The sequence below is a fragment of the Microchirus variegatus genome (genome assembly GCF_963457635.1).
Source record: "Microchirus variegatus genome assembly, chromosome: 2".
NCBI classification, from domain to species: Eukaryota; Metazoa; Chordata; class Actinopteri; order Pleuronectiformes; family Soleidae; genus Microchirus; species Microchirus variegatus.
In genome coordinates this window covers 11,856,958-12,001,136 of record NC_139803.1, presented here as the reverse complement: position 1 = coordinate 12,001,136, position 144,179 = coordinate 11,856,958, and the positions used below count along the sequence as shown (strand labels likewise).

The window sequence follows — 144,179 nt, the reverse complement described above, 5'->3', positions numbered from 1 at the left end:
TTTTGCCCGAAGTTTATTCAGCATGGTCTTTTTCTGAGTTTATGGTGGAAGAGAAAATGACAATATGACCCTAAAAAGGCATTCATCTAAACTGTGAACTTGTGGAAACACACTGTGAATGTTTGCAGCAAACACTAACAATGCTGGTAAATGTTGACTCACGACCATCTGCTTATTTTTTCCGAAAATCCGCCGCAGCACAAAGTGCGCGGTCCACGCTCGCGTTACTGTGGAGCTTTCTCGAGTGGAGAATGGCGATATATGTAGGCTAGTGTGTGTGAGGGAGAAAAAAACAAATGGTTTGCCCCGAGGTGAGAGAAGCAGCAGAAGGCTGTGCTTGTGAGCAGTCTGCTGGTACATGTGTCTGTGTTTGGCTGTAATGAGGACACACAGCCACAAGGTCGCTCGCCCGCTATAACAGAAAGTGTTAGTGGAGTGGAAGTTCCCGCCGATCTAAATATTAGTCCATTTCACTCGAGTGACGTTTGCGTTTCCCTCATACCTTCATATTCTCCCTCTCTCGCTCATCAATTATAAAAGTGGCCTGTGCTGCATAATTAATTCTCCTGATGCCAGTTCATTTGGCTTCCTGATGTATGCAACTAATCAAGGTCCCTGTACTTTGGGTATCGTCATTTGTTGCTTTCAATTACAAGGGGGAGGGGAAACGAATGGGCTAGTAATTATAGATGACAAGGCAAACACTCAGCAGAGTTTGTTGTTGACATGACTTTGGACTTTTGGAGAAATGAAACGCTGAGATTGGCAAATATTATATATATATATATACATAGGTGAAAATAGTACTGAAATATTCCACTCAACTAAAAGTACCTTTAAATTAAAGGCAAACCTGAAAAGTAAATTAAAAAGTGTATCAGTCAAAATGGGTCGAAGGTCACACGTGCTTTAACTTTCATATATGCAGACAGTATTGTAACAAAAATAGTTACAGAATAGATTATATTCTTCTCAGAATATTTACCTTATCCCGCAGACCCCTATACTCCCGAGATTCCTCCTGAGCCCAGGGCTGCATGGGAGAGAAGACCTTACTACTCTTTAATCTCTGGATTAAAAACATGATAAACATATACAAAAGCCACAAAAGAAACACTACAGGAAGTGCGTGAAGAGCATCCACCGCAGTCTGGACGATTGTACTTTGGTGCCTTTGCGTCTAAAGCTTTTATTTCTCTTCTTAATCCCACAGTTTTTTTAATCATTGTCCTTTCTGTAATCTGCGTGAGACTATTTTCCAATGTTTTTTATTGCGTGCAAGCGACTAACAAGTTTCTTCTCTCTTTTTAGAAAAAAAAAGGGTTTTAGTCACTGGTTTTTCATGAGAAGGTTTTTTATAATCACCAACTTCTACTTTACCTTTCAGGTGAATGTTTTTAGTGCATCATTCAGGGGCGGGGCTTGACTGCGCGATGGACTGTTCTAATGTCCTCTTTTGTCAGCGCGTTTCCTCTTTTCAGGCACATTATAACGATAACATGAGGCTTTGGCCACGTCTCATCCCCCCCCCCTCACATGCAAGGATGTGCTCCGCTCCACCTGTCAAGACTGACCGAATGTCTCCACTTTCTGCCCCACACAGCTGTCACAAATCTCAGCATGCCTGGCGTTCATGCCACATGGCCAAAAAAGAAATTGGTTGGTTGGGTCGGTGGGAGCGCGTATCAGCGACTGAGTGCTCCCTTGGCACCGCTGAATGCAGCAGGAGTTAGGACTGATTCGGTCGCGTCGCTTTCTGCCACTTGACCTCGCTCTCTGCATCCGTAATGTGCCAACATCTGTGCAGAAACGAAAGCGAGTCAGCTTCAAACAAAAAAAAAGAAAAGAAAGAAGGTTCTGGCTTTGTGCCATCCTTCCAGATGCTCTGCCCGAGCATGTGAGGTTCAGATTCACCTCACTGTGCCTCACTGCGTCGTCTCCACGCTCCTCTGTTTAACTCGCGATGAGGCAAGATGCTCACTGAGCTCAGGCTAATTATCATGCATTTGACTCACTTATGGCTTGTGCCGCACTTCTTGATTTCAGAGATAAGGTTTTTGAGGAGCTCTTGTATTTTTTCCCGGCAATTTCATCATGCTAAATCAGATACAATCAGAGATAATGTGATGAAGTGACTTGTATCCAAGTATTCAAGGCTGTACGGACACAGAAAGCTGATTCTCATTTCCAGTTGCCTTCCATTGCATCAAATGGCTGCATTTTTCCAATGCCATTCACTGGCCTTGATACTGCGGCTACTTTAGCTTAAAAAGATATCAAGAAGTCCTTCTTCTCACACAGAGACACACAGAAGATGTGGACTGCTATATTTTGTGCAACTTGTTTCATCAGTGTCACGTCATGTGCCTCCTCAAGTCTAAAACTGTTCAGATACAGCAAAACCCCAACCAAGGCCACTCAGTTTCCCACAGCATCACGACACTCCCTTATCCTGCAATCCGGATCTATATCACCACCAAAATCTAAATATAATGTCTTACTTTAGTCTTATTCTACAGCAAAAACAGACATTTTCTGCAGCCAGTAAGCAGCAGGTGAGGGCAAATTTAAGATGTGCATTAAAAAGTTCTTTTAAAAAAACTACAAAATAACTATTTTTTGTCATATCTGTCCTTCGTACACCTCAAAAAATGTCTAATTTTTGACTCAGGCGCAACTTTAAAGTGCATAAAATAATATTAGCAAAAAAAGTTATCATCATCTCAAATGTGAGCCACAAACATCTCAAAGTGCATTTGACAGCATACAAAAGAGGATCTTTACTACTATAGGAATTGATGTGAGGGACAGTTTTTTCAGGCTGGACCCCTAAGAAGTTGGTTATGGGCCGCATGTGGTCCACGATCCACCATTTGATTAGACCATAACCTACAGTAACTTCATCCAAATTCTGGGTTTTTACTACTAACAGTCAATGACACAAAGATTTACTGTTTATGTAACACTACCTATACTCCAAGTTACAAGCTTACTAAAAATATCATATGTATTATAGGCCACGTGTGTAAAAATAAGCAGCCAGAGAAATAAACCACGGCGCAGCCTAATTAGAAAAAGCCACAGACACATTTAAAATGCTGCGAGTCAGATTCCTCCTCGCTCTCCGTCTCTCTGTCCGAGTGCATGCTCAGATTTCATTAATTCTTCAGCGCTGAAACACTGAGAGCTGAGCAGCATCACCACCAAGTGCATTTTTAATGGCGTTACTTAGGCTCACAAGACCGATGCCGTTTCAAGGGAGCACGTATAGCTGTGAAAACAAAAATTTAATATAGGAAAAAGCCACTTCTCACTCGCTTTAAAGCCAATGAAAAGCAAATCTTGTGTTACACAGAGGCTTCTACACACAGAGAGAAAAAAAACTGACTAATACTCCATCTGGACCATTATATATATATATATATTTATCCTGTTGAATATTCAACTCCTCTTATGACCTTTACACGAGTGTGAAATGACATTTGGAGTATGCCGACCTCTTAATTAATATGGAAAATGGACTTAAAGGTAAAAGTTTCTCCTTCATAAAACTGTAAAATAGTATTAAAAGGTCAACTAAACTGAAATTCTAAAAATACTCCAAAGACAAAGACAAAAGAGGACATACAGTATATTAAACTGATCTAACACAACCAGACAAGAGGGAGACACACACACACATATAAATGCTCCCACGTCACTGTGCTACATATAATCCATGGAGATTGAGCAGTATATCACCTAAATATGTCCCCGTGGGGCTTTTCACCAGACAGTTCTCCATCTACCTGCAGTTATTCTGACGTCATCAACATCGTTGAAGAACATGCTTGTCCCTGTGGCACAACAGCGATTTCACCATCTTCACTTCTCATGAATAAAGCTGGTGAGGAGACAAGTACTGTGACATATTGCCTGGTATATACAGAAAGTTGTTTTTTTATTTAAAAAAAGCATGTATCCAGGGGTCTGCAACCTGTGGCTCGAGACCCTCATGTGGCACTTCAGCCTCTCTGCAGTGGCTCCTTGTCAACAACATGTTTATCTCCATGTTTTTCACCCTTTTTGTAGAGATGAAGGAGTAAATCCACGTCTACGTGGAATGGGACATTAAAAAACCTCCCTGAAAGCCATTCCCGACACTTACATCTGAATGAATAAAATACATGTATATATATATACATATATATATATAAAAAAAAAACTTTATACATGATATGATCTTAAAGGTGCATCATGTAATAAATCTAAAGCAACTGGCCATAAAATCCTCCTAATATGTCACAGAGACTCAGGAATAATGTTCATATAACAAACTGACCTCACCAACAACAACAGTTCAGTCAAAATATTTGCATTAAAAAATATTTTGCAGACTGCAAATCATGTTTATGTTTTGAAATCAAGTTTTTGGCATGTGGCGCCACCTACCGCCGTCTACCAATCATTGCAGTCAGTAGAGTCTCAGCTGCAGAGCAACCACGGGTTGCCAGTTACGTCAGAAAACGAAACCTAAAAGACCTTGGTATTTTGAATTTGAATGTAATAACCGTTTTTGGCCACATTCTTTCATATGGCACCTTTAATTCTAAGGGTCAAATGGGTTTTTTTTGTGGTGGAAAAGGGACTAAAATGGCTCTTTTCATTATAAAGGTTGCAGAGGATAAGGATCTGTGCACCATTTGGGTCGTTTAAAACCTAAATAACTACTCCAGTTTTCCTTGGAGTGTTTTCCTGAAGAACCCGTGTATGCAGTATTGTATTTTATAGTGACTCATTTGATAAAAGTGCAGTGGCAACACAGTGTTTGGTAACACAGTGGTTGGTGACACTGTTCCAGTCACATACTGACTGCTTTGCTCATGAATCCAGAGGTGAAGGACAGTTCCTGGCCTCACTATGGAAACAGGAAAACCCGGACGCCAGTCGTTAAGTTATTGTTGCTGTAACATGAGGTCATTCTTTATTTTTGTCCACATTTTACTGTAACCACGGTTTCTCTTTCCCGGCAGTGCTGACTTCTGTTTTTATCAGGATGTGATTTTGTGATCTGCTCCTGAAAGGTAAATCTCTAATCTGCCAAAACTAACACGTGTCTTTGTTTTTTCGTTCTGAGACGGCGGAGAGAGGTTGTGTGTTTTTGGGCCTGGTCTGAGAACGGTTAACACTGGGCTTTCACAGTGTTTGCGTGATACACCCTTTATTGGCATTTTATTCCCTCAGTGGGTTGGCTCTCCAGCTGCTGTGAAAATGGCACAGTTCCTGCACACTTCAGATACCAGTATGATGATAACAAGGGATTATAATTCACTTAAACTGATTTATAAGACTATATTAGAACGTTGACAGCAGTGTAACACTGATTTGGAAGCAGAATATCCCATGATTCTTCCTTGCACTAAATGAAAACAACAAAGAGTCTGTCTTAAACTCGACTCTGACACTTTCTTTCATTGATATCATCTTTCTCAAAGTTTACAAATCCCCAAAGGCTTTTTTCTCATTTCAAACACCAGCCTCCCCTCATTCCTTTCTATTTCTGTCCACTCGCATCTGCCCTTTCTTTGATGAAAGTGCTCTTGCTTATATCTGTTCCAACACATAACGTCTTTTGAAAGTGACCTAAAGCAGCAGAGACACATACACACAGAGATCGAGAGAGAGGGAAAACAATCACACTTGACCGGTTTATGTCGACTCTGCATCATCAGAGGATGCTGAGGTTTGACATAATACGGTGAGTTCAGAAAAGGGAAGAGCGAACGTGAACAAATGTGGAGGGGTGTGTGCTGCGCTGAGATTACACAGGAATGCTGGTGGTCCGAGCCAGACTCCATTGTGGATTTTGAGAGGATTTTCGGCACAGTTTTTAGCCGCAGACACTTTGAACGAAGGCTCCACGTCAGAAACAGCGTCCATCAGGTAGCACAAGCAACATAGCAAGGAAGAGAGCCTGTATATTTTAATATTTATTTCAGCATTTTAACCTATCAAACCTTCCATAATGTATATAAAAAGTGGACATAACCTTCCGGTTTGGCAAGTGAGGCCCAGGCTGAAGGACTTAAGTAGCAAGAACTGTAAGTTTGGCCAATTTTAGCCTATATTTAACTTTGATAACAGGGTGTGAAACTCAAATGACCGGTCAGCCAATGAGTGTCTTTTCTGGTCAAGAGGAGGCCGCTGTAGAGTAAAAATATGAGTTCAAAATTATAACACAATATTCCATCTTGATATCACAATATACATATTCATGGTGATATTTCACAGAATTTCAGAGTAAAAAGAAAAAGGCTTGTTTTTGACATGGAATGATGTATAAGTCACAATAAGAACATGTTTATGATGCAAAATGAATATTTCAACATCATAAACAGAATTATTGGCTTGGTTCCGTCGCGCGTACGCTCTTTTGTGCGATATTTGTCTTGTGGCATTCCAAAAATATCCGAACATCATCAAATTCTAAGCTTTTCGTTCCATCTTAAATGTTAGAGAATTCATTGCCGATTGCCGAAATCCATCCAATCGTCTTTTTTTTTTTATTTATGGTGCGTAATCTGTCTTTTTGAACTTGCATTTATTATGATGTGTTTTGCTGACCTCTCGTAAAAGAGATCTTAATCTCAATGGGAATTTATCTTGTTAAATAAATCTAAAAGTAAGTGAAAAATAACACGGACAACTGTAATTAAATCACTAAATTATATACATCATTTATCTTAAGATGCTTAATCTCACATTTTAAGCACATTCAGTCCTTGAATTTGAGTCACTTGGTCCTGGAAAGTCCTTGAAACAAGAGTCTGGTTGGGCCACACGGTCTCAAACACTAGTTTTAGGGTTTTCTTTAATAGCACATTGACATAAAGTGAATTTTACACGTACATTTCCTTTCAATATAGAGAGAAGTAGACAATAAAGTATAAGCGATAAAAAACTGACATCACAAACGTCAAGAATTCAAAACAGAAGTTTGTTCTGGAACTGGTAGAAAAGTGCCTTTTTATGAAGTCTATGTTCTCTTCATGTGTCAACACCACCATCAAGAAATAATTGTCATGTTTTTTTAACATTTAAGTGGACACATCCAAATTGGACGTTCTATTTCACTGCACAGTGCAAGTCATCTGCTTGAATCGGCCGTCAACATACACAATGACATATAGGAAATTCAGACACACACAGAAGACATCCATATATATAGGATCCGTGGATTATCTGCCGTCACATGGTACAATGGTCAGGCTTTACATCAACAGTATTAAATATAGACTATAGCTGAAGAGGTGCAGTGAGGGTAAAGCTCCATTAGACCCGGGCAGACTGACTGAAGCCCTTGATTTTTATTCTCCTTTTTTTTTACATCTTTCATGATGCTGTCTCTTTCTTAAATCTGGATTATACAATCTAATAAACACGTAGTTTATGATAGTGTCTATTTTTCTTGTTGACGTCTAGATTGCATGATAGTGTGAATACTGTGCCCGTGATCCCTACACATTATTATTATTTGAAAGAGAGAGAAACACTGTGAGACGCGGCTATTTTTCCTTGCAAAATCCTGTCAGCAAGGCCGTGACCCCTTCCCTTAATCCACTGTTTTCAGCCACTCGCAGCCTCAGTGCCAGACAGCAAACTGTGCCGCTATGCCACCCTCTCACCCTCCCTTTCTCCCTTTCTCCCTCTCCAACCCCTCTGAGCCTGATACACGCTCTCCCTTTGCTAAATGCTCAGATGACAGTCTCGGCACACAGCTGCACACGGCAAAACCCAGGGAAAGAAAGTGATTTAATTGCTCTGTCAGGTCAGTGGAAGCTCATACATATATATTTATATATACGCTACCTGTTAGTGTTAAAGGAAAAACTCTGCCCACAGCCATATCACTGGCACTGTGTCCGTTTGTGTGTAAATTGGCCCTGACAGCAGCAAGAACCATTGAAGAAAAGAATCATTGGCAGCCAGCATTTGACACCATGTGCTGTACAATACCCTCTGGGTTTTTTATTTTTATTTTTTGATTCTTCTTTATTTCTCTTGGCCCTATAAAGCCACGTCTAAATGAACCATAGGTTTGCTTGTGTCGCACGTCGAAGGCACAGCAGTGCAGTCATTCCTGTTTACTTTTGGACGCATGAGCGCGCGGCGGGTTGTATTTCAGCAGCCTGTCAATATTATACACATTATAACCCCACACACACACACACAGTAAAAACATTATGTTTCTGTGACTAATCTTTCAGATTTGTTGTGTTTTTTTGCAGCACTGACAACACACGTGTTGCGTTTGTGGTGACATGCTGCTCTCTGGTGGCAGATCAGTATATAATACAACAATACTGAAAAGGTATATAGTAAAATGATGAGTCAAATTTATACTTCTGTATTTAGTCCATAGAGACTACCAATTAAAAGGTGCATTATGTAATAAATCTAAATCAACTGCCCATAAAATCCTCCTAATATGTCACAGAGACTCAGGAATAATGTTCATATAAGAAACTGAACTCACCAACAACAACAGTACAGCCAAAAATATTTGCATCAAAAAAAATCTTTTGCAAACTGCAAATCATGTTTTGGCATGTGGCGCCACCTACCGCAGTCTACCAATCATTGCAGTCAGTAGAGTCTCAGCTGCCGAGCAACCACGGGTTGCCAGTTACGTCAGAAAACGAAACCGAAAAGACCTCGGTATTTTGAATTTGAGTGTAGTAACCGTTTTTGGCCACATTCTTACATATGGCGCCTAAGTTAAGTCTAAATAGGAATTAAAGGGCCACTTCACCCTGAAAAAAAAAATCTAGTTTTATAACTAATTCCCAGGCATGAATGTGTTCCATCATCAGACAGTGGATCTGAGGAACAGAGGAAGTTGGGATTGACAAAAAAATCGACATCAAAGTCACTTCCTGAAAAGAAAAGTCAAGTTTTATGAGTAAAATATGTGAAAGAAAATCAACTAAATAAGTAAAACTGGTCAAATTTAATCCAACTCTGGAATATAATGTGAATTAAACAAACACACAGTGGAAAAATAAACTTTAAGTCCCACACACTCTAGGTTTTTCCTCCACTTCTATAGAAAATTTTCTATCATAACGCTCTGTCCACATCTCGCCTGCCAGCGTTAAAAGACACAGTCGGTCGTTTCTGAACCCGACACCTGTTGCTGCACCATTTGCTGTTTGTGTGTCACTTATAAACATGATCGTCATCATCTGTGATTTGCTCGTTGTGTTTATTTATTCAGCTCGAGCTTTCGCACGCCTGCACTTGTCACATTATTCACACTTACAAATATAGTGAGGTTAATGATGATGAAAAGTGACATTGTCGTGACTCCTCCTCCTTCTTGTTTGTGCATTTTTGTGGATTAATTTGCTTTACACGTCAAGTTTATATTCTTTTATTATTTTTATTCTTTATTTCTTTATCATCTTATCTACTTCAAATTATTTACCTTCATTTAAATCTTTATTTAAATTTAGAATATTCTTTTTTCTATCCTAGGGGTGTGTCACAAGTTAAACTAAAAACTTAAAAATAAATAAATTTGTGACTATATAACTTTGATATTTTATATTATTATATATTATATTATATCTGAATAGCATCTAAACTTTTATTCATAAAAAAACTCTCACATCCTGTCATTGGTTCAGTTTCAAATGTGGCTTAAATGAACAAAACAACAAAACAATGAGCAACAGCACCCACCAGTGGTGGCAAACATGAATGACAGCAGATATTTGAAAACTGCTTGAATTGTTTGAATGACCTTTTCTCTCTATTTTCTTCTTCTTTTGTATTTTTACATGCTGCCTCCTGCCCTTATTGTGTGTTCTTTATTGCTATTATAAATATTATTACTATCTTTGAATCTTGAATCCCAGAGTTCGAGTCATAATAGAATCAGAAATTTGAGTTAGTTTTATAAATACATAATTCAGTTTCAGTTAATAATCATTTTTATTTTAAAACGTTTTTTTTTTATTATTATTTTAGTTTCCGTTATTCAACTTCACACACGCGCACACACACAGGAAACCTCTTTGACTCACTTCCCGCCTAATATGGATTGTTTAAATAAATCATCCACAGCACTGTGTTAATCATGAGACTGTCGATATGGAAACTAATGAAAAAGAAATCACTTCCCGAGCTGACTGTTTGAAATATTAATCAAAATGAAGCAGAAAGTTTATTCATGTTGTAGGTCACACACACACACACACACACACACACACACACACACACACACACACACACACAAAAAACCCTCCCCGTCAGTGACGAGCAGACATGTTAAATCCCCCCCCAAAAAGCAGTGGATTCACCTGCTTGTCTCACCATTAATTGAACAACTCCAGCAGCGTTAATTACACGCTCACCTCTGCTCCTCTGCAAACCACGTGAGACAGACTTTAATGGACTCACTGCGAGGATTGGTGTTTAACATGTGAAACCCTGAGGCAACCACATGATAGAAAACTGCAGCTCTGTCATTGGTCTCAGTGTAAAGTAATTATCACTGTACATGTCCTTCAAATATACAGCTTAAAAAAACCTTTACCCATAATACAGTATATCGTAAAATTTCGAAAAAAAAGTGGGAAAAAACAACAACATAATATATCTCAATAATGATATTTGTGAGGATATTTCTCGGAATTTCAAAATAAAAGTGTTTGTGAACAGACAAACCGGCAGAGACTAAATAAGGAGGGGAGGCTACAAACTGCAGGTGTGGCTAATTGGACACAGGTGAAAGTAATGAGGGCGGGGCACGTAATCAAGCTAGTGGGAGTGGAAACGTGACAGGAAGTAAATCGATCTGTAATGAGAGAATATTGTTAGAATTCAAAATAAAATAGGAAGTAGCGAAAACATGGGTGTGGAAACGTGATAGGAAGCAAATCGACCTGTAATGAGAGAAGATTGTTAGATTTCAAAATAAAATAGGAAGTAGCAAAAACAGGTATTTGAGTTCAATTTCAGTTCATTGTCTTGGTTTTACATTAAAAAATGAAAATTATTTGTTGACTGTTGACATTTCTGGACAAGACTAACTAGGTCGTATTCTACTAGCATACTGGAAATCAGACAGAATTACTGTACACATTTAGCGAAATTTCAAGTTAAAAGTCCCACAGTTGCACTTTTTAATTGAATCAATGCTCAAATTTGAGTAATAAAAACTATTATTTTCCTGAATTTCTGGAAAACACCGATACACTTGTGCTCAGGGAATCTATGACTACTATCAAACTGCAAATTAGACATTTTTACGTCACAGTTTTACATAAATGTCATGTTAAATGTCCAACATTGGCACCTTGAGATAATAGAGCAATAAATAACATTTTTATTTAAATTTTATATTCCAGGAGGTCTGGACAAGTCTGCCTAGGTTGTGTTCTTTGACATCTATGACTACTAGCATACTGTAAATCATAGTTGTTTACGTTACTTTAACAGAAATTTCAAGTTAAAAGTCCCACATTTGCGCCGAAAAAAACCAACCTAAAAATGATGTAAAGTAGTCTCACACCGGTAGGATCATCAGCCCAGTTCACACTGAGAACTGTGAATGTGCCCTGCATCATTCGTCACCTTCACACCATCCAAGTGTGCGTAGGTCGTGACGCTGAGAACTCTCACTGGTCCACAACCTTTACCTCGGTGTCATCACGCTGACCGGCGCCACCTGGCATCTGTCCTCACAGATCCTGAGCGTGTGCCGGAGCCCGGAGCACTGTTTGCAGGCAGCGCCGCCAAAAAACACTTAATGAATTAATATGAGGGTCAGTCCATGCTCAGCTGGCCTGGTTATAAACAGCAAGATGCCACTAAATTATACTCCCATACGCCCAATTATGCAGCAGTAAATTGCGCGGGAATGAATTGTAAATTTATTCATGTAGAATAGAGTTTGTGATTCACTCGCTGTGTGCTGTGTCCTCATCTGAGCCGACACTTGGCAAACACGCCTCCACTTCATTTTTAGGAATTCTATAGCTTCTTAAATCACATGGAATAACATGACTACATTACATCCTACAAAGTCGCCTGGTAGAGTGTTCTTACACAAGTCCATCCGTCCATCTTCTACCTCTTCATCCTCCACATGAGGGTCTCAGAGGGTGCTGTGCCAATCCCAGCTGACATAGGCTCACACATATAGGGACAAACAACCATTCACTCTCACACCTACAGTCAATTTAGAGAGTCCAATTTGCCTAATCCCCAAATCTGCATGTTTTTGGACTATGGGGAGAACACGCAAACTCAGGTCGCGAGGGTGCTCTAGAATCAAAACAGCCATTTTTGATCACTTTCCACCCAAATGTGATTAATCTGGAGTAACAAAACAAACAATTTGACCCATAAAAAGAAGATGACATTATGTAATAAGTTTTATATATAGTGAGATATTGATATATAAGATGTGTAGTTTGTTGCATTTGTGACTACAAAAGGAAAAATAAACCACAGAACTTTGTACATCTATTTAAATCCTTCCGTTATTTGTGGAAAAGCTGTACACTCTTGGCAATAAAAGTGCTAAGTCGAACCATATACGGTTCTTCGCCTTGTACTCATAGGAGAACCCTTTTTGGCTCCAGGTAGAACCCCTTTTTAAAGGTTCCACCTGGCACCCTTTTGGAGGGTTCCACCAAGAACCCTTTTAAAACCCTTTACTCAGAAAAGGGCTTTTAAAGGGTTCTCTGGATCAAAATGGTTCTTACTGGAACCATTAGTGTTACCAAAAACCCTTGAAAAACCCTTTCTTTTGGGAAAGGGCTTTATTCAGAAGCAAATGGTTCCAGGTAGAACCTCAGCCCTTGTAGAAGGACCCATTTGGAACCCTTATTTCTAAGAGTGTATGTGTGTAGTATGTGGATGCAAAGATGGACAGGAAAGGACAAATATGCACTTCCTGTGTTGGGAAAGGTTATCAATATCGCATTTGACGTAGACACAGGATGTGAAATAGCATTTTCAAAGCTACAGGGAGCCACTGCAGAGGGTCTGAAGAGCCACAGGTTGCAGACCCCTGCACTACACCAACCCACGTGTGGCCCACTCCAAATGAAACTTGTGCAAAGTGCTTACAAGATTACAAAGAAAAGTCAATGCTCCAACACACATGATTCAAATGAATGGGTCATTACCAGGCTTCTGCAGAGCTCCATGATGACGAACTGACTATTTGAATCAGGTGTGCTGGAGCTGGGGGAAACATCTAAAACAAGGCATGGCAGTCGGTCTCCAAGGACCAGGACTGGGGAAACGCTGACCTAAAGCAACATTTATCATCTTCCTGGGATTCACAAACACAACATTTGCATCTCCTTCCTTAAATTCTATTAGTTATGCTTGGATTTAAATGATTATAATATGATAATTATACATATTTTTCAAGTTGAAAACATCTGAGGCAGTTATTAACTCATCACCCTCTCCAGTGATTTTAATATTTCATGAATCAGCCATCAATCAAAGCCTTCACCCGGGCAAGCAAACAAAATCTGTTTTATAGTCCAGTTTTTCAATGGTTATTGATATTTATGTTCACACTTTAATAAAACACAGCATAAATGATTGCGTTTTAAAAAGGTTTTTCTCCAGTGAACTTGAATAACTGAGTGTGTTCGTGCTCACTCAGAGACACAGTGAGACTCTGAACTCTTGCAGTATCAGGTCAGTGACTCACTCCTGTTGTTTGAATGGGAAAGAGCAGACGAGGGACACAACAGCAAGGTGGCTGAGTCATCCGTGTGTCCCCCATCCCACACACACACACACACGTGCGAGTCACCGTGTGTGAGGCAGTATCTTGATGATGATGTTTGAAGGACAACAGTGATGGGTCATTCGCATGCATCAGGTGTCGGTGGGAGGCCCGAGGAACAGACGACGCGAGAGGGAGTGATGCCGTGAGGTGCACGGTGCCGGCCGGACAAGAGAAGGTCACTGACGTTAGTCATAATTATTCACAGTAGGAGCCCACACATGGAAATATCAACTGAGTCATGTTTAAGTTTCACAGTGGCTAAAAGTGAGAGCGGAGCCTGGGAGTGTGTCTGTGCTACTGGAGGGTTTGTAAAGTCACTGTATACGTTAAATCCAAGGTTTTACTGTGTATGTGCGGTGGTGGTTGGGAGTTTGACATCGGACAGATCCTCTTGAAATCTTTAACTTTGAGCCAATATGTTGCATTATAGCACATTTGTTGAAACAGAGCACCATTTTTGTCTTCCAGAACCTTTCGGGTTCTGGTAAACTGGTAAAATAATAAAAGTGTTCTGGGAATATTACAGTACATTTGTCATGAGAGAATAGCTCTGCACCTACAAGGGAACTCCTTATTCGTGGTATATTCCATTCTGTTGAGATGTCACATTTTCTAACTTAAATTTGACTCATGTCAGACAATTAAAGGTGCATTATGTAATAAATCTAAATCAATTGGCCATAAAATCCTCCTAATATGTCACAGAGACTCAGGAATAATGTTCATATAACAAACTGAACTCATCAACAACAACAGTTCAGCCAAAATATTTACATTAAAAAAATATTTTGCAGACTGCAAATCATGTTTATATTTTGAAATCATGTTTTGGCATGTGGCGCCACCTACCGCCGTCTACCAGTCATTGCAGTCAGAAGAGTCTCAGCTGCCAAGCAACCACGGGTTGCCAGTTACGCCAGAAAACCAAACCTTAAAGACCTCGGTATTTTGAATTTGAATGTAGTAACTGTTTTTGGCCACATTCTTACATATGGCACCTTTAAGTTTGTGTGATCGGGAAAAATTCCAACGGGTTCTGAAAGCTAAAAGTTGGAAAAACGCCTGTACATAGTTTTCACTATTTGGGCTGTTTTTGGACATTTAAACTGAAAATCTGGTACTGATCTACAACTCCAGTGTTTTTTTAATTTTAAATTGTTAATACACTATTTTAACATGCAGTAAGTAGTAAATAACTGCCAGATATTGACTGATTCTGATACTCACAGGACCTTTTATGGTTAAAATAAGCAAAAACAAAGTCCAGACAGTCATTTTGAGGCCTACTTGTTAAAGGGTTTCTCCAGTTTATAGAAATTCTTCTGTCTTTAGTCTGTGTGTGCATGTGTACACCCTTGTGTGTTTGTGTGTTAACAACCCTGCATGTGTGTATTACATGTGTGTACCCAATATTCCTGCAGAACACGACCACAAGAGTTGGAAGATTTGGGGTCTTCAAGAAGATTCTCGTCTTCTTGAAGATCCAACTCTTCCAAGAGCATCTTCTTGGATCCACTTATTGCACTGTTATTGCTAGTAGATTTCTTTCCAAGACTTTCTTCTATGTCGCTTATTCCTCTTCTTTAAGTCGCTTTGGATAAACGCATGCTTAAATGTAAATGTAGATATAATCACAGTATCTGTGATTTCAGTTCTGACAGAACTAGAAACAAGCTGAAAAAGAAAACTCCTCAAAAAAACCTTGATCATGAATAAACCACTCATTCATTCATCAGCAAAGGAGCAGGATGACAATGAATGAGCAGTTACTTCACCGAGTAGGTGATATAAGAACAGGCCTGAATGAAAGGCAGCACAGTCAAAGTCATGACTCACAGTGAGCTGGACGATAATGGGTCAAGGTGACGTATTTCAGCTCACAGGGACTCATTAACATCCACTTCAGTGCGCGGTGATTTGTATGCAGGGGGACGTCGAGGTGTTCAATAAATCAATGTTACGTACCTGAGATGGTTCTGCTGCCTGTGCCGAGTCCAGGTGTCGCGTGGAAGGCTGCTCTTATCTCTGAAGGGAATGTCAAATACTTGTCCTTGGGACGTGACGTGACCTTCATCAGGCTTATAAACAAAGTTAAAGGATGAGATGTTAAGCTGATACACACATTAATTTGACCCATTATAGTAAAGAGAGAGAATGTCAAAGTTTGGTAGTTTTTATAACTGATTGCTGGATTTGAGCTACATATACATTTACATCACAGTGTTCCTGTGAATTTAAAGGTGCCATATGTAAGAATGTGGCCAAAAACGGTTACTACATTCAAATTTAAAATACCGAGGTCTTTTAGGTTTCGTTTTCTGACGTAACTTGCAACCCGTGGGTTGCTCGGCAGCTGAGACGTTGGAGAAGTTGGATTAAATTTGACCAGTTTTATTTACTTATTTGATTTTTTTTTTTTCACATATTTTACTCATAAAACTTGACTTTTCTTTTCAGGAAGTGACTTTGATGTCGATTTTTTTGTCAATCCCAACTCCCTCTGTTACTCTGATCCACTGTCTGATGATCGAACACATTCATGCCTGGAAATTAGTTATAAAACTAGATATTTTTTTGGGGGGGGGGGGGAGTGGCCCTTTAATACCAATTTAGACTTAAAGGTGCCATATGTAAGAATATGGCCAAAAACAGTTACTACTAGGGATGGGACTTTTTTGTCAACAAATCGATCGACAATCGACACGAGCGCACTTCGACAAAAAAGTTTATAGTAAAAAAAGTCGAAGTGTCACAAACACGTAAAGTTCACGATCATGGAGGTTAAAGAAACTGTGCACGAAAAGGTGATCCTGCTGTCCAGGCTCCCTGCGCTCTCAGATGATGGTGCGCGCGTCACCGGCTCGTTCTCTCGAGTGGCTGTGCGCGTCCGAACGTGTGTGTGTGCGTGCAGTGCGAACAAGGTTGCGCTTAAGTTTAGGACGGGGGTGGGGGACATGACACAAGCGCTACACAAATGAAGACGGCATCTCACCCAGTCAGGATCACTGTACTTCACTCTGGTGGACACTTAACGAGCGCAGGTTCAAAAACCTTTTTTTGCCCCTCATTTTTATTATCGCTGTTCTGATGGTCAATAATGGACATTACAGCCATGTTTTTGAGCCTAAAATGAAGTAGTACAGTGTAGAATAGTTTATACCCCCGCATGGCTGCTGTTGCTGCTGCTGTAAAAAAAAAAAAAAAAAAAAAATCGACAAAGAATTCGACACGTGGACCTCGACAATCGACTCTAAAAATGTGTGAAATTCCTATCCCTAGTTACTACATTCAAATCCAAAATACCGAGGTCTTTTAGGTTTCGTTTTCTGACGTAACTGGCAACCCGTGGTTGCCCTGCAGCTGAGACTCTACCGACTGCAATGACTGGTAGACGGCGGTAGGTGGCGCCAGATGCCGAAACATGATTTGTCTGCAAAATTATTTTTTTAATGCATATATTTTGGGCTTTACTGTTGGTGTTGGTGAGTTCAGTTTGTTTTATGAACATTATTCCTGAGTCTCTGTGACATATTAGGAGGATTTTGTGGCCAGTTGCTTTAGATTTATTACATAATGCATCTTTAAGCAGCAATAATTATGTAATCTGTCAGGCACAAGTGGATTTAATTTGAACTATTTCTGAGGCTGTTGTTCATCGCGAGCTGCTGCTCAGCCGCGGTCCACCCCCACAGGTATTTTTTACCATATACTGCATATAATGATTACAACTTTTTCTGTGTGGGAGTGCACAGACTGGGCTTTATTCAACTCTTTCTTATACACACATCATTTTTTCACTGCAGGTATATGTGTATATACTGCATTAACCCATCAATAGAACAGGTTTATGGCCTGATAATAAATGTTAAAAAACAGAATCACACTGTCAAGAGCCTCACTGTCACAATCTCCGTTCCCCCTGCAGCTGAAACTTAAAGTCTGATCTCCGTGCGTGCAGTCTGGAAATGTTGGCTTACACCTAAAACAAACACAATTCAGTGTGGAAGATTATTTAGCCATTATTAACCAGCGGTTGTCAACCGGCTTCACTTTTCCACCGCAGCCCCCCTGTATTCCGAGAGCACATTAAATCCGATGAGTCAGGTTTTTGTGTAATACATCTATGAGCAAATAGGTTTTATTGTAAAAGGAGTCATTATGCTCATTAGTGCATTACAGAGGCAGCGGCCCGAGACGATTATTCCAGTAATTTTCCTGTAATTACAGAGCCCATAAAAAGTGATTGGAAGTGAGGATTATTTGTCACTTTCACAACACAGTCTGCAGAGGATGCATTTCCTGAAAGCTGAGAGTTTACATTATTCTTTAATTGGACATATTATTGTTTTATTGGGTAACACATTTACTAACATATATAAGTCACATACTAGCCCTTATTATTAAGGGTATTAACACCTTATTCTACCTCTATTACGACATGAAATAAGATTTTTCCTACATAATGGTTAACCTATGGTGAACATGTGTTCCCATTGCAGTCTACATGAAACAAATACAACTTTTGGTCCACATATGACCCTAGAAATTGGGTTCAACTGTTAAGTGCAGGCATTTGGGAACATAATTTGGAATGGAGTCCACTACTTTACACTAATGTTTTGCCACTCAGCACAGTTATGTGTTTTGCCCAAGGACACAAGGACACATCGTCATATAGACTAGCAGTAATATAACTTTGGTCCATTATGGATTATGCAATATGTTAAAGCGGACCTAGACCGGAAGTTCCAATTAACGCTGTGTTTTAGTGTGTTCTGGGTGAGAGACGTGAGTCTCAAATCTCGCAGCTGGGAAACACCGTCAGAAAAGAGGATTTCTATCGGCTCGTTTACAGCAACTAGGAGGTTTTTGACCATAAAAACAAGTTAATGTATGTAAGTAAACCTCCATAACTATAGGACCACTCTATGTGAGCTTTAAGGGCTCTGGTTCCTACCATGCCTTTAGGTTTTGTGTGTGGGGGGGGAAACAGTCCCTCTGCCCCATCTGCTGCTGCTTCTGTGAGAGGGGGGAAAAGGGACAACAAACTGTAAATGACAGTAACGTAACGTTGCATGCTGGGATGAGAAAAACATGCAACATCCATGCGGGAGCTTCTTAATTCTCCTGACAGGATGTATGTAGAAGCAGCATCTATAGGAGCGTCATCGTGGCAGATGGGAACAAGCACTTACCTGTCACGCCACGACCATCGAGCAGTCACGCGTCTGAGAAACCACAAGAGTCTGTGTACTACGTAAAGGCTGCTGCACTTGTAGCACAGCTGTTGTTCCTATTGCAACTTTACCTTCATTCGTTTTCCACACTGAAAAAAAAAAATTGTTGACCACCTACACAGGAGGAACTGTGAGAACAAAACATTTGGCAAAACAAGCAAAAGGTAACCCGACTGACTCCATTCTAAGAGTGGAGGAGCTGTAGCTCAGCCGGGAGATTGTCCCTAAGGCTGTGGCCTTCTGCAGCTTCAACCAGTGACCTTTATGAAGCTCATGCTGCTAATTCTGTCCTTCTGTCATTCAAATAAAGGCAGAAAGTCAGAAAAATATATTTAAATAAAGAGTGAAGGAACAACGCATTTCTGCTTCTTCTTCTTGGAGCCTAGAATAGTTCATGTTTTTTTTCAGAATAAAAGCTCTGAACTCGTATGTACATATATGTATGTGTATATAATACAGAATATATAGCATTTTTGAAATAGAGATTATGTGTGTTCTGTGTTAAACATAATTTTATGTCTTCTGTCAAACTGCTCTCTTCGTCATCTATAAATCTATTTGCGATTCCGTCTCATTTATTCATCTGTTTCCTGTGCGTCCAGCTCCCGCTTTTTTCTTCCAATTAATACGTTTTCTCGTTTCTGGTTCCTTGAACGTGTCCATGTGCGTTAGCTGCCTGAGAGGAAATCAATAAACAATTGCTCACAGAAAACGTGATGAAGACTTTATATAAGATTTGTCGCAGGCGATTAGAAACATGCTTTTTTTAGAGTCAGGACGTGTCCGTTTTTGCTCCATTGTTCGCGATTACTAAACGTCAGAATGCTGCAGGACAGTTTGAAAATACGGAAACTCTTCTGCAGGCTGTGGCCGACCAAAACCTTTAATCACAACTCTGATGTTCTTTTCTTTTTTTCAGACAAAAAGCCACTGCTACTTCACGCCCGACCCAGCACGTAATGAAGCGTCAATCCGCCCATTTACCACCGATGTGCCAGAGGGAACGTGAGTGGGTCAACAAATCCGGTGACACTCAGAAGTTCACCTTTCCTTACTCGACTATTTGAAGCCTAATTACAAAACAGAATATTAACATTATGTCTTTTAAACATCCACTGGCAGCCTCTTCTTGGCCATGTGACACTTTTGGTAATTGCTGGTTCAAGAGGAAAAGTGTGAACCCAAGCAAGAGCCACATCAGTGTATAATTACATCTGAGTGAAGAAAGAAAGATGGACGCTCAGAAATGACATTTGATCAAAGCTCATTAGAGGAGAAGGAACTGCTCTAAAATGTGATGTTAACCCTCAAAATGTCAGTCTAGACCTTTTTGTTTATTTTAACCATAAAGGACCAGAAAAATGTCAACTTCCAATATGTCGCAGTTATTGACATTTTACTGCATGTTAAGATAGCGTATTAACAATTTAAACTACTGTAAATCAAAGTGTGCCTGCACCAACAATGAAAGCCTCTATATCATTGGTTCTCAAAGTGCGGCCCGGGGGCCAATGGCGGCCCGCAGAAACATTTCTGGCGGCCCGCAATGAATTGCAGTTGATAGTTTTGATCCAGGTACTAAGCTTGTTAAATGTTTATTGGACATTACTGGATACAGACCAATAAGTGTAAACAAAAATACTGGGTATTTATCTGGTTTCTATATGGTGAATTTTAGTGTATTATTGGGTTATAAGCTGGCAATAAGCAGGTAGCTACAGCCCCCAATTACTAGCTATTTACCCAGTAAATATATGGTAACAGAAATGTGTTACTTGGTATTAACCTGTAATTAGAAGGTAAGAACAATGGCCAAAATCATGGGTAATTACCCAGTAAATTATAAAGCGTTATTATATTAATGCTTAAATGACATTATATTAACACTTATATTATTTAAAGCTAAACTGTAGAACTGCAATCTGGTCATTAAAATGAGTACAAATGGGATTTCTTTCTGGTTTTTTTTCCGATTTTTTTCCTTTTCCTCAGTCCAATGTTGGGTTCCTAAATTGGCCCTCAGGTATCAAAACTTTGAGAACCCCTGCTCTATATAATCAGATGTCAGACTTTAGTGATGTCTTTCCTCCTGAGTATTTAATATTGACAGTGCTAACATAACTTCATCTCCATGGGCGTAAAAGTCGTTCACTGCCCCTTGTTTGATTTTTACGGTGTTATTATACAGCACAGGGTTATTAGTGTGTCACTCTGAGCTGCTCCTGGCTATTGTTCTGCCGTATTTAATCATCGATCATTCCCAGGTTACTGAGAAACCTGATGTGGCTTAAACTCGGGCGCTTTTCTTTACATCTCATTTATCTGCAAAACAAATCTTAATCAGAAGCCGATTTTTTTAAACGTCCATCTCGGGGCATCATTTTTGGTTACGTGTTTTCGCCGACTCAAGGGACAAGCTGCAGTGGAGTCCTTGTGGATTAGAAAGGCTCATTGTGCAAGGATGGATGATGATGATGATTAATCCGACGACTAATCATCTCATTCCACAAGGAAAAACACTCACCCTGTTCTTGCACTGTCTCATAACATGCATCATCTCACTGAGAGGCCCACGTTGGCTCTGATATGGTTGATATTTCAATGCTGTTTGTAGCCATCTGTGGAGAAAAACTACTTAAAACACAGCATTTAAAACACACCGAGTACTTCGATTGTTTTTGAAGAAGTCATCCAAGAGCTATTTTTTTGCATATAATGTGGGTTTTGATGGTAGAATTGCACACTAGGCACCATATTTGACCTTTGTGCAGCCACCTGTACTGGAAACCATTGGCCACAGCTGCAAAGATGCAAAAAAATGCAAAAAGATGCCATGAAAAATAAGTACAGAAATGTATTTTTCATGGTCAAAGACGAAAAAAAAAAAAAAACGGTTACAACATTCAAATTAAAAATATCGAGGTCTTTAAGGTTTCGTTTTCCTGACGTAACTGGCAACCCGTGGTTGCTCGGCAGCTGAGACTCTACTGACTGCAATGATAGGTAGACGGCGGTAGGTGGCGCCACATGCCAAAACATGGTTTTCAAAACATAAATATGATTTGCAGTCTGCAAAATATTTGTTTTAATGCAAATATTTTGGCTGTACTGTTGCTGTTGGTGAGTTCAGTTTGTTATATGAACATTATTCCTGAGTCTCTGTGACATATTAGGAGGATTTTATGGCCAGTTGCTTTAGATTTATTACATAATGCACCTTTAAGTGTGGAAATATAATAGAAGATCTTTATATGTAACACTGCCTGTATGATTTTGAAATAGAAATTCCCGATAGCAAAGTGTAGTAAAGGGTTTGTTTTTTTGAGTTGGGGAGTATAAAGTACTTCTTTGTCCTTTACAGACTCCCTGTGTTGAGAAGCAGCCACGGACAAATGGCTACAAGCTCAGTGAAACATGTTTTTCAGGCACGATACAGGGTCCGTTGACTCGATTCTGACAAAATGCGGAGACGGCACGAGATTTTGCCCAATCATTTTGTGCTGCAATCGTTTTTAATCATTGTTTTCACTGCACACATCTATCAAATTGCCTCACATTACAACAACAAATGTGAGGCCCTTATGACTGCGCCATAGCAGGAGATGAGGTGACGTTTACCTGGTTAAACATTCACTTAAAAACATTGTTTCGCTCCTTGACCGAGAGAGAAAATCATCCCGGCGTTGATATACAGGACAATTTACTCGTTAGAGTACAATTGATTATTTCCACATGCAGCACTCACAGGGAGAAAACATTATCATTTATTTGTAGCTGTGTTTGTGTCCACCTGATGAATGAAAGTCCATTAGTCTCTCTCTCTCTCTCTCTTCTTTTTGCTCAGCGTTTGGTCTCTACAAACTCCTGAGGGAAATAACAGGCCTCTTTCGGCAGCTAAATGCTCGGCTATATTCACCAGCTGCTCTCTAACTGTGTCTGTCTGCTGTGGTGTTTGTGTTTTTTTTACAGCCTTTCCATTAAAACAGCTGCACAGTGATACTTGACATCTGCAGATTCTGCTGATACGTCTTTGTATTTTCACCACTAACACATCATTTATTATGTTGTATTCTTATTATTTACGTATTATTATTTAAAAACTCGTAAAAAATGGAACTTGGTTAGGTTTAGCTCCGGCTTGATCAAAAAACCTGTAGAACCAGTGTTAAATCTCAGGTTGTGAAGACCTCTTCAGCCCTCATGGTGATCCCAGCGTTTATACTGTATAAAATCAGGTGTGCACGATAATACATGTTGCTCTATATGTTTATTTTGCTCATCTGTAAGTGCAAAGACAGATAAGGCTCAGTGTGGGCAGCCCTGTCGTCCCGCTTCCATCGAGATAACACCTCACACCTTGATTGCGCTGCTCTCTCCGGTGTCAGTCCATTAATTTCTGATGAGAATCAATCGCCTATCGCTGTAAAAACAACACTGAACAAGCATAGTGTTGTAATGAAAGTGTTAACATGCACCGAGTCATCATTAATTACTAACTTTTAGTTGTTGTAGTTGTTCCAAAAGGGGGATTTTATTTAAGTTTATATGGACGTGATGTTTTCTTGCGGATAAACTGCTTCTTCCAACCCATTTTAGAGACTTTATTTATATGATGCCACCCATTCCATCGTTTCATCTTGTGTTTTATTCTTTCATTTTCTACATTTCCAAGAAAAGAAAGAAAGAGAGACAAGGTAAAATGAAAGTAACTATAGTTCCCCCCCCCTCCACCAGGATTGATATGAACTGTGGCAGTCGATAAATAATACACACGTTAAATACAACTCTCACAATGCGCACGCAGGGTAGTTTGAAAGATATGAAAGACGGTTGTGCTCCTGCACACGAGCTATAGTACAGTAGTACGAGTGTATAACTCCGTCCTCCTAATAAATTAATGAGATTTATGAAAAATAAAGTGGCTTTGGTAAAAGGCACGAAACTGGAAAAGCTGTATATATGAAGACGTGCAGATGGAAATCCGCAAGTGTGACTGGGATCTTCAGCTTTAGCTGAACTGGACAAGATCTTCTCTCTCTCTTCCTGTACTGAAATTTTACATTTTGTGAAATACATCAACAGCACATAGATGAGGTGCCAGGTGAGTCACGCAGATCCAGTCAAGGCTCGGGTCAAAATAGATTTGTACAGTTGCAACATGACGGAATGAGGTTTCAGCCTTTTTTTTTTTACCAGCTCCCTCAACAAAACTGGACTGAGTAAGATTTTCTCCATCAGAAAAGATGGGATTTACCCTTTTCTTCTTGACACTGCATCCTTGTGATCGATAAATGACGCAATCAAGCTTTATTGGCATGACTATATGTCAAACCCTAACCCTTAAAAGCCATTTTAAGGGGTGACAGAAGGTAAGGACCAGCCTAAATGTCTTCACTTTTGAGTTTTCTGGTCCTCACAAGATACTCAAACTGCAACACACACACACACACACGTTTGCGTAGCAACCATCATAACTAAATGCCTAACCCTAACCCTTAACCTAAACCAGCACCTTTACTACAATAAAAGGAGCCATTTATGTCTCCTGTCCACCCAAATAAGCTGCAAAAACCCATAAAATTAAGATAATATTGATGTACTATTATACAAAATAATGACAGTTTGTTGCATAAATAAAACAGTTGACAACTCCCAACTCTGAAAAAGACCTTGAGAACCAGTCATAATGTTCTCACTTTCCCAAAATGAAGAATTCCATCCATCAATAATGAGAAGTATGATGAGAATGAGTGATTAGTCCAAGTAATTCTCACAATCATGTACCTTGTATTCTGTCAAACCAAAGTCTGGCTGCTGGCCCAACAAGTTATAAACTAGGTCAGCGAATAGTTGCCGTGACCACTGTGTTGTTTTGTGACTGCAGATATTAATTAGGCCCGAAAAGACGCCTCAGCTCATCGATTCAGTTTGTGCATGTTAGAAAAGGAACAGTATGAACACAATTAGGACTCGGAGCACAGTTACTATCTCTGCAGCAAAAGCACATGTTTTTATTGCTGTATTCAGGTTTATTCATAAATCACTGTCTTTGTATTTCAATATAGAAATTTGAAATTGTAAATCCACAATGCACACTCAAACAAAAAGACATAGTCTGTCTCTCCCATATTTTAAATCATCCTTCCAAAGTCAGGGACCAGCCTTAAATTAACTAGATTTTCTTTAATTCCAAACAGGGATATGGGACATTATTATCACAAGAATTATTTATACTTTTTTTTTTTTTTTTTTACCAGAGTTTGTTTTTTATTCATGGACTGTCTCACAGTCCACATTAATTGGGTCTCGCCGAGTTGCCGTTGTTCAGTTCCTCACAGGAGATGTCATTCAGAGCGACTCGATTCACGAGAGTGTGAAGGAAAATCTTCTTTACTTTTTAAAAGTACGGAGCTGTGTGCACATTTTTCCCTCTCCCACGGTCCTCTCATTAACGGGAAGAACAGTCACCTCGGCCCATTTCATTTTTCGGGAAACAAAAAAAGATGAACAAAAAATAAGGATAATGGCTGCACATGACACGACTTAAACTGAAAATGTCACTTTTTTACATTCAAACCATTGTGAAGGGACTTCACACACTGCTAAGTAGTGCGGTGCACAAAGAGAGAGGCTGATCAAAACAGATTCATACGGCAGAACTATGGCTGAAAACACTTAGAAGCACCCATGAAACATTGAAGAAGTGGATTATACTAAAAATTAAACCTGCACATCAGCTTATACATTATAGGTTTTATGCTATACTATACAGGCGCTTTAAGATGTTAAGTATAGACAGCTCAAAATGCAATCAGAATACTGTGGGCACGTACCTTCACATGTTTTGGGATGAACCCCAGTCCCAGATCTTTGGAGCAAGGTGGCAAAATGTCTACAGAAAATCCTGCAATCTCCTATCTCCCAACACGATCTGTGCTATTTTTCTTTAATGATGATTCTACATGTATATTTTGGGAAAATAGTCATTATACAAACTTAGAAAGTGCTAAGTAGAACCATATAAGGTTCTTCGGCTTGTCCTCATAGGAGAACCCTTTTTGGCTCCAGGTCGAACGTTTTTTTATAAAGGTTCCACCTGGAACCCTTTTGGAGGGTTCCACCAAGAACCCTTTTAAAATCCTTTATTCAGGAAAAGGGATTTAAAGAGTTCTCTAGATCAAAATGGTTCTTACTGGAACCATGAGTGTTACCAAGAACTCTTGAAAAACACTTTCTTCGGGAAAAAGTTTTTTTTTTCAGAAGCAAATGGTTCCAGGTAGAACCTCAGCCCTTGTAGAAGAACCCTTTTGGAACCCTTATTTCTAAGAGTGTAGGAAGATCATATTCGCAGGTTTAACATCTGCCAAAAAGACTTTATTTGTGTCATGGCTGAACCATTTCCGGGATATTGCTCTAAATCTATAACTGTAATTAATCAGCTATTATAGCATCCCTCATTTTAAAGAGTAGAAATAATCCATGAACATGGACCATAAGGAGCATATTGGTTTATTTGAATCAAAGGACAATATAGTTAAGTGTCTTTGGACACTGTTTTTCCATATCAGACAGAAGCATGTGTTCCTTAACTGCATGTGTCGGGTTACTTTACAATCTGAAATCTCAGTATCTTCAATAATTCTAATGACCTAGATTCAGTTTTTGGTTCACTCCACATAAAAGTGGTCTGAGAGGGGGCTGCATGCCAGCAGCTGGACCCTCGGCTCTCCTGGGTTCCTGGGAAAGGTTCTGCTTTGGTGAGGAGGCAAAAAATATGTATGGGCAGTAGACAGCCCTAATTGATCCCCTACAACCCAGTTCTGTGCACCCAGAGGACACTGGGACAATGTGGCGTCCGATTAATTAACAGCGACCAAATGGAGCCATGACTGGAATCTCATGAATCCACAGCGCTGTAGTGGAGCTCTGTTCGTCAGCGCCTTACTTTACTTTACTTTACCGCAATAAAACGAGACATTATTTTGTACATTAAAGCCTTGGTGGATAAATTCTGATGCCTGCATGTTTGCTCACGCTCAGTGAGGAGTGACCCAGAATGAGCAGAGCAACAAATCAAAGACCTTTTATGATGAGTTTATGATGTAAAAGTTACAGCTGCTGGATCTAAAAAAATCTGAGCTTCTGACACTGAGAGGCTGCTGAATGGAAGACGTCTTCTCCTACTGCAGCTTTGTCTCACACACACAGGAGCTGTCTGCATGAGTCAGGACTACCAGGATTAGGAGGAAACTTCGTGGGTGCTTCTTTGCGGCTCAGGCTGACAGTGACGTCACATTTTTGTCCCCACTCCTCAGGTGAAACACAGACAGAACACTGCTATTCTGAGAGACACAGAAAGAGTCGTGTGGAACCGATTACGTCTATGTCTATATCTATCTGGTGACATCAGTCCCTTTGCAAAAAGGCCTGGATCAAACTGAGGCTCCATAGAGACGTTCAGCCGTGTTCGGAGGTTTCCGACTATGTCACTACAACGGTTCTCAGTGGCTCCCTCTCAGCTTGAGGCCTCAGGACACTGCTGACTTCAATATCCCTCCTGCAAAAATGTTCTCCTCTCATCTCACCATAAAGGTTTTTTATGAAGCGTCTGGACGACTGTCAGAGGGAGAAATTTGATACGGACGTTTTTTACGCTTGCCTCGGGATGAAGTATAATAACACGGGTCCTCTTCCTTTTTCATCTAGTGTCATATTAGAATTCAAATTGTCCATAATCACACAGCAGCAAAGGCTAATGGCATTTCATTTCAGTCCACATTGTGTTTAAACCACAATGTGGTGGCTGGCATTGTCCATGACTCATCAGCTTGTGACACTAGCAATCAGCCCAATTGCAGTGTTGGCTGTAACCTATAGTAACTGCTGATAATATCAATGTTTACTCTTGTTTGTTCAAATGTGTTCTCGATAGATGACTAAACTGGTTTTGTCAAACAGTTATAGACTGTAATAAAGATATTCAGTTCCTCCCTTCATTCATACATAAGCCCAAATATTACATGAACATGTAATGAACATTGCCATCTTACAGTGGGAATGTGTTTAATCTGTTGCCAGCGTTTCCAGTGCAAGGCTATGAAGTGCATTCATTTCCCATCTTTAAGCAAAGTTGTTAACATTAGTATGAATGGTTGTTGCAATACTGACTTTTTATAACTTTATAACAAAGTTAGCTACATTTCAACAAAATTTACCACTCAGGCAATAGTCTGTGAACGTCTGATTTAGCCTCTCGAGGTAGCACTTTATTGCTCCATAACAGGGGTTCTCAAAGGTTTGATACCTGAGGGCCAATTTAGGAACCCAACGTTGGACTGAGGGCCGCAAAAGGAAAAAAAACGGTAAGAAATCCCATTTGTAATAATTTTAATGACCAGATTGCAGTTCTACATTTTACACTTATTGGTCTATATCCAGTAATGTCCAATAAACCTTTAACAAGCTTAGTAGCTCCTGGATTAAAACTATCAACTGTAATTCATTGCGGGCCGCCAGAAATGTTTCTGCGGGCCGCCATTGGCCCCCGGGTCGCACTTTGAGAACCAATGCTCTATGAGCTAGTGTGAATTGAATCCGTTTCCTGTTGATCTTTACGACGGTGAGATGGATCGTGCTGCAGTTCTGTATGTCTCGTACCTGCTGTACACGTTAATCGTGACGCAAATTAGTTGCGGTTGCTGTGTTGTTCAAAGAAAGACGTATGGTGCTGTATGATTTACGGCAACAGTACTGCAGTGGTCTCCTTCTACTTCTGTGTCAAAGACAGGGAAGGAAATGTTGTCCGACTCCTGTCCAACTAAGCGTATACATGCAGGAGTAATCGGACTATGAATCGCATTGTCCAGGTACGTTAGTCCGACTAAGACTACCTCGTTTTTAGTCAGACTAACGTGTTCGCATGACATTAACCCTTTAAGGTAGTACTCATCCATTTGGTCGACCACACTTTAAGTCACTACATTATGTCATTGAAAAATGCATCAAGCTGAACTCACTAACACTTAAGGAATTATGCAAACCAGATTTATTATGAACAGACGTCTCAACCGTTTGGTAGAGGCCTGTATCTGAAATACTGTAGGGTCTAATTAAAAAAAAATATATATATATTGATTGTTGTTGTTGTTATCATAAGTAAATAAAATAAAATAATAAAATAAAATATTTTTTTCTTGGTGCGTACCTTAAAGGGTTAAGAAAACCAGTGTCTTACTTGGACTAAAATCAGACTTTTAACATGCATGTACTAAACACACTGACTGAGAGCTCTGCAGCTGTTGTTTTTCCCTTCCTCTGGCTCATTTGGTTTATGAGGCATCCATGACAAAAATCACACATGGGTGACGCAGGGGTGAAGAATAAAAACTCCACAGGGAAGAACAACTACACTGGCAATGGGAATGATGTTAGAAAATACTGAAAATTCACATAATACACTGCAAAATTCAAGTCAAAATATTCATTATGCAACTCTGTCATTTAAAGTTTATCAAATGAACCTTTTACACCACAGGGAGGAACAACAGCCTGATTGAAGTGTGCGATGGTGTAGATCACAGATCACTGATGAAGCTGAATTTGAATGTCTATTTGCACTTCACACAGCGCTCCATGTGTTCGGCTCCCATCAGTGCCGCGGCTGCAGTGGCTGAGCATCAGGGTAAAAAGAAAGGGGCCTTCAGCAGCATCTGGAGCCGCTGACATGTCTGTCAGAGGCTGTTGAGGGGGAAACGTTGAGGATCCACATGTCACACTAACTCCTGGCTGACGAGTGGAAGCAACCTCGACCTCGCAGGCGTAGTGAGTGAGAGAGACGGAGGAGACAGAGAGACAGAGTTAGATCCAGGAAAGACAGCAGACATTCTGTTCCCTGTGGATTCATGTGTGTCTGAAAGGATTGAAGTTATTGCAGAAACGCTCACAAGCTTCTTTCCTGCCCAGTTGTTATCTGATCACTTTGATGTGGTTTTATGTTCTCAGGTTGTTCATCTATCCGGTACGAACATACATCCCATTGTCGTGAACACAATATTTAAAGGGCTGTTTCACTCTTTTTTTTTACACTTAACATAATCATATTACAGAGTTGGATTTAATTTGATCTGTTTTGTTGTTGTTTTTTTGTTAACATTGACAGAAACAGTGAATAGAAGTGGAGGGCTTTTATTTTCTTTAAAGGAAGTGACTGCAGCTGTCATTTATCTCTGTTAATCAGTAAAAAAAATCAGTATTATTTAGGGAAGTAGGTAAGTGGCCCTTTAAGGCTGTCGGAGGGAATCGTTTTTTCAGATTTGCTGAAATCGAGATCATTTGAGATCACTTGAAATCATAGATTAGGTCAAGGTCACCACATTTTGTGTAATTCTTTTTTCGTCTTTCACTCATTTTTTTGTTTAAGTTAAGGACTTTTGACTTTTAAGGAAGTTTGAACGTGTAATTTTCAGTTTGTTTTACTTCAAATAATAATAAATAGGACTTCAAATATATATTTTTTTCTTTCATATATCAGATTCATACATGAGTAGTTTTACTTTTTACTCTTACTTCCTGCTTTACTTTGTAGTTTCCCCATCCCTGTGTGTTTGCTCACTTCTACTTCCTGCCCCCCTCCTGATTACCTGCACCTGCCCTTAATTGGTTCCACCTGTGCCTCGTTATCAACACTCTTCATTCATTAAAAACTGTTCTCCTAAGTTCTCTGTCAGTTTCTCACGATTATCTTGTCGTATCCATGCATCTCTGTGTTCTACCTCTCTTATCATTGGAATTTATTTAATATTTTGCCTTCAAGATTCAAGATATTGACGATTCAGATGCCTCGTTCGTCTGCTAGCATGTAAGTGCTTTAGCATTTTGACTTTGCCCTTTCTGTTTGACCCAAACATGCTCAGCTTCTTGATTAGTTCTTCGTATTTGTATTGAAATGGAGTTCATTTAGTGCCACAAATAATGTTTTCTGCTGTTTTTTAAAAAGAAAATGTTAGCTACTAACTGAGAAGATTAACATAAAAGGCCACAAATATGAATTGACAGACCGTAAAAAAGGATGTGCTTTGAAAAACTAACATGAAGTCGTTGTAATTGCTTTGTTGTAAACCTCTGATAATTTGCATTCAGAGAGCAAAAGACGAAACGAGACACTTTATTTACTTGAGTCAGTGTTTAGTTCATCAATCAGACACTAAAGCTAATCAAGAAAGTGTCAAAACCTTTCATACCCTTCATGTTTAATAGAATAAAAACAGATTAGATTGCCTTAATTTCCATTGATAAGCTGTTCAATGAGATTTATTGTTTATTTATGGTGAAAACTAATAGAAAGTGCATGTAAACATTTCATAAAAGGCTCACCAAATAGAGTCCACACCAGTTTAAGACTACCCTTAACATGTTTACTGCTTAACTTCACCTTTATTCAGCTGTTTCTGACTGGAAACTTATGTTTCTGTTAGTCTGCATGTTATCCACTCCCCTGTACCACAGTCCAAAGACAAAACCAGCACTTTAACCTCAAAGTTGCCACTTTTTGGTAGGTTTGCATGAATTTGGCAACTGCAAATTAAAGATTTCAAACACCAAAGTCACACAATAACACATTTGAAGTGACTGACGTGTGCAACAGTGGCTCAACAACAACAACAACAACCCCTGTGTGTGTTGTGTGATGCTTGTGTGTTCGCTTTGTAAACCCCCTCCCTCACCAATGTCCAGAGAGAAAATAAGTGATTTTACACTTCAGTGGTTTTTCAGCGGATGTTAAACAAGCCTTTTGTGGCAAAAATTCAAGTGACACAAACGTTTTTTGACAGCCATGTTTTCACTTGACGGGATGCCTGTTAGCACAATGTGTAAGGGCCGTGTAAGAGCAGTTAATCATAGATGTATATAGTTTAAAGAGCAAGTCAATGATTCATTATGAGGAAATTTGTTGAAAAAAAAGTATCTTTGTATGGCATACTCACACCTAATGGTGTCTGTAGCAGATGTACGTAGGACAGTGGCATTAGAAATGTGTGATATAAGGTAAATTTAGATTTGTGAGTGTATAAAATGGCAATAATTATAATACAAGTTAAAAACACTATAGATTTGAGCGACAAATGAGGACACAAGCATGTCTGAGCGAGAATGACCAGACTTAAGTTGTAAAGTGAATTTGTGGGTCATCCTGTGTGAGGCTGTGGGTGGAGCCATATACAGTCTATGAGCTCCACCACACACATGGAGGTGGAGGATATTTACATTTCTGTTATTGTGAGTCAGTTAGATTTGAGCATCTCTCAATATAGTTGAATCACTGCATCATCAGTGAAGATGAATCATGTTGAATTTTAAAGCATGTTCAAGGATTAGTCAAGTGTCCTTCTAATAATGACAGTGATTCTTGTTTTTTGAATCTAACCTGGCCCACCATCACTTTATCTAGTCATAGTGAGTGTCCCCCACACACAGTCCCACGCATTCCCCCTCCACACACGACTCCAGCGTGGATGACGGTGACACGGTGATGCTGGAGGATCCCTCTCTCTCTGTCTTATTGCGCAGGATGATACTGCAGCTCCACTACATGGGCTCACACTCCAACCCACCTTGAAACGGGCCCCCCCAGTGCTGCGTTCAAGTACCCCCGAGAGAAAAATGTAAAAAAAATAATCAAGGGAATTTTAGTCTTGTGGACAAACTCTGATTCTTACAGGACTCCTTTAACATTGTGCAACCTTTTAAAACCATATTTTCTTTATACAGGTCCAAACACCTGTTGGATTGAATTTTGACCAAAATGACAAATTAGTAACAATTTTAAAATGGTAAAAACAAAATAACTCAGAGATACATTTTCGTTTTAGAATGGCATAGTATAACAACTTGATTTAATTTAAAATGAAACATATGTTGTCGAATTTTCGTGGATTGTTGGAGACTTACATACTGTACATAGAATTCTCACCCTTTAAACGCCATGATTAATACAGAGGTTATGTCTTTTAAAATGGTTGATAACTTTTAAAAGTTAGCGTCACCACTTCAGGTTTTGTGTAACCTGTAAATTCATATAATGATCTCACCTTTGTCTTCATCTTTATCCTACTTTGTGTAGTTTGCTATAAATAACATTGTATTATTTAACCCATTACCGCCATTTCCCCTGTTTGTGACCTGAATTGTGTTATAGTTGAACAAACTAGTAATAGCTCAGCACAACACCAGTCTACACAATCATAAACAATGATGAATTGTGAATTATAAACACTAAAGTATTGAGGCCACTGTTGAGGGTCTTTTCCACTTGCACTATACTTAGTTATGTTTAATTGTATTTATATTCTATATATGTGGCCACTTCTCAATTATCTTTATATTTTATTTTATTTTATTTTATTTAGCTGGCTCAATCCATGTAATAATATCAGTCAGGATGAAGTTCTGATTCTCAAAACGTCACCATATTTTTAATAAATTGTCCATTTAATGAAAAACTATTGAAATATTGTTAATTCTTTGTGTGTCAAGATGTAAACGTTCTTAATAATGACCACAGGACACTTGTCTTTCTGTGCGCAGTGAGTGACAACACTGAAATCCTGTCATTTGAAGATGAACTAAAAGTCCGATTCTCCCTGTAGGTCTTGAACGCACCACCACCGCCGGTTATAAGTGACGGCTCAGCGAACCAATCAGCGCCAGCGACTCTTCCTCGTCCGCCACTGAGCCGCTCGCAGGGGCGGGACCCTCGCCGGTCTAAAGGCTCCGGCTTGGTTTCACGGCGTCGTCGTCTACTCTCGTCCCATTGGCGCAGGTGATCCGTCTCAGGATGCGAGAGGAGAGCGGAGGAGAGGGGAAGAGAGAGGGGAAAGCGCCGATGGAAAAGTGTCCAGGGCTCGGCTAACGAGAGAACAGGAGACCGGGCCGCCTTCAGCTTGTCCTCCGGCCACTTCGGCGATGAGAGCTTCGCAGAAAGGGGCACTTTGAGATATGATGAGGTTTATTTCTGGCCGGCGATAGTACTATGATTTGGTATGTGGCCACTTTGATAGCAAGTGTATTCAGCACCCGAGGAACGGCCGCTCAAGGTGAGTCGAAGTGCAGTATCTCTGTCCTCCTCCATCAACTTTCACCTCCTTTTTCTTCTTACTTTATTCTTGTTTTTTTATCTCTTTTTTTTCTTTATTCACTTGTATGTGTTTTTGGAAAAAAAAATGTCTCACTCTTTGCGTCGTGAAGTTCATCTGTGTGTTCAATCATCACCACACCTGAGTGGAGCCGGGTCGGCTGATGGTGATGATGACATCAACGCACCCTTTCCCCCCCTCCTCCCTCCCTCAATGAGCTTTAAACGCGGTGGAAATGAATAACTCAGTATATTAAACTTGGTTTTTACTATAAACAGAAGAAGAGGAGGTGTTTTCCTCACTGTGTGCTGCATGATGGAGATGCAGGGCGGTTGTCTCGGGCTGTCTCGGGCTGTCTCAGGTTCACATATGGCTGGCAGGATGTGTGTGTGTGTGTGTGTGTGTGTGTGTGTGTGTGTGTGTGTGTGTGTGTGTGTGGAAGCTGCAGGACATCTTGCAGTGATGGTGGAGGAGGAAGTGTGCAGGAGATGGTGGTGCAGCTGTGATGAGTGTGTGTGGTGCGTTGGTGTGGATGTCATTAAAAAAAAAAAGAAAAGGAAAGAAAAACGAGCCTCTTCCTGGGGGAGCTGTCCGTGCTGAAGTGCTGACACGAGCAGCTCCGGCCGCTAGAGGGAGCACTTCCCCGAGCCGGTGCTGCATCAAAGTGCATTATGTGTGTACTGTGTTTTGTGATCATGTAACTTTGCTCGGGTGAGCAATTTCAGACAAGGCATGGTCGTGACGTGATGACGTCAGAGAGTGGGGGGCGTTATCAGTGAGGTCATCCGTTGAGGAATTAAGGAGAGAGACTGGTTTAAAGGTTAAAACATTACAGGACTGAGCAAAAGCCATCATTTCCCATAATATTTTCTTAATTTTGTCACCAATTAAAAAAAAAAAAAAAAAAAGAAGCAAAATTCATCGATGAATCGAACTCTCAATACGATCAAGTGAGATATAATGAAAGTTTGCAGTGCTGCAGGAGTTCCCCTGTCCAAAAATTGAAAGTTGAGAACCAAATAAGTATTAGTTGCACCAATTATGAATAGTATCGCAATTGCAACATCTGTCAAAATCACTTTTCTTTTTAAAAGAAGCTGCAACTATTGATCAGCCCCAGTATCTGTATTTTTCCAATACTTTTAAAAATCGCTGTATCATATATTGGAAAATGATTTTCCATGCTGCATTTTAATGGAGATATGTTGTCGGATTTCTGTTATTTGTTTCCTGTTTTGGAGCAGAATATGTTAATACTGTTGTAGCTCTGATGTTGAATTGGCTGGTCATGGCTTCAATGTGTCAGCACAAATGTAAAGCAGCTTAGTTTTTGGTTAAAGGGATTAAAAAAGAGAGACTGTATTGTATATGATTATGGTTATGTGACAGTGCAGTGGTTTAAAGTCTGAAGGTTTGAAATACAAGACATTTCATTGATAACACAATAACTTTCTGATCTAAATTCTCAACTTGTGCTTGGGCAACGTTGGAGGTAAGAATTGTATTGATAATGCAGTTTGTCTGACACACAGTAAATGGTCATACAGAGACATGGTGAGCAAATAAAGCTGTGAACTGAATCCCTCTGCTGCCTCAGCCTCAGCTTCATTTTCACCACTCATGTTGAAGAGAGAGGTGAGGTGGAGGAAACGGGGACAGTGTTGACTTTGGGCCTCAGCTCCACTGATTAGATGGTGAAGAAATGATCTGTTGGAGGAATAAAACAGCGCAGCAGGTTTTTTGTGAATGAACTTTGGTGACGTCGCGCTGATATGTGACAGTTAGTTCCACAATATCTTGCCTTAAAAGTTGTGGATGTTTAAGGTGGAGCAACTGCGGCGGTGCTTATTTGAGCTCAGTTCAGCCTGTCCCTTCAAACAGGTTATGCACATGATCCTCTTCTTCCTGGGCTTCTTGATGGCCCCCCTCAGCACTCATGTGTGCACACAAACACAGACGAGCACATCAGCCAACAGCAAGGCATCCTTCTGGCTGAGTGCTGCCGTCTCAAACTGGCAGCTGGCAAACGGCTCGACTTTTTACCAGCGAGAAGTCTGGACCAAAACCAGACTGTCTCTCTTCCTGTCTGTGCTCCTCTCCTCTCTGGTTTCCTCTCCTTCCTTACCTTCCCACATCATCATCATCATCCCTCCCTCCTCCTCTCTTTTCCCATCTGACTCGGGTTCCTCTCACAACCCCTCCTCCCCTCCTCTCCTCTCTCCCGCTCTATCATGTCATCCTCCTCTCCTGCACACACAGATGAACTTGGTTCCCTCCAGGTTTCAAGTAGCCGCTCTCGGAATGGTAGCTGAGGGAAAGGGAGCACAGTGGGCCGTGCTAATGGAAGCTCAGGACGCGCTCCACAGCAACCGTCTGTTGCCATACGCCGACACACTTGTTTCCCATTCACATGCTCTCGCACACACGTACAAACACAAAACATTCATACACACACACACACACATGTCAGCGCGTAGCCAGCCCCTCAGGGAGCAGCGTGCCTTTAACCAGGATGTGAACATATGCCCGCTAACAGGCCGTCTGCCCCAGACTTAGTTGGACTAATTTCGACTAAGCTGTGAGATAAATGCCACTTGGTTGCTTTATAAATATGTCATGTCACATAATATTATGCCAAAAGGGCAGGATAGTGGAAATGTTGGAAACAAGCATATATACTTGCTATACTTGATGATTCACTTGGACTCCCTCAAACCACATTTGGTTGCATGGGTAAAACCAGGTCTCATATCTTGGTCATGTCAGGTCAGATGTTGTATTTGCAGCAGTGTTGTCTGTGATGTTTTTTTCTCCACTTCCTGTTCTTCTCTCTGCTGGACTGTGGTTGAAATCTTGTTTGTGTTTTCTGCCAGCTTCACATTTCCAGCAGGCTGGAAATATGATCAAGTCAGTCAGTGGGTTTCCATCAACCAGTTTTCTTGTGTGTGAGTGTGTATCTCACAACCCTCCCAGAATTGATATCCTGAAATATGGCATGAAAAAGCAGTGAACATGGCAGGTACAGCAGGGGAGGAGTGCCCACTGACCGCACTATTCAGCAAATGAAACTTCAATCATAGATGGACACAGCAATGAAATGCCACAATATATCAACATCTCTGGTGGTTTTTTCATCATGTAGGTGCACCCTCTTAACCTTCTGTATTCAGAGTTTTGTGCCACCTACTGCTTTTATCCTGGTGAACTAACTTCCAGTATTCGCTTTACAGAAATTGATGCAAACACTTACAGCAGCGTTATTACTTCATGCATACAAGAGTTCTCACACGGCAAGTGGAGCCTTGCTGAGAAAGTGCCATTTGATTGATCCATCAACTCAAGTAATGGACTGACAAATCACATGGTGTGAACTCAGTTTAAGAATGCTGTGATCTGGTTGAGTTGAATTCTGACGTGTTTTCGTTGCGGCTTGTTATGTTTCATGATGGCTGGTGGGAATGCGGCGACCTCCGGCCTGCGATGTATGCTCTACTTATGCACTTAATTAGCTCCTTCAGCTGCGTTAGTGTATTTATAACCGCTCGGTACCAAGTGAAGCCAAACAAACAAACAAACAGTGTATACCTAGTGAAATGGCATTGGCTGTATTAGTATTATGCAAATTCACAGAGATGCAATCACGGCCATTCCTACCTGCAGTTTGCTGACAGATCTTGGATCTTGGCACTCATTTTATCAGTTGAAGGCTGATGTAAACGCTCCGTGCACCCAACTGCTGGTGATTAGAGTTTGTGGTGCGGGAGAAAAGCGAGTGAGTGTCAATTTCATAGCATTAAGTCATATCAATCTGTCAAGTGTCACTTTTTAAGGGATTTGCTGGGGGATCATTAAACTGAGGAATGTGTAACCTTTATCGACGCAAGGTTATTTTGTACATTTGTGTGTGTGGAATGTCCTTAAAGTGTTTAGTTGTTCCCTAACTGAGTTCTGAGTCAGACTGCCCTCATGTTTCTTCCATTGCAAACTATAACAATTACCATTTTTATCAGCCCCGGCCCCGGCCCTGCTCATACACTGTATGACTGTAAATGGAGATACATAGGTGGTGAAAGTGCAAACGGCAGACAGCACGAGACAGAGCAGCATGACTGTTATCTGTTGGCAGCTGCAGACGCTCTCAGCTCTGGTGTCCGGTGCTGACAGCGCTGTCAGCATCCCGGCAGCAGAGACGCTTCACTTGTGTATGCTAGGATTTGAGCAACATGTCAATTTTTTTTTTACTTTGAGCGACACATGACATTGTAGATGACACAAATGTGCTGGTTTGATCTCATCAGTGTATACAATATTGCGTATACTTGCAGAGAGGAACATCTCTGGATCACGTGACCAGGAAGTAAACTGGCTCAAATAACTGGAAGCGGTGTGAATGCCTGGCTTTGTCATTAGTGTATGAACGTAACCTGAAAGCACCATAATATCCACTGTATTATTGTTTTTTTAAAGTGGTTACATGCAGCAGGGAAACACTTATTGTTGTTTCTGGTCATTGAGAATCTATTACGAAGGAAAATTTAGTTTTATTCATGAGTTGTGAGATGAGATCCTCTGATACGAAGTGTACTGTGTTTGCTCTCGTGCAGGTGAATGGTTGGATGCTGAACGCTTCTGGGCTATGTTTACATTTGGATGCATTTCTGACTACAGTTTGATCCCTCAGTGTAAATATCACCAAGCTTCTTTTGTGTATCTGGCTGGAAAATAAGAATTCATCTGGAGCTCTGGGAAAACCTTTAGATTTGTGATTTAGTGTTGACTTCTACCAAGTCAGAATGTGTATTTCTGGGTAAACTGTGTGTAAATGGAGCTGCCAAGGAGCACTGGAGCCTAATTAATTTTATTCCCAGAAACTTTCCTCATGTCTGTGTTTTTTGATGATCCCTACAGTATGATCACTTAATGAGTGCTCTCCCTGTAAGTGGGTGGCTGCCTGGCAAAAACAAAGCTGCTGACCAAGAAAAGGGAGACTCGTGTCTCATTAACAGCATGGATTTAAATCGCGTGGGTGTTCAGCATTTTCTCACAGTGGGTTGCCTGTTCTCCTGGACCTCACTTCAGAATTCTGGAGTTCTATTGATCTGCTGCTGATTTAAGTTGTAGTACTGCACATAAATATACTGCATTAGATTGAAAACCAGCGTTGTCATACAGAATTGGAATGCTGCCAGGCCGCCCAAAAAGTTTTCATGCCATGCATCAAAGCCTCTGTGAATTTTTGATGTGATGTTTGGTGTCGTTGGAATTAGGTCTCTCACATAGAGCAAGGGCAACCTATAAAGTCAACCATTAAAAGGCTTTCTGTCTTCGTTTGTTGTTGTACAGTAATACCAATAGGGTACATGATCAGATTTGTATGCTGTAGTTCTGGGATTTAAGAACTTTGGGCATGGCATAGATTGCATATGAAGAAAAATCCTAGAAGAAGAGTCAGTGACAATGGCACGAATCTCTCAGTCCATCAATCAAAAGTTTCTATAAAGTAGTAACGAGCCATACCACCCCAGATTTTAACACTCTTCTGTTGGGTAACAAACACATTGATATGGCTTCTACAGCTGTATTCAATAAATACCTATGTAATTTTCGTATCTACAGACCCTACGGTGGCAACGCAAGTCAGATTAGGGTGTACCGTGGTAAAAACCGCGTGGTAGCAAAGTGAAGTACGAGGTGCACGACTTCTAGAGCAGAAATATAGAGGTCCTAGTTCAAATCAGCAAGAAGACATAGATGTCCAGGTTGTAACTTAGGAAAAAAAGTACATAAATGAGCTGTAAAAGTTCATCAAGGGCCCAGTGTGCAGAAAGAAAGGATCTGCATATGATCCAAAACATACAAGCTCATCTGTGCAGCAGCTGTGTCGGCTGCAGCAGAACAAATTCAGAAAGTGACAAAACAATTTTGCCTGCCAGTTTACAGAGAAAATGCCTCCAAAATAATCATGCGGCAAGACGACGAACCAAAGCACGCTCGTGCCAACACAACAAAAGGACATGATCAGGGGGGAAAAGTTGAAGGTTTAGACCAAGTCGTTCAATGGAACCCGAACAACACAAACACAGATCATTTAGCTTTGGAGAAGGTGAGCAGAGGAATCTTCCATTTGTTCAAATCTGCAGTCTGATTTCAAACAGTAAAGCAGAAGGAAAACATAAGTGGAACCACCTGAAATGATCAGTAAAAGATTTGAAGCCTTTTTGAGTATGGATAGTCCATGGCAAAATTTAAAAACTATGTACCGTGTTGCTCAAACCCTCAGGGTAACAAACTGAAAGTGAGATGCAAGGATATATATATATATATGTAGACAATGGAAATTATATCATACTCTTAACTTAACTTGATGATACAACATGTTTTCACTGTTGGCTCATGGACAGTTACTGCTTCACCTTCAGGGGAATCCGTCTCTTCCACTGAGGGTGACAAAAAGTAGCACCAGTGTTGCTTCGGGGGCTAATGGCCCAATTCATTAAAGTCTCTGAGCTTGAGATGTCAATCAACCTGGTATTTGGGCCATGTAACAATGACTGGCAGATGTAATCAGACCCCTGAGCTTGTCAGCGGCCTCCATTTTGGTTCAGCGCGGTGGCCTGTTGGAGTCGCTCGGCTGGATGAGCAGATGGGGAAAAAAAAGACTGAGGCGAAGGAGAAGCCGCTTCATGTGGAGAATTTGATTGTTGTAGATCACTGTCAGTTACGCTGTACATCCAATCTCTCTCAATTTAATTATGAAGCACATTTAAAACAACACAGTCGACCAAAGTGCTGCACTGTAATAATGCAAAGCATTTGAGATAAAACGCAAACGGAGCACATCTCGCATTCAGACAAAACATAAGACGCACTCAGCAATAACTTGCACCGGAGAAGGCCAACAAATCTAAAAACAGGAAGTGAGGAAGCCTAATGTGCAGCAGCGACTCGTTCCACAAAGTTCTTTCACCAGCTTACCAGAGTACACAGTCTGTAGCACTAACATACTTTCCTCATTATCCTTTTTTTTCTTCACTATTCACAACTACTTTACATGAACAAGGAATATATAGAAGAATATACATGCACAACATGATTATTAATGCTTTTATGTCTGAGTCAGACAGACTGATGACCTGTCAATGGCCTCTTTCACTTTCTTCCCACTCTCCGCTTGTTTGCCTTTGAGGAATGTTTCTACTTTATATTCCTTTCTGAAGTATTTTGATCATCAATAAGGTTGGATAAGAATACCAGGCTGTCGTCGCTCACGTATATCTGACACAGTATGTGTCCATGTGACGTGAATGAGAACAGACGAATCAGAATCCATGTAGCATCACACCTATGTTGAGTGTTTTCTCCCTGCAATAGCAAAATTAAATAACTGTGGAAGAGAGTGTCGTCCTCTCGGGCTAAATGTCACCCTCTCATTTACTGCAATAGCTTCCGTTTCTGTATTTCTACCCTGTAGGCGACAAATAATGTTACATCTTATCTCTCCATGATCCATTTCATTAAAGTGGTCTCATAAATGGGATGTTTTCTTTCGTTGTTGCTGATGGAAAAGATATTTGTGTGCATGCATTATGGGCCTCTGTGAGAGGACAGTCTGTAATAATTGGGATTTGAATCAGATTTGAACAATGTGGCATCGCTTATGACTCAATTATTGTATTTACTGCTGTTGGCATCTTAAAGGTATAGGGTTGGAGATCCGGGAAAAACTGTTGGAGCAGGCTACATTTGGTATTCAAAAGTGAGGAAGGTCCCATGTGTTTAACAGTAACCTGCTGAGAGCACTTGATCATTTTAATAATACAACACACATGGTTTGTTAGATGTGTACTCGTCAGAAGTGAAACTATGGGAAAAAAAATACCTTATTTGGGAAAAAAAATAGGGTGCAGCAAACTACACTGGATACAAAACATAACCCAATTAATAACATCTCATGTTTAAAGGTCTATGTGTGCGTTTGGATTTGTCTTCGCCCTCAGAGGTTTGTCTTAGTGAGGGAGGATGTTTGCTGATGATTTAGTGTTGCCTCTCCGTGTCTCTTCAGTTCCATATAAAACCAAAGAGCGTTAGCGTGGAGAAAAGTGTATGGGTCCACTGGTGTATTTCAGCATAAAGACATTATCTCTTGAGTTGTCTCTCGACTCACATGAAGATAAATGCTGTGTTTTACTAACCACTCTTTTTACACATGACCTTTTTATGCTGCAGGCGTCGCGGGTTACACCACTTAAAAAAAAAGAAAAATCACATTATCCATTTAACTTTTATCGTCGCAATCAAGCTCATGAGAAATTAGGTTTTCCCCTAATTAATATCATCAGACTTCAAATCACTAGACATAAATTTAAAGGATTGGGGCTAAAAAGGAACTTGGGAGGAGACTGGGACATCGCTGCTGTTTCTACTGAGTTCCATAAAAGATGACGTTAATGAGATTCTAGATTGAATAAATTTCCATTCCTCAGTTTGCCCTTGCTCTGATACTGTACAGTATGTATGCCTGGCATCTAAGCCAGCGTGCATTTGTGCGCCATGTTATGGACAGGCTGAAACTTTTTTAATTAGAGTTGCGTTGTTGAGTTTTATTGCTGAACACAGTGATAATGTCATGCAGTGCAGGTGACTAGTCTTATTAGCCTCATAGTTCAAACATTACTTTGTAATCAAAATATCAAAGCGTGTAATAGAAGCTTGTGTGTGTTGAGCTACTAAATAATGAAAGGCACAATATGACTGTGTGAGGTTTTTTCGCAGCTCCCAAATGTAGCCTCACCATAAATACAGGTGACGGGTGGCTCATGTTTGACTACTGGGAATTTTCACAGACGAAAGCAGCCCCTAAACAAGGGGAGGGTGACATAACTATAATCTTTACCATTGTTTATGCAGTGAACTTGAAATTATCTTCTGGATACCACTCCTTTTTTGAAGAACAGTGACATTGCTCATGTCTCTTTGCCACTCTGTCACTCAGTGGTCGGCCAGTACCAAAAAATGACTATAGTACCAGGTACCAGGTCTTATCCCTCATAGAAAACCAAACAAAAATACCAAAAAATGAGTAGAATCGAGTATTTCTGAAGTACCACCAGAGGAAGCTTGCGCACCAATGGCGAGACACGTACTGCAGTTTACAAACCATAGATTTAGAGTAATTAAAAGTCATTTTTTTATGATTTTCAAAGGGCAAACTCTGTCAAAGTTAGCACAGATGGTCAACTCTCATGTTTCTCCCACTTTCAGTCTACGCCCATTCTTCTGCCATCACATGTCAGGTCTGGATTCTCTCACGAGGCTGAAGCTATTTAATCCTTCTGCCTTCTGCTGTTATGACACTGCGATAAACTTTCTGAAGCACTTTTGACATTGTTTGGACAGCGGGAAATGCACTCTGCGTCGAGTTTGGGTCTGCAGGCAGTCACATTAATCCAAAGTGCTCAAAGGAAAAGCCTTCTCTCCTCATAGTTGAGAGCGTATTTCCGATCTCCTCTTCTTCTTCGAGAGCCCAGATTCTAGTGCTTCTTTATTTCTGTGCTTCTCACAGTCAGTGTTACTGAAATGGACACACGTTCACTGGCACTGTCGGGCAGCGAGTCACTGTGATGGATGAGTCAACAAAGTGTTTTGACTTCACCAATGGGAGCGGTCTGCCTCACTTGCAGTTAGCAGTGTCAAGTTGAAATTGGAATTGTGTGTGGCCCAATTTGACCAAATCATCGCCCTGATTACAGTACAGGTTTTTTTTTTTTTTTAGTGACACTCCCTGCTCACGTACACCTTGCATTTTACTCGCCTCTGAATATTGTACTCCATTACACTCCCTCCATCCTGTCCAGCCTTCCTGAGCTGGCTGGCTTCCTGCCCTGTCTCATTTTACAGCCCGGCCTTCTGATGCAGCACAGTCAGCTTCCTCCACACCAACTTCTCCAGACCCATTAAACATTCATTGGATAAAGACATATGATTCCCTCAGCCGTGTTAGTTTAAATTCATCTCAAGATCTTAAGCTTTTTTACCCTGACGCTGCAAAACCGGAGGAAAAAAAAGCTATGGTTACAAACATAAATGCAGCAGACAGACTGATTACACTGGTGTTCAGGGCTTAGTCGGTGAATGCTACATGGTTCACTACTGAGCGTATAGCAGCAGTGTTTAAGTTCAAGGATTTATACGAGCTGCAGTGGATGCCACAGGTCTGCTGGCCTGCTGTTTTCCACGTCTGCAGAAGTCCAGGCAGAATTAAAGTAAAAAGTAAAAATATATAATCTTAGATAGATTAGATTATGATTGTAACGTTACGAGAATAAAGTCATATCATTAGAATAAAGTCGTAACATTAGAATAAAGTTTTAACATTAGAAGAATAAAGTCATAACATTATGACAATAAAGTCGTAACATTGTGAGAATAAAGTCGTAACTTTACAAGAATAAAGTTGTAACATTGCAAGAATAAAGTTGTAATTTTACAAGAATAAAGTTGTAACATTGCAAGAATAAAGTCGTAACTTTACAAGAATAAAGTTGTAATTTTACAAGAATACAGTTGTAACATTACGAGATTAAAGTTGTAACTTTACAAGAATAAAGTCGTAACATTGCGAGAATAAGTTGTAACATTGCGAGAATAAAGTTGTAATATTACGAGAATAATGTCTTAATATTACGAGAATAATGTCTTAATATTACAAGAATAATGTCTTAATATTACAAGAATACAGTTGTAACATTACGAGAATAAAGTCGTAACATTACAAGAATAAATTTGTAACATTACGAAAATAAAGTTGTAACATTTCGCCCTAATACTCTGTCATAGTATTGAATTATTGCTCATTTGTAAGTAAAATATAAATGTATTTGCGATGATAGCAGAGACAATTGATTAACTTTGGGTGTGTGGCATCGGCATCGCGATGGTGACTTGGTATCATGACTCTACATTGTTCACTTGTAACTGTATTCCAACACCAAGAAATCCACTTCTATTGGAGAGGGTGCCACACACAGTGCGCATTGCAAAATTAATGACGAAGAACAATGATGACACACAATCTCAGATGTGTCTTCAAAACTAGTTTCCTTGAGGATTGTGATCAAAGGACAACAGCCCAAATTAAACTCCATGATAGCCTAGTTAGCAGTTATGTAATTGCAAAGATAAAAAAAAAAATGCACTCAACAGCTCCCACTGTCATTATTCTAATTCTACCACTGTAGTGTTTTCTGTTGTGCTAATTACCCGACTTCCAATCCCGCTATCCATTCTGTTTAAATTAACTTCATCAGTTAAAGTAAATTTTGGTTTTGTTTAATGACGAAGCCTCAAATTAGACTGAGATTTAATCTTTGCTCACATGAATTGTTACAGGAGAATACAGAGTGCTATTTCAGTTTACTTATTTTCACATTAAATATATAGCTGTTACTGTTTGGTCTATCAGAGAACAGTGTGTAGGGTTGAACAATTTATCATTTCCAAATCAAAACTTGAAACAATGCGATTACAAAATCACAAAGGCTGCATTTTTTTATTGTTTAATGCCTGATTAGTACCCTCTTGGTAGGGTTTGGATAATAAAAGTGCTGCCAGTGCTTCTCTCCAGTGTCTGCTATTAGACTCTGCTGCATGAAGGCTACTAAATAAATGCTCATCACAAACAAGTCATTATAAACCCACGGTGAGATTCAACTGCATTGTCAAAAAAATTAAGAAGCTCAGCGTTTGACTGATTTTCAGTGTGCTGTCAAAGAAGAGGAATACGGTGTATTTATATGAATTCAACTGCTCTTGTTGAGGGGTGTGATGTGACCACTTAAACCGATCCGTGTTGCCTTAATCATAACTACTATAAATACCGGGCTGCAGTGTTTTTTCTCTGACTAACAGCGTCTCGATGCTGCCAGAGTGAGAGTGTCTATTTCTATCGTTTAACACAAAAACCCCCCCCAAAAACGACTACTATTTCACACCCGAATGCAAAATTGATACTGGAAGCGGTGGTATGTTATCATGACCTGCTCTCATTTTCTTTAGAGGGAAAAGACGCCGAGGCTTGTATTGCATGCTGCCTGCTGAACAGATGCAGAATGTGCGTGTGTGCATCATCCTTGACAAGAATACAGTGGCACATAGTCGGCCTGTAATGATTGATTTACAAAGAAACCGTTTCTTGTAGCTGCAAAGGAGGACGTATTATGCTTTTTGCTCTATTTTCTTTGTATGTATGTAAAAGGTCAGCCATGTTAAAAAAAATCTTTTCAGAGTGGAATCTTCTGTAACTTTGAGACAACACAAGGGTCTGAGCAGGTGTTTTTTGAACATGCCAAGACAAAAACATGAATATGAATATGAGTATGTGTGTATAGATCCAAATATTGCTTCAGTTTCTTCTTGCTCATTTGTGAGCACTCACAAACTCTCGTGTGCCGATTCCACCCCCCCCCCAGTCATCTGACCTTAATTCCAGCCAGTCAACAAGAGATAAGAAGCTCTGAACACTTCCTCGTCCTCAGACATGACAGAATCAGAGACGAGCCGCCGGAAACAAGTTCAAAAATTGGAGCACCACTTTACTAAACATCTTAAAATGCACTCTGAGTAGCAGTTTCTTTAGAAATGTTTAATTATTGTTGCTAACTAATGTAAGAATAGCTCAATAATAATTGTCACAGTGACAGTTTATTTTAAGGTAATGTTCAACAAAAGCCTTTCTGTGGGGTTTCCTCCCACAGAATTAGGCAAATTGAACAACTCTAAATTGACTGTATGTGTGAGAGTGGGATGGTTGTTTGTCTCCATGTGGCCTTGTGATGGACTGGTGACCTGTCCAGGGTCACCCTATGTCAGCTGAGATTGGCACCAGGATTAGTGAACGGCGTATTTGACACAAGATGGAGTCACCTTGACCTGTGGCTGTTTGCATTGGCTTATACATGGAAATTACACCCAGTGTTAAACACATTTGAAAATCAACTTTGTATAAAGTACCTAAAAGGAATACTTGAGTGAACTTACCAGAATATGACTTTGTTAGCAGTTGAAGTCACTTTTTATAATATTACTTAAGGAAAAGTCTTAACGTATATGACATTTACTGTGGTAGCTCAATGGTAGAGCGAGTTGGAAGGTTGTGGGTTCAGTTCCTGGCTCTGCTAGTCTATCTGTGTCCTTGAGCAAGACACTTAACCCCATGTTGAAGCATGTGATTGGGTATGAAAGGTGTGAGTGACTGATTTTATGTAGTAGTAGTAACAAGGAACAAAGATAGCTGGAGGAAATTTAGTGGAATAAAAGTAAAAGTTGCTAGAAATACAAATAAAAAAGTTTGCAGAGACATGAATTTTGCACTTTTGATGTATTTGTACTGAGTTACATTCCTGCACTGATAACACAGTGTTTTCCAGCCTCTCTTTTCCTCTGTCCACATGCTGCAGGGGGGCGCGACGGCGTCATGTTGGGAAAGATCTCTTTTGAATTACAAATGATAAGCAACGTTCGCTTGCGAGAAGGAGCCAGAATTAGGTCAAGTCTCCCACCCTTTGGTGAAGTATTAGTGTTTTAAGCCGCCCTGGTGGGGTTTGGTTACAATGAGGATTGGAGCACGAGCGCTAAAACACAAACGAGCAATTCAATTTCCCTGAGCATGCCATCCAAGCAAAATCTCTCGACTTTGTGGTTGTTGTTTTTTTGAGTTCTTCCTCCTAATTTAAACACACCGCTGTTCAGTGTTTTCTCACTCTGCGCGGGTGAATACGAGGTAGATTGAACGCGTTTGCACATTGTGCTTTATTGATCTAAAAGTGTAGTGTAGTTGTTTTTTCACACTGGAAAAGAAGAGGCCAATTCTGATGCCTTTTGGTTAGAAAACTATTGATGATGATGTGATTTTATTCCCTCTTTGGATGTAAGAATACAGAATACTTTGTTTTAGGATCTTTGTTTCTCTTTTATTTGCTCTGTGAACAGTTTTCTTCTGTAGCTTCTGCTTCACTTTGAGCCTGAAGATTTAAATCTGGAGATTTTGGTGGCAGATGGTGGAGTTAAGAAGCAGTGATGGAAAGAAAGAGGACGTTATTCATTCCCTGACTTCTTCTCCTCATGCTCCACTGTGACGCTGCAGCACCAGGAGGTTGACATTTGTGGGGTGAAATAAAATGTCACAACAAGGCACAACAACAACAAAAATGCCCCTATTCATAATGTTTTATTACCACCTTAACTTGAGTTGAACTTTTAGAATAAGACACAGGAAGAGTAAGTGCAGGTGCCGGCAGCCTCGGCTGGTATGATAATGCTCGGCCCTTGCTATTGTCGTCAATAATTGATGCATTGTGTAAAAAAAAATCTCATTTATTTTTCATTTTTTTGGTTGGCACTTAGCAGAACAGGTCAGTTGTGGCTGCGAGACGGTGCCAGGAACGACGACGGGGACACCGACGTTCGAGTGTGCTCTTGGCTTTAAGTGCCAACACATAGTGTCAGATTAAATGCTATGCTGTGAGTGCGTTGTGCTAGAGTCATATTGTTTATTTATTGCATCTCAATGAATCTAAATGCGCGGTTTCATTTGTCACCTCATATAAATATGGTGAAGCATTCGTCTGTAAGGCTGTAAATTTGACGGCGAGTCCGTCTGTACTGGAATCGCTTCTGCTGCTTTTTTTTTGTTCGAGGAACAGTTTGATTCTTTCATTCCGCTTTTACCTGGAAGCAAATATCACTTGGAAAATCACACTGGATTTTTTAATTGCATTGTACAAGAACACCGTGAAACAAAACAAAGAACATCCTAATCTCGCAAAGATAACACTATGTTCTTTTGAAAAAAAACGAGAGAAGCAAATCACTCATTTAACGCGTTTCCATTTTAGAATTTGAATTCTGAAGTTTGAAAATGAAGCTCTCAGTGTCAGTTCAAAAAGAAAGATTGGTTATTATTGTGCTACTTTCGGGTGCCGTCTGTGATCAACTTGTACAAACCGAAGCTCTTTTGTCAAACAGAGAACTTTTCAAACCACTTTATCTTTTTATCTCTTTGCTGTCACGGTGTACGTCTTTCTGCTCCACCACTGTTCCATGGCTAACACGATCAAGGTCTCTTCACTTCAGTTCACTCTGCAGTTTGCCGATAACACAAAACACTAAAGATCTTTTGAGATCATTGTTTTCCCCAACCTTTCATATATTTTATTTATTTATTTATCCTTTATTTAGCCAGGAAGTTTCCCATTGTGATACAAGATCTCTTCTTCCAGAGAGTCCTGGTCAAGGCAGCAGCATAGATGGTACAAATAGTTACAGAGACGAGACAATGTCGGATATAAAACTCACAGAATATAAAAGTTAAAACGAGGTAATTAAAAGAGAGTAAAAAAGAGAGATATAGTACAGTACAAAGGCGAGAAATATACATAGGAAATGGACCTAACAAGGCCTTCGAGACACACTTTTTATGAATATAATGGTAATAAAGGTAAAAAAACAACAACATCATGTTCATCATGGATGTCTGAAGGAGTGGATGATTGAGGAAAAAAGTGAATATGAATAAAACATACTTACACACACGCATATATATATATATATAATAATAAGGAGAAAAATATGAAGTAAGTAAATGAATAAAGCAGGAGAAACAAAGGATCTGCCCGCACCTGCCGTTTTACACACAAACAGCAAATGTGTGCATAATATTCCATTTCTTACAATTGTATCTGCCAACGACACATGCATTATTTTAACCAGGTCGACCTTTCCAAGAGATTTTCAGAGATAACATTTAAATATTCACTCTTATGTGTTTAATAATTCACTATTTCAAGGATTCAACTTTGGAGAACCAAAATTCAGCAGGGGAAAAAATAAACCCAACCACCAACCCACCCAGTCTCTACGACTAGGATTATTGAGATAAATTAAACCTAATCTTGCTATTACAAATTTAAAATCCGTCATGGATATTTGATACCCCCCCCCCTACACCCGCTACCCCACCCCCCATGAATATCATTAATTCAAATAACGCCTACATTTTCATGTTCCATTTAACTGTTATTACCGCACTATCTACTGATTCTGATAGTGAGCTCAATGTAGCGTGATTACACAACGCCCGGCCGAGTCTCCTCCCATCTTTTCTGTGTGTGTGTGATAGAGTGTGTGTATGTGTGTGTATATACACCTCAATGATTTTGCCTTGCAATCGTGCCGTCCCCTGGGTCTTTGATTGTCAATGAGCTTAAACCCCTACGGAGGGGAGGCGTAGGTGCTGCTGTGTGTATGTGTGTGTGCATGTGTGTGTGTACATGTGTGTGTCTCTCTTCTCCTTCTCCTGCTCCATTTCATCAGTATAAACAGTGAAGTCATACCTTCCAAGGGGCTTGTGTGCTTTTTTTTTTCTTTTTTTATCTGCAATGATGTCACCAGCAGCCAATCAACACGTAGCGTGCTGCTTGAGGTAGTGTGTGTGTGTGTGTGTGTGTGTGTGTGGGTGGGGGGGGGCACCTCTGGGAAAAGCACCCTTGCTCTGTTATTATCTGGTTCTGTCGGCAGCATGAGAGCACACATCAAATGACATCTCCACATGCTGCCTCTGATTCACATCACTGATGTTTATATATATATATATATATATATATACACTCGGTACATGATGTGAGACGCATGCCGTGTGTAAGTTAGATGCATGTATTAATCATGTGCCCACAGATAGTCCATTAGTGTGCGTGATATTTCACTGCAGTGTTCTGCTGGGTTTGTGTTTGTCTAATCCCAAGATAAACATCTTCTATTTACCACAGAACCTTCAAAAGTTGTTGTTTTTTGTAATAGTGACCTCAATCCAAGGTTGACCAGAACCTTTCTCCCCCGTCTTTTGCTTCAGCCCTAAAATGCAGTAGTCAAAAAGCTCAGGCTGTTCAGTCAGCTCACACTGGCGAGAATTTACGCGTGGCCTCGGAACAGATTTTCAGTTATTACAGCGATTGTAATTTGTTTGGTCTGCTCTACAGAGAGCACATTCTGGTAATTGCAAAAAATGGAGAAACATCAATTGTCGGGGACTGAGTCTTTCACCGAGTCAGTTTGTCATCTACAACCCTTTTGTTGTTGCACATTCTGTTTATCTGCTCTTGTTTTGGCCGACTGAATTGAAACATTACAGACGAGTCAATAACGGAAGCATTTCCCTCCATATAATATTCATGAATTACAACAATCATAGTTACTTTATCCATCTTAAAGTTTGATCAGTCTGCTTTCATGCCTTTAAGTTTGTACATTTCATTTGAAATGATGACTCAATGATGCACCACTCAAATTAATCAGGCTTTTTGGGACCAACAGTGAGAGGAAATCTCCACTTGTTTTGGCCCGGCTTGAACCATCCCATTTGCACAATCTCCATGTAATTTTTCTGGACGTTGCCATAGGGATAATATGCACTACACTCTTAGAAATAAGGGTTCCAAAACTGTCCTTCTACAAGGGCTGAGGTTCTACCTGGAACCATTTGCTTTGGGAAAACCCTTTCCCGAATAAAGGGTTTTTCAAGGGTTCTTGGTAACACTAATGGTTCCAGTAAGAACAATTTTGATCAAGAGAACCCTTTAAAACCCCTTTCCTGAATAAAGGGTTTTAAAAGGGTTCTTGGTGGAACCCTCCAAAAGGGATCCAAAAAGGGTTCTCCTATGAGGACAAGCCGAAGAACCTGATATGGTTCTACTTAGCACTTTTATTTCTAAGAATGTATAATTGCTCTGTTGTTTATGCTAAACTCGCCATCATGGAGAGAGTCATTACGCTGAGACTAATTGCGTAGGTCAGCTGAGGAGAACTCGTACTCACTGCTGATGATCGTTTTACACAGCATGGGTCTCTACATAATTCCTTCTGTCAAAGCTGAGTGGATTAAAAACATTATTCACTTAGGTGAGATGAATTTAACCAATCGTTGGGAAAACAGGGTTTTTCAGACCTGCTGGTTCCTGGTGCACACAACTTGCACCGTTGTTTCCGTCACTAATGAGGAAGGCCGGCTGGCAGTAGTCTGTCATCCGCGTTCCTGCCTGGCTTTCTTACAGGCCACAGAGGGACGAGCAGTGAGTACATCTGATTAGCCGCATCGACTGGTAAAATGCTACTACAGCAGGTTTCCGCTCATAAAGCCCAGCTACATAGTAATTAGCCTGGGATCGATGTGGCTGTCCGGCAGCTCGCCCACATATGCAAAGTTTCACGAACGCTGAACGAGTGGATTCTTTCAGGGAGAGGTTAAAGGGGCCCGATGCTTTTTAACATTACTGTCATTCACGGTGCATTTTTATTGGTTTTGCCTTCCCTCACTCTGTCTCATGAACGAGACAAATAGCTTCTACTGAGATCCATCACATTAATAAGTCTGCATGCGTTCACGATGCTGTTTTCAACCCATGGGCCGAGGTGCTTTATTGGATTTGTCACGCGCCGTCTTTGCCGTCCTGATCAATGGAAACCTGTGGCTTAAGATTGTGAGATTGCTTTCTAATCACAGCGATCTCTAATGTGCACACTGGTGTTTCTGTTTAACAAACACCGAAGCTATTTACATCAAACTGACTGATGTCACTAAAGTGTAAAGATTAGAGAAGCAGGTTTGTTGATGAGAGGTGAGGGACTGAGATCACTGGGGAGGAGGTGAACAGGTGGTTTTTCTCCACTTACCTTAAATACTACAATACTGTTAAGTTAATGAAGAGTTAAGCTGATAGTGTAGATTGTGGATACCACTCTCACCATCTGTCTGTATATGCACGACTGCGTCCAGCTGCATATACTGTGTGAGTAAAAGGAAACGGCTAACCTGTCAAAATTCACCTGCACATGATAGATTCTGTAATTTACAGTCTTAACGACTTGGATGAAATAACTAAAAGATTTTCCTTTGCGATATATTTTATTTGTATTCATTGTGTAGAAAATGACACACTACTTTTATGCCATGGTTCTCAAACTAAGGTACGTGTAATAGTAATTAAAGTCCCCTTATCTCTTGCTCTATCTTAATCTAATCTCACTATACGTGTGTGAAGTATATGTGAGGAAGAGGAAATTATCTTATTGGGAATAAATCTGCCTACTCTGAGAAGTCTATAGGCTGACCCGTGCATACTTTTCCCCCCAGGTGCCCACGGAGTGCGAGAGGAGCCCCAGTTTGTGACAGCACGTGCAGGAGAGAACGTCATCCTGGGATGCGACGTGACCTTCCCCCTAAATGGCCAGCCCTACGTGGTGGAGTGGTTCAAGTATGGAATGCCCATCCCGTTCTTCATCAACTTTCGTTTCTACCCTCCTCACGTGGACCCAGAGTATGCTGGTAAGAATAGTGACCTCTTTTCACAGTCGGTTGTATGAACATCTCTGCTGCCTCTCAACTGAGGATTTGGGTAAATCTTGGGTGAAAACGCCAAGAAGCACACACCGACAGTTCATCATCACAGTCCTAATTTGTGCAGACAGCTTCTATGTGTGTCACAGAGTTGCAGTAGGGTTAGAAGGTCTTTTTCATAGAAGTGTCTCTGTCACTCACTGCAGCAGTTCACTTCCTGCAGCTTGTTGTTGAGCTTTAGATCTGAAATGCTGAGAAATATCAGAAAAATACCTTTAGTGTCTTTGATTTGCACTCAGTGTGCTTCTCTCTTGGTGACATCATTAAAAAAGAATTGTATCATAATATCAGCATTAAAAAAGGTTTGGAGCAGGAAAATAATGATTCTAAAAACTATTGCCCTTCCCCCGAGAGATAAATTCAGCTCAAGCTTCAAGTTTACTGACAGCTGACTCATCATCTTCTCAGAGGCTTCACACAGATCAGTATCACAAGCCGCCTTCAGTGCTTCTTAAGGGCTTTTATTTATGTATTCATTTTTTGGTATTTTATTAATCCCTGTAGGGAATTACCACTTTGCGTTTAACCCGTCCTTTAATAGGAACCTTCCTTAAATAAGGAGCAGTGGGCAACTAGTGACGCTATGCTGACGAGCAAATTAAACCAACTTGTTCTTCACATAATCACATTAAAACCACCCTTCATTTGATAAAAGAATATAAACCAAGTCATTACACCCTCGCCATCAACACCTTTTCCACCTTTTTTTTCTCCAGTGTGTGCTTACCAGGGTAGACTGTAATAAATTTGTTGACTAATGAATTTCAACAGCTTTAATGAGATGGCATTTGGTTGCAGCAGCTCCCTCCTCCTTCCCCACCCGCGATTATTTGTATGCACAATGTGACGATTTAGCTTGGAGGTGAGAGAGATTTTCCTGTTGCCTGCTTTTGATTTCTTTTCCTCAGATCACTGAACTTGGCGGTTAACCCTGCCTTCTGGAATTGACAGCGTGAATGTGGTTCCTTTGTCTGTGGAGGAGTCAGTGCAACATATTTTGGATAATTTAAAGAGGGAAACTGCATTATCCCTCTGACAGTTACATGATAAACAAATTAACCCAAACTAGAAGTTCCATAGTGTCAATGCAGGTGTTGCAGACCTAGAAGCTATAAGAATGTGCATGAAAGAATGTCTTTCAGCACAATCTATAGGCAATCCATTTTTTTCTATTTTGACCAACTATATAAACACACCTGAGCAAGAAGTACTCAAATCTTTTGAAATATGTCACATTTCAAAGTTCGCTCGGCTCGTTTGAATGAAGCACAACAAAAAACGGTCCATTTTGTGACTTCTGCACAAGTGATACTTGTGTATAAATAAACATGCAAAATAAAACGACTCGTAACTTTGACTCAACAACCCATAAGAATGCATTTTGTAAAGCCTGCAGATGGGACCTATAAACACACACCACCCAGGATGTCCATATAAGGAGTTATGATATAAAGAGTTATGTATTACTCCCAGTGCAGTTTACCAATGGTGCACCTGTGGCACAGATCCATGCCACGTGAAAAACACTCAGGATTAATCCTGTTGTAAATTGATGTCCCATCAAAATAATCTTGAAATCCTACGTCCTAAATCCGGAGACTCAAAATGTAAGCACAGCAGGAACAGGAGAGAGCGAGAGATGTTGTAGCAATTTGGAACGGGTACCAAAAACCCGTTATTAAAATGGCCCGGGAGCTGAATCTTGAAAAAGTGTAGCATCACTAAGCGCTGACATTAACGACGCTGGTAATGGTATTGGACAAATGAAATTTTCTGTTTGTTTATGATTGATTTTTGCTGTTTCCAGTCCTGAGGATAGATCTGTGTGCTCTGACCAAGTCACAATGGAGAAATGTCACCATATTTGACACTGATAATAAAATACTTTTGCATATATAGAACAATTGTAGCAAAGATTTGGCTAAAGTATATCAGCACGGTGTTGCTGGATGATACTAAAGATCTTAAAGTATAATATAGCCGACAATGCAGACTCCTACAAGCAGTTACTGTAATTTTTGATGTCAGTTCCTGGTCAGAGCTGCTGAAATACACAAAGACGTACTGTATATTGCGACCGCTTTTAGATGTCAAGGGTTAATGAGTCAAGCCAACCACAGTGACACAGTCTCCTAGATTCCGCCTTGGTCTCAAACAACAAGCTGTTGTTTTATGAATCATAGAAGCAGACCAATTATATCACAGTTCCCTGAGAAAATGTTAAGAGGAAGTGGTTAGACACACACACTGATAGACGTGCATAAGGGACGTCATAGAAATTTCAAATGAAACGTGGAAATGGAAGAACGACTTCTTTTGTTGAATGTCCCCGAGCATCACTGAGGATCTCTTTGCTGGTCCAGAACAATGGTGACATTTGAAAATGACTCGACCCAATGATATTTTCTCAGGGGGTTAAAAATCTGCTTTTTCCCTTCGGGGCACAGTGACACAGAATAAGTTGGACTCACATTTAGAACGCTCGCCTCATGAAGCAAGTAGAGCCATTTCAAAGGATAAATGTATTTTAAATTAGTAAGTGATCAGAGAGCACATTCTGTAACTCCATTAACAACTAACAGGAACTATGCTGCAAAGTTGATGGTGATGATTTTATTTTATTTTAAACATGAAACATGTAATAAAAAGGGATTTGATTCATCATTAATCTAAAACTTATCAGATCCCACCCCTTCTCCCTGCATTTATATGGATATTTAATTTTATATTTATATACATATACATAAAATCCAGATTATCATTCATAGCTATAGTAATATTTATATCATCATATACACAATAATCCTGATAATCATTAGTAACATTAATAATACTCATAGTACCTATTATATTGGTAATATGATCATTATCACTATATTATCATTATTGGTAAAAAATAATCATTATCATAATATAACACTTATAATATGAGCAATATAATGATTTTCCCGGTATTATCATTATTATAATTATCACTGGTGAAAATACTATTACTATCCCTACTACCACCAACAGAAACAACTATAACAAAATAATAGCAACAACAACAATAATATAATCTGAGCAATTTCAATAGGGTCCTCGCACCCTTGTGCGCAAGGTCCCTAATAAATTACATAATACCCTCAAAAAACTATAATCCCTGAAAACACCTTGTGAATATTATTGCTCCGCCTTGTCCTTATCCTACAAAAAGACATGAAAACCATGTCTATACATTGATTTAAATCTGTCAATATTTGGACATTACTTGTGTTTTATCCCTCAACCCATTCCACAGAATTCCTCTTTTCCAATCCCTCAAATGGATCTTCTCCAAAGTCTGATCCTGCCCCACCAGCCCCAGCAGAATTTCATAAAAATAAGCAGCGGGCAACAACACACAGTCCTTAAAACAACCTTCCTGGCAGAGTCAACAACAAAATCGGAGCAAGAACTGCCTCCACCACATGAGTCGCATAGCTTTAGACGTGCGCTATCACAGCCGTGGCGTCACACAGTTGACCCCGCAGCAGAAGCAACGTCCTCTCATGATATCACAGCAAATGCCAGTCATGAGAACCGGAGCTGTGTGACAGTCTGCCATGTGTCGACTGCAGGAACCCGATAGCCGAGAGAAGACGTGGGGTTACACTGACTGAACAAAAACAAGGGCAAAGGAACAGCTGGACTTGTGTTGTAATTACTATAATGAGCAAAAGTCCATGCCAAAGTGTTGCCAAGTTTGCTGCCTTATGGTCATTTGACTGGTTTTAGTATCACTGTGTGGACACACTTCTGTCCTGGACAGTTGTGTGGTGTTATAATCCAGCTGTGTGCAAGAAGCACTGATGTGGAATAGATTCCTCACGCTCTAGGTTTCCAAGTCCTTGCAGCAGTTTTAAAACATAATCTGCAAGGCCTGGGTTACACACTCATGGCATCATCTCTGCTTGTGTGTTTTAAAAGGCTGACACACAAGATACATTTTTACAGCCACACAGTAAAACTATCTGTATCACGAGTTAATTATTTGTCATGTAACATTAATTCTCTCGAGTGTTCATATCTTTACTGCTTTGTCAGGGCGTCTTGGTAAATTTGAGGAGTCATTAAACAGCAAATCAAATTAATATTAGGGCATGGACGGTGATACGGATGGAATGGGAGGGGGTAAATTTGTACCTTTGCCACAGAGGTTGTATTTCTGGCTTCTTGAAACTTGGTGGGAGGGTCAGATTGGTGATCCTGAGTAAATGTTGAAGAAATGGATGCAGCAGCTTTGATATCTTGAAGGTCCAGGGGTCCAGGTAACTTTTTAGGATGGTTTATTGGCAGAAGACCCAGGTTCGATTTTCTCCAGGTTCTCCAGTTTCCTCCCACAATGTGGAGGATAAGGGAGTAGAAGTTGGATCGATGATTGAATTGAATGTGTGTTTTAAATAAGTGTATATTCACTATATAGGTGTCTAATCATAATGAAAATTAAAATAGAAAATAGAAAAAAAATAGAAATAGACAATCAATAAGATAAAAAAAAAACTTGGAAATCAAAGCAAAAGAAAAAGCTTTTTATATTTACTTAACCAAAGTAGCTAAGATTGTAAATAAAGAAATATGCCATCCTTTCTGGCAAGTGAAGGCCACCGTAGTTACCTTAGGTGCAAGAGAAAGAACTAGTACTAGTGGAAGAGTCTTCCGTTTGTTGCAATCTGCAATCTGACCATTAGATGTCACTAATTCCAACACAGCAGACCTTTAAACTTCTTTATGTAAAGTTAACAGCAAACATTTGTCAAACAGAGAAACATTCAACAAAGTGTTGCATCTCAAAGTGTTTATGCAATGCAGATACATGGTGATATATGGTATATTAAACTTCTGTTGCATTCCTGTTGAAGAAAATTATATTGTAGTACTTATTGTCATTGCATCATCACACAGCTGTGTGTATTTAGCATTTACACTGCATTAAGAGCACAGCACTGGTGTTTGTATCTCTGTTTCCTGAATATAGATTTAAAGAGAAGACAGGATATAAATAGCATCATTATTTTTTTATTTTTTTTTGCATCACATTTGCCTCATTTATATTCTAACTTTGGATGAAAAGACCCCGCAGTTTGACGCTGCCAGTTCCAGAAATACTTTGTATCGACTCGAGTGTACCTCGGTTTATCTGGAGTTTAATATATTCCCAATCTGTTATCTTCTCTCTCCTTTTTTTTAAAATTTTTTATATTATTATTATTTTATTTCCATGCTTATCCTGAAGTGACAGTTTGTCAACGGTTCACTTGGCAGGATGAATCTCCATTTTGCACTCGTATAAAGAGATGCAGGCAATTTTTACCCGAGGTAATGTTCCCTGAAAATTGTACATGAAACACATGGAAGGTGTTGTATTGTTTGGATCGTTCAAAGTAGGCCTGTATTTTCATCCATATTCAATGACGTTTTCAACACAAAATGCGCTGAAAGTTGAGCAATATGAGTCCTTTTTTTGCATTTGTTTGGAATACACTGTAATGTGTTAAATTTATCTTAAGATATGTACATAAGCATTCATACATGTATAATAGCAGTTAGAGAAAACAGGAGTGTGCTTTTATAGTGGAAGAAAATGTCCCGACATTAATGTTTATACAGACACACGATTATGTGCATGATTACGTGTTCATTAACTTTAATACTTGAATGCATCAAATCTAAAATGGAGCCGTTAATCAGTACGGGAAGAATATTCTCCAATCTAGGGCCACTTAAAGTTTTATGGAGTATTTTTAGAGTCATACGTTTAAACTAACATTTCCAAAGCGACGGCTGAAGCTGTTTATCTTTAACCGGGTGTCAGATTTTATATGGTACCGATGATTATGATGTTGATGATTATCAAGGTGAAGCAAATGGACAAGGAGCATTCACTTGTCGTTGCGTCATGACGATACTCAAGAAAAGGGAAAGTAGACGTGGAAACATTTAAGAAGCACTTGCAGAACTGAGGAATCTTAAACTATTACAACTGTTGTAGAATGAGAAAAAGACAGAAAATGGACATAACAAGCCAGGTTTGTGTTGGATATGAGGAAGGAATTTGCTGGCTCAAAGAATCATGCATGACTCCACAGAAGATTTGTAGTTGTTTTGGACAAAAGCAGCTGTAAAAATTACAATCAGAGAGAATCATTCTGAAGGACATTTCTTATAAATGGACAGATCAAAGAAACCCCAACCCTTACACAAGTCAGTAGGAAAGATCATTTACAGTGTAATCAGAGCACATGGTATATAAACAAGTGAGCAGAGACAGATTTAAATACTTTATAGAACTATGTATATAAATCAGTGTAGTCCTCATTCCGTAAATATAGTCTTTTTCACAGCTAGTCAACCATGAGACAAGAGAGACATGGTTGAATACTGATTATGCATAATCTGATGTATTTCCCCTTTGGAAAAACAAGTGAATATTTATTCAAGATAAGTAGTTTTACAGTTTTGGAGCTTTTCCAGTATATAGTTTGTCCTCAAACTGTATCGTAGAAAAGTGTAATAACTGCAGCCACAGTTGATGAGAATAAAAGTATTTCAACTGTAAATCATCAGTATAAAACAGAGAAATACCTTTGCAATACAATGTTTGCAAAACACTGAGTCATCTGCAGGTTTGCTTTGAATGAGTCAACCAACAGCTGCTCCTGTATTAACCTGGCGTGTCCTGATAAAGAGCAGATTTCTAAAAGGCCACAAAAGGAATACAGGGAATACCGAGGAAGTGGAGAGGGTGGGAGAGAGAGTGTGTGAGGTGTTAATGAGGGACAGCCAGACTTTGATAATGCTGATGTTTTGAGCAGAGAACGCGCCCTGAAAGCACTTTGTTTACCCCCGTAATTCCAATTTGCCATCTGTTATGATCTCGTTGCCAGATTACCCGGGGGGGTGACATCATCGATCCCGCTCTTGGAGCTTTTATTTTGATCTGTGAAAGTAAACTGCGGCTCTCCATGACTCCAAGTCACCGAGTCAGGAACCCCATAGCTGTTGAGATAGACTGTGACTCCTGTGAGCGTTCTCTGTTGTCAACGTTGCTCACTTTCACCCCTCAAAGGGAGTGAAGACCAGCCCTTACCTCAGCACATGTCTAAAATAGGCTGACGTGCACGGAGACGATGATGCAGTGAAGCTTAAGTGACAGATGTCACTGTGCGGTTAAAACTGCGTTTGGTTCTCCTGCTTTTGATGCATCAAACACAGGTCTTATTTGCTGTGAGACACCCACACTGTGATCCCTGTGTGTATTTATATCTGACATGTTCAAAGGTTGGTTCTCTTTAACATTCATCTGGTGTGCGTGTGTCTCTTTCTCTCTTCTTTCTCCCCTTTGTTTATTCACCCCTCACCTGTGTCTTCCCTTCCCCTCATTAAATTCAATCCATCTGTCCTTCTCACCTCCCGTTTGTCCCTTTCCTGCTGACTCCCATGTCTCCCGTCTCGCTCGGGGGCCAGGCCGCGCCAGTCTGCACGGCAAGTCCTCCCTGCGGATAGAGAATGTGCGTTCAGACGACCAGGGCTGGTACGAGTGTAAGGTGCTGATGCTGGAACAGCAGTACGACACCTTCCACAATGGGAGCTGGGTGCATCTGACCGTCAATGGTAAGGACCATCTGCTTAATGAACTGTGTGTATGTCTGTTTGATTTTGCTTCTTAATATCCTGTGATCATTTTAATAAAAGCTCAAATAAATAATAATAATTTGAAGATGCAACACAGAGCACATTCACATATAAAAAGGTGAAATTAGAAACCGATTAATGGATTATCCAAATAAATGGCAGCTAATTTAGCATTCGGTAATGCATCAGTTAATCAGTGATTAATTGTTGCAGCCTTGCACCTGACGTTTATGTATACAGGGGAAGCTGGTTGTGACCAGTCAGGCTGTATGAGGAGACAGGAGTTCACACTAGCTGGGTCAGGGATCCACGGCTTTGGGGAGCACCTGCTGCTTTACTGATGAGTCTTTTTAGGCGAGGGAAAAAAACTTTCTGCTTGTCTGGCTGGAAGAAGCAGACCAGGAAGGAGACCTGGGTTTTTATTTGGGTGTCTGACTGTCTGTCAGAGCCACGCAGGCAGGTAAAGATTGTGAAGATTTATTAAGATTTACTCTTAAGCAACTGAAAAGACCTTTGGAACTTTGGAACACTCTATTTAGACAGAGAGAAGATCTATTCATGATGATTTTGACATTGTACTGGCAATATGACATAAAACTGACACCTTTGACAGTTAGTTTTTCTGTCTGAGATGAATCTGAATACATATAACTATTTAAAAAGCTATAGCTGGAGAAAGTGGAGGCTGCAACTACAGGAAAACCACTTAGGTAGGTTATAATTATATCAGGTGAAGGACAGATTCTCCTGAGGTTCCAGAAGGACCAATGATCATACTTGATTAACAAAGGAGAACCTGATTATGATTATACAAAACCGTCATCATAAATTAAGCGATTTATTTGCGTTCATTACCAGAGTATTCATTTACAATAATCACTCGAAATCAACAGGGAAGAGCTGAGAATGTTTGCATTGCACACGCTCTCTCTTCATCTCTTCATCTCTCTCGCAATCAAAATCAAAACATAGTTTAGTTTAAGCACGAGAATTTAAGAAAACAAACTAATGATTCCGAAGAGTCAGTCCAGGACAATCTGCATTGGCATACATAAACAAACATGCACAGACGTCAACAGTAAATTTGGTATTTGGTTATGTGGTGAGACAAACCAGGCGCAATATACCTCTTATCCTTTTGAGCGTTGTCGTGGGAGCTGGAGCCAATCCCAGCAGACATTGGGTGATTCTTCAATGAACCCCAGATGAAACCTCGCTTCCAGCCAGTTCTCACTCTCTCTGTAACTCTGCGGTACCAACCACCTCTCCACTGTGACGCCTTTGATTAAGCCTTATCTCAGTCTGTTTGTACACTTCACAGTATACCACGGTGTGAATGCTGTTTGCGGCCACATTCTTATACCAGACGCTTAGTTGCGATTTTGACACAACTCTGAATGAAGAACAGAGCCTAAATAAGATAAGTGATGTGCATCATCTGTGGCATAACTGTCATGAGTGTGTGTGAATGCATAACTCAGCGTTTGAAGTGTGGCTTATGTTGTGGAGGAGTAACACTTCCAGACTGATTTGTGCTCAGGGCCCTGCTCCACAAAGCTCTGCAGTGCAGTCCTCTATTCATAGTCCACCTCTCTTTATCATTGTCAAACAGCAGTCACTGAGTATTACTTTTAACATTCAGCTTTCATTCTTGTTATTTCTGTAAACGCAGTATGTAAGTTCTTTAAAAAATATGCACACAGCCCGTGGGTGAGATCTGCTTTCTCACTCATGCCTTTCCTCTACAAATTAACACTTGTGTCTCATTCCTGTGAACTCGCATCACCTGCAAACTCCTTCCACAATGTGTGCGGAGGATTACTAAGAAGGCGAGACGTGTTTGTAAGGACGCTGCAATTGTTGTGTTCAATACTTCAATCTCTGTGAGATTTTTATTTCAAGCAATACAACCAAAGAACAAGATTTCTGTGGAAGTAAATCCAGTCCTGTCACCTTCAAGTGCACTTTTTGAATTACCTTCTGTTGCTATAAAGTGCCTTGTCTCACTGTATCTATTGTTACTTTAAGGGGAACTTTAAACCTGTAACCAGTAAAATGGATACTTGAGGAAAGTATCTTAACAGAAAATGACTTTGGGAGAAGTTGAAGTCACTTTAAGTATAAGACATTTACTGTACTTAAGTATCAAAAGTAAGTTTCTAATATAAAATGTACTTAAAAAGTGAGGAGTTAGGTGGAAGTTAGGTTGTCTTCCAAATGGAAGGTTGTGGGTTCAATTCCTGGCTTTGCTCGTCTTGAAAAGTATGTGTCCTTAAATGCCATTTCAAATACAGACCTGTACAACTCATCTTATTCTGTTTTTATTTGGTAGTAACAAGTAACTAAGACAGTTAAGGTAAATGTAGAAGAGTAAAAGTACACCATTTATTTGGGAAATCTAGTAAAAGTACAAGTTGCTAGATATACAAAAAAAGCAAAGTACAGATATGTGAATTTGTACTCCTATGATATGTTGTCCTATGCTATTCAAATTCAAATTCTGTATCAATCTTCAATACAGTTGATGGGTTTGTTAATGGAACTGAGATAATCTGAGGAAAGTGAAAAATAAGGAATATGATACTGTCATATTTCTTGACAAAGGTGTCATGTGTTAGTATGTACAGACTGAACAGGATTAGGCAGAGTACTGAGCCTAGAGGGATGCCAGAGAGAAGTTTAGTTTCTGTGGACTGAAATCTGCCTCGTGATACTTTATAAAACTTTGTCCAGATAGGCTTATGTTGTTGGATCAATATGTGGTGGTCTATAGTATCAAATGCTAAGGTGAGATCTAATAAAACAAAGACTGAGGCTCTCATATTATATAGATGTTTCAGTACTGAAACATTGATTAGCTGGAAATCCTGAGCTATTCATCCAGCTGATTATATCCAATTTTTAAAAAGGATTTTCTTAAGCAGTGGGGAATTAGAAATAGGGCTGCACTGGGTACAGATGGATCCAAGTTTTTTTTAGCATTGTACAGCACATTTCAGAGAAGCTGGGAAAATGCCAGTTCAAAGAGAGTTATTAATAATATTGTCAGAGTTGCTCATAAAGCAGCGACAAACGGATTTAAACAGTTTGCATCGAGGTGGTGGGGTTTGAAACTCTGAATGAGCTTTTCTATATCTCTGGAACTAACAGGTGTGATCGATGCTGGATATTTGGTAATATAAAACCATTGTTATTGAAATACCAAGGCCTGTGTGGGGACCTGGGTTATTGACTCTTGGTCAGTTGTATGTGATGGTTGGAGTTTGGAGTTGCAGTTGGCTGGTGACCACTAGACTCAGAAGGACTTTAGGACTTCAAATAACACATAACAATAGGTGTAAGCTAGAAAAAGGAAATGAGATTTATAAAAGAGTGAAAGAAAGACCAGACTCATGCACAGACTCTCTATATGAAGATCAACAGCATTTTCCACTAATTTAACCACTTTATTTTGAAGTTTCTGCAGCTGTCAGATGAATTTAGTTAAGCAGATTAGAAAATGGATGGCTTGTGTGGATCGTTGGAAGTACGCGGAGGATCAGTTTCACACTGTCCAGTGGGAAGTATCCCACTTTCTATCTTCTCGGAAACTTGACTTGTCTACTTTCTTCTTCTGAGATGATTTAGACTCCCACTGTTACCTCACCGACTCCCACAGCACAGGCCCCAATCCAGAGTGAGGTGATGCCAAAAAAGCAAGGTCTTCAACCACTCCTCCTAAAATAGCTCCAGCTCAACCCCCCCGCCTGCCATTTCTGTATTCTGCTGCAGAACTCTGCAGTGCCTGTTTGCTGCACAACAGCCCCGCTCTCTCTCTCTCTGTCTCCTTCCACTGTGTCTTTCTGTCTTTCCCACTCTGACACATGCACAAACACACAGATTTACTCATGTCCTCTGGTATCTGCTTGTCTCACACAATAAACCAACAACTCTGGAGTGTTCAAACCATAATACAAGACAAATGCTGCATGAAACGCCATCCTCTTAAAATATAAATACAGTACTTAACTGTGTGCTCCCAATATGATAGCATTTTTTTTTCGTTCTTTCATAAGTTATTGCAGAATTTATGATGTGTAGTGAATCATGGATGTCTTATGTTGTACTTTTTGCCACGCCTGCACTTGAGAGGTGTTTGTGTCGCCACAGTCAGCATCACATCAGACCACACAGGGATGCACTGTGTGATACTGTATCAGCATAGCGGGGAAACAGATGCTCCGAGAAGAGTGCACTCTCCCCTTATCATCGGCGTGTCACTGACAGTGTTGCTACTACTAGAACTACTTTTGTTCTATTTTAAGCGTTGCAGGTGGATGCTGTCAGCCAGTGAGTGATAATTATGAATTATTATGATACCCTGGTTTGACCGATCGCCTTTCTGGGTGCATCCTCTCCTCCTCCCTGGTTCTCCTCTGTCTTCCTCCCGTAGTTCTAAAACATGCAGATTCAGGACAGGGTAAATTAGACCGTCTAAATCTGGCCCTGCGATGGATTGGTGACCTTTTCAGGATGTACCCTGCCTTTTGTGCTGTGTCAGCTGCGACCCTCGTGTGGAGGATAAATCAATGCACTTTTCAAATGTTAATATGCTCTTTATAAATGAGTCCAGGTGTCCCTCAGCTCTTGTCCACTAGAGAGGTTTCCAGGCTTCAGAGACAAAGTTTGAGGCTAGGGGAGGATTGTCTTTGATTAGTTAAACCTTAATACAATTATTACAGCTTATAAAGCCTCTATAAATTATAATTTTTCATGAAGTATACCACAATGAAGCTTCAATTCTTGAGTTTTAAAACCCCCAAAAATGATTTTAAAATGCTCAACAGCCCAAATGAGTTTGTTAAGCATATCCAGATTATATCTAGTTTGATTTTTCAGCACAGATTTGCTGTCGTCCATTTAGTTTATTTTGTTTTTCGGGGGGGGGACATGGCCTGTATCTGTAGAAATCCATGTGGAACACTGAACTTGACTATGTCAATAAGGACACACTCAGATCCAATCTGATCCCTTGCGATATAATGTCAGATTCTGATCAGATATGCTTACAAATCCAATTTGGTCTGCAGTCTAAACAAGGCCTAAAAGCTTTTACTGTTTCCACTCGGTACTTATTGACATCAGCCCTTTCTTCTTACTGTTTCCTGATCTTTTTATTTTGAAATGTTTATTGTGAAACAGCTATACAGAATTAATTACAAACCCTGTCTACACAATCGCTATTTAGTCAGTGGACTGGTTTTACATAATTACAGAGAGTACAAACACAAACTGCGTACAACAGACCTGCTTTGTTTCTTGTATATCTTTTATATCCCACCATACTCTGCTGTTGGGATCATATCAGACCCACTTAGACAGTCGCGCTTACTCACAGCACAGCTGAGCGTGAAGATTCTAGCTCAAGAAAATACCAACATCTGTGTCCCTGTGAGTGTCAGTAAAAGTGGGCTAATTTCTGGTTCACTGGACAAGAACAACAACAGGCTTACAGAGTCGGGGAAGCTTATTTAGACGAAGCTACAGGTTAGTTTCCGAGCGGCATACATAAGTATAAAGAGAGGTGCGCTCTCACACCTCAAATACAGGGATATAAAAGGTATATTCTGTTTTTCTGCTAAAACACACATGCATATACCAGCCCTAATGTTGAAATACTAACAGTATTGGAATGCGGCCACGGGTCCTGAGCTCTTCATCAGACATGCACAGACGGATCCGCTCGTTTCATACGTGATAGAGTACCCAGCAAACGATCCATCTCTGCAACTCTGCTGCCCATATTGAGACGCGGTTAATGGTGTATATTTTCCAACTCTCTTTTTGGACTCTTTTTCATTTTTATCGTTTGCCTTGATGTTTATAGGTTGATTTACCCAAGGTTGTTAACTGAGCCTCGAGGAGGTGCAAACCTCTTGATTTACATCATGATGAAAGTTTAATGTGGAATTATTGATCAATAATGACAAAAAAAAGTACAGGAAGCCGTTTTTTGATAAGGAAGAGGACAATGACAACAGCACCAACCAATAGGAATCATTAGATGTTGATCAATCTCAACTTTGTGTAAATAAACTCCAAATTCCCTGTTTTTCTTTCATAATTCAACCGGCACCAAGCCGACGATCAGTTAACTGGGAGTAAAGTGTGAACACGGCACTAAGGAGAGTTATAAAAAGTCGTACCTGCTCACAAGTGCAGTTCTCATGACAACACTGATTTTAGAAAAGGTGGAGGTGTGAGCGAGCTTACTTTTCACAGCGCACTGAAATAATTTATCTCTCAGTATCCAAACTTAACCATCGTCGTTTGATGAAGTGCAATGATGTTCTCAGATGATTTATTCATCCACAAACCAAATATATGAGAACATATTAACATTAAGATAATGAAAATCTTGTTTTTAGTTAATAGAAAAATTTATTTTGTCTTTTGGCGATAAATTGTCACTTAATATATCGTTTATTATATTTAAATGATATGTGCATATGCTAAGTTTTCATATCTTTACAACTTAAGCTTTTATACCCTCCATTTTTTCGCACCTATTGTTAATCCAAGACTATGATTTTAGCTACGTCAGCATAAAATGAAAGATAAACAGCTTAGAGAGACCTGAGATGATGATGGTCAGTGATTCTCAAGGTTGGGGCTTTTTTTCAAGTTAAGCAAACTGATAAATAGTATGTCAGTGTAAGAGTACTTACACAGTTAATGCTTGTAGTGAGGCAATTCTGTATAGAATTAGCACAATATTGTGTGGCTTATGGCTGCAGATGGAATGACATGTTAGCGATTGAGAGGGTGAAGGATTAAACATGTAAGCAGATCAGTCTCAGACCTAAAGTGATTAGGATGAGAATATTAAAACAGGATTTATGAACAAAACACACACAAACGTTTGTGTGCGCGTAAATAGAATAAAAATGTGTGTTTGGGTTAAATGGAGATTGGGAAACCTGAATACACAGCTTAAGTGTGTTTTGGTAGGAAGACGTGCCAATTGTCTTGTGTGATCATCATCCTTCTCCATAATCTAGACATTCTCTGAGCTAAAGAGGATTTAGATTGTTTTTTTTTGTTGTTTTTTTTTCAAATGCAGCATTTTTGGCACATTATTGCAACATTTACAGTCATTTAAAGTGGTGAAATTGTGAAATTATACATTTTGAGGATGAACGATGAGATCATTAATTATTTATGTGGACATCCTGAAAGAAGTCCAGAAAATCTGTCACCGTCGCTTCAAATCACTTTTCTTTACGCTAAGGTCTGATCATGAAGAATACAGAATCTCAACTACAATCCGTGTATATTCCCGCTCCTCTTCCTGTTCTGAGAAGCACATAAACTTTCTGTTAGGCGTCCAAAAATGCCTTCAAACATCTAGCATTTCCTCCATAACTTGTTTGATTAGTCAAGCGTCCCTAGCCTCATCCTTCAAATCAGGAAAAGCATTCTAACCTGCTGCATGACAACATGCATTGAAAGGTTTAAATGTCCTCGAGAAATAGCACATTAATATTGTGTATATTTATACATTTATTTTAATTGTCAGCTGACAGAAAGAAAGTCAACCATTTTCTATAAATGGTTCTCTTCGTCCATTAGTTATAATGGTTATCCTTTTGACGGTCACAGTGAGGCTGGAGATAATCCCAGCTCACAGAGGGCTGAATTACCCCTCCTCTGCCAAATTAACTTCTCCGCATCATTATAATTTCTTGAGTTTTTCAGTTTGACTTTGATGCAAGAAGAATACTTTCCCTCTTCCCAAATAGAAACACTGTTGCTGGGACTGGTGGGTCTATACGACAAACTTGCATCATTTATGGTGCTAAGATTCAATGCTCACAATGCTGTACTGTGTGTATTTTGGAAACATGAGCACACACACACACTGCAACCCATGCGTCAAGTGCCAAATATACAACAATAGTCCCTTAGCTCTCTCATCGTCTCCTGGCAACCACAACATACTAGTATATGATGTAATGTAATTAAATGTATGCTGTGCATGTAAATGCGGCTAGAGTAGCCAATCAACACTTAACAATAAAGAAGAGAGACACACAACCTACAGCACATTTGCAGCAGTTAAGCAGCTGCATAATAAGTATATAAGTGTATAATTTAAAATATAACTTATTTCAAACCATCTGGTTACTTCAAAGAGCCAACCTGTCAGAATGCGGTTGTTAAACGGTGGTGTGAGTTTCCCTAAGATCTATTTCAGTCAGACACTTTGTAGCAGAAGTCTGCAGTCACAGTTCTTTCTCCCTTTTCGGTGTGAGCGTCTTCGCGGTGAGTCATACCTCCTCACTCGAGTGCACCGTGGGATAAATCAAACGCAGTGAACGTAGTACAAATAGCACCACCGGTTAAAGCTGCAGTAGACGGGATCACTGGAGAATCCAGGATGGTTCCATTTGTGAGCTGCTCTTCTCAGATACAGACACAGAAAGCTTTATTCATTCCCAACGGGCAAATAGAGTGTCTACACTCCACCGACCACATATACACATTCATCCGAGATGAAGATGAAAGATGGTGCAACCTGTAGCTGTTAACACACAGAGAAGAGTCAGTGTCTGAGTCTGGACAGAGTTAGTGCTTTCATACATGACATATGACGACAAACATGACCCAAGGCAGTCTCTCCATTTCTGGAAATCTCTTTTGGACACTTTTTTTATGGATTCAGTAGTCTGCTGTTGCTCCTGGGGCAGTGATCTGTCCACCAAGAGCACCTGTGTGCACCTAATTGAAGCCTTTTCTGTCGTCTGTCTGAAGACAGATATTGCAAAAGCTGTAAGGCTGCCTGTCCATCAGATTGTAATAATGTAATTATTGTAGAATTATTGATCAATTACACTGTAAAAATGTACCTTCTGAACCCTAAACTATAGCTATGTACTACAATGTATTCTGAGGATCTAATATATGACTCTTTTGAATGTTGAATCAGCTTTTTTCTCCATTCTAACTGTTTGATCTTTTTGATGTAAAGTGTTACTGACATTTCTTTCTTCCCTCCTCAGCTCCCCCCACATTCACAGTCGTGCCACCTCAGTACGTAGAGGCCAAGGAGGCGGGGAGCATCACGTTGACCTGCACGGCTTTTGGCAACCCCAAGCCCTCCGTCAGCTGGGTGCGGGACGGCGCTGTCATGGTCAGCGATGCCAAGTACAAGGTCAGCCATGTTTTCGACTGATAATGACACTGTGGTGACGAGTTTAGTTCACATTCAGGATGGATTGGTATCATTCAGACCTGTACTATCTGTTCACAGATGTTAATACCAGATCTGAACACAGTCTTGAATTAATGTTTAAGCTACAGTTTTGCATAGGTAAAGCAATGGCATGGCTGCAATGCATAACTCTGTGTAAATGTTAAAATGTAAAAAATGTTCTTCACTTTTATTGGAAAGGTATATGAGTCCAAACGGGGAACGAGGCAAAACAAAGAAAAGCAGAAAACTAGTCTAATGAGGCTGAATACAGAGGTGTCTCAGTGTATAGAGGCAGATCTTTTTTTGACACAGCAGCTGATAGTGAGGCCGTGCCGCACAGTTCTGCTCAGTGCACCCACCAGGTCTCTGTGATGATTGGGGCAACGACTGTGTGACAGAGGCAGACAGGACCGAAATGGCCCAGCTGCAATAAACTTGTCTTTTATCCGATTATTTCTTATTTTTTTGTGTGTTTTGGGTATTAAAAAAAGTATGAAACAGACAGAAAGAAATGCACACCAATATCATCCTGCAATGTTCATTGAAAATGTTTCCACATGGCTGAGGTTGTTGTGATAAAAACACATTTTGTTTACCTTGATGAACAGCCCATACTTATAGATAAAGATAAAGATTCCTCTATTGATCCCAGTCGGGCAAATTCAGCAGTTACAGTAGCCATGTTCAAAAACAAAAGGACAGAAACAAAAGGTTACTAATAGCAATGATTATATATAAAAAAATAGACATGGCATACAGATTATACACATACGATAATAATTTAATAATATGCATTACCCTCACTGAAACCAAAAACAGTGAAGAACAAACCCGTGGATTTGAGGAGTTTGTCTTCCCTGCAGATCCTCTCAAGCTCCGTCAGACTGGATGTGAAGCATCTTTAAAGCTGCCGTCTTTAGATCTCAACACGTTAAGTTCTGGGCTTTAACTCTCAGCTGAGGCTGAGGCTGGACCACATGGAGCCACTCAGAGACTTGTCCTGATGTTATGCTTTGTGTTGTGCATTGTTCCCGTCTTAAATCACATGCTTAAAGACGTCTGAGAAGCCTTTAGTGACAAGGCCATGCCTTCATGGAGTAAATGATGGATACTACATTAACCTTCCAAGTCTCAGAGACACACAAAGTCAACGCATCCTTTTAATATGTAGTCACTTGGCCCAGACTTATTGTAACATTATAAGCAGCTTGTACTCTGCCCCGCACCTAATGTCAGGTTAATTAAGAGGTCCATTTTTGTTTTATGAGACCAGACTGATGTGTTTGCATCTTGTGTCCTGTGAGGGTCTCGTTGTAGAGTCTTGCTGACGAAGGAAACACATCCACCTACATCCTGGAGAGCTTTGTTTTCCAATTTGTGCTGTCAGTAATGTTTTTTTCTTTAGCATGCAAAGATTTTCTGCTCGTCCTCCAGGCTCCTAAATGTTCCCCAGTAAAGCTACGATGGTGATTTTATTGGCAAATGATCTGTCAAATACTTTTGGCATTTACTTAATTGGTTGATTGGACCGGAAAATTTCTGAAAAAGTGAAAAAGTCTCTATAAAGCACATTTTGAAACAACATTGTTGACCAAATAATTTGAAACCCACCCTTACAATTTGGACTGTAGAGTCAGTTCAAATGTCCATAACAGTTCTTTCCACTAATATTAAAGCTGAAAACTCTGAAATAATATTTTGAATATGCTGATGCTCAAGAACTGTTGAAGTTCTTAGAGTCAGCACCACAGATAATGAAGGGCGAGTATTCACTCCAGTAAATCCAACATTTATTCAACACAAAAGACGATTGTGACTGCGCTTCACTACGTCGGTTTACAGCGATTTTTTCCTCTAGTGCCGATCATTAAATGCTATCACTTAATACATCAAATGTTAGATATTAGCATTCCATTACAGAGAATCACACCACTTCACAACCTTGAGCCAGAAATCCATTCCTGTCAAAGACTATAAACCGAGCACTTTTTCTCAAGTTAAGATGCAGTCGGTTGTCTGGTAGAAGCTTGAATCAAAACTAAACCTTATAGCTCCACAAATGGAACCAACGTAAATGCACCAATATTTTTAAGATGCCTTAATGCAGGTGTGAACTCCCTGTGAAATAGTTTTTGGACTTTTTTGCTCTATTTATACCTATCTTTTGTGTTTTTTTCTCCTGTCTGGGGTTAAAGGGGCCAATGTTGCAGGCATTGTTTCTCATAGTAAGTAAAAATGTTTGTGTATGCGTTCAGGTGTCTGATGGGAGTTTGACGGTGCTATCCATCACCCGGGAGGACCGAGGAGCCTATACATGTCGAGCTTTCAGTCCCCAGGGTGAGGCCATTCACACCACACGGCTGCTAGTACAAGGTAAGCCCTTAATGTGTTGCTGCATTTGACTGAAGAAATATAGAATATAGATTTATGAAGAAGACACTATATCAGAAGTAGTCGATTACAATTTCTCAGAGGTGCAGAAAATTTCCTTTGTCTTCCTAGTGTTTTTAGTTAGAGTGGTTAAGTCCAGCCATATATATAAGCTTACCACAAAAAGTAAGGACATAACATAAATAGTTTCCTCTACATATAGTTTTATGTCCTGGCCACCAATAAAAAAACAAGTTTGAACGCTTATCTTATTTATTCAGACGGGCTCTCCCTGTTTGTTAAGTCTGAAGTTGTTGTCCAGGACAGGCGTTATCATGATGGCTGCCGAGTGGCAAGACTTTCCATGAAGGACTTTGACTATTAACACAGAAAATTCTCATTATGTGATAGGAGCGCACACACGGATTTACCTGAAAGTTGGTTCTCTAGACTGTGAAGAACACGATCAGCGAACCAGGAGTATGTGGGAAAAGCTGAAATATAAAAAGCAAGAAATTCAGGATATAACTACACTATATTCTCCTTAAGTCAATGTGTGTGTATGGAGGACACACAATTACAAATATATCGGTACGTAAATGTATTGTATGTATTAATCATGTATTTATTTAATATTTATTTATAGACACATTATTATTATTATTATCATTATTATTATAATAAGCCAACAATGTACCCACAGAAACCCTTTTCGTGCACCAAGAAACTCCGTTGACTGACTGAGGTAACATTAAAAATAGTGTCAGCGCTGTCCATGGTGCTGAATACGTCCTCAGTCACTTTAAGCCCAGTTGGCAAAAGACACACTGCTGATATAACCAGCACTTATTTTTACCACAGCTGTCTTCAAACTGAGCAACTTATAACGTTATATCAGGCAGCTTTTTCAAAATAACAGCAACACAATGGGAGTGAAACCATTTTCCACTCGTTGGCACCCTGACTGTGTCTGACTGTTTGACAGACACATTAATCAAATGAGCACACATTCACGCACACAAAACGAAAAATACATAAATAAACGCTTCAGTAAATAAACAACAGCCCTGCTATTAGAAAGTGTTACTGTTAATGTGCACCAAATGTGGTCTTGCGTTCAGTTTTGTTATTAATGAAACTTTCCAGACAAGGGCTGATGATATTAACTATGCTATAAACTATAGTTTATATGATAATTATAAATGATATAGCCTCAGCAGCCTCCCATATGTGTGATTATAGTCCAAAAGAAAAACCCCAGAACTTCCAAATTCAGCACTGAATAACACAGGTTGTACAAAACATAAAGCCTCAGTGTAATGTGTGTTAACACTGAGAGATGAAACAGGATGAATTCATTGTGGGGATGTGGCAGCAAAACAGCATCAGCAAGTGGACCAGGACAGGCTTCAGTAATAACCAATCACATCTGCCCGTCTTTCCCCTTTAAAAGGCAGCAGACTGTGTAATGAGCCAGGAGGACAATCAACTTCCCCGAGGAAGTCTGTCATTCTTCCCGAGGTGCAGAGATGCTGGACAAAATAAGCAGCACACCAAAATATTACATATGAAAGGCGACCGCTTATTATTCGTGTGAAGCAAATTTTAAAAGACAACATTTGCATTTGGGCTGCTACAGTCTATGAGCAAAAACATGTTTCTATTATTACTGCCTGAAGTTAATTTGCATTCACTTTGACATATCAAGATCATTTGTGGATTCAGTGTCATTTGACTACTACTGCTGGAAAGAGTAGTAAAGGGGTAGCAAGAGTGAAGAGTATCAGTTAAGCACGGCTGTGTCTGTAATTAAGAAGAATGGAGCTATTTTCCTCATGTTTCTGCTGTTTATTATTGAATTTTTTTTCCCAAACCTAACCTGCCTTCAGCTCACAAATACAATCATATACAGAAAAGACGCTCAGGTATTACAGGGACTTATACAGGCTTCACACAGATTCAGTTTTACATAAATCCTCTGGTAACGATAGCAGAGCGATCCAGCCCTATATAAGACATGAAAGGCTCCCATGTTTTTGATGGGAACTTATGTTATCCAATTCAAAAATATGTGTTTTCTTGCACAGAATGTCAAAATACATACATGATATCAGACCTGTACAAATGCAAGGAAATATCAGGTGAATCTATGGGTCATTACTAGACCCATGCTGGTATTATGATTAAAATATTTAGTCTATAATTAAAAGAAAGGCTTTAAAGGCATAAAACCTCAGCATTAGACCACAGGTTGATGATAGAGGTTCCACACTGGAGCTTTAAGGTTTGGAAAAAATAATTTAAATATCTTTGTTTGCGTCATCCCCCGTGTGTGCATGGGCTTTTTCTGGGTTCTCAAGCTTCCTCCACAACACAAACACATGCAATATGGGGATTAGGCAAATTAGACACCCCAAATTAACCATAGGTGCGAGTGTGAGAGTGGATGGTGTTGGCCCTGTGATGGACCCCGCCTATCGCCCGATGTCAGCTTAGATTGGCACAGTGTCGCCCGCAACTCTCATGTGGAGGATACAGCGGTAGGAGATGGATGGATGGACCCACCTGTGGATCCTGACCCAGTCTCTGAGAATAAATGCTATGTAGCACTAAAATATGGCCTTTCAGATAATGACCTAGAAGTCGTCGCTTCACAGCAGCAGTTGAATTACTTGCCGAAATTTGAGCCCCTAGGCTGATGATCTTTGTGATTTTTTTTGTTGGTGACCTGTTAACTCTACATATAAGATGTTTCCGTGGAGCAAATGGTCGCCTTCATTAGTCACAGGAGAGACGGTGAAAATGCTCGCCGAGATCACAGATTTCTTTCTGGGGCTCGGCACAAAGGCAGCGCTGAGCCACTGAGTGCTTGTTTAACCCGTCCTGTATAATTTACGAGTGGGACGGATTAATAAAGGCCCTCCTGGAAAGCCACTGAGCAGCAGATCAGCTAAGAGACTACTGTGCCAACAAATCTCCAGCACTCAGCTGGTCCCAAATAGGGCAGCTTGGCACGCACACAAACACACACACACACAGACACTCACACACACCCACTCAAACACCAACAACACAGTCATCCAGCACCAGCCTAGTGGTTGTTGTCCTGCTAAGGGGCTGGCAGATGGAAATGCTCTTCCTGTTAAAGGATCAGACCATGGGCTGCAGATCAGGACTAACATATGGAACTAACAGTTTGTATTTGTAACAGTGGCTCAGCTCAGCTATAGTTGTGGGCTTTTTTTGTGTTTTACAGACTTATGTTTTCAGGTTGAAAATCTGTCTGTAAGCCAGCACCTATGAACTCTGTCTGTGTACAGAACAGTGTGTAGACTTGAGCAGGTATGAAGAACCTGGCTCTTGTAGCTGTCTCACAGCTGGATGTTGATGCACAGTGTTTATATCTGACAGTTGTTGAAATATTCAGAGGTTGGTGTTCAGATGATAGGGAAGCTAAAAAAGAGGGTTCAGTTACTGACAAGGTACTGTTCTGTTCTGTCAGTTATATTACAACACTAATCCTACAACTGGAATGTAGTATTACAGTGATGCAAGAAAAACAACTAAAGTTGGACATGTCAGTTTGATGAGAGACGAAACACACAGTATTTTTTTTTACACTACAACCAATATTTTTGACCTACATTTTTTGATTTGTCAGTTGTTCAAAAGAAGTACAGAAAGAACTCTTGCTTTCATCAGATCAGTGCTCGATGAAAGACGTTTCTGAAGCTCCTGAATTAATAATTACATTTCAAAAACTGGGGGAATGAAACTACCGTAGTGATTGAGACCATTAACGCCTCAGGGAAATGTTTATTTACATCATGTCACCATGTTGCAACAGAGATACCGCTAACAGTATGTGACAGAATGTTTTAAGAAAACTGTTTTACACACTGGTACTTTTATTTAAAATTGTACTATATTGTAGCTTTTAATGAGTTCACACAATGTTGATTAAGCCAATTTTTATATCCACACAACTCAGTATAGGAGTGTTGAGATCTCATGTTTCCCAGCGATATGCCCCCGCTGCACACAGGAAGTGATTTATTTAATGTCAAGACAGACAAAGGCAATGGCAACAGCAAGACAACTGCAAACATGATGACGGTTGTAACAAACAATACCATGTACCAACTGTAGGGGGACCCTAAGAGCAAATCCCACTTGGTGTTACTTTAAAATGTGTTCAAACTTTCTTCATTGTGGGCTGCCAGTGTTTACAGTCCAAACATTAATCTCCATCTGTAAATGAATCCTGGAACAATTTGGCCCAGGAAGGATCTCCACATTAAACCTTTGTATTATTATTTGTTCGGCAAGGAAATTACATATTTTGAAAGCCGTATTTGGATGAGTCGTCAATATTTAAGGGCCAAAACATGGCGAAGTGATATAGTCAGCCTTCCACACACAGCTGCTTAGCTATATGTTTCTCATACTGTAGGTGCTACTTACGTGGAGTATGTTCTATTTTGGGTGCAGAGGTTTTTTGCATACTCTGACATTAGGTGTTGAAGGGTGCGCTCATATTAATCTGTGTGCTAAGTAGCTGAAAGCAGAGGAAGGAAAGGACACAATAGAGGCTGGATTTAGCTTCCCAGACCAAACTTTGTTGCCTTACTACAGATATGGTCATGGTCAGAGGTATAGGAAATGACTACAAATCAAGGATCATGGTATAAATAAATCTATGTGTGCCAGGAGGATTATCCATCTGGCACAGCAAGGATCGCATAAATTCCCCCGGTAATCCTTTATTGAGTGGGGTATGACTTTGGGGCTTGCATACATTCAGAGACTCACTTTGTGTGCTTCGCCATAAATAGTCCACATGACAATTGTCCACTTTATTAACTTATTATTTTGTTTGGAGTGATGTGGCTGAATCTGCCACTGAGAGAGCTAAATATCTATGGGATGCCATTATTTAAAGTTTGTATGGTGGAGGCTGGGGTCAACCAAGTGACAACTTACTCTGATGTCACCCATTGGTTTATTAGCTTCCATTTTGAGCCCCAAAAGTTTAATATTTTGTCCAAGACCATGTTGGTTTGGTGAAATTAGAAGTAACCACCTATAAGTTGGCACCTATTAGACTGTTATATGGTCTGTTAGACTCTAAATGGAACTGAAACTTACACAATTGACAAGATGTTTTAAAGAAGGAGGAAAACTAGTGATTCAGACCATAAATACCCTGAAGAAAATGTTTTCTGAAGTCTGATTTTCTCATAGACTTGGATACAAACGAGTGAAGATTTCAAACACATCCATGTTCGGCTTCAGTCTATGGGGTCAGACTCACTTTACCCTTTGAGTCACAATCACAGTGTCACTGCATAAAAATGCATTCATTCATTGCTTACCACTTTATCCTCCACACGAGGGCTGCGGGGCCACTGGAGCAAAAGGGTGAAAGGTGGAGCCAGTCTATCAGAGCAGACACCTGCAGTCACTTTCTGTCCTATTAACCTCTGCATGAATTTGAACTGTGGGAGGAAACCAGATTCTGATTATGCTTATTTTTTCCCCTTCAGGTCCTCCTTTCATTGTAACACCACCAGTGAACATCACAGTGAATATCTCGCAGGACGCCTTCTTCACCTGCCAGGCCGAGGCCTACCCTCGCAACCTGACCTACACGTGGTTCTGGGAGGAGGACAACGTCTTCTTCAAGAAGTAAAGTTATGATCGGGTTTCATCATCAACGTCTGCCATATCATCACAGTGTCTGTCATTCAGTGTCAAGTGTTTATGTGGTGGTGCATAACTTTAATGTGTAGAACTAAAACTGATTTCACTAAGACTAAGATTTTATTATTTTAGTGTGTGTAATGCAGGGAGCAATTTGTGTCTTCAGCCATCTAGGGATTCTTTAGGGCGACAGTAGCTCAGTGATAGAGCATGTCATCTTTCAACTCAAAGGTTGTGGGTTCTGATGTGTCCTTGGGCAAGACACTTAATCCCACGTTGCTCCTGTGACGGCTGTGAATGGGTATGAAAGATGAGTGATAGAAAATGCGCTGCACATGCAGTATGCTGTATGAAAGTGTGAGTGAATTGATGAATGGCAGAACTGTAGTGTAAAGCAAGACCATTTACTGGAGCTGCTATTAAAGTAAGAAAGCAGTACACTGTTAGGTTGAAACTGCATTCAACCTGTTGGGAGATGTCACCTCAGTAATGGTGGCTTTTATTGACATGTTAGAATTAAACAACCATTCAGACCGGTGGGCAGTTCCACCTGAATGTGTTTGGACAGGCACACAGTGAGGCAACAGTGCTGATCACTACACCACCATTCTGCACCGTTAACCATCCATCCATCTTCATTTATGTACCACTTATCCTTTGAGCCAATACAAGCCGACATAAGAGAGGCAGGATACACCTGACAGGGCAAAAGTGTAGCTCAAGGCTGACAAAAGCCCCCTGTTTCCATGTTTCCACCGAGAGAGAAATAACTGTTTTGGGCGTCCTTCTGTTGAGGTGCCAAGAACAGTAGTTGTCTGGTTGCTCTGCAGTCAGTTGACTGGTTGACAGAGAATCATCACGTACATGCGAGGGTTGGTTAAAAACAGCAGAGTTGTTCATGCAGCCTTCAGCCGTCTTGCTCTTATTTTTCTTTTTTTCTACATTTTCTCTTCCATTGTCACCCTTTATTTACCTTTTTTATGGAATTTATTGGCAAGCTACACTGTGTCACGCTGATATGACGTCATCCTCGTGGAAACACAAGCCAGATCAGGGTTTACTGTTCCAAACAGTACTGTGGTTAGCTGAACTATAATATAGCCACTATATCTAAACAACAAACAATAATTCCCACTCATTTACACCTATTTTGTGTTTACAATCAACCCACACAGGCACAGGGAGACAAAAGTTTCCCAATGACCCCCAGGTTTAATCCCATAACCTTCAATATCACACCACCATGTTGCCCGAAGTTGTATTTTATTTTAAGAAAAACAGCATATCCCTCAACTTGTATGATGGACATGCAGAAATGTTAGTCACCAGGTAAATCTTGCTGCCCCACAGTGATGACATTTCCACTGCTGATGTTTTAAAGCTATTTGGACAGAGGAAATGCACTTGTCCATTTCACTTAAGCATCAATCGCCGCTTAGTCACCAACGCTTGAAGTTAACTGCGGTTTATGATGCACACTCACAAGGCAAAGTCACATCAAGCTTCAGTCCACGATTCCTAAAGAAGGTAGAGTAGACAAAGACAAACCCCAGCAGTAAGGAAGCTTCTCCGTTTTATACGAGTATTGTCCATTCTTGCCACACATACAATTCATTGTCTATTTCATTTAAACCAGTTTTGTTTATTTGACGTTACTTTGAAGTGTAGGCAGTTGTTTCCAATGGTTAAATAACCACTTTTGTTTGTTCATCGGCCAGATTTCCACACTGAAATGGAGCCGAGAGGAGGTGCAGAAGTGTAGTTCTCACCCAGAGAAAGGTTATTATGGGATTATTGATCAATGACACCAAAAACATGTTGTCTACCAGCTTTATTAAGGTCACTTCTAATGAAAAACAATGTGTTTACCAAGTTTAATCCATGAATCAACAAGCATACGGATGCCTCCTCATCGTCTCTCAGGTCTGCAGCATCATCAGCTGCAGGGGTGAGGTTAAATTACGTTTTTTTAGAATCCCGACACTGAATCTTGACGGGGGAGTAGCGACGTCTCATCACATGTTGTTTTTACTTCGTTCAGTCTTGTGCTGAAACCACTGAGCTCCTAATGTGCTGAAAGGCTGCGAGGCTTTCACCACATATTTAATCACTGCTCTGCGACATCCCCTTAACCGTGTCCTGGCGCTGCCTTTGCTCCTCGCTGAGGGGGCCATGTTTCAGCTCCTCATGTATGATTTAAACATTCAGCTACTGTAAATAAGGAGCAGGATGGATTTGCCGCATGCATGATGTACCTGACATTAGCTGAAGGTGACTATGTTGAACTGACACAGGTCACTGGATGTGGTCGGTCACACAGAATAACAATGACAGGATGTTCTTACTTAAACATGATGTTACAGACTAAGGAGAAAAACATTGTTATGTTTTATTGATTCATATTATTTATTCCGGTTCGTTTGCAATTCTCAATGGTAAGCCTTAAAGTGTGAAGGTGAAGCTAAAGCTTATTTACACCTTCCCTTCTTAATTTACGGAGTCTCTGAAAGTGAGACCCACCAGATGCATATTTTAGGTGCTGCATAATTAATTCTTAATGCTTATAAGCTTTGTCATGCAGCATTTGACTAGAGAACAGTGTTTTGAGATAAGAAGTATAAAAATTAAGTTTCCTCAAAATGCTTAGTCTCAGTGCCTTCAGGCAGGGCGAGGATAAAAAATCATAAAAAAAGAGCTTGATAGGTTATTTAAATCTAATTTTCAAAAGTGTGAAATGTTTCTCTTGCCTGCAGTGACGTTAGTTATAAAATGTTTTGTGTCAGGAGATGTCACACCTATAAACTCAAAGCAGGGTTTCTGTGACAGCATGTGTGTGTGTGTGTGTGTGTGTGTGTGTGTGTGTGTGTGTGTGTGTGTGTGTGTGTGTGTGTGTGTGTGTGTGTGTGTGTGTGTGTGTGTGTGTGTGTGTGTGTTTCAGTCCGCTCCATCAGACCCGAGGCAAACACTGTCACCGCTGTTAGCTGCAATAACTGATAACATTGTCAGCGGCAGAATGGGCAAGTGTCGCTTTAAAGGAGTAACTTCAATGAACCGTCCGTCCATCATCCGTTGATATTGTTACAGATAAAAACAAAGTACATTTATCTGCTTAGTAAGTAATTGTAGGCCTTATTTTCCATCCTTCTTTTACCGCATAAAAAGCACTGAATCCCATTCTCTGCATTGCCAAATGACTTAATGCCATTCCCACAAAGAAGTGCAGAGCATGAGTTAAGTGAGACAGCTTCAAACACCAAGAAGTGCCCATGAACACTTTCAGAAGTGGATTTTACTGCTAAAAATAAACCTCGGAAAATTAAAATGTATGCACCGCTAACAGCAGTCAAGTGCTCCCTGAACAGCTGGCTGACTACGTCCCGACAAAAAAAAGTCAGGTGCTGCCAATCACAGCTGCTGCTGTTTCCTACTCTATGCAGCTCCAATTAAGTTTTCTGGATGCATACATTAAAAGACAGATAACCAACACAAAGTACAATGGAAATGGCAATCAGATGAAACCACTTTTTTCCTCTTCTCACCACCCACTGTGTGTGTGTGTGCTTGTGTAAGAGTGTGTATGGAAAAAATGTCAGTCATAGACTGCAGCGTTATAGAGACTCAGAAATCCACTTTGATTCTTTGAACAGTGGCCGTCTCCATTTTTTTTGTAATGATTGTAGTGTCTGAGGCCTAAGTGGTGTAATCTGATGAAAGATTGCCTCTGCCAACAAATCTCTTAAACTTGACATCTGTTTTCTCCGCATGGTTCAGTTACAGAAACATTAGCAGCGCTCGAGCAGAGTTTTTTTCCCCTCGTCTCTCTCCCCACAGTCACTTTATTTCAGTTGAGAAGCTGCATTTGTGATTGTCTGATGACTTTACAAATTATGAGGGCTCTTGAGGCCCTCATCTTTGGCAGTTTTCAGTAAGCAGAAACACCGATTTGCATAAAAAATATCTTGTGCAAAAAGAAAGAACGATTACCCAAAATGTAAGCCTTTGTTTTGGAGAGTGGCATTTTTCATTGCAGTGGACAACAGCGAGAGCTGAGCAAAAGAATGCAACAACAAAAAAAAATCTGTTGCCTTGACTACTGCGAGTGGCGGGCACCAATCAGCAGACCCAAATCTCAGGAGTGGCTCACACAACTCATTCCAGCTCCCTCTCTCCAAATCAAAACATACGTCTGAAGTAGAAAGATGAAAACATCACTTTGTGGTGTTGTGCAGTGACAGCTCATGTGTAACTTATTTTTTCATACCGCTTTTATTCTCCACATGAGGGTCGCAGGGGGCGCTGGTGCCAATCTCAGCTGACATAGAGCAAAAGGCGGGGTACACCATAGACAAGTCGCCATGTAAACTATGCAATAATCGTCAAACCACAACCACCTCTATGTCCCATGTTCCAGCTTTCTCTTATATCTTCATCCTCTTGGGCCACCAAGTCTGTAATCCCTGCACCTGGCAAGGATGTGATTTGTACTGGTATCAGTAAATCGACCACCGACACGCATGATTTGTGCTGCACTGCTACACGACAGTAACTAATAAGCAGGGGGGGGAATACATGTGTGAGTGAGTTTCAGCTGCCTTTCAAGTCTGCAGACTCTGCAACCGACCGCTCGGCTTTGAATCATGAATCAAACTGAACATCATTTATAGGAGAGTCGGAGCTACCTGTCCACTGGGATGTGAGCAAAAACTGTAAGAAACTGACTCAATATCTGTCATCACCTTCTCAGGAGTATTACATCATGCAGCGGTGACAGTTTACAGGACATTTTTCATTATTAATCACAGAGATGACTCAAAAATGTGCTGAATTAGGAAGTTTCCTAACTTACACGGCCTGTGTGAACCTGCAGGAACTTCACGCAATGCCAACACTTATGTGTCACTTGTTTGTCATTTTCACAGTGACCTGAAGCGCAGAGTCAGTATTCTCATCGACGGTTCCCTGATCATCGCCCAAATCAAGCCAGAGGATGCTGGGAAATACACCTGTGCTCCGAGCAACAGCCTGGGTCAACCACCGACTGCCTCTGCCTACCTGACAGTGCAATGTGAGTGTCCCATCTTTCTTTCATATGTATTTATATGTATATACATACATACTAAAGTGTTACTAGGTAATTGCCTATGGTTATACGAAAGTAAATACAATGAAACTATGGCCAAAGTACTGGGCATTTACTTGGTAACTATATAGAAAATAATAGTTTGTTATTGGGTAATTACTGCTGGTTATAAGAAGGTAAGTACAATGAAAATATGGCCAAAATGTTGGGTATTTACCTGATAACTTTATGGTAAATTTCAGTGTATTATTGTATAAGCTGGTAATAAGCAGGTAGCTACAGTCCCCTAATTACGAGCTATTTACCCAGTAAATTAACTTACAATGATCATGTGGCTTTCCATACAGTATAATATTATGTATTTTAACATCAGTGTAAAATGTGACGATCATTGTCAAGTTTCCCTTAAGTTTGCCCTAAACTGCTGACTGAGCAGCTGCGAATCTGGAAGCAAACCTCAGCGTCGTGATTAACAACAGTACCCGATGTGAAGTGATTACTCTACAAGCAGAGTCCGTCGTCAGTGTGGGTTCCCATCGCATCACTCCGTCTTCTACTGTATACGCTCGCTCTTTGAGTGTGTTTTATAGCAGCGATCCGCCTCTGCCGTCCTCCTCGGGATCTTTGATGATTGAGTAAAACGATCTCCAGTTTGTCTGCCCCTCGACTGCTTTTGGCATCGTGGCACACATCAATCTACCATCTTGACGTGCTGCCTGCTTGGTTGCGTTGACGTCAGCTACCGGAGCTCTAGATTTTATGTATTACATATGAAAATGTTAGGAGCTTTTATTGATGTTATAGTAAATATAGCAAATTTGTATGTACAACGAAAACTCTGGGACGAATAAGCTTGTGTCTGCAGATAAGATTGAAGGTTTTCATCTTGAAAATGATTGATTATCACCTATTTTATGTCTCATTTCAAAAATGTGTGAATCAGAATTAAGCAGCATATGAAAATAAGTGTGAAAGTTGTACTCCCATAAGGAATATCTTCATAAGGGATGTATTTGGGGCTTTAAAACAAATAATATACAGTGTATGGTGTATATATAGTATACACATACAGTGACACACATACACACATATCTCGTCTTTTCCTCCCTTTCCTCGTATCCTCCCCTCTCACGAAACCACTCTCTCGCTCATCATCAGTCACTCCCAGCTGTGGAAACACGAGGCTTGATGAATTTGTCACAGACGGGCAGGAGCTGCACGACCAGCTCTGAGATTCCTGCCTCGTCAGCCGGTAACCGGCCACCGGCAGTAGTCAAGGCAACAGACATTTTGCATTCCCTCGGTCTCCTGCCTCCTCCTTCAACGGCTGTATATTAGCTTGTGCGGCGTGTGTGTGTGTGTGTGAGTGAGTAAGTCTTTGACAAGCAGAGGCAGGCCATACCAGCGGTGAGGGGGAGGGAGACGTGAGAGAGAGAGAGGATTACATCATTGCTGTAAGAGCAGGGACTTTTCTCTGTCAGTCTGCAGAGGGCTCTCGCTGTCTCTGCTTCATTCTTCCCCCTCTTCCCTCCTCTCCACATCCACTGTTTCATGCCCTTTCTGTTTCGTTCCACCTCATCCCGTTTAAATCTCTCTCCCCGACACTTTTATTCCTCTCTCTGTGTCCCTTCTCCCTCATATCCTCGCCCAGTGAATAAGTTCCCCCCCCCCAACCATTTTGCAGGGGGGGGAGAACCGCCGTGTTGTGAGCGATAGCTTTGTCTGAGGACTATATTTAGAAACTTGGCTGATACTCGTGTCTGTGGTGCGAGTGGCACTGCTCCTCTGGGCTCTTTGTGGCAGAGCGCCGGCACACTGGCGGTTAGGACAGCAGATGTAGTTTTAAGTTGTTTCAGCAACAGCCAGGTTAATCGATATCTCCCCTTCTCTCCCCCTTTTTTTTTTTTCAATCACTTCATCTCACTGTGTCACAAAATCAGTCCCTCACTCTCTCATTTCTCCTCTGTATTGTGAAATGATTGCCTTCTGCCCGAGTCACCGCATTCACACCCTCTCTCTCTCTCTTCCAGCAGCTCCTCTCTGCCTTACGTCATCCAGTCACATCTCTCTCTCTCTCTCCAGCTCTCTCTCACCTGTCCTCTTTCCCACACTAATGCTCTGCCTCGCTCATCCTTCCCTCTCTTGCTCCGCTGATATCGTGCTCGGCTGCTCCTCTCGCTCTCATGCCCTTTTTTCCCCCTCTTAATCATTCAGTGTCTGCTTTGAAGCTCTCCTCCTTGACCTCATTTAGGCTCCACGCTGTCCTCACCTCTCCTATTAAATTCAAGATTAAACAAGGAGAAGTTTTAGCCTCTGCTTTTTCCTCCTCTGAGCTCAGTTCTTAGTTCTCAGGTGGGTAGATGGATGGACTTTCTCTCATGTGCCATGTTTGCCCAGAGGGTCCAGTTTGGCCATATCACATTCCAATTATTTTAGACTTGAGGGCAAAATGTAAGAGGATGGACAGTCATGTGACGCAAAGACAATCAAAACGAATTGGAGCGGATGTGATTGTGATATGTACTTTGAGAGGAGAAAGTTCAGGTGTGAGGTAATCTAATAGTAATCCATGTGGTTTGAATGTGAGCCTTTCATTGGTAGACATGAACAGACATATTTATGACAAGGTCATAAATGGAAACATATTTAAAGAACTTGTGAAATTAACTTATCTGCAACCTGTAGTATGAAAAGATCCATTTCTGTTCCCTCGCCACCAGAATAAATTGTTTCTGGAGCCACAAAACTTACAACAGATATAAAATGTGTAATATTTTGTATACAGATTGTTGCATTCATGAAATTCAAGAACTACAAAAAAATACTTTGAAATAAAACACATAACACAAATAGCTGTCTTTTAACGTACCGTTACCGGTCCACTGCATTCAGAAAACTTAATTGGAGCTGCACGGAGTAAGAAACAGCAGCAACGGTGATTGGCAGTACCTGACTTTTTTGTAGGGACGTTCAGGAAGCACTTGAACCACAGACCTCGGTCTAGTCTGAAAAGCCATTTACTGTATAACAACATGTCCAAAGATCTATACTTTTAGCTGTGCTTTATTTTATCTGTATAGGATTTAAAGGGACACTGTGTAGTATTTATGGGTTTATATTACCCAAAATCCACTTTTTTATACATATTATGTGCTCCTGCATTGTCTAGTCGCTGTATAATAGTTTTTGTTTCATTTTCGTAATGTTTCAAAAAGTCATGTAAAATAACATGGTCGCGGGCCGCGGTTGCATTGCCACTGTTAGCAGCGAGACGCCATGTTTCTACCGGAGCCTGTAAGGACAAACGCGAGAGAACAAATTTAAGCGTCGCTTTACTTGTAGCGGAAGTCTCGCCTCCTCTCTCTCCGCTTCGTCTGCTACAGCCGTGGTAGCTCGTCCTCTCCCTCGCCTCACGAACCTCATCTGCTGACACGGAGAAAGACAACAAGGACGACATTTGACCGACTGCGGATGCCGTATCGCTCAGGGAAGGGAGGGGGTGAGCAGAGGAGCAGTTCTTTGTTGTAAATTTCAGCCTCTCCTCTAGATGTCACTATAAACTACTTACTTCACCTTTAATAGCTCTTTATTTTACTGACAGATGTGAAAATCAAAACTCAAAAAGTCACTAAAGTAGCTCATTTATCCTTAGCCAATATCCTTTTCCTTTAACCTTTAATTTTGCCTAGGTTTATAGTTTTTTAATATAATCCAACTGTGTTTCATTAGTGTGGATTCATAACGTTGTTGAAGTTGAATATGCACCTTTAGTTAATAATATCTTTTGTATTCACAGGTCGCCTCTGATGTCACCTGAAACCATGTGCATGTAATAATTATCCACCTGCCACCCGCACCAATTATTTTTCTTCAATTTCGAGACGTGCGCCTCTGCTCGTGCTCCACCGGTGGATTATGTAAACACCAAATATGAACTGCAGCCCGTGGGTCTCAGTCATACACCTTATTTCATTACTCGCATTGCTGCTTTTTAAGGGTCCTTATAAATGTTTCTAAGTGTATATATAACATACCTTTTCTTTTGCTCCGTTTAATTTCACCACGCCTCTTTCACGTGGGATTATCACTAAATGCGTCGCAAGGAAACGGAGTGAGCAGTGTGACATTAAAGAGAGTTTATCACAGAGTCACACAGGCTGCTTGTACAGACACTGGATCCTTGTTTAAATCTTGTTTGCTTTCCCAGGTGTGTTGTCATGTTCACTCTGCTTCTCATTTAGTTTCAGCTGAAAAATAAGCCTAATGTGCTGGGATGTGCTGTGCTTCTACAAACACACACACACACACACACACACACACACACACACACACACACACACACACACACACACACACACACACACACACACACACACACACACACACACACACACACACACACAGATGCTCTGAGACCAGCTGTGCTACACATAAATCCATTTATCATTTTATGATGAGTCCACTTCCCATAAACTGTGTGGATTCCCAGACTTTACTAAACAGCTATTATAAGCTCAAAGCACTGGACTTCTCCCCTTGCTGCAAAAATGTACCATTCACGATTTTTCTCTGTGTGTTTTCCACCAGATCCTGCCCGTGTGGTAAACATGCCATCCGTCATCTATGTGGCCATCGGTTTGCCTGGCTTCATCCGCTGTCCTGTAGATGCCAACCCTGCTGTTACTCTGGTGAAGTGGAAGAAAGATGGCCTCCCCCTACGGATAGAAAAGGTGAGTCAGATTTGTATTTGTATTTCCAAAAAATGGAAACTATGTACAGGTGTTTTTTTGATGACAAAGATGCTGATTTGCCTGCACAAGTGAAATTACCATAATAACCACACGTCGGCATTGAAGTGCACCTTCTTAGCTTTCAGAAACCATTGTAATGTTTCCGATAGCACAAACCGTCGCGTAATTACGGTAATGCAAAGTGCGGTTGCGCAAATGTGTCGTCTGGAATACACTCAGCGTTAAAGGATTAAAATCAAGTACAAAGATAAGTACATTTCATCAAGTAGAAGTAAAATAAATAAGCAAAAAGTACTTAATAATAGAATGAAAGTAATAAAAACAAAATTTTTTTATTGAGGTAAAATAAAACCTGACTGCTTTTCATTAACATAAATTGTCATAATTGGCCTGAAGTACATTTCCTCACACACTACTGTGCATTCTACTTCTAAAGTACCCTGGTTGGAGCCAAACGGATGATGGAAGCATCCGCGTGACAGAGGTGACAGAAGACTCTCTCGGCACCTACTCCTGCATGCCTTACAATGCCCTGGGTTCCATGGGATGGTCCCCTCCTGCTCCCCTGGTGCTAAAGGTACGTGCACGTCGTCTCTGGTTAACATCTGCCCCGGCCTCCTGAGAGCTCAGATCACAAGTGTGACCGTTCACATCTGGCATTTGAATGCATCCCTGAATGTGTCTCCAGAGATCACTTTCTCCCAGGCTTCTTGAATAGAACGTGACGTCAGTTTTGTCAATTATTTTCCCATTTAGAGGAATATGGATTGACGGCTCGCATCATCCAGTAGGTGCATGGGTGCACATGACATCTATCAACTTCTAGTTTCAAAATCTGACATGGCATCAGTCAAATTGTGAATCTTTTATTGCAACTGGGAGAGCATGTCCATCTTTTATTTAAAGTCCATGGCAGCAAAATAAATCAAAGTATAGTTCACCTGAGAAAAAGGGGCATTGGATGTGTTTCAGACCTGTACTTGGCACCGTCCACAGCACACAGTGTCTGGTGCAATTCATCAGCTTTTGATTCACTTAACTCTGACCCTGTTTTGGCTGTTTTTCTCCGGGCAGGACCCTCCCAAATTCTCAGTGGTTCCTGGAGGGGAGTACAGGCAGGAGGTTGGGAGAGAACTAGTTATCCCCTGTGAGGCGGAGGGAGACCCTTTTCCCAACATCACGTGGCGGAAGGTAAGACAGACTCATCAGTCAGTGTTCTGTTGAGAAGCTTAGTTTAAATATCTGTACCTGTACTATGTTCTCAAAGTATAATTTGTCTACCTCTATGTCTCCTTTCATCGGTTGACTGCCTTTTCCGTGGCTTTGGTGAACTTTAGGTAGGGAAGCCCAGCAAAAGCAAGCACAATGTTCTGCCCCGTGGCAGCTTACAGTTCAAGTCACTCACTAAGGAGGACCACGGGGAGTGGGAGTGTGTCGCCACCAACGTTGCCACGAGCATCACTGCCAGCACGCACGTCCAAGTCATAGGTAACCCCGACATTTACATGCATGCACATGCACACACAATCTCTCCTTATTGAGCAGACTAAGCTCCACCCCTCTAGAACTGTTTGTGCCAAGTCTGTGCCGATCTGGTATTAACATCTCTCTTGGGCACAAGTCATTTTAGTTCCATTCAATTTAAAAACCTTTGTCCTCAGGGAAGCAATTCAAGGGCTCATAGAGCAGTCATAAACAGAACACTTTAACAGCAGAGAAAAGAGACACACTATGCAAAATAAAGATGCATATTTCAGTAAAGTAAACAAAATAATATTATATTTATAATACAAATGTATTTCCCTCACATTTCACTCTCTCTTGCAAGGTTAACAAAATGTAACCACTTCTTCCTTAACTTGCAGAAAAGATCATGTTGTGCTGCCAAAAACACAAACTCCACAACAGAGCTAATAAATAAATAAAGAGTGAATGACAAAGAGAAGTAGACGGTGTAAAGTACACTTAAGACACTCCGATAAGTGTCGTGTAAATAATGCTCGAGTGAGCTGTGACTATAATACGACACAGTGAAGCAGAAGCATGGAGGCTGCAAGTGCAAATGTACCAAAGGGTAATGTATGAAACACTGGGCACGAGAAGACAACGAAGGTCAGATGTTGTCCAAACAAAATGCTGGCCACCTTCTCAATTAAATTACAGTGTAGACTGAGCGTCAAAGACTCCGTATCCCTCTTACTTCGACTAACAAGCCACTAAATCAGCCTCTAAATGTTCTTTCAAACCAAGTTCTCTGCTCGATTGAAGCTGTGAAACCCAACTTTTTTGGCTCATTATAAACTGACACAAACCATGTTCTAAACGCTTCTAAAGGCTGCTCTATCCTGCACTGCTGTCAGTATTTATTATTACTTCACACTTTTTTTCTGGGTGTGAGCCACTCACATCAAAACACCTCGCTGCTAAATATTTCCCGTTGCTTTGCTCAGGCGTACCTACACAATGGAAATGAGCGGAGCTGCTAGTGAATCACTAAATTACCCTTTTCTTGCTGCCCATTATTTCCAAATTTTGTGCCGAATTTGTTTTGCCTCTGTCCGACTATCATCCATCTTTCCCTCTCATTCTTCTTATTTCATGAGGGAATCCTTTCAAATTTGGCACAAATGTTCACTTGGACTCAAAAGAGAACAGTTTGGATTTGGGTTTTATTTTGTGTTTTTACTCCTGTGATACTGCATAAGAACGCCTGTAATTATAAATGCTTTCTCTTAAAAACACCTTGAGATAATTATTTCATGTTCACAAAGTGACCTCTATGCTTACTTTTACTTTACAGTAAACTGAGCGTTGCTGGCTGCTGGTAAAAAAATCAAACATTATGAGTCAAGCTCACAGTAAATTTCTTTGACAAGGAAAATGAATGTCGTGTTTCACAGCAGGGCCACATAGTGACTAATATGCCCTTTTAACTACATCTTTTCCTCCCTGCAGGCACAAGCCCCCACGCCCCCACCCATGTCCATGTGGTGGCATCCTCCACCTGGGCCAACGTGTCCTGGGAGGCAGGCTATGATGGAGGCTTCCAACAGACATTCTCAGTCTGGTATGGCCATGTGTGAGTCATCCCAGCATGCTTTGCTTCCTGCTTATTTTTTTTTCTTTCCTTTCATCCAAACACTTCCTTTGTGGATTTGTAAAGAAAAAAAATGTCATGTTTCACGATTGTGTTCAGCGCAGTTGTGCAAACATAGGGATGGAAATACACGGCGGTCCAGCGTGAGTGACTTTTCATCTCTTTATCTTTATCACACAACAGAGTTCAAAACTGCTTCTGCTGCTTCTGCTGCTGCTGCTGCTGCTGCTGCTGCTGCTGCTGCTGCTGCTGCTGCTGCTGCTGCTGCTTTGCTGCTGCTGCTGCTGCTTTGCTGCTGCTTGACTCAATTTTAAACATTATTTACTTACTTGGGATTTTAACCATGACGAAACACACTAAAATGACTCATGTATTTTGGCTGGTAGATCTGCGTGTGTAGAGCAGGTGTTTGATAAGAAAAAAAAAGGTTTTGTATACATAGGCTGATAGGACGCTGCCATGCCATACAACTAAATTTGCAATAAATAGTTGCTGTCTTTAAATCGCTGCCAACTCCAGGTGAGTTCAATTTAGAATCACCTGAAGACTCAGCTCTTATAGTAATCGCATTATCACTATCTTTATCATTATCTATTTTATCAGCGGCTGCCAATAAACACATATTTCAGACTGTGTAAAAGTGTGTTTATTAGCCGGGTTCTTTAGAACAGAGGTTAGGTGCAATATTTCCTTGCGTTGAAAGAATATTGTCTCATCTCTCTGAGTGTATTTCACTCACACTCCATGGACAAAGGATGGCTCGATACCACTTTGTCACATTACGGCTTAACTGGCTCCCACTAGAGGACTCTGTACAGTGGAGACTACAGCTGAGTTTTCAACACATTTCAGCCTACTAGTCACTTCATTATGTTCCCTGAAAAATAGTATACATGCTCATGAACACACACATGTAAAAGTTAATTAAATAAAGACTCTGTATTCTAAATTAAGAGGCAACAGTGTAGAAGTGGCACTGCCCGAACAGCAGTAGTGCACACAGTAATGAATAATAATTTCAGATGACACAGTCACTCAGACACTAACATGCTTGACCCTGTCAACACCATTTTACCACAAACGGCTGATTGTATCATCCTACCTGTTGCAACTTGGCAAAACATCAGAAATGTGATCTAACACTCTGAAACTCTAACAGCACTGAAGGTGTGAGGTTTAGACTCATGTGACATGTCCTCATCCATTTTGACATTATTGTCGAAAGGTACTAATGGAAATATTGATCAATAACAACACAAATATCCGAAATACCGAACCTATAAGGCTAATTAGACAATATTATGTATGGAAAAAAGCATTTAATATAAACAGCGGGTCAGACTTTATCAACAAAGGCTAATGAATATGCCGACACTTGATAAAAAAAGAGACCCACACTAGATCCCGATCAAGTTGCTAGCCCGTTAGCTTTGACCCAATGTAAAATGATTACATTTTAGTTCAAAGCTGTCAGAGCTTCCTCCTGTTGTCAGTGATTTCCCGTTTAGGGACCGTTTCCTTTATCCCGTATCCTGTTTCTCATATTCCATCTTGCGCTAATGATTATTAACATTGTTAATTAAGTAATGAAAACCTGTCATAATACTTGAAGGGGGATATATGAAATTAATGTATTATTTTAAAACATAAACTTGCCATATCACCAGAAATCAAGGACCATAGCTGTTTACCACATGATACAGGACCTAAAAAGCCTCAGTACCCCTCCCAAAAATATCTTGACTGGAGGAGACGGAAAAACAAGGGTCTGTAACGGAAATTTGTTAAAATATAGGTGACTAAAAGTGAACAGGAAGCTGACAACAAATCACAGCAGACTTTAGTGTGGATACTCTTCTCCTGGAAAGGATAGCAACATGGTAAACTTTGCTAATTCCCAAATCTGCATGTCTTTGGACTGTGAAGGAAAAAAAAAGACTTCTGTTGGACATATTTTCTATATACCACCTTTAAATGATCTTGAATCACCTCTTTAATTGTGTGGCATGATGCAGTTACATCCATGATTCTAACATCCCAGCTTACATTAATTTCGAAATAAAGCTATGACATTATTCTGTGCATTCATTATAGGCTATTTGCAGCTTTTAGATGTGCAGATTTTTTTTTTTTCTTCATCTGGTTGTCAGGCGCAGTAGATGAATGTATGCCACCAGCAAACTGCAAGCTGAGCGCAGCATGTGCCTTTTACCATCAAGAGAATGTGTGGAAAATTGATGAGAGAAATTACATCACATCATCTAATGTCAGATCAGTGATGTAACAAGAACCGCTGTACACGTTATGTAACATTAAGGCTGCATTTACCTGAATTGACTGATTTATTTGTGACTCCCCCGTGCAGGCTAAAGAGGGAACATTTAGGCCCACACGACTGGTTGTCCATACCTGTGCCTGGAGGCCATGACTGGATGCTGGTACCGAGTTTGGAGCCGGAGACGACATACCAGTTCAGTGTCCTGGCCCAAAGCAAGCTTGGCACAGGCCCGTTCAGCGAGGTTGTCACTGTGAACACACTAGGTGAGTACACAACTACACAACTGCTGCCTGACCTGAACAGAGAGCTCCAATACTGACAAGAATCTGGAATAAATGAAGATAACATACAGTATGAGAATCATTCTTATCCCTACTAAAGTGGCATCACCGTGTTGCGGTTTTGAAAGAGAGTAAACTGTGCTAAATTCTCATTATTCTAATTTTGCATCATGCATTATTCATATCAATACTTTCGACAAATCATTAAAGATCCACTTCCACCATCCAGAGTTGTGTGAAAGTAAAAGAGATCTTTGCTGAAAATTGAGTCTTGTGCCCCTCTGTAAACTCCAAATAACATCAGCCTAAATTATGCAGCTGCATCTCTCAGAGAGAGGAACACAGAGGATTGTTGCCGATGTTCTTAATACTTAATGTTTGCAAAGGCCTCGTCAGAAAATAACAGCAGAAAAACAGGGTGTTCTCAGAGAGGAGACAGAGAGTTATTAAAATGTTCTTGTTCACAGTTAGTGAACGCTTTCTGGTCGTAATTAAAGACGCTTCAGCTAAATAAAATAGGTACATTTAGGGGCTAAAGGCATTTCAGGAAATCACTTATTCACACAGATTTATTTATTTAAAGGTGGAAAAATGACAAGTTCAGGAGAAGGGTTTTCTTTGGCAGTCAAATCTGAGGGTCACCTTCAGCTCATCGTCTCTATTGTTGTTCTCAAGCAGAACTTGTGAACTCCCATTTGCGACATGGGAGGTGATATGCAGGTCATCCTGAACTTGGAACTTTTAGTAAACTTGTTGGTTCAGATGGGCTCTGTCTTAATCAGTTGAATGCAGACTGAATATTATCCAGAGTGTGCAGAGAGTGAGTTTCTCTCTCCACAAGGCATCAGTACTCTGTATAGTATTCACAGAGGTAATACATTTAAGCTATAGACATGGATTGGTTTTCTCCATGGTAATAACAGAAATTCTAATAAAATGACTCAAAGACAAATTACATTAGCGGGAAACCTGCATTACTTAATATTATTATGATGGTATAATGAGATTTAGATGTGATTTTATATTAATTATCAAAAGTCTACCCTGCTGACTACCTGTCTAAAATCATTTAGATCATTAATGAGTGCAGTAGAAAAACTTAATTGCCCCTAACTCTCTTTCAAATGTGAAAAAAGGTGTCACGTGTGCTTCTGCAAAACCATATTTGATGAAAATGTGCGAGGAGGCACAGAATTAACACACTGGGTATCAATTAGAATTAGATTTAGGTCGTTTTTAACCCCCCAACACAGTTTGACATCTCCATCCATGCCCCAGTAGTTTGGGTGCCTTGCTCAGGAACACCCCAGCCCTTCCATTCCGGGATTTGAACCTGGCTACCCCCAGCTTACATGCCCAAATTCCTCTCCTTCTTAGCCATGGGGGCTGCTCCATTAACCAGTGACAACCGTTAATGGACCAGTGACAATGTCCATGAAATTAACAGTCCACTTGTTTAACTGCTGCAGCGACCGATCATTTATTCAGTCATGGGTGTTACATTACGACCACAGATAAGCCCGAGAGACACCAACTACCTTTACTAGTGATCACCAGAAACCCCTAATGTAAAAGCGTTAAGTGGGCTATAGGTGAATCATTATGCATTACATCATTCCTTACAGCAGGCAGGGAGGGGAGGGGGAGCAACATTTATTAAGTGCAAATGAAGCTGTCACAGAATATTACTTGAAGATAAGTGATGCGCTGGAAATTTGGATAGCTGTATCACCATGTGTCAGCCACAGAGCTGCAACAAAGAAGATGACACATTGAGCACAGAGGCTTCCTGTTGTCACTTTCTCTATTCTTTCTGTTTTTAAAAAAAAAAAAACTATTTTACAACTGAGTGTTCCACCATCTGCAAGTCAGATAACCTGACACCTTCTTTTCAAAGGAAATGTTACTCATATGCAGATAAATAATATGTGTGATGTGTGGTTAGAAAATGAGGAGAATCTGAGAATTGGTTAACATTCAAGGAATTTTGCATTGGTGTTTTTGGGGCATAGTAAAGAAGGAAAATATGATTCAAAGGCTTCAGGATGAATGAAAACACATTTTTAAAGAAGTACTTTTCAAGGCTAGTCGTGGAGTGAAAGAAACTGATCCTGTGGCGTGAGGTTTTTGTGCTCATCGACTGCAGCCTCCTGCTAAAGGGAGGCTGGAAGATGTCGTCGGGTAGAGAGGAAGTGGTTAAGTGTGAGTTTTACATATGTCAGAGGCGCGTTTGGTATCAAGCTTAATCACATTTATAGTCGTGACCTAGTTTAAAAATACTCGCTGGTGTCATGTTGTCAGTGTAATGAGGGCCTGAATAATTTTTCCCCCCTCATGCAGGTGCAGCTACTGACAGAAATATGTCAGTCACATCGTCTTAACCTTAACATGCTTTTTCAGTATTTCCTATAAGTACCCCTGAACCATTGGTGCTGCTTACCCCACCACGGTGCCTCACAGCCAATCGCACGCAGCAGGGAGTCCTGCTCACCTGGATCCCGCCTGCCAATCACACAGCACCTATCCAGCATTATGTCATGGAGTTCCGTCTGGGGGAGAGATGGGAGGTCCTGGACGACAGCATTCCTGCCGGGGAGACGGAGCTGCTGGCCCGAGACCTCATCCAGGTAGAGGACCGGTTTTACACACAAGGTTTACAATAACACATGCCACCATTTGAGGTTGTGAGTGTGTGTGTCCACCAACACAGAAGACGTTGCCTTGGTGAATGAATTTTAAACAGACATTTTATGAAATATTGACAATGTGAAGAGTTGTATTCAGGCAACAAAAAAAAAAATCAAATACATAATTTAAATGCAAAAGAATTCTGTGCCAGAAATTCAAGCACTCAATACTGCAATGGTAGGAAAAAAAACTTTTAAAAGAGGAAAAAAGAAGAATAGAAGAATCCAGCCCATGAAAATGAAGTAGATTTTTCTCTGTTCGTGATCTAAATTACCCAGATCAGATTATGCATATGTATAATGAATAATGTGCTGCAAACCCCTCCTTGGTTGTCATAGTAACAGTGTAGGTCCTCACAAAGTGACTCTTATCGCTGTCTGACCATCTCGCTGCTTTAGTTACAGCGATGGAACTCTCTTTGCTTCCACCTCTAAAGGTGTTTAAGTCACATGTGCTGAGCCCTCAGCTCAAATATGACATTAAATTACTTTCTCAAGCCAGATTATGGGACAATACATGTCCTGCTTCAATTGTATGTGTCTGTTTCAGTGTCCATGTCTGGCTTCGTGTCTAATTCTCCTGCCGTGACATGTCGGGGACTTCACTCTTTAATGTAACCACCACTTCCAGCTCCATGTAGATGCTTTTATCTCTCTCTCTCTCCCTCTTCTACCACTGCACTGCAAACACCCACTCACTCTTCCACACGCTACACTTCTCACACACACACACGCTTGTGTAACTTTTCTGCTGCACATTTCTCACTGCATCTGTTGAGGTCGTTTCACCAAGGAGACGTTGTCTGTTTAGCTGTCACCGTATGTGACTGCGTGCGAGTGTTCTGGTGCGATGTGTGCCGCGACACACTCTCTACATAATTACATTCGGTCTTCGCTGAAACATTGAGCTCAGTCCATGACTTCATACCAAATAACCTTTAGGATCGTCTCTGTGACCTTGTCGTCAAAAATTCCCTGTCATGAATCCCGAAGATAATCCTGATTCCATTGTGTCGTTTGTTTGTCATTTTTGAGCCGTTAAGCCTTTCAAATTCCATAAATTGTGCTTGTAAGACTAAATGGTAAGTGTCAGACTGAGCTGCACTGTTTCCTTGCCAAATCCTCGGAGGCTTAGCGGGTGGATCTTGGGAGAATCCTGCAGCCTGATCGAATGTTTCTGACATTTTTAACGCTTTTCTTTATCTCTGTTCTTCTGCTCGCAGGAAGCATGGTACGAGTTCCGTGTCATGGCCGTCATGGACGACATGATCAGCGAGCCCAGTAACGTAGTGGGAGTGTCCAGCACAGGTAAGTAATTATATATAATGTATAAAGTCAAAATATCTCACTATTAATGAATGTATAAATGCACCAGAGGCTGAGATAATACCAATCGACTCCCTGCTCTTCGCTTTGAATACAGAGGAGCTTTTAAACCTCAGTGCTGGGATTTAACCCAACAACTTCAGGCTCCATAACCTCTGGCTGTCTTAACAATATTATGTAGAGTGGGAGGTGTACGAACGTATATTGCACACTCAGCATCTTAGACTTAACATTTTTTCCCCCACTCAGCACAATTAAAGTTTGCTTCACACACACACTCACACACACTCCTTTGTAGCATCCTGAAAAGTATGAAATCATCATTTTGCTCCGTCTCCCACACGCTCACTGCACCGGGCCGCTTTGTGTTCAATAAGAAATTAAAAGAACAGAAGAAGTCATTCAAGTCTTTTTTTTTTTTTTACCCCTTTTGGTCGTGACACTGAAAGACTCTTTTGAATGTGAAATTAAACCCCGTTTAAAATAAGATTCTGCTCCCACTGCAGAGGTCACTGAGTACACAGGAGCTGTTTTTGGAAGCGTTTATAGAGGCTTGATCAGGCCTGTGCTGCCCCCCGGTGGTGAAGATGAAGACATGTGGCATTATGTTGATCAAAAGGCTCCGATTCGCTCTCTCTCTCTTCAGTTGATTGCTTTGAGTTTGACTGCTTTTCATTTAGAGCTTATCTGTGAATGCTGTGCTAAAGAACAATGTGGAGACACTCTTTCATTTCAAAGATGATAAGCTTTTTTTTTTTGCCCGATCATTTGTCATTCATTATTATCCAATATGTTTGCTGTATCATTCTTCTAATATTAAGAACCCTTTAAGTCCCGCAAGGGGAAATTCAATTCTGCAGTGAGTTAGTGAACACACACAGCACACAGTGAGGTGTAGAACATGTAACCCAGCGCAGTGAGCTGCCATGCCAGTGAGCGGCGCTCGGGGAGCAGTGAGGGGGTTAGGTGCCTTCAGCTGCGGACTGGTCGGGGATGGAACCAGCTACCTTCCGGTCTCGAGCTCGAAGCCCTAACCATTAAGCCACAGCTGCCACTAATACTTAAATAAAGTAGCTCCTAGTTCTCAATGATTGATTCCTGAAACTATTGGTGGATGTAAGAAGTCTGTAAAGTTTGTGTGCATGCTCGGTTTTTATTTGTGTGTTCCATTTAAGGAAGTAAGGAAGTTTATCAGTGCTCATCTCAAATCTTTTGCTCAATGTGTACACCATACGATGAGGAGTACATTTATCAAATATTACTTGCCCTTCTGCCTTTATTGTTTCATAGCAGGACACAGAGTTGTCCTTGTTTCTTTGGGTTGCAAAACAAAGTTTCTACATTCTGCTTGGTCATCATGGCACAGACTACACCCTGCAGAAATCTCTATTCCAGTGACACTCGCATTAGTAAAGGTCAGCTGTAGCATATTTGAATCTGCTCTCATAGGCCCAAACATCCACATACAGAATATGAATGAAAGGATGAGGCTTGACCCTGAACCTTGACCTTTGATTTCTTTATTTTATTATTATTTGGCCTTTCATTTTCTTTTGTTTTCATGTTAATACAATTTTTTTTCTTCCTTTTTTATATTCTGCACTCTCCTGTCACTCGCTGTCAGATTGCCCTGTTTATGTCTTGTGTTCCCCTTGTGATGCTTGTGTCTTTGTTTGTACTTCACCCTTGTGCCCTTTTCCGTTGGATTGTTTCGCTTGTGACTGCCGTTTGGCTTTTTTCTTGCACTCTCTCATGAGTTGTTGTCCTGCACTGGGGTCAAACGTTGTAACATTACAAGGCTTTTCTTTGGGGGTTTGAGAGAGTTGCAAAGAAAGGTCTTGAGGCAATGATAAACCTTGCAGAGAAACCTGGTTCCTGATGGACTACAGGATATCCTGAGAGTAAATATCACCCCAGTGTCAGTGCCAGAAAATAAACACTGACTTTAGCATTAGTCTAGAAGTGAGCAATATCAGTCGTTGAGTGAGCAAACTGAACTTTAACATTTGTTTTTCCTACTGTTTGCTTCATTTAAACATTTAAATGTTCCTTCTGCTGCATGATTAATTATTTCCCTGACTTCACATGCACATTTCTCTGTTCCACTACCCCTGACTTTGTCCTCCTTACCTCGCAGACTTCTTCCCTCCAGAGTTGGTGGAGGAGCGTGGACTGGCGCGGCCCGTGGTGGCGGGCATCGTGGCCACCATCTGTTTTTTAGCGGCAGCGGTGCTGTTCAGTACGATGGCTGCCTGCTTTGTTAACAAACAGCGCCGGCGAAAGCTCAAGAGGAAAAGAGGTGAGGGGGGGTTTTGTGCTCAGACAAACTCTGTGACCTTATATTTTTTGATTTATGTTAAATTGACTTGTGCATGTCATCCTGGTTCGGGCCTATATTGAGTTTGTTCTCCCCGTGTGTGTTCTCCAGTTTCCTCCCACAGTCCAAAAACATGCAGAGAGGTCTAAATTGACCGTAGGTGTGAGTGTGCGGCCTACGAGAACTACTTTAACTCCTTCTCCAAAGAAAGCCAAAAGTCAACAATGTGTAGCAGTTTTTATTGAACTTGGAGACAAACGATGCCAAAATAACAAACAAAACTTCTTAAATTAACCTAATCTTACCTCCAGTAAAGAAAAAAAACAGATAAATGACTGATAAAATTATTTTTATGTTAAAACATGCAGTATATGCAGAGATTATAAGAATTTGCAATATAGAGTGTCTTATATCCCTTTTTTCAGCACAACATAGGCAATCTGATGAAAAATGTATACATGTAACTATATGAACCCACCTGAGCAAAGTGTTTAAAATGGGATTGAATTTGTGAAATTTTGAAAAAAAATCACTTCAAAGTTCACTTGGCTCATTTTATGAACAGAAAGAAAAGAAAAACGGTCTAATTTTGTGACTTCTCTTTGACTCCACAACAATAAGAAGGTGGAAAAAAAACAACTTTTTTAAAGCCTGAATATGTTACCTATAATCACACACCCCCAGGATGTCCATATAAGGAGTTGTGTATTATTCCCACAGCAACTTACCACGGGTGCACCTGCGGCACAGCTCCATGCCGCGTGAGCACTAAGCATTAAAAACAGGAGAAAAAGTTGGAACAAAAATGGCTTCTCTCTCCTACTTATGCTACCTTTTATATTAACAATTCAGTGAAAACACAACATCAAATGATCATTTCCACGGTGTGAAAAGTTGTTTGTCTCTGTGTTGGCCCTGTGATGGACTGTGAAAGCTGGGATTGACTCCATCGACCCCTGTGACCCTCATGTGGAGGATAAAGTGTCAGACAGTGAATGAATAAATGAACCTTCTATTGAATCCCTATTATTTATTATTTACACTACCTGTAAATCTAGTAATAAAAGAATATAGGCCTTAAATGCCTTTTACTACCTTTCTTGTCTTCCAGACCCGCCTCTCTCAATAACCCACTGCAGAAAAAGCGTGGAAACTCCGTAAGTAACCCTCACTACACTCAAAGACATACTCATGATTTACAGTCACTCTTTACTCAGAGCAGCACAGTGCAGTGCTCTACAACAGGTATAGACATAGTAAGAAAAAGGGCACAGCAGGAAGGATTTATTCAACCCAGTAGTCAGCTAACAGACCCTCACATATCAGATTTTCCTCTCATTCAAATACAGATGTATTTCATTCATATAGACATGAATAGATGAGTCAGTCTCATCGTTTAGAGTCGAAGCTTTTCTCCCTGCTTGAATGATCACGGGATCATGGTCTGATGATATATAAGGATTCATTGTTGATGTCTGCAATCAAACCAATGAGGCATTAATAATGAACACACATTAAAGATGTTCAGAGCAAACTGATGAATTCATTAGATATGTGACAGATGTCAGTTAGTCCGTCAGAGAAATGTGGAAATATGAAACCAAACAGTCCAGTATCATCTCACCAAAGTTGCACTTCCACTCTCAGCTGAAGTAGTTTACTGCTGACTTCACTTACATCTCCCCATCAAGGTGGAGCTCCAAGGGATTCAGGGGTTGCCAAGCAACAATGGCCGTCAAGTGGCTTGGAGTAGATTCTTTTAAAGCAGTAAAAGTGGTTGAAATCTGTGCTAAAAAGTCTCTATATTCTGACAGACATCGCTCTATAATCCATACAACACCATAAAGAGGCAGCCCTCTCTGCCTGAGAGGCTGTTAGATAGTGGATAAATACTTCCCTCTCACTCAGAGAGAAGAAGCGAGTGTGGAGAAGCACCTTTTTGAAATAGATTACAGTTCAGTCATATATTTCTGTCTCTGTCCTGTGTCCTGTTGGCAATTTTTTTACGTCAGATCGATCCCCAAAACATAGTCATAAAGTGACTTTGCGTTCCTTCCCCTGTTCATTTTGTCGTGGTGTGAGAACATCAGCCTCCTGGGGCTGGAGAGAAAAAAGGCTCCACATCTGTTCAACGACACCTTTTATTAAGAGGTGTGAAGTTCACCTGACACATCCCGGGTATCTGAGGAGTGTTATTCTTGTTGAAACCCACACTTTATCCGTCTCCTGGTGGAATTTGAAAGAAAAGGAGGGCATGTATCATGTCATTTTCACATTTATCATGTCTACAGGGGGAGGAGGTGATTTTTTCGGGGTTCAATCGCCTCTACATGCCTATTTGTCTTTAAGCAAGACACAAACCTACATTTCTGTTAATTGTGAATGAATATAATAGATGTGTGATAATATGTATGAGAATGGGTATGAATGGCAGTATAAAGTACTACTAAGTGGGTGGTTATCAGGACTACAAAAGTGCCATAAAAACAGAATCCCTCTGGCAAAGGAGTTATTTTGTCTTCAATTCTATAAGTGTAGGCTTGATTTTATACTGTGGATATTATGGGTATAATTGTGCAACACTGACTTTTCTGTTTCTTTATGATCTTTTTTCATATTTAATTGTTCTTATCATACAAGATGGTGAGACTGAAGAAACATTTCCTGCTGCGGCTGGACAATAACATGTTCATTTAACTCCATTCAAACCTGCGGACGACAACAGTTCCATCCCATTACTTTCATCCCTCTGTCCTCGTGTGACCCTGACATCGATCTAGTCGCCATCACAAAGGACATTTCAGGTCCCTTACTGGGCATTTTTCACAGCAGACATGTATACGTGTCAAAGCAGGAGGAGCACAGTTTGGGAACTGGCGCCATTAATCATGGCCGGTGTGTAGTCGCGTGGAGACGAGAGCCTTAACTATAACGTATCCATCATAATGGTCCAAATGCTTGGCCGAGACGACAGCTCTGCTCCGACGAAGAAAATTATCTTTTCAGAACAACTGACACGTGCTATTTTGTTGTGCATTTGGGCCTGAGTGAGCAGGATTGTGGCCATAGAAGCTGATAAATGTAAGACGATGTTTCTCAAAATGCAGTGATCACACCCTTGCTGCTATTTCTTGTCCTTGCTCCATATCCCTTCTCTTTGTCTCCGAGTCATTACACCCTTCCCCCCCCCCCCATTTCCTGTTTGCTTTTCTAAACAACCGTTCATTGACAGACTTCTTGTTCACCTCCATTATTCTTCGCACTTTTACAGGAGTCCACTTAGCTTCATTCCCAGCATTGGGCCCTACTGGGAGGGGCTGGATGCAAGCAGGCACAGGCTGCAACCCTCCAGTCCTCAGTGAGTGTGCCAACCCCCAGTGCCCTTGTTCTTGCACACTGTAAATCACCCCCCTCTGCACTGCCCCTCAGTCTCCTAACGTGTCTGCATGCTCCGGGACAAACGTCCCCACCAGGCAACAACAACAATGTGTCATTCATACATGAAAACTGGGTAACTTTCTTCATCATAAGATAAGAGCATTCAGCTTAACACAGGACACCAGGAATTAATATTGGCAAATAATCACTGGAATTTCTGAGCTTTCATAGACATTTTAAGGTTTTATGCTTGTTCTCGTTCCATTTCAGTGTCAATCGTGTACGCTAAATGTGAAGTTGAGTTAGGTGACAGTTGGCATAGCCTAGCATTAAGTCTGTAAACTGGTAACCTTGTATTTTTTTATGAATGAAACAAACAACATTTATAATGAGCTTTTAGCTTCTGTGGACCAGTGCTTCTCCCCCTAAAGTGAAGCAAATTACACTGTCATCTACACTTTACTGAGCAAGAGAATGTTTGATGACAAAAAATTGAACGTTTCCTTTGAATCGGGGGTCAAACTCAGATCACCTTCAAGTCTGGTAAGGAAGGGGCCTGATAAAGTGAAAAAAGTGGGCAAAAACAACTGTTCAGTCAAAATATCTTGATATAATTCCAAATTAACAGTGCCCACCCCATCACGATACGGCAATAACAACATCTGTGATGATATTTTGTTTAATTATCGACACATAGTTCACAATTAAAACATATTTATGATGCAAAATGAATCTATTATCCGTATCAAAAATCATGTGGGTCACATGAAATAGATTGAAGAGACTAATAGACGTGAGTTTGAGACCTCTGCTTTAAATAGTTACAATATTGGACAATAAGATCCCATTGCTCAGCATCATATGGAGTATTGAGACTTCACTGTCATGCAATGATGAATTATTCTTTAAAATATCAGTGATTACAAGGCAACTTATACGCTATAAGCATATACGAGCTAAGTATGTTTCTGAGACACATTTGGAGACCAGTGAAAACATAGATAAGATGTTTGTTCAATGAAAATACTGCAATGTGTTCCAGTTTACAGTTTGCATAAACTCTATATAGTTATAACATGCTGGGAAATCCACTTATGACCGTGTTAAATAAGATGGAAGTTAGAGCCAGCAGCCTGTTCGCAGAGCTCAGCACACATACTTAAATCAGGGAAACACTTAACCTTACAATACCTCCCTATTACACTGCTGCTTTTGAATAAGATAAAAATGAGTATACGTATAAAGGTGTTGGTGTCTCGTCTTTAAATAGTAAGCAAACACCCTTATCTTATCCTTTTCTGCACAGCTTATGCTTTGTGACTATATTTTTGTGATCTGGGTTGTTTTGTGCCTGTGTCCTCACTACTCCACCGTCCACTTGACCTGAAACACTCCTGAGATGATCCACTTCACCAGCTTCCCTTTCCCCCTATACCAATGCTGTTCTTCACTCTGTTTATCTGATAAAGTCACAAGTGTTTTTAATCGTTATTCTGCAATTGTAGCTTACCGCACAGTAGCTCATTGGCAACATGCAGTATTTAATCTTATTGTATAATGATGAAGTAAATGTAAAAGAACCATATTTTTATGAATGATTATTGAATTATTGAGTTCAATGGACATGTATTTATTTGCTGCATTTCCCTAATGTGCGAAGCAGCAGTAGATTTGTCTGTGTTTTGATGGTTGTACCAATTCCTAAGATGATAATTTCACATAAAAGCCATCAATATTTTAATATATTAAAAAAAAGTATTGTTTTAGACTTTTGCATAAGGCTTGAGCAGTCGATGTAGCTTCTTAAAGTAGCTGAAACAACAGAGGACTCTGTTGTCATGTTGTATGTTTTACTTACCACAAAATAAAGTGACTGTGTCTTCAATGCAAGTCTTGGATTCTTTTCTTTCATGTGTCAACATGTGATAGTCGTTTTATCAACAATGTTATGTCTATCATTGTGTAATTGTAAAGTTATTTGGTAATCATGAGGAGGGACAAGAAAGATGGACACAATATTCATAATACTCTTCACCAAAGCTGTCCAGGAAAAGTTTCTCTCGCCACATCTTTTCACATTATTGGTACAACAGATGTCAGTTCCCTGCTACAGTAGAGTTTCCTTATTTAGCACAAAGACTTGATTAGAAACTTGAAATATTTGCCACAAACTAAAAAAAAACAGAAAACACAAAGAACTAAACACATCTTCTAAATAAACAAATGTTTCTTTTCTTGTCTGAATAGTTGTTAGTGTTTCAGTTGGGTGACAGTTGGTGTTTTGTTTGTTAATTATTGTCTACCACACACTGGATAAATAACAATCAATAATAATCAATATCAATGTTGTTGACACTACATAAATCTGTCGAATAATTATCGACTGCAATCACCAAACTTCCTGTAATTGTTGTGTCAAAGAGCCTTGGTGCTAACAAACAAACAAACAATGTCTTTTTTTCTTACGTCTTTATGTGATTTTGAATGAATTCAATACATTAGTGATTTACATTTGCATCGCCCAGAATTATTAAAAAGTGTAACTATGCTTATGTGCTTGGGTGAGATGATTTGTTATGTTTTGTTTTCTTTTTAAAAATGTAATCATCTCTTTGCATGTGTTTTTTTACAGGTCTTCTTCTGGAAAGGTGAGCCCAGAGAGCATCCGTTCCAAGGCATCCCTGTCCGAAACATCAGAGGACAGTCATGACCAGCGTGGGAAGAAACCACCCCCAAGTCCAGGGAAGAGGGAAGAATTGTCTTTGTACAAGAAGACAAAAAGAGCAATAACAAGCAAGAAGTATGGCATGAAGCATGAGGCTGAACCAACGACACCCATTGAACTCATTAGCCGAGGCCCAGATGGACGCTTTGTCATCGATCCCGCTGATGTAGAAATGTCTGTAAGGCCACGCCGAATTGAAGGCTTCCCCTTTGTGGAGGAATCAGACCTCTATCCTGAATTCCGGCAGTCAGATGAAGAGAATGACGATCCCAGGCCTCTGCCACCAGTTATGGCCCCCCTTCGGCCGCACCAGATTTCCCCTATCTCCAGTCAGGAATCATATCTGCAACCGCCAGCCTACAGCCCTCGTTTCCACAGGCCCTTTGAAGGTATGACCATCATGGAGAGCAGTCGGCTCCAGGCCACAGGGCAGATCCGAGGCTCTCTCCACCACAGGGCTTTCTATGGCTACCTAGGCCACCCAGGGGACCATGATCCCCCACCTCCGTTTTACATGCCTGACACCAGCCCACTCAGCTCTGTTATGTCCTCCCCTCCATACCTTGCCGAAGGTCCTTTTGGTCACCCTATGATACCTGAAGAAATAGGGGAGGGTGATTTCCCACACTATGCCGTCTCCGGTTTTCCACTTCCTCTGACACTCGCCTCTTCCTCTCGTTCACCGGAAATTTGGCAAGGGGTGGATTTCACCTTCACAAGTCTGGAGGGACCCCAATTCATTTTCCCACCCCATCACCCTTTGCAGCTACGCCATGATTCCCCCTACCCTCCTCCACCTCATGTTCTTCCCCTTAGTGCTTTCCAGCCGTCCTCCCTTCCAATGCCTACTTACCCAACTGTCCTGCCACTGGCGGCTCCAAAGGGCCACTCACGCAAGTCTCCCAGCAAGGCCAAGCCTCATGGCTCCCCAGCCAAGCATTTAGCTATGCACGAGGCACATTTAGGGCAGCTAAGACACACAAGTCACAGTATGGGTGTGCCGGTTTTGCCTTACACCGATCCAATGGCCCATATTGTCCCTAGCACATTCAGTAGCCTGGACACACGATGGTTTGAAACCGCCCCTCGTTTCAGTCCCAGACAGGCTCGTAGGATGGATCCTGGCATGCATCAGGTGGTTCTTCAGCCCTCACGACTTTCACCTCTCACACAAAGCCCCTTTAGTTCTCACGAGGGCTCCCCAGAGATTGTAGTGCGTCCCAGGCCACGTCCCAGCATTGTCCAACCTCCCATACACCCAGAGATGTCTGAGATTACCCTCCTCCCTCCTTCCACAGCCAGCTTCTCCAGGAGATCCTCCCCTTCCTCCTCACCTGCCCAAGGCCAGGGTAGCAGGAGATCAAGTCCCAGCTACCGTTCCCACATGGCCTTTGCCTCCTCTGCAACCAGCTACCCAGCTTCCCAGTCCCCATCACCCCCCATGGAAAGCAGCAACATGTTTGGGCAGATGCCATCTCAAAGGAGGACTGAGGAGGGGATCCTTCCATCTGAGCCCTCTCCACCACACTTGTCAGCTTCAGGGTAGGTGAATTAGGCATGCAGAGAGGGACCATTGAGTCATCTGCCCCAACCCATAATGCTTTGATATGTGAATTTGCTCCTGCTTTTTGGTTCCTGGAGTGCTCTTTTATATCCATCAGTTCTTTTAATCACTTCTGTGGCAATTTAGTTTGATATTTTAGTTCATGCTTTTATCCCATTTTTTTCCATTTGTTTGTACTTTAGTTTGAGAAATGAAAACTGTATGTTGAAGGAAACTCATTTTGTTGTGATGATTCATCTGATAAGTTGTGGAAGTTGTGACTTTAGTTCAGTTTAGTTTAATTTGATCCGTGCTGCTTTTCATGTCAGACATCAAGTTACAGGTGTCACCCACTGCATCTGTGAAGCATTGTTCCATTATTGTCTCTTCAAAACAACATATTTGAAAGTGAAAAGACCTAAAAGGATCAATTCTGCAACAAATTGTACTGACAGGAAAATACATTTGCTTCACAGATGTCATTTCAGACCTTTTGGGGCTACAGTGAAGCAGAAAAATGAAAAATGCCTTTTTCAGTTCCGTGTAATTTGTTTGACATAAGCCCCTAAAAGCCTGTGAATCTGCAAATATCCCCACAGGGTCCTTGTTTTGCCATCTGTATCATGTGTTACCTCGCTTTCACCTAACAGGAGGGATCCCATGATATTCATCCAACTGATTCCCCAGAAAATACAAACACCCATTGTTATGTCTAGCTCCAAGCCTTTGAAGATGCCTTTATCATGCAGAGGGATGCTTTAAGAAGAGTTCATCTCGGCAGGCCCTGCGGCCCATCCTCGGCCTAAGTAACCTGACTGCATGACCAATTCTCCCTTTCCTCCAGATTTCTCCCTAACCTACTTCCCCCTTCCCAACCCCTCAACACCTTTAATAGTCCCCAGGACTCCCCCAGGTCTGACTACCAAGGAAAGGTTGTTGGGCAAAGTGTGTCACAGGGCCTGTCCGCTTGTCATGTACTGCAATGTTTCCATCATTATAAAATTAGGGGCAGTATGGTGGTTCTTGATGGCTCCTGGAGTCTTACCTGCTTTGTTTTTGATTGATCTCAGCTATCTGGGCAGCGTTGTTGTGACCAGGTCCTCTACACCGCAATAGGTAAGGGTTGGATCCATGTCTGAAAGGGGGGGGTTAGCAGGTGGGACTTTTTTGATCACCTCGTCCTTTAAAGGGGAATACAAGACCTCGAGTCTTTGTTTGATTTGTTCCTTCCTTCAATCGACAAATAGTTCATTTCAGTTCTTTCCTTTTTTTTTCCCCTTTTCTCAAAGTGGCTCTATGCATTTTTTTAAGTTCTGCAGTCTTTAGTACACTATGCATTCTGACTGATATGCATATGCCATCTGTTAGTTAGTAGATTTGGTCAGAGATGTAGCACCAACATGTTTTCATGCTTGAGTGGTTTGCTAACTGACCATATTCACATGCAAACTTTAAAATCCATGAACAGTAAAACCTCACCACTGGTATCTGTAGATCTCATCAATCTGAAACCAGTTTAAAATTTAATGGTTACTCCTGGTATATTATCTATTTCATGATAGTACTGGTGCAAAAACAGAACGACAGTTGTTCAAGGCCAAGTTGCACCATTGTCCAGCTGAATGCAACACCTTAAATCCCTTTCAGACTTGCTATCAACGTCCATCCTGAGTGATCAGATCATAAGTAGGCTGCACTAACTTCAGATTGTGTCCTCAAACCTCAGCTGAAGGCCTCGAACGAATGTCTCTATTGATTGACAGAACACTGTGACAGAACAATTATCTCAATGCCCAGTGAGGCAATTATCTCTGCCATTCAGTTAAGTGTGCCCACCCTCTTCCATCACACTCACGCAACGCCACTGAAATTGAGAAAGTACCACTTTCTTTCTATGGTTTACCAGTACCAACTCAAATATGCTCCAAACTGTGATCCTTCTTCCTCCTCGTAATCAGTGATTAATGACTTAATTACTATTGTCACAGCGAGGCCTATTGGTCAAGGTCTGACAGTTGGACTTAAGAACTGTCCATGAATTGATTAAGTAAGCTATCTCTTAAATTCTTCCATTATCTTCTAGATGTAATCAATTGCTGTTCAGTCCTAGACCCGTCCAACTTCAGCTTCTCAAGTTCAGGGTGCAGCTCCCTCTCATTATTAACTTAAACATTTTCCAAGGTACTTCAGGTCCTACTGACTTCACGCTCTCTCAGTCTGAAGATGTAACTAGTTTGGAGCAGCAGTCTTACCTGCTCTTTAGCATTGTTGCCTCGCAGTAAGAAGGTCATTATTTTGAGTCCATGTTAGACCAAAACAAAAATTGATACCCACACTTTGTCACCTGTATGTGGCCTTTCTGTGTGGAGTTTGCATGTTATTCCTATGTGCACTTGGTTACATTGTGGGAACTTTCTAGGTTTCCACCCACTGTCCAAAAACATGCATTGTCTCGGTCTAGATCTCACTTCCAAAGAAGGTTAGATATATAAATGAAGAATCCTGCTTACTGTTAAATGCACTGTTCCTTTAGGTGGCCACACGTAGTCACATAATATGAGTTAAATCAACGTAATGTTTAGTTTTTCAAGTTATAAAAATCACAACTTGTTGTGGTAGTTTCTGGTGCACTTAGCATTCTCCTCAAGCGTGACACACTCTGCCACTGCTCACAGATGCTTAACGTACTGTAATATGACACCAACTGAAAAATATTTTGGACTCCAAATCTCCAAGAAATATTTTTTGCACGATTGGCGTTACCCTAAGCTGTGTGTCCACTAGGAGCCATCATTGACAGCTCTTTCTTCTTTTTATTTATTTATTTATTTATTATTATTTTGCATTTAAGTTGAGCTAAAATGCTGTTGCATGCACCTGGCAGTGATGAAAGCTTAGCATGGTTTCAGCAACAACAACAAAAATAAAGAAATACTTACATCCCAGCTTTTAGCAGACATGCACCAAATTTCTTGCAGGTTCCAAATAGCTGACAAGCAAATGCAGGAGTCATGATTAGCGCTTCCAACACGTATCGCCCAAATAACGTCAAATTTCCTGGTGGACACATGGCCTTAATCCCCCTGTTATAAAGCATCTGTAGTAACAATAAAGCCATCTTGAAATAAGCATTTGCACTTGCAAGTTTGGACTGCAGAACAGTTCTAACCATATAAAGCAAGTGTCCTGCCATCCTAAGGAACAAATACAGTGTTTTGTCAAGAGCTTGCAGGTGGGGGACACAGGGGGCAGGGATGGGGTTTGGGGGGTGAGAACTCCTTATCTTTGAGTAAACTGCCCAATGAAGTGCTTTTTGAATGTATTCCCCTTTAAAGTCGTGTTCCATGTGCAAAGTGCCATGCATGCCATCGCTAAATATTGCTCTTCCGTTTCAAAAAAAAAAGAAAAGAAAAGAAAAAAAAAGAGAAACAATTATATGGATAAATTCTTGTTACATTTGTTGTCCTAGTGCTTCGCTTTTCTTTGGCTTATTTTTCATTATGTGACTGTTCCCGAGTAGTCATTTTCCCCTCCCGCCATCTCTCCCCCTGTCAGCATGGTGAAGCCCATTGTAGACAGTATCCATGTCTATGAATACACATTGATGATGCTTTGTTGCTCAGCTGTGATTCTTCCCCTCTACTAATGAACTTCGGTTTCTCTCTGCAGCCACGATGGGATGATGGCCTCTCTCTGTAATGCTAATTGTTTTCTGTGCTTTGAGGGAAGCAAGTGTGGGGTTTTTTTTGTGTGGCAGAAATCTGTGGGTGCTGCCGATTCATAAGAACCTCTCCATGATTGGGAGGGAAGGTCTTTAGATATGGGACTATACTCTCCACACCAAAGAAACATTTGCAGCTGTTATTTTCAGAGTGTTGATTTGAGGAAAAAAAATACATGCAAACGTCAAATATGTCAATGATTGAGAAGTTTTACCTACATTTTGTTGATAATAACTGTTTAATTTTTGCACAATTTTCCTCTGAAACCAACAATGCAAGTCTTTTTAAATGTTCCTTCTTTCAAACTCAACACACTGTCCTCATCTACACCATGACATAAATAGATGGTTTTATGAATCATCAACTAAAAATGTTTTGTTCAAGTTAAGCCAAAAAACACCTTAGATATTGTATTTAATCTACATGTATAAACTTGTATCAACCCCTCTGGATTTCTGGTTTAACCCTTTAACACCTAAGCCTCAAAATGTCCACCTGGACTTCTTATTATAAAAGGCAATTTTTCCTAAATAACCTTCAATATCTGGCAGTTATTTACAATTTACTGCATGTTCAAATAGTGTATACAATTTCAAATCAAGAAAAACAAGAGAAAAAACACTCTGGTTGTACGCGAACTTCAACTTTGCGTGTAAATGTCCAAAAACAGGCCAAAAACAATGGAAACTACTATGTGCAGTTTTACCAACTCTCTCCTTTCTGGTGACACAGATGCTGATTCGCCGGCTTCCTGCAACAGCACAAGTGAAATTACCATAATAACCACGTATTACTTTGACCTGCAACTTCCGATAGCACGCACCATTGCGTAATTACGGTATTCCAAAGTGTGCTTGCGCAAACACGTCGTCTGTGATACGCTCGGTGTTAAAGGGTTAATTATTAAAAAGACAATTATGACCTTACCTTAACCTGAATGTTGGTATTTATTGGCGATGTACAAGGTTATAGCAGTCATAGAACTAGTCACATTGTTCCTTCTCCTTTGGTGTCTCTTGTTGATCCTTTGAGAATGTGTTGTACCCGTGGTTTAACACGATTGTGCAGGTTTCTGGTTGTTTTTGCACTCCGTAGTGCAGAAACACAGCGCGGCTGACTGTTTTTGGCCTGGAGTTACCTGTTTGCCCTTCTCTCTCTCTTCTTCATCCAGAAAACGTCGAGGTGCGCTGAGTGCCCTTTCGGGGTCTGAGAGGATCGATGCACTGAGGTACCAACGTATTAGAAAGACCAAGAAGATGACAATAAACAACAATAACTCCAAGAGCAGAAAGAAAGCAGGTGTGGAACCTGTTCTCTTTGATCATGTTGTTTTTTAACATAAATGTCTAAATGGCAGCCATGTGTGTTTCTGCTGCTATACTGAGTGCAACCTTGAGATATAGAGTTTCTCCACTGGAAAATTCATTCAATTCCTTCAATTTTATTCACATTTTTCTTTCTTTTTTTTTTTTTTACTTTTATGCTGTTACAGTGGCGGTGTCACGTGACACGTCCCCATGAATGTGAATGTGTGTTTCCATCTCTCATAAATGTAAAGTACTGTACGTGGGATGACCCATTCAGGAACCTGACTTTAAACTGAGCCTTACAATTCGGTGAGTTTCCATCATCTTTGCAAGCACTTTTGAGTCGTGCAGGTGGAAAAGTTAAATGTGAAGAAGTACAATGGAAACAGATTAAGTAAATAAAAGAGGACCGTATAGGTCTCTACGGATAAAAATCACATTTTGTAAATGTGTTGTAGAGATGCAGGCCAATGGATTATGTTGTGTTTGGACAGAACTGGATAGATTTTGATAGATCTTGATGAGAATTCAATGATGCCATTCCATTCTAAAACTAGATGGAAATCACTTACAAATAGATGGGTTTTGTTGTGTTTCATCTACTGCAAACTCCTCCGTGCAGTTCTGGTAGCAATGACCTGTCGTTCGTCTCCCCTCCTCCAGGTGTCTCCACCTCTCAGACCCAGCAGGCCTACACCTCTCAGGTACTCCAGCCCGAAGAAGCGCTCTACCTCCGCAAGAAGAGGAAACGGCCCATCCTCCACGATCCATACGCTCGCTTTTCTGCTCTGTTGTACCGCCGCCCGCCTCGGGAGGACCAGAAGGCTATTCTGGCAAGCATGGACAACATAGACCTTGACCATGCCACTCTTCTCTGAACGTCCTTGAGGACAGAGTTACGACCTCGCAATATGCCCCGACCCCTCCTTCGCCCCTTTTCAAAAGTAGCACTAGCGAATGATCACGCGATACCATTTGGAGGATAAAAACAAAAGAAACAACACTTTCGGACGTTGTTTGTCCTCTTTGAAGGGGGAATATCGCTCAGTTTCAGCATTCAGTGTATTCTGACTTTGCCCTTGGTCAATTCAGTTTATCGTTAGTTGGCGTTCACTGACTAATCTGGGATGTAATCCAACTGTAATTTCAGTGCAGATAAAAGCTGTAGTAGGCAGAATCCCGAGAATCTTGGGGTCATCAAAACAGAAAGTTTTGGGATGGAGTCTCTTTGAATGACCATGGTTCTCTCTGAACTGTCCTGTGATTGGTCAAAGTCTCCAAATGCCAATACATATTCTGCTTACTCCAGCTTTATTGATGGATTATCACAGATTAAACTTCTGTTTCTGATGTTCTTTGTCTCTGAAGGGTGTAGATTATTCTCCCTGACTGGGATGCCCAAAGGCACAAGACTGTTATGTTCCATATGCTCAAATCAAGTCTTATTCCTCCTTTTAAAAAAGACGACTAACAGTTCACATCCAAAATAATCGCTGCCACAATTTAAAAAAAAAGAAGTTTTACTCCAGTGCAAAGGAATAATTCTAAAAACAGTCAATCAATACTCAATCACCAACTCCCATTCTATTTTCCGTCTCTTTTTATTTAAACCTCAAGTGTTAACTGTTTTTAATTGGACATCATTTCTCAAGGTCTCCGTTTACAGCACCTTCCACCAGATAACCTCCCCACCCGCCCCCACCCTCTTCCCCTCCGCCAGCAACATTTCTTATCTGCCCGAGAAACTCGCCTCACACAAGTATGGTCGTTCTCACTTCCTACCAAGTATACCTCAGAGCACAGGACACGAGACCACACAACCACCAGGATCAGCCAGCAGAACAAACTATAGCTTCTCTCATCGCTATCGTCCTTAGGCTTCTTTTGTTTTTTCCACCTTCTATGTGTGTGCTTCTACTAATTTGTTAGCCGTGCCCACACCTCATGCTTTCTGTGCTTTCATAAAGGATCACAGAAATAAAACCAACCCAACTACTAACACTAGTTATTGACGAGATGTCGTTCAGCATATAGGGGTTCTGTTTGCATTCCACAAAACACTGTAAAGTGCTATTTTTTTTAACCCATCTTCATCGTCAGCTCTGTCTTTAGCGTCTTCTGTGTTAGAGCAGTTTGCACTGGAGCAAAATCTTGTCCATTTTGAATAGATCACATTTCTTTCCACCTCCTCCTGTAGTCTGTAGGTCATTAGAGGGCTCCGAATCCTATTCACAACTATATTCATGCCAAAAACAATCCAGTGAAAGAAAACAAAAACAACAAAAAAAACAACAACAACGTACTTATTGGAGGATAGGATTTTGTGCCATAGTATATAATAGTATTTTTGAACATATTAGAGAGTATAAAAAAAAGAAAAAAACAATGGTTTGGCCTTAATGGAGCTTCTGGTTGTTTGCCTGCTTCACTTGTGTCTAATTTTTATTTTCATTTACACTTCGTTTGTGCACAATTGTTTAAATTTTCTACTCATAGCCTTTGTTTCATTGAAAGTAGAAACGCTGAGTACATTATGTGGCACTGAAGGCGACCCAAAGGGTGCGTACTCTTCTGGCTAAAAGCAGCTTTTGTTTTGCTGTGTATGGAAAGTTTTCCCGTGGATGCTTATATCAGATATAAAAAAAACTACATTTTTATTTGTCATGGAAGTGCCATACCATCAGAAACTCGACTACATCACACATTACACATGCTGTGAATGGGAGCATGTTTTCAACACCTCAAGCTTTTTGCTGTTGGCTGTTTTTTGTTTTGTTTTTCCAATTCTGTCAGAAAAGTTCTCAAATTCATTTAGAGATGTTAAGTTAACCCAATACCGCGGAAAAAAAGCAGGGTCAGTACTCTGCTGAAGTGTGTTAGAGTTGTATTGCACCTGATGATGTACAGATTTTTTTAATCTATTTATGGGTTTCTTTTTGTGTACTTATTTGATTTTATCCGTGATTTTGAGCAGTGACTCCAACGTAGTCTTTGTGAAATTGGAATTTGCAAGAGACAAAATGTGGCTGCTTAAAGATACAGTAGGCAAGGATATCAAGAAAAAAAATATTGGATTGTTGAGTCTCATCCCCGGCATTTTAACATTTTTGGGATACGTTTCTCTGTTGCGAGCATGAAAAGGCAAACGTTCTGCTAATTGTTTTTATTGTCTGACTTTTAGGTTGCTTTGCAGTGTAGGCAGTATTTACCAGTGCTTGAATTACGACCTTTCACCATAATTTCACTAAATTTTAATTTACGCTGAAAGTATTCGATGGAATTGTTGATCTATAACGACAAACACATCCTGCCTACACTCGCTTTAATACTTGCAAAAAGGTCGCTATTCCATATTTTTGAATTAGTTTGAAAGTGCAGGACAGATAAAGAGATGTACTTATTTATATAAATCTATATATAAACAGAGAATCCAATTTACTATATACACTATACTATGATACTATAATATATATATATATATAAAATTACATATTGTACCAACAAACTGTAAAAGTATTTGGAAAAAGTGATGTGGCTTGCAGGCGTTTCCAGTGACACTAATGCATTTACACAGGTGTATCTGTGTCAAAAACAAACAACCAGTTTAGTAAAGACAGTAGTGCCTTTATTTACGATGTGGCGATAACGTCAGAGCATTTGAAATACAATTTATTTATTAAAAAAAGGGAAAAAACACTGGTAACATAAGTGAAGCCACGGTCTCTACTTCCAAAGATAACAAAAAGTCAGCGTGAATGATTTCTGTGGGATTGAAAAAAGTGGTGTCATCGAAGCAGACGAGGAATCAGCTATCGCGTGTGTGTGTGTGTGTGTGTGTGTGTGTGTGTGTGTGTGACAGGGACTAAGGTGCAACAGCCGTTTAAAACCAACATTATTTTTGTAAAGCACTTCCACTTGTGGAGAGCCATTTCATCATCGGTGCTTTAGAAGTGGTGTCAAACAGAGGCTAAGGTGCTAAAGACGCAGCCCAAGGTGCTAAGCAAACGTGAAAAGTGACGAGTGATTCTTCTTTTGAGAAATTACTAGAAATTCCCTCATAGATTTTCTTTTAATATTTTAATATAGAGTATAAATCAAAGCTCAGCTTCTGCAAAATGATTTCAAAATCACCCTGGAAGAAGAAAAAAGCTCTTCTTCTTTGTATCTAAATACCTTTATTATGGTATATTATGGAAAATCAGCCTTGTTGCTTTTGAAATAAGTCATATTTAGTAGGTATTTATACAACACTGAAGATGATTTTTTTATTTATTTATTGAATGTTTCACTGCTGACTATTTTCTATTGAAGGCAACGGACTCGTTGTATTCCATTCTCAGTCGACATGCTCGAGGTCACAGAGGTCATTTCATATGACACTTAACTTAACTTAACACTTTGTCCCTTAGTTCTCCACCATTCAGAAACAAAATATGACATTAAAGTTATAATTTTCTATTACAAATCACAGCCCATGTATATGCCCCAATACACACAAATATAATCATATTTTTGTTAGGGAAACAAACATAACATACCTTGTACCTGCAGAAACACGACGTTGCACTTTGCCAGTTTTACACTCAAGTTATTGTTTAATATTGTAATTACACCCACGTTTAAAATAAAAAATATACCAAAATTATATGAATAATATCACTTAATAATATACAAAATTCATTATTTAAATGTGTGGATATAAATACACACATAAATATTATATATTGTAAGATAGGAAATTGCATATTTTATTATCATTGAATAATAATATGCATGCAGAATTCAGTATGGATATATCATATTTTATGTAATTGCAACTGTGACTGTGGAGTCTGACCCTGACTAAAATGTCGAACTCACTGAACTAAGGCACTGTAATGTGTTTGCGTCGGAATTTTCCTTTCATTTTTTTTTACTTTGTATAGGTTGACGTTTAAAAGGAGAATCATGAAAACATCGAGCCGCTCAGAGAATGTGCTTCAAAATTCAATGTCATGAGACAAAGTAGACGCTTTGTGCCGCCGTGCAGTCATTTCATCAACTATATGAAGTGAGGACAGAGCGTGAGCTGGAAGTCTCAGCATAGACGTACTGTACGCCTCGAAATCTCTATGTAGAAACTGTACATAGTGAATATTGAAAGCCGTTATTTGCATGGTATGAACACTTGAATGCTGCAATATCAAATCGACCGGAGAAAAACAACAAAAAACTGATATAGAAAAGTACATTTTCTCATTTGAAAAGTCGGTACCGCTTAACAATATGATCGCCCCTTACAAAGTATTTATAAATGGTTTATAAAAAGTTATTATAACACATAAAATGAAATCGGCAATAGTGATTCGTCACTTGCCAAATAGTGAGCCATGTGTATCTGCACTGTAAAGCCTCTTGTCTGCTCCATTTGCTTCATCAGATATTGGACTCATTAGATCTCAAGTGGGTCGGAACAGTAAAATAGCAGCATAATAACCTCTAAATACTTTTAATGAGGTATATTTTTACAAACCACCTGACATTTATTGAGGAAAAATAGGTGCAATTTCAACAATGTTATGCCTAAATTTACAATTTACACATTTTGTCACAGGTATTTGGAACTGAAAAATACACTATTTCACATTATGATTAGATTCTGAATTCATCCTGCGGGCCAGACTGGACCTTCTGGTGGGCGCCTCTGGCCCACGGGCCTTATGTTTGCAACACCTGGTTTGCACAATAAGGCCCCATTAAAACAAATATAGCAACTTTATGAATGTGAAATCTTGAATTATAAACCTTATAAAAATCATCATTAAGGGTAGCTGTACTGTAAAGTGGTACCCACGTGATAGAAAACATTCAACTAATGATATAAAGTTAAATTGGCAATTATAGAATAGAACCACCAGTGAACTCCACCTGGAGAGGAACTCTTTTCTTCTGTGATGTTTAAAGGATTATAAGTAACTACATGTTATTTGAACGTTATCTTACAAACACTTGTGTGGAGTGTGATGCAACTTAAGAAAGTGATGGATTCAGCTCAGAATCACAGTGAATTCATTATCGCGATCAGAATAGCGGTGCATAGGATTTGCATGTGCAGAGTATATGATAGAATTATAACACGTATTAACCCCAGTCGTGTCACGTTTTGAATCATTCATTAAATGACCATGAACAAATCTCTGTACTGTATCACACTTATCATCACACTGCTCTTGACATTTTTAACATATTTAACAGACTTTTTTTAACCTACAAAAGTGGGGAATATCTGGTGCTAACACTGACAGATCATGTTTGTTTCTGAGCTCATGATACCTAACCCACAACCTGCCATATCATCTCCTTTATCATGTTTTTTTGTGTCCTTAAATTGCAGTCCGAATTAGTTTAATCATATTATAGGAATAATTTCGCTTTGTGTAAATATGTATTTGAATGTTTTTGCACTGACATACTGCTCACAATATTATATTATAATAAATCACGACTCATGCCTCTAAAAAAACGTTTTACATTAACTTTCCTTTTTACTTTTGAGTGGAAGCCCATGAATTATTTGCACAATAATATTAAATTAAAGACTCCTTCGGGGCAGCATCATTCACAGGAACATTCATTTAAAAGAACACATCACCGCAGGCGTATCTTTGTGCAAATTTAGGCTGAAGTGCGAAAAAAAAAAACGTCCTGCTGAAAGATTAATCTTTAATCTAAGACTTTAATCTCAACTAAACTCCATATTGATAGCAGCAACATGTCTGAGCTCCAGTGTGGAAAGAGGAACTGCGTAGATATAAGATTGAAAGTAAAACCATGACGGTGTAAATAATATCTCAAATAAGCATACCTTGTCATATATATATATATATATATATATATTTTTTTTTTTGTAGGGGAAAAAAAAAATATATGGCACATTATCTATATTGAAGATTGAGTGAGGAAATGAGTAGCGTAATAGGGTCGGTCTGCTTCAGTGATTATAACATGGCGTAACAGACCGAAGTGTATACCTGTATGTGTTCATAATGGAAATCTAAATGCTAGAAATTAGTTTAAGAAATAATAAATATAGAGAAAGACCATATATATATACTTGTTTTCAAGAATGTATAAGTCTATATTCTATTATTTTTATATTCATTTGTTGCTTTATACAGTAGCACTGCAGAGTCTTACGGAAAAAAAAACTATTAACTTCCGAGCCAGAAAAAAAAAAGAAAGGCGAGCCCCCAAAAATGGCCGCCACTGTACTGTAGTTATAATCTCACTGTCTTATTTCACACAGAGAAGGATACAGCAACACTTTAGTTTGAATAGCAACCTCCATTTTGGTGTGAATGACAAAAAAAAAGAAAAAAGTAGTAATCCTTGGGATTATTATTATGTGGGCCGTCATCTTATAACACATGGTCGTTTGTACTTTAGGAGTCGTGTTTGGCTGGCTTCTGCGGTCGTCGTTTTTCTATATATGTGTTGAGTGTGAACGAGTTAACACAATTTTTTTTTTGTCCCCCCCCTACTATGGTGCTCCCTTGCAATCTGTACAGCAGAGCACAGAAATATACATATATATATATATATATATACAGTATATATATATTCATCCATTTTACAAGCTGTGCACAGACATGTTTAAGGGGCGTGTGTGCGTTTTGCGGTATGTGTGTGAACTGACATAAGGGTGAAACTCAAATGTTTGTTTTTTTGGAGGTCGAGCATTGCAGCGGCTGCTTCAAGTTGCCCCCTCTGACAACGGCGGCGTTCAAATTCAGTGCTGTACATTGCCAAAAAAAAAAAAAAAACACGTCATAAACATTCTGACAACTGGTGCTATTTAATAACATGTGTGGTGCTTTATTTGTTTTTTTTTTTTGTTTTTTTTTTACGTTCACGATTTCCTTGCTTCAGACAAAATGTAGCTACACAATCATGTACTGTACCGTGGGTTGCTGTTTTGGCCAGTGAGTCACCTCCATGTGCTGCAGGTGATTTTCTTTTTTGACTGCGGGCGTTTCAGGGAATACACACAGATCAGATGAGACTTACATATTGAGTGGCAGATTTTAAAGCAAGGAAATTTAACGGGACATCAGTTTCAACGACATGTCATGATGATTTTCTTGAGTTTACACCGTTTTTTTTTTCAGTTTAAGTTGACTTTCACAGTGCTTCAAAGTCTAATGTATTGGTGGTTGCAAATACTATCCACACGTTGTTTTTGGTGCTGAGTAATGAGATATATTCACTTTGAATTTTGATGTGGTATTCGTCAGAGGCTTTCTCCCAGGTCGAGTAAGCACAGTAACTCCTCCTTGCAGGTACCCTTGTATTGTAGGGAATGAGATGACGTCTTAGGCCCAATCCCAAAAAATTTTGGAGGAAAAAACTCTCAAAATATTGATCAAACCATTCATTTTTATCGGACTAAAATGATTCATACCCCTGGTATTACAGCCTACCTTTGTGGTTCATTATTATAAAGTTTAAATAAATTGAAGTCTCCTTAATTCGGACTCCTACTACGCCTGATTTCTTTATTCCTAGACTGCTTCATGTATTGATTGCTATCCCGTTATGATACAGATAACAATGTGCTCAATCTGAAATTTAATTGAGTTTAGGACTTATTAAGGGATTATTTAAAAAAAGAAAATGCAATACGTGGCCCTCAGCTGCTCAAAATTCCCACGAGGGCCCTGACAAAACAAATTTCCAGACTTCCTATACCATAGACGTGTAATTCTCAGAGGTTGGACTCTGGGATTGGGCCTGACACTCACCTTCATTCACACGCGTGCTTCACTTTAACCTTTGACAGTGGGCATGTCTGACAATTGGTGCTATATTCGATGTCTGCCGTGGCCAAAGTTGCAGATGCTCAGCAAGAAGGGAAATACATCTTCTATTAGATTATTGGGTTCACCTACTGCCTCTCACACCTCTCTCCAAGCTTGGTTTCCCTGGTTTGCGTCCAGGTTAACCCGCCAAAATAATCCTTCTTCCCCATCTTGAGGTCTGGTGTCAGGAAGGGACCCGATTTGCATCTGTAGACGTGATTTGATTGGCTGATGCGTGCACTGCAACCAAAATGAAGCAATGAAACCAGAATGCAGTTCATCAACACATTACATCACTACAGTTAAAGTGAATGAAAGCTCTAAAGACTGTTTTTTTAGGGACCTGAGGAGTTACTGTGTTTAAAAACCAGAGAAAGTGTCTGAATATTAATAATAAAGTTGATTTTTTTAAAATTAGGTACAAAATGTCTGCCGCAAACACTCAACCTCTTACAGCCTTGATAAACGAAAAAACGACGTTCTTGCAACATGAAGCTTATTATGTGTCTTTTTTTAAAAAATCACAAAAATGCAATACAAGTGGAAGAAGAACAAAGTGAACTCACTATCACCTCTTAATTGTTCGGTCTTCCTGAGATGTGTAGAACATGTTTGAGTGACTGATTTTTATGGGTTTTTTGTCATTCTGACCTCCTGGGAAACAGCAAACAAGTGTTCACTGTTAGTTACAGGTGTAGACAACTCAGTACCTCAAAATGTCTCTTCATGGAAATCTTTAGCCCTGAAATGTTAAATGTCTCTTCAGTTTTACATATGTCGATCATCTGCTGAAAAGTCAGTACTCATGATGCTTTCTATATTTGTTGGCACAATCTCACACAAGAATGTATGGCTATTGTAATTCCTGCTCACTCCTCCCCTTCCTAAAAACTGAGGCTTTTAAAGCAAGTAAATTGAACTGTTGTTTTTTGTATTTCCAATGTCTTGGTATGCTTGTTGTAGTTCATAATGGTGTATATTACATCAGTTTTTATTTATTAAAATGTTTAAATTTTCCAAACATGACTTTTCATGTTATTGATCAAAGTGATTGCTTCATTAGAAAACCTTTACGGTTCCAATAGCAATAACATTTAGCTGAATAAAAACATAGGTAAAAGCACATTTGGCACTCTACATTTTACACCTTTTATGTATACGTATATATCTAAAATACGTCTTATTATTATCTCAATTAGAAAATTAAAATGCCAAAAAAAATGCATTTTACTGGTTGTATTGGTCCTTTACAGGTAAAATTTTAATCTGTTTTAATCTGATCTAATATACTATATAATGCTGAGTCATAATAGTATTAATATTAAGGCTTGTTGAGGAAAATTTTAAAAAGTCTACATTGACCTATATTTTATTCTGTTCATCCGGAACTACATAATGTGAGGTCTTGGCGGAGTGACTTTTGAGACGGACATTTTCCAGTAGTCAAGTTCCACGCACTTTTACCTCCTGCTGGGCGTGTAACTAGTTTAAATTCGTGAGAACCACGTTTGTAGTTAATTCTACAAAAGACCAAGACGATAAAACTAACAAAGAATGAGCGAGTTAGGACTGCAACATGGGAAAGCAGCAATTGACGGCTTTAATTGGCCGTGCGAGGTACTTTTATTCACGGGGGACATCTATGGCAACACACACGGAATGTCGTCATGGACACGTGACGACATTCTGGTGTCGGCCGGCTCTTTTTCTCGCGAGATCACTGGTTGCTTAGCCACCGCTGTCAACATCTCTATTCATGATACAAACATCAGAGCTACGCTGCAAGGAAAAGTGACGTTTTAGCACACACCATGGAGGTAAGTGCACTCACGAAGACCCTTTTACACCAGAACTTAACAGATTGTTATTGGTTTTGTCAGAAAATATATATATTGCAAAGTTATGGCAAATGTGACAGGAAGTGAATCAATGTCAAATATCAGTGTCAAAAAATGACATTAGAATTTCATGTGTGATAGGTTTGACATACATAGCATAACACAGTTTAGCTATAGCAGTAAAACAGGTGACTGGTTCCAAGTAGATAATTTTCAATCTGTACTGTCATTTAAAATTAATTTCAGGGCTTGACAAAGAGTAATAATAATGATAATAATACATTTTATTTGTTGATGCCTTTTTAGACACTCAAGGTCATCTTACATACATGCACAAAACTAACATATAATACAATAAAATATATAAGTAAGTTAGTGATTCAAGTTCATTTGTGAAGCACCTTTCACAGGTTTCAAATCAAAAAGTGCTTTACATTAAAATTAAGTAAATAATTAATGATTAAATTAAAACAAACAAACAACAAAAAAAATAGTAGGGCTGCACAATATTAGGAAATTGGAAAATTGGAGAAAATTACAAAATAAAACAAAACAAGGATCAACCTTTAAGTCCTTCACCAAACAAAACTACCATGACAAAAAAAATATACATTTATAGCAGTTTAAGCAATCTTTGTTTTTTTGATATGCACACACATATACTGCTACAGATATTGTGCTGATAATGAATTATACTGTGCAGTTTAATCCATCACTGTGATGTGAGCAGCTCTGCCTTTTCCTCCAGGACACAGGGCGAGAGGCAGAGGATCAGGCCGAGTGTTTGGAGGAATTCCAGCTGGTGCTCAGAGAGCTGGCTGGGGACCATAGCATGGACAAGATCCGGGTGGAGTATGAGAAGCTTATACATGCTCTGCAGAAGTCCCGGGAAAATGAGAGGAGGCTGATGTCGAAATGCAGGGAGCTGAATGCTGAGATTGTGTCCACCTCAACTAAAGTTTCAGCTGCTCTCAAACTGTCCCAAGAAGATGAGACGACAATAGCTTCACTGAAGAGGGCGAGTCTGCACAGGCAGTACTGTGAAAAAATATGATCAAATATAAAAAAGAGGCTGCAAAAATGCATAAATAAAAGTGAAAGAGGAGCATTTTACCCTCTTGACTCCTCAGATTATGTTGATTTTCCTAAACTAAACCCATCTGCCTACATTCTAGGAGCTGGATAAGGCTTGGAAAATGGTTGATGTGGCTCACGATAAAGAGAAGAAGGACAGAGATACCATCAAGGGTTTGAAAGAAGAGGTTGCCAACCTGACAAAGATAACTGAACAACAGACAGACTCATCCATGGACCAGGAGCAGAGGTGTGCCTTTGGTCCTCCTTCCTCTGTGTAATTCATTGCATGGTTACCATGGATAAAAATTACAAAATATATGTTTTTTTTTCTTTCAGTGAAATACTAAAAATGACCGAGCAGTTGACTAAGGAGCAGGATCAGCTGCAAGCAACTGTGGAGGGTCTGAGGGAGCAGCTGAACAAGGCAAATGCCACCCAGCAGGAGACGGAGGCGAAGAGACAGAGCGCCTTAGACAACATCTCTACGGTAATAATGGAGAAAAATAGTGGGAGGAAACTGACTGATTTCTAAAGAGCATCCTCTTTAGAAATCCAAGGTCTCATTCACAAGTGAGACCTGTTTTTACAGACAGATTGAACAATAATGTACAGTCAGTTAAAGTGCCAAGTAGAGGCATAGATACACTACATATTAAAAAGAGGAACACGTTTCCAAATAGTCTTGCTCTAGTGCTCTTAAAATAAGTTTATATTTCCCTCATGGGCTCAAGCTGCACAGCTTCAAATCCTGCTGTAGCATATTCCAGGTTAAAGGAACAGAGTAGGAGAACGTCCTTTTACTGAGCTCAGTGTGTACTGAGGGAACACTGAAGGTAATGAAGGCCTGGGAGTTCCTCATGGTACCAGTACAATAATTGCAACATTGATATAGCTGAAACCAGTGGAGATCTTTGCAAAGAAAATGAAAATCAAACCAGCTGTGATCCTTATTATACTCCCCGCTTCTCGCTTTGTCTCAACCCAGCTTCAGCAGGAGCTCCAGGTACAGCAGAACGAGATTTCCCGGGAAATGAGGCTGAAGGAGAAACTGGACAAGGAGGTGAAGCAGCTGCATGTCGACATGGAGACCAAGATGGGCGACATTAAATCTCTGAATCAACAGGGCCAACGGGCCAAAGAGGAGCAGCTGAGGCTGGAGCAGCAGCTAAAAGAGCTAAAGGTGAAAAACACATAGGGATTAATACTCTATCATCACAAAATGTTGGTAATCACATAGTGTATGTTCACTGCACTGCAGAATATAATATATAGAGTTGTTTCCCCGCTCACTGTGACAGGTCCTGAACGAGAGAACCACCAAGGAGCTGGAGCAGACGCAGGTGAAGAACACCAAGCTGCAGCAGGAGTGTGAGCAGCTCTCGTCACTCAAAGAGCACCTGACACTGGAGAATCAGCAGAGAGCAAATGAGCTCAAGGTATGAGGTTTGGTTCACACACGCACATACAGTATAGTATGACATTTTCCTCAAGTCCACAGTAGTGGAGGAGATTCAGTAATGGATGATGGGAATGTGCCCTCGTGAGCCAATAGGGGGTGCTGCACTGACACAAACAAAACAGAAGAATCCTGGCCAAGTGTATTTGAGCTGTTGGTCTCAAAGGTGTGCAGCATCTGCCTCAGCTGGTTGGGGTGGAAGGAAAAATGTGGCAAGGTAGAGATAGAAGAGAGACATAAAAGTTGTCAGGATGGTTCTGAAGGCATTCATAATATTCTATTGTATTATATAAATGTATTATTGTGTTGTAATAATATGTCATTTACATCACAGATGAGGGACGAGGAGGTGACTCAGATGCGTCAGGAGATTGCCAAACAAACAAAGATGAGAGAAGCCATCCAGAAGAAGTTCCACCACATGGAGGATCAGAAAGCTGACGTGGACGTGCACCGGGAGACACTGAAGGCTCAGATCGCTGGTCTGGAGAAAGGTAAGGGAGCTGCTCATGTCACGCTTCTTCTCGGTGTCTGTCGGTGTGTCAGCTCCTCAGTTTAGTGTTGAAGCTTCCTTGCAAAATGGGCAGCATTATATAGGGCCCTATGATTTCCGTGTTAACGGAATCGCGGACGGAATCGCGGAATTGGCCAATAAAAACGGAATCTAATGTTAAACGCGGAATATCGCGGAAATTGACATAATTTGACTGAAATGCTGTCATCGTGAGGAGAAGGAACGTTTGTCTGGAGAAATGTTCCGGGGAACGCTCATTCGTGGCAAACACTCACCCGGTCAGGGTTTCCCCCAGTGCGTGTTGCTTGTTTATTTACTTTATATACACTTTTTTTTCTAAACCGCGGAACAAGCGCGATGCGCTCGCATGTAACCGGCGAGCGTCCCCTTGTCCAGGTGCCGATTGAAACTCAAGTCACACCATCAAATACGCGATTATTACGGTTATATTTTTATTGTCAATAAAGATGTTATATTTAGGAATGCGCCGATAATTCGGCGGCCGAAACACGGCGAGTAAACTGTGGAACATCGCCTGTTAAATGCTGGAAAGTCTCTGCGCAAAAGTGAAACTTATGAACTCCCCACGACTTTCACTTCACACCAGAGAACATTCTCTCTCTTTGAGCAGTTAACTAAAGACATCGGCTCATCTGATGCATCTGTTATTCCCTTAATTGCAGAGTTGTAGGGGTAATATTGCGTGTAGAGAAATGATCCAGACGGATACGGAGAAGCGCACGGCGCAGGAGAGGGAGAACAGTACAGCGCAGGGGCGGTGCGCAGAAATCCGTCTGCACCAGGGGGCACTACCACATTTTTATTTATGTTAATTATTTTACTTTTTAATGTGACCAGCATTGCATGGCTTGTTTTAAGATTCACTGGAATTTACTTAATTAGGATTTAACTTAAGTCCAAACAATTGAACAATTGAGAAGTCAGTGGATTCAAGAAGAAAGTTGCATTTCAGTGGACATTTTTTTCACTGACACAAAAAGCACACATTCTATGGTGGTAAAGTAAGTATAAAAGGTAAAAAAAAAACAGAATAAAAAAAATAAAACGGAAAAAACGGAATTCTAAAAAATTAAAACGGAAAAAACGGAATTTGGAAAAAAATAAAACGGAATTTGGAAAAAAATAAAACGGATTTCATAGGGCCCTAATTATAGTGACAGGCTGGCTCTGTAGCATCTTCTTAAAGGTGTGTTTCACAGACACTTATATGTCTTTTTCCTTTATAAAATCAATGTGAAACTTCACTTACAAGCTAATACCAAAACAAATCTCTCCTCTTATGATTCCGCAGATCTTGAATCCTCTCAAAGGCAAAGTGAAGCTGACAAGAAAGCGATAGACGAGCTAATCCGAGAGAGAGACATCCTTAACAAGGTACATCTTCTACCCAAGGGGCAGAATAATTTTTCTAAGACAAGACATCCCATCCCGTGTTAATGCTTCTCAGGCTTCACTTTTATCGACTCCTGTCCACAGAACATGATCAAAACGGCGCTGTCGACTGAGAAACAGCAGAACCTCGTGAAGCTCCTCGAGCAGGACAAGAAGACGCTGGAACACGAGATCAACGGATACCGTCAGGAGGCGCAGAAGCAGCGCAAGATCATCCAACAGCTGGAGAAAGAACGAGACCGTTACATCAACGAGACCAGCAGCCTCATGCAGAAGGCAGGTTACACAACCAGTACAGCGGATTTTATTATTTGATAAAAGCTATGATTACAATATGATTTTATTATTTATTTACAGGTGCAACAAAAAATGGGTGATGTTGAAGTTCGAGAGATGGAGATATTTGAGTGGAAGAAGAAAGTCACAGAGGCAGAGTGCAAAGTCAAACAGCAGGAGAACCTGCTGGAGACTGTCGTGGCCGAAAGGAACCTCTACAGCAAAAACCTCATCGAGGCTCAGGTAACAGTGACCTAAAATGTACCAGCTAATTATGAAGCATATACACAAATAGTTTCTAAGATATAACTGTCATTGCTCTAAAGATTATGGAAGGTCTTTTTCATTCCCTCTGACAAATTAGGTTATGTATGATTTCAGTGATATTTGTTGTTGTTTGTGTCACTGTAAGCAGAATTCTACAAAAACGGGAACTTTCTTATACAATCAGATCAAATATGATCCAGATCTCATTGTAGTTGAGGTTTATGCTCTTACTTCCTAGTTCTGTTATGTAGTTCCTTGTTTTCATATTCTGTATTTTATTTTATTTAAAAAACTTTGCCTCCCTCTGTTCCAGGAGGAGATTGCAGAGATGAAGCGGAAGATGAAGACCATGAACAACCAGGTCACACGGCTCAGAGATGAAATCACAGGGAAGGAGATGGCCCTCGCCAAAGATCAGCAGGAGTTCAAGCGCTTAGAAAAGGATAACGAGTCGCTCAAGGTATGGTTCTTAATGAGGTGTGGGTCCCAAACTCCTCATTATTATTGTGGATCTTTAAAGTCAACTTTACGATGAAGGAATAGCTTTTGCAAAATGAATAAATGTCCCTTTACATCCTTCCCGCGTGTATTAACATCATATTAACTTAATTTGTTGGACATTGTCTTAGCTGGCGCCACTGGGAACCAATGACCTACTTACAGAGCAAAGAGGCTTTTCTGCTGTGGGGGTGTGGTTAGTCATGTAGTAGTTTACCTGTACATCAAAGTAAGCTGCTTATTTTGTGACATAGTGGTTGTAGGCAGGAATGTAAGAAAAATAGGTCAGTAAATACAGACATTTTTGCTTATCTCTATTCTAATCTCCTCCCACCATTTGAGCATGGACATACGACAGATGATTCAACTCACTGAGCATTTAATTTACATTATACTTCAAGGTTATTGTGAAATAATTGATCCCTAATTGCTAAAACATGTTGTCTACACCAGCCTTAGCTTCTATGACATCCATCTTTATGCCCTTGTTTTCAGGGGGAGCTGCAGTCGATGAAGCTCCAGCTGGAGGAATCGAAGCAGCGTGTTGAAAGTCAAAAAGCCGAGCAGCAGAAACTGCAGAAAATTATAACTGATGCCGACGCAGAGCAGATCCAGCAGAAGAAACAACTGGAACAGGTAAAGGAAAAGGAGGAGGTAAAAAAAAGGAATAGTTAAAGCAACTATTTGACTATTTGTTGTTTAAATTTCTGTTAAGGTGGCCAGAGAGCGGGACAGTCTGGGAAAACAGCTGCTACGCCGCAACGACGAGCGCGCCCTTCTCTATGAGAAGATCAGGATCCAGCAGTCGATCCTCAGCAAGGGGGACTTCCACTACAGCCTGAGGATGGAAGACGTCCGTCTGCTCAAGCTGGAAGTGAAGAGGCTGCAGCGTAAGAAGAGCATCCTGGACAAGGCTGTACCCAACACGGAGGACCTGAGGTAAAACATGGTTGTTTCCTGAAATGACTGATTGTTGTGACACCACAGAGTTGTTGTGTTGCAGGCGGGAGCTCTTCCACCTGCAGAGGGAGCTGCTGAGAGAGAGGATGAGAAACAGCGTCCTTGAGGAACAGCTGAAGCCCATAAATATTCACAGATGGAGGCGACTGGAGGTGAAGAACTTGTTGTTCCACCTTATACTACGACTGCTACTTTCCAGCAGAGTAAACCTAAAAACACTTATGAATTACTCTCTTTTACAGGGTAGCGACCCCGACAAATACGAACTCATCCAGAAGATTCAGTCTTTACAGAAGAGGCTTATTGCCAAGACTCAAGAGCTTGAGGAACATGAACTGCTGCTACAGGTAAACAGTTGACACTCCTCCTCCTTCAGTGCTTAAACACAAGCAAACACTCTATCTTCTATATTCTTTAAACAGGAAAGAATCTAAAAGAGTCAGACAGTAAAAACTCACAACACAACAACAATTTTTCTCTGATTTCACTTTTACTTCTTTACTGTTTTCCTCACCCAGGAAAAGGAGAAGCTGTACGTGGAGCTGAAGCACATTCTGGCTCGGCAGCCTGGTCCAGAGGCAGCTGAGCAGCTGCAGCAGTGTCAGTGGGCCCTCAGAGAGAGAACTAAAAAACTCAAGGTGCGACGCAACCATCATATCACTGTCCAAGCATCTCTCTTCACCCTTTACGTTCTAGTTTTCCCAAGGCAGCTCACAAACATTAGTTCCAGATTCTTAAACCAATGAAAATATACACTACAATATAGTCCTCACATCACTGAGCTCAGGAAACCTTGTCCTGAGTACAGTTATTCTATTTATGCAGCTCAGTAAACCCCGAATATCACACAAGTGCTTCAATTAACACAGGCTATAAAGAGATGTGGTATCACACTGAAGTCAGCTGTGCAAATTTATGTAAGAGAAGGAAAGTCATAAAAAGAAATGTGAAAATCACAGGTGTAAATTATCAAATGAATGATGGCTGAGTTCCATTTAGCTTCTTAGCTTTAGGGTGTGCAACAGTTAATTGTTACACTGTCCTGACTTCTAGTGTGATCACACCTTTTTACCTTTGTGTTGGACCTGTATTCTACGGTCTTCTGATTTCACAGGTGCTGATCGCAGAGCTGAGAATGCTGGATTCAAAGATGAACGAGTACAAAAGTGAGAGTCAGAGGTTGGCCAACGAGCTTGCAAACATCAAGAAGAAGTACCTCAGTCAGAAGAAGCTGCACAGGTTAGTTACTCGTGTGTTTTACATAACATTTCTGCCATAATACACTGTGAAGTACACGGTGTGCACTGTGTGTCTCCTCAGTGAGCAGATGACGAGGTCCAAAGTGGAGCAGCTGGAGCCTCTGCCCCAGCTGAGCAGCAAACCTCACTTCACCGGAGGAGGCTTCAGGATCGACAGCCCTCTGAGAAGATGACGGACGACGCGAGAGATGGATGTGTTTTACATCATTTGGAGTGGACGGTATAACAGGGAAGCACACAAGTAAATAACGTAAATATAAACGTAGCAAAAAACGGACAGGTTCATTCCCTGCAAGTCCATATGATTTAGTGCAGGAATATGTTTTCTGAGTGCACACCAAATGGCCAAGGTAAGCACTGATGTATGTGTAACACCAGGGATGATCAGATATCAGTCTATACTATGATATTGTATTGTCTTAAATTAAAACATATACAAATCATAGCCTGGTTGTGTTTTTTTTTTAATTGTCTTAATGAATTAGTCATGTTACGTACGGGTAAAGCATCCGCCGCAGCTTCCTCTTGCTGTGTCGAAAGTGAGACTTCTCTGCTCCTTTTTTTTCCACCCTGTTGCTTCCTTTGCCACCACATTTACAGCATAACCATGGCAACCAGCGTCTATCTATGCAACGCCGGGCTGTGTGAGCGATGTTGCTGTAGTGACGGGGAGACGGCATGTCTTTTCTTTCTCTTCTCTCTGTGTGTAAAGAATTTAGCACAAGTTGCGTATTGTGTGTGCTCACAAACACCATTCAATGCTTGTTTGTGTTCTTTTAGTCAGTGGAGTTTGTTCGGTGATTTGTGATTTTAGTCTCCGCAGAGTGCAACTTAGCAGGTGGAAGCAGCAAATGTGTCCCTGTACACTGGTGGCTCGTTTAGTTATGCGAGTATAAAATAAACAAATATTGACATATATATTCTATAATCACTGTCCCAGATAACATTATTTTTCTACGTTCTAAGTCGTTACATCAATTATTTTACATCCTATGACATTTACATGTGTCGTTGTCATATTGAGTTATCGTCACTTCCCCGCTCTCGGCTCCGCTCGCTCCACATGTTGCGGTAAATAAACAATGCGCTCACTATATAAGAATGGAATAATATGGTAATAAAGCTGACCTTCGTCGTGCAGCCTGTTCGACAGCAGCACTACATCACACTCATTCATGTTACCCCCCCGCCCACCCAGACATCATGATGTAAATATGTTTCAATCATTGTTTTTTGATTTATTTAGAATGTGAAGTGTGTGACTAACCTCTGCTGCTGCACCTGATCAAAGAAACATAAAACATTCCTTCAATTTCCCCACAGGGAGGACATAGATTATCCTGTGTGTGTCTGAAAACACACTTTAATAAGAATAAGAAAGAACATAATATTCTAATAGCACTTTTTTACACACTTTGGGACAGTTATGACCAACATACTTGTTTTTGCTAGTTCTTTTATTACATTTTAATGCACTTTTTTAATGTTATTTTTAAATCACCTGCTGCAGAAAATGTCTGGCCCAGCTAAATGTCTTAGTTTGAATAGTCCTGCAATAAGGTTATTGAGTGTTTTTATTTCATTTTGTTATTATTTCAGTGAGTTGAATATCTACAAAGCATTTATCTCTTTGATTAATTCATTAATTGCTTATTTATTTAGGTATATACCACTTCATTTAAAACAAGGGTCTCAAACTCAAATGACCTGGGGGGCCAATGCGCATCTATTGTGGTCATGAGGGGGCCGGCCTAGAGAATGTGTACTTAATAATGCTATTTATGATGCAAAATTAATGTATTAATATCAAAAACTAACATTTATTTTAAATTACATAAATAATAGTGTGGACAACTGTAATTAAAATTCATACTAGGAGCCGTTTCGGCCACTGCCATTCGTGGCTCGGGCCCTAACAAGTGTATTTATATGTGTAATTGAATGTTTTATATGATACATTTAATAATGGGATAATTATGACCAAATGTCTTATTATTGCTGTTATAAAAACACTGATAGCAAAACAAGTTTTCATTATAACATGATATTAAGTGGGGGGCCGCATGTAATCGATTGGGGGGCTGCCAGTTTGAGACCCCTGTTGTATATGATACATTTAATAATGGGATAATTACGACGAAATGTTTTATTATTACTGTTATAAAAACATTGGTAGCAAACCATGGTTTTATTATACCATGATATTAAGAAGGGTGGCGGCATGGGCCGCCAGTTTGAGACCCCTGTTGTATATGATACATTTAATTATGGGATAATTATGACCAAATGTCTTTATTTTTATATTATATATTATTCTATATTAATATATATATATTCTATAATATTATTACTGTGATTAAAAAAAAAACATTGCTAGCAAACCATGTTTTCATTATAACATGATATTAAGTGGGGGGCCGCATGTTATCGATTGGGGGGCCGCCAGTTTGAGACCCCTGATTTAAAAGTATGATGCATTACTACCTTGCAACAAACTAACACTCCTCCTGCTTCTCATCATGAATACTGGGGGCCTCAATGTGTTCAAGGAAGGGAGGGAGGGAGGAGGCAAGGACAAAGGGAAAAGGAGAGGATGGTGAGGGAAGAAAGGATGCAGGGAGGAGGAGGAGGAGGAGAGGAGTTGGTGTGGTGATGTCGTCACAGGCCCTGGCTGACTGTGGCTCCGCGCATGCGCATCACCAGAGCGAGGCTGTGTGTTCGTTCGCCTATTGATTGAAAACAACGGGCTGTGGGAGGACCGGACACGGGGAGGCTGTGGGCTAAAACACGGGTGAGGGGACGGGACAAACAGAGCCGGAGCTCGAGCCACGCTGCCATTTTTTGTTCTTCTTCTGTGACTTTGACGCCTTCCGTTTCCATTATTTCGCTGTGGAATGAATGTGACCACCACTGCTGCTCGAGCGAAGAAGAAGGCGCCTCGTATTCAGACCGTGCTCGTCTAGAGAAGCTGCTCCGTCTTTAAAAAAAACACCAGAGCAGCAGCGAACCACAACAAACACAGCAGGTAACCTGTCCTCTCAGTGTCTTACTGTCACCGTCCATGTGTCCATGCTCCTGACCCCTCTCTCTGTCCCCTCTCTACATCATTTTCCCTCCGTTCTTGCCTTGTAACCATGGTTTCCTCCTCCATCCTCTCCTTCCTCTCCATCCTCACTGGTCTCTTCTCCCTCCCCCATTTTTTTTCCTTCTTCTTCTTCTTCCTCTGATGAGCTGATGACATGCACTTGCTGAGAGGATGAATTTGATTTCAGCCACAGACGCCTGGATATTATTGATTGGAGTGAAAATGCCTTCACTTATATTATTTATGTAAGATAAAAATGTTCTCCCTCTTTATTCAGTAAATATGAATTCATACCTGCTGTGTGACAATGAGTCAGACAATGGCGATAACAGATGTGAGCATCATATTTACATACCTGCTCCTGACACAGAACATGTAATACCATGTGCTGATAATCTAAAAATAATAATCCCTGCTTCAATAGGAAGAATTAAATAGAAATATGTGCTTTGGAGCTCTAATGAGCTGTGATGGGCTTTTATTTCATACCTGGTTGAAGTCTAAAAAAAGAAAGCGCACACACTAGAACTGCAATTAATGATTATTATTATTAATGATAAATCTGTCAATCAAAATCTGGTGTTTTCATTCAAATGTGTTCATATTTCATGTAAATGGTTAATCTCTGCACTGCTGTGATACACCTGTCCAGGGTGTCCACTGGGATTGGCTCCACCCCCCCATGCGACCCTCACGTATCAGGATAAAGCAGTAGAAGATGAATGAAAACAACAATTGAGAGTTATTTCGCGAATCCAAGGCAAGAGTCGACAAGTTTTGATTTCATTTTGCCTAATTGTCTCATCAGTAAGCAGAAGGACTAGACTGGAAAGTGCCGTCAGGACATTTTTGTCCTTGCCAAATTTCCAAGCAGCAGCAGCAGAAGTACATCAGCAGAGTCCCCCCCCCCCACCTCCACCCCTGTGGCAAGGTGACAGTCACTTTCTTACATTTTACACCAAACGACCTTAAGTCAGTCACATAACCTGTGACGCCGCTGCTCTGTCAGTCGCTGCCACGTGAAAGGAAAAGGGATGAGAGGCTAATTTGTTTTAATTACGTTACCGGATTAGAAAATCTGCGAGTGAGGCCTAATCATGAGCAGCATTAAACACACACACAGTCACTTAGAGAAGAGAAAAGGGCCCAGTAATGATGGTGAAAAACAATATCCGGTGGCACAGCACTCTGCTGAGTGTTGATGCTGATAGCAGAGGAAGAAGGCTTGCACAAGCTTGTTTTGAAATGGACTCCACTGCACTTACTGTGCACCAGGCCGTGGTCCAGCAAACACACAGGCCAATGCGATTCAGGCCTCACTCGTGTAATTACACTGCGTCAGAAAGCTGAATTTGTCTCTAAAAGTGACTCTGCAGCACTGACTGCACCATTTACTTTCTGATTTATGAAATTTGATATGTTTTTTTCAGTAGATGAAGCTCTTTTGGTCGCTAATGAGAACAGAGGAAGTGTTTTAATTTCCGAAAATGAACTTCATAATCAGTCCGAGTGTAATTAGCTTTCTCAAACAAGCACATAAACTACATCCATATATCCATGAGAGCTGTTTACTGAATCATAATAATCGGGAATTGTGTATCTAATATGTCCTGGTTTGATAGGGGTTCAATCTGTATTAGGAGTTTAAACTTATTTTGTCGTCTCATTTAGTTATTTATTCATTTTCTATCGCTTCGTGGAGCCAATCCTGGCAGCAAAGGTCTCAAACTTGCGGACTGCCACTTAATATCAAGTTATAATGCGTTATTCCTGTATATTTCTTAATTAATAGATCCATTGGGCACCATAAACACATTTATATTGTGAACTATTTAATGTTCCGTATAAAAACAAAGGCTTTTATTTTGAAATTATGTGAAATATCATCGCAAATATTCTTATTTCAATATATTTTCATCAAAAATACTTTTATTTTGTATTTTTTTGGACTTGACTTCACTATTTTTTCAACTTTTATTGAATATATACTTTTTATAGACTGATAAAGCTGACGTTTGAATATATTTTGCTCTGTTTAAGCACCAAGGTTTTATTATAGTGCTTTATTTTCCTCCACAGTTTAGGAAACTGGATTATTGAACTGACTAAACTAGGGGGAAGTTACTAAATAACGGATACTAAATAAAAGTACCATAATTCCCTCTTTGTTGTGTCTTTGTCAGGTTTTATATTTTCTCTTTCCAAATATATTCAGCATTGCGTTTCTCTATTTTGTCTATTACAGTTTATGATGAAATCTAGTGTGGAATAAAATAAATACATCCATTAAAAAGAAACCATTGACCTTGATTATGAATTAATGTGACACATGGTGACAGATTCTCCTGCAATTTCATGTTCCACCATCTTGAATCACCTCATCACTTAATTCCCAATAGTAGTGCTTAATTAACTCTGTTTTACTAGTTAAGCCAAGTCCTTGTGGTCCCTGTGGGACCTGGTCCCCTTCTGGCTCATTTACTTCCAGCTCCTCTTTGTCTAGACAGGATGGTGCCATTCCAGATGAGGTGATGTTGGGATGATTTAGGAGACGGCAGATTAATTCCTCTGGGAAATTGAGCAAATGGGGATAAATTAAAATCACAAAAAGGCTGTTTGTGCTTTGATTTATGTGGACATTTGCCGTCCAATCAAGATTAAACTTCAATCGTCAGCTCTATTTGCTTCTAACACTCTGCTGTTCCACTCAGGGCTTGGACGCTAACCTGTCAGGGGAAAACCATGGAAGCCCCTCTCGTGTGTTTGGACGAGGAGTTCGAGGATCTGCGGCCGTGTCGCATGGACGAGCTGGACCCTCCGTCCCCGGATCACTCCTCCTACTCCACCACCTCCACCGCCGTCCCGCTCGCCTCCATCACCCGCGAGGAGTTCTCTGAGCTGGAGAACTTCTCGGAGATGATGAGCTTCAAGTCGATGGAGGACCTGGTCAACGAGTTCGACGAGAAGCTCAACGTCTGCTTCCACAACTACAACACCAAGACGGAGGTCCTGGCGCCGATACGCAACCAGGCGCACAACCAGGAGGACGAGGAGCAGCTGCAGGACGAAGAGTGAGTCGGCAATGTTGGTTTTGTGTGATGTTAAATCTGTTTTCTTGGCCTTGAATCCGTCATCAGCCTATATAATGTTCCTAAAACGTTCCAGAGGAGTTGTTTGTGAAACTGCAAATGTCAAAAGTTGCTGCAGACGTTTGGCTAAACCTTTCCTGCCAAGTCCCTGGTCAGATTTTCAGATAATGCACTTAGCAAGTGATCTGCTTTTGGACGATTTCCCGTAAAATGTGGACTGCAAAATGTGCAGACCCTACCTTTCTGGCTTCAGCGATGGTTGAACCCCAGAGTATTAGAGTTCTGTGGACATCAGGTCCTCACTTTAACATCCAGACCATCAAAAATGTACACACTGACTGACAAAGTCAATGAAGAATGATCAGCCATATACTAACAGAGAGACAGACGTACCATTTTACATACAATATAAGGGATTAAGGCTGCAACTAACCATTATTTGCATTATCGATTCATTTGTAGATTCCTGGAGTAATTGTTTGGCCCGAAAAATATTGATCTGGATTTCTCAAACCTACACTCTATTGTCCACACACCCAAACAATTGAGTTTTAATGATTTCTTTGTTAGAAGAAGAGCAACCAGAAAATATTCCTCTTTAAGAAGCTGAAAAATCTTGTTTTAATTCTTTAAATTATTAATGTAGTAAGTGCATCAACCCTTCAAGGGACAGGGCAAGATGTAGGGAGATGATGACACCTATAGCCGAAAGTAGAAGAAGAAGAAAAATAACAAGACAAATTCAGAATAATAGGAGCACAAAGTGACATCATGAAACACCACAGACACACTGCGAGCACACAGAGTAGAAGCCAATCTTTCGGGCTCTTTATGTTAATCACACGTTTGCATTCTCGCTCATTACAGCACAAACTCACAGTGGCTCAGCTGCCCAGCATGACATACGTGACAAAAGCCAGATTATGTACACACACAGACAGGCTGCGGCATCACACACACGACCAGCCAATCAGCCGCCTGGCCCCACCCTCCTCAGCTCGACCTGCATGTTGAATTATTCAGCGTGCAGCTTCGTGCACCTCAGTCGGATTTGGCTCGGAGCATCTGCCTCTGCCCTTCTATCCTCTCTGTTTTATTTATTTATTACATTTTTTGGAAACACATGCGTCATCACACTTTTGGATATGAATCTGGCTAAAAATAGCTCATTAAGAAGAGTGAGAGGAGAGAGTTTGGGAAAGCATCACATGATTTTTTTCTTGACAATATGAAATTGGCTGGTAAATACGAGCCTGTGCTAATGCTCTGACTGACTGACTGTGTGACACACACACACACATTTCTGTGGGTGGGTAGTTTGTACCACACTAATCTGCATATTGTGACGAATGCCTTATGTTATGGCACACATAAAGGAGCAGAATAGATATAGTCCAGTCCAAAAGCATGCATTCTAATCTTTCCCGGAGTCTTTGTTCCTGGAACAATGTCTCATTGTTCCTTCTTTTTTCATCCCAATTCTCAACAGTCCAGTCTGTGTGACTAAATAGATATTCAACACACATGCAGCTATCCTTTTAAGGATTGACTTAACCCTAACCCTAACCCTTAACCATCATTAGTTAATGCCTAACCCTAACCTTAACCTATGCACAATTCATATCATAGCCCTAAACTTTGGGTTCTGCCATATTAGTGCCAAGATCTGGTCTCCATTTGAACTACACTCTTAGAAATAAAAGTGACCAAATAAGGTTCTTCGGCTTGTCCTCATAGGAGAACCCTTTTGGAGTGTTCCACCAAGAACCCTTTTAAACCCCTTTATTCAGGAAAGGGGTTTAAAAGGGTTCTCTGGATCAAAATGGTTCATACTGGAACCATAAGTGTTACCAAGAACCCTTGAAAAACCCTTTCTTCGCGAAAGGGTTTTTCCGAAGCCCTTGTCGAAGGACACTTGGAACCCTTATTTCTAAGAGTGTACACTCTTCCTGTGTTTATGCCATAAAAGGTTCTAAATAGGTAACAAATACAAGAACACACACACACATTTGCCCATAAGGCCTTCCTTATCCCCTTACCCTAACCTTAACCATCACCTCTTACCCAAAAACCAAGTCTTAACCCTCAAAAAAAGCCCCTTTAGGTGTGAGGATCAGCCAAAATGTCCTCACTCCATATGGTTTATACGTTATTTTGGTCCTCACAAAGATGCCCACACAAGAACACACACACAAACACACACAGAATGCGATCAGCTATTAATAGAGTGACCGCAGTGATGCTGATTACAGGAAAACATACAGTGTCTGTTCATTGAAGCCTGGATTCAAAGTCCAACAACATTAAATCTATTGTTTGGTTGGAAAAACAGCGGCACTAATTTCAGTTTAAACCCGGGAACATGAGTGAGTGAAGCACTTGGAGATGAGGCAGAGTGATTCTGTTCAGTGGCTGAAGGCCAACGAAAGCAGCAGGACAGCTTTGTAAAATGGAGCTTGACCAAACATTGCCTCGAGATCACGCAGATCTGCACGTGCTGTTCATGTGTTGTTGTTTGTACGGTGGTGATATATGGTGGTTCTAGTAAATTTGACCATATTACATGTGTCTTACCTTGTTACTGAGGTCAATTTTAATCTAAGCTGTTATTTAAATTACCATCATTCAGCATCTCACCATCTTTGAGATTAAAAACAAAGATTTTAAAATCGAGGAATCCTGCCCTGCTATTTATAACTCCGCCAACTGCTGCTTAGTGGAGCACAGCCCAATGACTCATGCTCTGCTTTGAAAAAGTGAAGTCCTGGAATGAGGATGAAATTGGCCACCAGGGTGTAACTCCACTGGTTGGAAGTTATTCGGAAATTTGGCCTAATTCTCACTTGATTTATAACATCGGTAAACTTTCCTGAGGAGTAAATAGATTAATATGTTTGAACACCTGTGTCATTGACGGATATATGTGACATCAAAACTTGACATTGCTCCAGTCAAATCACAAATCAATAGGCTTGTGCAACTGAAGACGACGTCCATTTTTATATACAGTTTATGGGGGCAAGTCTGACTTTATAGCAAGGTGATAAACCCACACCTTCCAGCAACACTTGTTGTTGAGGATGAAGTCTACAGCTGCAAAGATGTTGACACTCTGGGGCTGATGTGATAAAAAATAACACTTCATACCATCATGTGATTGTCTTATAAAACATGAAGTCATTTTCTGTTCCTTATATCTTTATTTCTGCCAAATTTCACCCTAGATTCTACACACTGTACCTTTTAAACTCTGCTTAACCGTAACCTAATCTTTCAGTTAAAAAACACTAAATTAAACTGTTAAACTACTCATCTGTAAACCATTGGCTGCATAACAATGGATGTAGTCTGTGGTTATGTATAGTTATAGTCTATGTAAACACAATTTCCTCTAAAATTATGATCCTAATAAATAATGCATGGATTTTATTGGGGTAATAGACTTTGTGCATTAATAGCTGGTGCATGACTGCAGGTGTAGGTGGACATGAACGTGCACTAGTTTCTCTCAGTCAGGTTCAAACCCTACTCCAAATAAATATGTTACTACTTTATGGCACCAGCCAATATTACTAAACCCAAGGATTCAAAAAATTCAGCTCATTTGATTTCATTCAAACTGCAGTTAAATGATCATGTTATAGTTATTCTCGTTCTGGTTCATTACTACATTCTTAGATTCAGTGCATTGAAACTTTTAGCCTGTGTCTGTGCTGGTGCTCACATCCATGGCTCACAGTCACGTCTGATGAGGTAAACGCTGAGCTGAATGGCGTCCTCTGTGCGAGCGGGTGTGGGCAGTGCCACTGGTGAGCAGTGGCAGCCGGACCGAGCCAACCTCGGCCTGGAATCAGGAGGAGGAAACACAAAAGCCTCCCAGACAAAGGAGACTTCTCGTCTCTATTTGTGTGTGTGTTTGTGTCACTGCTGCTCAGACAGACGTTCGCTTCCCTGCAACTAAAGACAAGTGGCACAATGATGTGAGAAGCTTTATCTAAATCTCTGCTAAGGACACCTTTTAACAAGTAGTAAGCCATGCTTTTTCTTTATTTTGTCTTTCTGTTGCGCATTGTTCCTCCGCAGCCTCCAGCTCTGTACATTGAGCGTCATCATTGACTCAATGCACTGAAATATTGACTTAGTTGCAGGCTGCTGAAGACAGGGCTGGGCAAACTGATTTCTTATTATGCAGGCACACATAACAACACACCACAATCTGGTCTAATAATGTTATTAACTGTCTAACTACATTGTTAAATGCTGAAAATCTAAAAATCCTTCAATGCTAATGCCAAATATTGTTCTTTTTCTGACTTTACGCTTGTTTATAATGGTATTCTCAAGTGAAATGTGTATATGTATGTGTTTGTGTGTATGTTTACAGTGTGTGGGATGCTCTAACCGACAACTACATCTCTACTTGGGACGGCGCAGACTCTGAGGCACTCAACGGCAACCTTTCTGACCACGAGGTACAAGTCCTCAACTTCTTTCTACGTGCTTTAGAGTAGATCAGTAGGATCTAATACACAAAAAACACTTACATCAGTAGTATTAGCAGTATTATACTATATAAACACGCGATTACTGGTTTTAAAGGTTGTTAATCCCTACGAGACGCATTTGTGACGATGGCTCTGCAAATGAGTAGAATGCCCTCTTTGTTTCCTTTTTCGTGCTGAAGCGGCAACCTGTATTGTCGACTCTCGGAGCCTTAATCACATGCTGACACTCGGAAGACACGGCTGACCAGCCTTGACCACTCGGCTGTTCAGCAGACATCTTCTTCCCCCCACCCTTCCTTCCTTTAATTGGCTGTCACATACAGTATAACCAGACAGCAGGCACTTCCAGGCAGTCCAGGCCACATTTAGGCTGGTCAAGGCCAGAGCAGACATTTTCTTTCCAGAGGAAGAAGATTATACCACACGACTAATATATAATAGTATACTGCATGTAATAATATATATACAGTGAAGTAATATAATATATAATAATGTGAAACAATACAGGCCATAGTGGTGGGAATCGGCAGAGACACCACAATGCGATAGTGTCTTGATATTGTGATTTACTAGGGATTTAACTCAAGTGAGAACTATCTAGTGGATTGAAATGCACAAATCCACAAAAAGGTGAATGTTTATTTGTATTTTGCAACATCTGTTGCGCTCCGTTCTGTTTCCTTCCGCTTATCCGGGTCCGGGTGACAGAATCAAGGAAGCCCAGACAGCCCTCTCCTTTGCCACTTCTACCAGCTCCTTTGGGGGGGATTCCGAGGCGTTCCCAGGCCAGCTGAGAGGTATAATCCCTCCGATGTGTCCTGGGTTGGCCCCTGGGTCTCCTCCTTGAAGGACAAGCCCGTAACACCTCTCCCAGGGAGACATCCAGGAGGCATCCTAACCAGATACCGTAACCACCTCAGCTGGCTCCTCTCGACGTGGAGGATCAGCGGTTCTACTGAGCCCCTCCCGGATGTCCAAGCTCCTCACTCTATCTCTAAGGCTGATCAATCTCCCTATCCATCCTTCCCTCACTCGTGAACGAGACCCTGAGATACTTGAACTCCTCCACCTCTACCTCTACCCCCTACCCGGAGTGGGCAATCGATCATTTGCCGGCTGAGATCAAATGGCCTTGGACTTGGAGGTGCTGATCCTCACACTCTGCAAGCCTTCCCAGCAAGGGCTGGAGGTTGTGGTTTGATGAAGCTAAGAGGACCAACATCATCAGGACCCCAACCCTCACAGGGAACAGGTCCAACTTACTGCCGGCTAATCTAACCAGACTCGCACTCCTTCGGGGGCCATCCACCCCACACTCCTCCTTAAGTTGTTCCATGTATTTAATGTGGATCATTTTTTTCTGAACTGTCTCGCCTCCACTGATCTGCACAAGAAATCCGTCAACAGGAAATACTGTACACAAGTAAAGAGATGGCAGGAATGATATTTATATTGATCCCCTGTAAGCTTGTTGTAAGTCATTCTCTTGGCCACTGGGACAGGGTTCTCACGGAAACTTTATGACTTGGTTTATGGCTCAAAGGAAATGCATTATAACGTATCCAAAATGTAGGAAAAGTATCTGCTTCCCGACAGTCGTCTACAGTCGAAAACTGTTTACTACCCATTTATTTAATAGAACAATCTGGGCAGGAGTACACTCTTAGAAATAAAAGTGCTAAGTAGAACCATATAAGGCTTGTCCTTATAGGAGAAACCTTTTTGGCTCCAGGTAGAACCTTTTTATAACGGTTCCACCTGGAACCCTTTTAAACCCCTTTATTCAGGAAAGGCGTTTTAAAGGGTTCTCTGGATTCTTACTGGAACCATAAGTGTTACCAAGAACCCTTGAAAAACAAACTATCTTCAGGGAAAGGGTTTTCAGAAGCAAATGATTCCAGGTAGAATCTCAGCCCTTGTAGAAGAACCCTTTTGGAACCCTTATTTCTAAGAGTGCAGTGTAGAAACAGCAATTTAACATTAGATGAGTCTTAATCCCCAAAGGTAAACTAAATAAAGAGTCAAGTAGCAGTAAT

At 40.4% G+C, this 144,179-nt stretch overlaps 3 protein-coding genes across 3 annotated transcripts; all 3 read left to right on the top strand.

Annotated features, from left to right (window-relative positions):
• Window positions 1-34,069: 34,069 nt before the first annotated feature.
• Window positions 34,070-113,947, top strand: igsf9bb (immunoglobulin superfamily, member 9Bb; the record flags this gene model as incomplete). The annotated part of the gene is made up of 21 exons (XM_083910184.1): window positions 34,070-34,133; window positions 53,353-53,544; window positions 61,102-61,248; window positions 70,311-70,462; window positions 72,760-72,877; window positions 78,421-78,562; window positions 83,497-83,642; window positions 88,245-88,387; window positions 88,845-88,985; window positions 89,483-89,599; window positions 89,746-89,896; window positions 91,364-91,487; window positions 93,871-94,046; window positions 96,465-96,691; window positions 97,975-98,059; window positions 100,215-100,376; window positions 101,506-101,551; window positions 103,666-103,752; window positions 106,405-108,039; window positions 112,934-113,061; window positions 113,733-113,947. 21 exons carry the CDS (start codon window positions 34,070-34,072, stop codon window positions 113,945-113,947), a joined length of 4,398 nt encoding a protein of 1,465 aa, XP_083766310.1.
• Window positions 113,948-123,717: 9,770 nt separating this feature from the next.
• Window positions 123,718-131,637, top strand: cfap58 (cilia and flagella associated protein 58; the record flags this gene model as incomplete). The annotated part of the gene is made up of 18 exons (XM_083910536.1): window positions 123,718-123,723; window positions 124,493-124,762; window positions 124,920-125,068; window positions 125,158-125,308; window positions 125,807-126,001; window positions 126,120-126,257; window positions 126,612-126,771; window positions 128,104-128,186; window positions 128,289-128,480; window positions 128,562-128,723; window positions 129,061-129,207; window positions 129,741-129,881; window positions 129,961-130,184; window positions 130,249-130,357; window positions 130,448-130,552; window positions 130,724-130,843; window positions 131,320-131,444; window positions 131,526-131,637. The coding sequence occupies 18 exons, from the start codon at window positions 123,718-123,720 to the stop codon at window positions 131,635-131,637; spliced, it is 2,589 nt and encodes an 862-aa protein (XP_083766662.1).
• Window positions 131,638-137,291: 5,654 nt separating this feature from the next.
• fez1 (fasciculation and elongation protein zeta 1 (zygin I)) lies at window positions 137,292-137,624 on the top strand (the record flags this gene model as incomplete). The annotated part of the gene is made up of 1 exon (XM_083909933.1): window positions 137,292-137,624. One exon carries the CDS (start codon window positions 137,292-137,294, stop codon window positions 137,622-137,624), a length of 333 nt encoding a protein of 110 aa, XP_083766059.1.
• Window positions 137,625-144,179: the final 6,555 nt, after the last annotated feature.